The sequence below is a fragment of the Panthera uncia genome, chromosome D1 (assembly GCF_023721935.1).
Source record: "Panthera uncia isolate 11264 chromosome D1, Puncia_PCG_1.0, whole genome shotgun sequence".
In the NCBI taxonomy this organism is placed as follows: Eukaryota; Metazoa; Chordata; class Mammalia; order Carnivora; family Felidae; genus Panthera; species Panthera uncia.
Window position 1 is genome coordinate 84,465,201 of NC_064808.1, and position 144,179 is coordinate 84,609,379.

The 144,179-nt window shown below is 41.0% G+C and overlaps 1 protein-coding gene across 7 annotated transcripts; it reads left to right on the forward strand.

Annotated features, from left to right (window-relative positions):
* Positions 1–32,270: 32,270 nt before the first annotated feature.
* Positions 32,271–80,008, forward strand: SNX19 (sorting nexin 19). Of its 7 annotated transcripts, none has more exons than XM_049654209.1 (12): positions 32,271–34,445; positions 36,187–36,325; positions 37,574–37,674; positions 37,791–37,910; positions 39,821–39,951; positions 41,202–41,298; positions 42,028–42,208; positions 44,714–44,843; positions 67,684–67,868; positions 68,944–69,031; positions 69,945–70,083; positions 74,510–80,008. In XM_049654209.1, exons 1-11 carry the CDS (start codon positions 32,748–32,750, stop codon positions 70,075–70,077), a joined length of 3,003 nt encoding a protein of 1,000 aa, XP_049510166.1. In that variant the 5' UTR covers positions 32,271–32,747; the 3' UTR covers positions 70,078–70,083; positions 74,510–80,008. The 7 variants fall into 7 exon arrangements, 6 of the variants coding, with proteins under 6 accessions (XP_049510166.1, XP_049510172.1, XP_049510180.1 ...); XM_049654215.1 differs by having other exon boundaries at positions 79,425–79,991; XM_049654223.1 differs by lacking the exon at positions 69,945–70,083 and having other exon boundaries at positions 79,425–79,992.
* Positions 80,009–144,179: the final 64,171 nt, after the last annotated feature.

A 144,179-nucleotide genomic window follows, 5' to 3' on the forward strand; every position in this document is an offset into this window, starting at 1 on the left:
CAACTCCAGCATAGATTTGGCTCCCAGGGTCTGGCCCACTCCCCACCTCTCATAGCTCAAACTTCAAAGTGGCCAGAAATACCTACAAGTGTCACACATATGGTTGCACTGATTACCACTCTCTGATTTGGGGATTCCTGCCAGGGAGTGGGAGAATGAAGGGCACATGATGCTAAAGAGACATGAAGAAGAAATCTGTGACTTCCATATGGACAATGCCAGGGTTCGGGAGGCCCTTTCATCAGGCTTTTGTAAATTAATGATCAGCATTAAGTCAACAGAGTTTAGTGGGGTGGCTGCTCCCTAGTGCAGAACGGGGTAAGTTATAATTCATGAAATCTGTTAGATGTGCAGGCCTCTGACAAGTTTGAGAAGAAAAGGTAAGGAGATGCAGTGATCAAGGACTTTAAGACAGGAAGCGATGGTGTCAAGAGAATGAGCAGCTGTGTCCCATTTCCTCTGATGACACCATCAGAAGGATCAGACTGCTTCGCAATAGGAGTGCCCAGGTGAGTCTAGCCCAGCAACCCCTGGCAAGCCTGCAGCTTCCATATGCCTCGCCATGTTCATGGCTTCATTGAACACTACACTCATTGCATCTATCCTTGCAGTGATTCCTGATGGCAAGGAGGTGAAAGGCATCCAATAGTGAAGAAATGTCAAAAAGTCTTTCAATATCATATGAACAGTTACCAGGGTTCTGGCAAAACTATCCTTCCGACCCCATACGCCCATCCCCAGCTTTGATCATTTCTCCTTGGAAATGCCCAGCACCTGGTGGGCCAGTTCAGACTGGCATGTGCTCCAGCTCAACCCATCAAGACGCTGAGTTCTCATGCCACCTCCACCACCTACCAGTTCCATTCCACCTGACAACTCCATGCTCACGAGGTAATAACCAGGTGTCAGATTGGGTTTTATCCTGGTTATAAATTAGTCTGTTTTAATTGGTTTTATTTCCAGTCAAATGTAGAGAATGGGGCAAGGGATGGATCCCCGTAGGGTTTCAGAAAAGCATTTTATTTTACTCTATCACAACATCTTAGAAGAATTACAATAAAATAAAATGTGGATGCCCCCTCTCTCTTGCCCGCCTGTGTCTCAGAGTAATAAACTTTCCATTTCAGTGGGGGAATGAAGCTATTTGTCAGTTCCAATGTCAAGAATGAATACAATTTGAATTCTCCAGCCATTTATTTCAACAATTCTCTATTCTACAGCTGAAATAACTTAACATAAGAAATAGCTGTTCACTGTATGTAAAACTTGCAAACCTGGTTCCACAAGGCATATTTCTAAAAAGTAATGAATCTGGAAGGGCTGTTGGGTAAGACGCTCCATCCATCGTGGTGCGATGGTAATGCCCAAGTCCACTGGAGCACTTTCCTCCATCGTCCTAGGCTCAGGAGAAACATCCCAGTGGGCCAATCTCTTCACTTCCCTCTTCATTACCATCATCATAATTGCTGCCGTTTTCTCATAAACATTCACGATTCATCATCTTTCCTCTTTAAACCTGAAGCATTGATGACACCCAAATGGCCCTGAATGTGAAACCGTCAATGACTGAGACATTGAGAAAAATTAGAAGTAATGATAAAATTTTTCATTTCACTCCTGACAAGTCCCTACTGCAGACTGCTACAGAAGGCAAACCTGAGCCGCAGCATACAGCAGGAAAATGGCTTTGTCTGGATGATAGCATGAGGAGTAGACTCATGGGAAACCTGTCAATACCCAATGCTAGACTCCCATGTTTGGTATCTGTCCTGGGACTGAACACCAAACCTCAGTGTTTGGAAAGATCTACACTTCTTCACCTCTGCCCCCGTCCCTGACACACCACCCTAACCAGGGTGAGCATGCAAATGTAAAGATTGACAGGAGCCTAAAGAATGTGGTCTAGTGAAAGACCAAATTTTTAGCTTCTCATTAAAAAAAATAGCAAGCATTTATGCATTCTATAGCTGTGTACCAGATTCTGAAGTATTTTACATATACTGCTTAGCCTTTATTATAGTCCTAGAAAGTAAATGCTTTCACTATCTCTGTGTGAGAAAACTCAGATTCAGTGGCCTGGCCAAAGGCAGAGAGTTTTCAAACTGTGGTACTGAAATCAGATCTAGGTAATTTCACCAGAGCCTGTGCTCTTAACCAGCACACTACATGTTCTCTCTCAAAACTACATGTTACTGAAATTTCCAGAGGACACTTTTTGAGAATTGAATATTCCTAGCAACGGTTTCAGTGAGGTCGTGCCTAAAAGTAGAAGACAATAAATTCCAGCTACTCTTGCAGCCTCAGTGTACCTATACATGTTTACAGCTGTTTTCCATATTCTACAAAAGAGAAAGAACCAGTCCTTTTTCTAGTATGTTTGTGTTCTTTATTTCCCTTTGGGTAAAATGAGGGGAAAAAAGAGGGGGACCAGGGAGGAGGGTTAAAGGCCAACACAGATGGAAGGAGCCACAAATGGAGGCATCTTGCATGTTAGAGAGAGAGTGGGGAGGAAAATCTCCGAAGCATAAAATTCACGCAGGAAACTATAAGGAGATATAGTTAGGTGGAAAGATGAACTGGAACAAGTTACATATGGCCTTGGACATTAGAGTAAAGAGTTAGGCAAGGTTTACTGTGGGACTGGTGGAGCAGGGGTGGGAATGGACAGGAACCCCACCAGAACTACACTCAGTTATCCTTCCCTGACACTCAGAAACTGTCCTCCCAAGGTCCTTCCCTCTGCTCTCAAAGACCTTGTCATCTCTTTTGTTTCCAGAGAAATTTGGAAGACAAAACTTAGATCTGAAGGCTCCCCTCTTATAAGGCCAGGCTGCTTGTTAAGGAAATTTCCCACAGCTCTTTTCTCTGTTTACAGACCAAAACAGAGCTAATATCCACAGACTCTTGCCTGTCAGTCATCAAAGTCTCCTGTCTTTCACAAAGAATTTATTTCTGCATGTCTTCTTTCATCTACCAGAGAGCCCCAAGTGTAACGCCAGCCACATTCACAAATCTCTCTTTCTCTCTCTGTCTCTCTCTCTCTCTCTCTCTTTAAGCTCCAGAGAAATATTTTATCCACTGAGTGATTAGTTCATAGACTGCTAAGGAGGAATATACAGTGCAACTCATCTCTTAGCTGAGTCAAGTCCACCTCCCTATTTCCATCCATTTAATTACTTTCCAGTGGCTATCAACCACCATGAAAGTCTAGAGTTTTGTGGGGGAGAAAAGAAGGGGCCTCATTGTCACTCCTATTCTCCCAGGACCTTGGCCATTGGTAGTTGGACCAGGTAAGGGGAGATAAAGTGGGATCAGTCATAAAGGTGGGGTGAGTGTGAGAGTATCACATACTTTTTCTTACCCACACTTAAGGGATAGGGAAATAAGGGGCATGTCACTGTCTGCCAAAGCCAAAGATAATAAAACCTTGATCAACCAGGATAATGCTAAACTAAATCCTCAATTAATTAGACCTTTTTTTGTTTCTCCACTTTTGGCAAAAAGGCAAATAATCAGATTTCAGATTGATGCCAGATATACATTTTTAAAAATCTATATCATAAGATTGAGAAGACAAGCCAAAAACTGGAAGAAGATATTTTAAAAGATATATCTGATAAAGGGCTACTATTCAAAATATACAAAACTCATAAAACTCAACAATAAGAAAATGAACAACCCAATGAAAACATGGACAAAACATCTGGACAGAAACCTCACCAAAGAAGATATACAGATAACAAATAACACATATGGAAAGATTCCCCACAACACCTATCATTAGGGAAATGCAAATTAAAACAATCATGAGATAAACAGCTATTAGAATGGCCAAACTCCAGAACACTGATAACACCAAATGCTGGGGCGGATGTGGAGCAAAAGGAACTCTCATTCATTGCTGGTGAAAATACAAAATGGTAAAGCCACTTTGGAAGAAAGTTTGGCAAAATAAGCATACTCTTACCACATGATCCAGCAATCACAATCCTTTGTGTCTACCCAGCAGAGCAGAAAGCTTATGTTCACACAAAAACTTGCACACAGATGTTTATAGCAGATTTATTAATAATTGCCAAAGCTTGGAAGCAGCCAAGATGTCCTTCACTAGGCGATGGGTAAATTGCAGTACACTTAGAAATAGAATATTGTCCAATATTAAAAAGAAATGACATATCAAGTCATGAAAAGACATAGAAGAACCTTAACTGTATATTACTACATGAAAGAATGTATGTTATATGTTTGCAATTACAGGCAGTCCCTGACTTATGGTAGTTTGACTTATGAATTTTTGACTTTATGAACATGTGAAAATGATATGCATTAAGTAGAAACCATACACCAAATTTTTAATTTGGATCTTTTTCTAGGTTAGTAATATATGGTACATTCCTATCTTGGGATGCTGGGAAGGAGCAGTGAGCTGCAGTGAGTTGCACACAATCATGATAGGAAACAACCCATACACATAAAGCTATTCCATACCCATAAACCATTCTGTTTTTCACTTTCAGTATAGAATTCAATAAATTATATGAGACACTTAACTCTTTATTATAAAACAGACTTTGTGTGAGATGATTTTGCCCAACTATAGACAAATGTAAGTGTTCTGAGCATGTTTAAGGTAGAGTAGGCCAAACTATGATGTTCAGTAGGTTAGTGTATCAAATACAATTTCACCTTAAAATATTTTCAATTTATAAAGATTTTATTGGGCAAAACCCCATTGTAATCTGATGAATATCCGTATATGACATTCAGGAAAAGGTAAAACTATGGAAACAATAAAAAGATCTGTGGTCTCCAGGAGGCATAAATGGTTGCAGCACAGAGGCCTTTTAGGGAAAGGTAACTAATCTATATGAAATTATGATAGTGGATACATGTCATTATACATTCATCAAACCCATAAAAGGCACAACACAAAGACTGAGTGCTAATGCAAACTATGGACTTTGGATGATAATAATGTGTCAGTTACAACAAGTGAACTGAACCACTCAGGTGCAGGATACCAACAATGAGGATGATTGTGCATATGTGAGGCCAGAGAGCATATGGGAACACTCTATACTTTCTGCTCAATTTTTCTGTGAACACAATACCACTCTAAAATATTGTCTACTTTCTTCAGAGCTTGAATAACAAATCTCTCCAAACTAATCCTTCTGAAGTCCTGACTCCTGAACAATCAAATTATGACCAGAACTAGGGTCCTAAGAAAAAGGCTCCTACTGCCTTGTAAATTTTTTTCAAAAATTATTTCTCTAATACTTCACTAAGCAGTTATTGAGGCACTGGACTAATCCCTGAGGGTCTAAAAATAATATAACCCTGACTCTGGCCTTTGAGGAACTCACAATGCAGTGGAAGAAACAGACCTGCAAGCAATCAATTGTACGAAGTAGTAGAGACTCAATGCAGTAAATGTAAATTGCTGTGGGAGACCTTAAAAGAGATGAGAGTTGGCTTGGAGGAAACTTTTGGTCAATGCTCAGTGAACCATCATCCATTGATACCTTCATCCATGCATTAAGGGACAATTCTGCTGAGCATTGGACCAGATAATAGGGAAACAACAGTAAGCCAGATGACACAGCCCTTATTGGTCAGGAAGATGACAGTTTAAAGGTCCCTATTTTAATTACTGAAGAACATAATATTTAAGCAGAAGCAGAAAACTCTTCTCAAAAACCTGGGTAAAAAAAATGTGTAAGTTCCAATCACAGACTATTAGCATTAAGAGGGACATTAGAGGTGCAATATTACAGTGGTTCACAAACCTACTTACACATTAGCCCTGCATGGTACTCTGTCAGCAAACATCAACACCTGAATTTCCACCCAAACCGATTAATTCAGAATAGCTCGTGATTGGTAGTAGGTTTACGTGCTTCTTAAATATCTCTAAGTTATTCTGGTGCATAGTGAGGGCTTGAAATACCGACTAATCTAATCCTATCTTTTCACTGATTGTGAATGATTGTCAAAAGATTGAGGTCAAAATTATAGATCCAGTCAATATAACAAATCCATGATCCACCATACAACTTAAGAACTATAACACTACCAATACCTTGTATCTAATATTCTCCTCCGAGTCCTTTTCCCCCAAATAGTAACCACTACCCTGAATTTTATAATTGTCTTTTTTGTTAATTTATGCCATATATATATACTGTTTACCCACATAACAAGCTATTAGACGTATCTTGGTTTTGAGCTCATAAAGAAGGTGTTTATATATATATATATAACCTATATATATAGGTTGCAGCAGCAACCTATAGATGCAGCAGCATCACCCAAAAGTTTATTAGAAATGAAGAATCTGGGGTGCTAGCACAGATCCACTAAATGAGAATCTTCATTTTAATAAGATGCCCACATATTAAAGTTTAAGAAGCACTGTTCTAAAGACTCATTTTATCACTGAGATTTATCCCAGTTGTTATATGTAGGTGTAGTTATGTAAATGAGTACTTATGATGCTTCCAGCTATTTTTTATATTATGGAAAATACCCCTATGAATAATCTTGTATGTCTCCTACTGTACAGGTGAAGAGGTTTTGTAGGATATATACCAAGGTGTGGAATTCATGGGAAATAAACTACATAAATGTTTAAATGCCAAAAATTTTCCAAAGTACTTAGATTTATGTATCTACTGGAATATGTAAGAGTTTCTATTAACACACATTTTCTCTAACACTGAGTATTGTCAGATTTCTTGATTTTCGCCTGTTTAATGAATGTACTTATCACAGTCTTGATTTATATTTCCTTGATTTATTAACGACTTTTGAAATAATTTTAAATGCTTTTTTTCTTCTGTGTATTTTGCCAGTTTATTTATTGCATTATTTGAGCTTTTTCTTTGGGTTGTAGTTTTTTTTGTATTTATAGATACAGATATGTTTTCAATCATATGTGTTGCAAATAACTTTTTCTAGTATAGAGGTTCTCTTTCTATTTTATTCACTGTGACTTATGATGAACAGAAATTCTAAGTTCTACTGTAATAAAATTTATTTCTATCTTAGTAACTGTTCCCTTTTTAAGAGATATTTCTTTACCCTGAGGTCTAAAATATATTCTCTTCACATTTTCTCCTAACAGTTTTAAAGATCAACTTTCATATTTAAGTCCTCAATCTATCTAGAATTAATTTTTGTGCTCTTGGTGCAGTCGAGATTAATGTCATTTTTTTTTAAGTATGGAGAATCAATTGTCGCAGAACCATTACGGAATAGCCCCTCCTTTCTTCCAGATCTGCAGGACTCTTGTGTACTATATATTCACCAATCTGTTTCAAGACATTGTCTTGTGTCACTGAACAATTTGTACTATTCTGGCACCAATACCACAGAGTATTAATCACCACAATTTTATAGTAAAACTTGGTATCTATTAGGGCAAGTCCTTTCACCTTCTTCTCCTTTAGTTTTTGAGCTATTCTTAACCCTTGTAATTTCCATATAAATTATAAAATCAGTCTGTCATATTCCACTCAAAACATTGTTGGGATTTGTATTGAGACTACATTATGAATCAGTTTGAGAAGAATATATATCTTTATAGTGTTGAGAATTTCTTTTTATGAACATTGAACATTAATGTCTTTCAATCAAGTTTTATCATCTTCTCCACAAATTATTATATATGTTTGGTTACATTTATACCTAAACATCTTTTTTTTTAAACTTTGATATTGTAAATTTTATTCTTAATATTACTTTCTAATGTTGTGTTGATAAACTATAGAAATGTAAATAATTTCTATAATTGTTTTTAAGCAGTCACTTAGATAAACCCTCTCATTATCTCTAATTATATATATACATAATTTGTCAATGAATTATTTAAAATTTCTATACATACAAGTCATTGTATCTGAAAAAAATAACAGTTTTGTTTCTTATTCTAATATGCATATGTGGCAGGGACTGCTAACCATACTATATATATATATATATGTATACACACACACACACACACACACACACACACACACATATTCTTTCTTTTTAGTAATAGAACACTGTGAATTTCAGGTGGGATTATTGCTACCTTGCAGCTAGGTGTGAGCAATTGACCAAGTTCAGGGCAGTCAGTTGTGAGCAGAAATATATGAAACTTCCACATCATAACCATAAGGACCAAGTATAATCTAATTGACTGAGACTAGGATTTTGAGTTTGGCTGTTTTAGAAAAGTTAACTGATTCTCTACCCCCAGACAGCAGGCAGGATATTGATACTCGGAGACTTTCTCAAGAATCTTCCATTACCTGTTCTCATCAACTAAAGAATGAGAGATAATCTAGTGGCAAAAATCAGATTAAGACTGGTGCTTCTCACACCAGACTGTCATGGCAAATGGCCTCAATACAGCTACGACTAAATTGACTGAGTTATGAGCTGAGCACAAAAGTTAATACCTAAAAGAGATTTGACAGGTGTAAAAACTACAATCTGAAGAGATCATTGGATGTGTTTACTTTTACATGAAATTGACTAGAAACTCAAAGATTAAAAGCTATTTAGTTTGTGGGGCATTATATTAATGCAAAAGACAAAACTCTTGCCTTTAGAAGTATAAAGTCATTCAATTCTTAAAGCCACACTTGGGCCCCAAACTTGCACTAACAGGAATTGGGCTGTGAAGACGTGCAGTTCCAAAAAAGCCATATTTTCTAATACTTATTCTAGATAGATGTATAGAGAGCCATGGAAAAGGGAAAAAACCTAGTGGGCAAAGGCAAAGAAAAATGCACAATGGACTTACTTCCAGAGGGCAGGATCAAGGGCAGGAGCTGTGCTAAGCAAGGAATCTGCTCTACTGCCAGGGCAGGGAGGTTCATAATTCATGCCCAGCAAGATTTGATGACCTTTGCTGTTTCTCACTCTTTGCTTTCCAAGTAGGAGTTTTCATTCTAATTGTATTTTTCTTATTTGGATTAGTAAAGATGTAGGCTAAGCTGTTATAGAAAAAGATACCAAAATAGAAATTCATTTTTTTCTGAGATAATATTCCAAATAAATACCAAAATAGAAATTTATTTTGTTCTGAGCTAATATTCCAAATAAATTAGACTCTAAGAAACAACCCAAAGTCATAGGCTGGCAGAGTAGAGCTCTTATCCTTAATACATGACTATAGCTTCTTTTTCTGTGTCCAAGTTGTTATGAATTCCTTACTAGCTATAAGTCCACAGTGAGTAGTGAGTATGCCGTCTTTAAGGAGGTATCACAGAAGGTACACACATTACTTTTACATATATTTCATTGACCCAATTTTTGTCACATGTCTGCACCTAGCTTCAGGGGAGTTTAGAAACATGGTGTGTAGCTAACTGGTCATGTCCCCATTGTAAAACTCTACTACTGAGGGAGGAAAGAGAGAATGAAATCCTGGAGATAATCAGTCACATTAATTCATTATTTTATATTGAGTGTGAAGTATTGGGATGAAGTTACTTTGCCCTTTATTTTTTCATAAGTAAACTACAAGAAGATAAGAGGAGAGAAATAAGCATCATACAGATAACCTGAATTTTGAACCAGCTGCATTAACAGAATGGGGCTTTGGGTTATAAGGGAAGAGTTTTGCTGGGGAGTAGCAGAGTGGGGGAGGGGGAAGAAATGCATGAAAACCTAGATGCCATAAAGGGAAAACTCAAGTATACAAGGGAAAATGTACAAAGATATTCATCATAGCATTATTTGGTGACAGGATGTAGAAGTAAATCTAAGTGTTAATCTCTGGGAGAATAAATACATAAATGTGGTAGATGTATATAAGGTTTACTATGTAGCAAACAGAGAGCAGCAGTAGATTAGATAAGTGGGAATATGGATGCATCTTAATGACAGTGCTAAGTACAAAAAAAGCAATTTATACCTTAATACAATTTATATAAATGTAAATGTACTTTAAAATCTAACAATACATATATGCCAGATTCCAACAAAAATATACAAATTAGCTTGTTACAATGGTTACCTATAGTGGGGGAAAGAAGTAAGAGTAGGGATCAAAAGAAAAATGTGGAAAATTAAAATAAGCAAAGAGCCTTATGTATATCCATGTCATTTTCTGACATAAACTGCAAAGGATTAACCACCTTCTGAAACTGAAGTCTGGGAAAAAAAAAAAAAAAAAAGGAGTGACGGTGGTGTTCTCAGAAGTGAAGGGTTTGGAAACATAGCCCCATCTGAGATAAAATTTTGGGGGGAGATGCCACCTGGCAGGCGTGGACACAGACAGTGTAGAAGTAGGGAGTGAACAGAAGCCTGAGACAAAGGAGGGGTGCTTGATTGCTGGTTGGTGAGAGCACAGAGTTCCTATGCCAGAGACTAGGAAGCTGGGTGACACCATTTTCACTTCTCCCGTGCATGTGTGTGTGTGTGTGTGTGCGCGTGTGCGTGCGCACACACGGCCACATCCATCCACCCCAGTAAGCTAAGCAGCGCCAACTAGTGGAGAATGGAACCATTACACCAACCCTGCCCAACTGTGCCCTCCAAGCACATGCCTTAGAGGACCAGCACAAGTCTCTCCATTGGCTTACTGTATGGACTATAAAGTGCTTCATAGTTTGAGTTCTAGGGGAAATTGGATGTAACTTCATTCAGGTTTCATTCTGTTTGGTGGTTCATCTATTTGTGTGTTTTTTTGGTTTTTTGTTTTTGTTTTTTTTTTTTTTTTGCTTTACTTTAAGTTGGTTTTCTTTTCTTTCTCCTTTCTTTTTCTTGGATACAAAAAGAGAAAAAATTATTTTTATGTTTCTTTTTTACAAATTTTTAAATTGTTTTTACTATTATTTATTTTTTGTAAACTTTTTAATTCTATTTCATTTTCTTCATTTCATTTTATTCTATTTTATTGTATACATTTTTTTTTTAATTTTTAAACCTTTTCTTTCTTTTTTTTCTTTTTTTCTTTTCTTTCCTTTTTCTCTATTCTATCAAGCTTCTCTCAGCTACCAGACCAAAACACACCTAGGATCTAGCTTCCTATGATATTTTGTGTTATTTTTTAATTTTTTAATTTTTTAATTTTTATTTTTAATTTAATTTTATTAATTATTTTCCTTCCTTCAATAGGAAAAAATGAAGGAATTCACCCCAAAAGAAAGAATAGGAAGAGACGACAACGAGGGGCTTAACTGACACAGATATAAGCAAGATTTCTGAACTAGAATTTAGAATCATGATAATAAGAATACTAGCTGGGCTGAAAAAAACATAGAATCCCTTTTTGCGGAGATAAAAGGAAGTAAAATCTAGTCAGGACAATATTAAAAATGCTATAAACAAGATGTAATATCTAATAGATGCCTTGTTGGCAAGGATGGATGAAGCAGAACAGCAAACTTTTTTCCCCAGCAGGAAAACTTTCTTAACCTGGGGAAAGACACAGACATCAAAATCCAAGAAGCACAGAGAATTCCCATTAGGCTGAACAAAAAACAACCATCAAAAAGCATATAATACTCAAATTCACAAAATACACAAACAAGAAAAGAATTATGAAAGAAGCAAGGGAAAAAAATCCTTAATCTATATGTGAATACAGATCAGGTTCACAGCAGAACTATCCACAGAAACTTCTCAGGCAAGAAAGGAGTGGCAGGATATATTCAATGTGCTGAATCAGAAAAATATGCAGCCAAAAATTCTTTATCCAGAAGCACTGTCATTCAAAGTAGAAGGAGAGATGTTTCCCAGACAAACAAAACTAAAGGAGTTCATGACCACTAAAACAGCCCTGCAAAAAAATGTAAGGGGTACTCTCTGAGGGGAGAAAAGATGAAACAAAACAAAAAAGACCAAAAGCCACAAATACTAGAAAGGACCAAAGATCAGAAACTCCAACTCTACAGGCAACACAATGCCAATAAATTCATATCCTTCAGTACTCACTCGAAATGTTAATGGGTTAAACGCTCCAATCAAGACAGAGGGCATCATAATAGATAAGAAAACAAGATCCATCCATAATGGATAAGAAAACAAGACCCATTTTATAACTAAAGATGGCTTCAGATTGAAAGTAAGGGGATGGAGAACCATCTATCATGCTAATGGTCACCAAAAGTAAGCTGGAGTAGCCATATTTATAACAGAAAAACTAAATTTTAAAAAAAGACTGTAACAAGAGATGAATAAGGGCATTATTTCATAATTAAGAGGTTTATCCACCAAGAAGACCTAACAATTATAAACATTTATGCCCCCAATATGAAGTACCCAAATATATAAATCAATCATAAACATAAAGAAATTCATTGATAATAATACCATAATAGTAAGGGACTTTAACACCCCACCTACAGCAATCGACAGATCATCTAAAGAGAAAATGAACAAGGAAACAATGGCTTTGAATGACACAGTGGACTAGAAGGACTTAATAGATATATTCAGAACATTTCATCCTAAAGCAGCAGAATACATATTCTTCTCGAGTGCACATGAAACATTCTCCAGAATGGATCACACACTGGGACACAAATCAGCCCTCAACAAGTACAAAAAGATCAAGTTCATACCAACAAGTACAAAAAGATCAAGATCAGACCACAACACTGTTGAAACTCAAAGTCAACCACAATAAAAAATTTGGAAAGACCACGAATACTTAGAGATTAAAGAATATCCTACTAAAGAATGAATGGGTTAACCAAGAAATTAAAGGATAAATTAAAAAGTATATGGAAGCCAATGAAAATAACACAACAGCCCAAAGCCTTTGGGATATAGCAAAGGTGGTCATAAGAGGGACATATATAACAATCTGGGCCTTCCTAAAGAAAGAGGAAAGGTCTCAGATACACAACCTAACCTTACACCTTAAAAAGCTAGAAAAGGAACAGTAGATAAAGCCCCAAACCAGCAGAAGACAGGAAATGGTAAATATTAGAGCAGAAATCAATGCTATTGAAATAAAAAAACAAACAAACAAACAAAACCAGTAGAACGGATGAATGAAACCAGGAGCTGGTTCTTTGAAAGAATTAACAAAATTGATAAACTCCTAGCCAGATTTATCAAAAAGAAAAGGAAAGGAACCAAATAAATAAAATCAAGAATGAAAGAGGAGAGATCACAACCAACACTGAAGAAATACAAATAATAAGAGAATATTACGAACAATTATATGCCAATAAATTGGGCAATCTGGAAGAAATGGACAAATTCCTAGAAACATATAAACTACCAAAACTGAAACAGGAAGAAATGGAGAATTTGAACAGACCCATAACCAGTAAAGAAATTAAATTAATAACCAAAGATCTCCCAAAAAACAAGAAGTCTATGGAGGGATGGCTTTCCAGGAGAATTCTATCAAACATTTAAAGAAGCGTTAACACTTTTGAAGCTGTTCCAAAAAATAGAAATGGAAGGAAAATTTCCAATCTCATTCTACGAGGCCAACATTACCTTAATTTCAAAACCAGAAAAAGATCCCCCTAAAAAGAACTACAGACCAATTTCCTTGATGAACATGAATGCAAAACTTCTCAACGAGATACTAGCCAACCACATCTAACATACATTAAAAGCATTATTCACCACTATCAAGTGAGATATATACCTGGGGTGCAAAGCTGGTTCAATATCTGCGAATAAATCAATGTGATACATCACATTAATAAAAGAAAGAATAAGAAACACATGATCCTCTCAATAGATGAGGAGAAAGCACTTGACAACATACAACATCCTTTCTTGATAAAAAAAAAAAAAACCTCAAGAAAGTAGGGATATATGGATCATAACATAAGATCATAAAAGCCATACATGAAAGACCCACTGCTAATATCATCCTCAATGGGGAAAAGCTGAAAGCTTTCCCCTTAAGATCAGGAAAACAACAAGGATGCCCACTCTCACCACTGTTATTTAACATAGCGTTGGAAGTCCTAGCCTCAGCAATCAAACAACACAAAGAAATAAAAGGCATCCAGATCAGCAAGGAAAAATCAAACTTTCCCTCTTCACAGAGAATGTGATACTCTATGTGGACAACTCAAAAGATTCCACCAAAAAACTGCTAGAACTGGTCCATGAATTCAGCAAAGTTGCAGGATATAAAATCAAAGCACAGAATTTGGTTGTATTTCTATAGACAAATAATGCAGAGAAAGAGAAATCAAGGAACTAATCCCATTTACAATTGCACCAAAGCCCATAAAATATCTAGGAATAAACCTAATCAAAGAGGTAAAAAATCTATACACTGAAAACTATGGAAAGCTTATGAAAGAAATTGAAGAAGACACAAAAAAATGGGAAAATATTCCATGTTCATGAATTGGAAGAACAAATAGTGTTAAAATGTCAATACTAACCAAATCAATCTACATATTCAATGCAATCCCTATCAAAATAACACCAGAATTCTTCACAGAGCTGAAACAAACAATCCTAAAATTGTATGGGACCAGAAAAGACCCTGAATAGCCAAAGCAATCTTGGAAAAAAAAAAAAACAACTGGAGGCATCACAATTCCAGACTTCACGATGTATTACAAAGCTGTAATCATCAAGACAGTATGGTACTGGCACAAACACAGACACATAGATCAATGGAACAAAATAGAGAACCCAGAAATGAACCCACAAACATATGGCCGCCTAATCTTTGACAAAGCAGGAAAGAATACCCAATGAAAAAAAAAAGCAGTCAAATGGTGACTTCAGCAAATCATGTTTGGAAAACTGGACAGTGGCATACAGAATTAACCTGGACCACTCTTATACTATACACAAAAATAAACTCAAAGTGGATGAAAGACCTAAACGTAAGACAGGAAGCCATCAAAATCCTAGAGAAGAAAGCAAGCAAAAACCTATTTGACCTTGGCTGCAGCAAGTTCTTACTCAACAAGGAAAACAACAGCAAAAATGAACTATTGAGACCTCATCAAGATAAAAAGCTTCTGTACAGCAAAGGAAACAATCAGCAAAACTAAAAGGCAACCAATGGAATAGGAGAAGATATTTGCAAATGACTTAATGGATCAAGGGTTAGTATCCAAAATCTATAAAGAACTTATCAAACTCAACATCCAAAAAACAAATAATCCAGTGAAAAAAATGGGCAAAAGACATGAATAGACACTTTTCTGAAGAAGATATCCAGACAGCTAACAGACACATGGAAAATATGTTCAACATCACACATCATCCAAGAAATACAAATCAAAACCACAATGAAACACCACCTCACACTTGTGAGAATGGCTAAAATTAACAACTCAGGCAATAACAGTTGTTGGTGAGGATGCAGAGAAAGAGGAACCCTTTTGCACTGTTGGTGGGAATGCAAAATGGCACAGGCACTCTGGAAAACAATATGGAGGTTTCTCAAAAAATTAAAAATAGAAGCACCCTACAACCCAGCAATTGCACTACTAGGTATTTATCCAAATGATACAGGTGTGCTGTTTTGCAGGAGCACTTGCACCACAATGTTTATAGCTGCACTATCAACAATAGCCAAAGTATGGAAAGGGCCCAAATGTCCACCAACTGATGAATGGATAAAGAAGATGCGGTATATATACATATACATATATATGTACATATATATGTGTATACACACACACACACACACACACACACATATGCATATATGGAATATTACTAGGCAATCAAAAAGAATGAAATGTTGCCATTTGCAACTAGAGTGTATTATGTTAAGTGAAATTAGCCAGAGAAAGACAAATATATGACTTCACTCATATGTGGAATTTAAGATGCAAAACAGGTGAACATAAAATAATATAAAAACAGGGAGGAGGACAAAACATAAAAGACTCTTTTTTTTAATGTTTATTTTTGAGGGAATGAGAGACAGAGCAAGAGCAGGGGAGAGGCAGAGTGAGACAGACACACAGAATCTGAAGCAGGCTCTAGGCTGTGAACTGTCTGCACAGAGCCCGACATGGGGCTCAAACTCACGGACCATGAGATAACGTCCCGAGCCAAAATCAGATGCTTAACTGACTGAGTCACCCAGGCACCCCAAAACATAAGAGACTCTTAAATACAGAGAACAAACTGAGGGTTGTTGGAGAGGTTGTGAGTGGGGAGATGGGCTAAAGGGTGAGGAGCATTAAGGAGGACACTTGTTGGGATGAGCACTGGGTGTTATATATAGGAGATGAATCACTGGATTCTACTCCTGAAATTATTATTGCACTATATGCTAACTAACTTGGATGTAAATTTTTAAAAATTAAAAAGTAAAATAAAATAAGAGGATAAAAAGTACAGCATAGGGCATATAGTCAATAATATTATAATAATTGTGTATGATGACAGGTGGTAACTGCACTTACTATGGTGAGCATTTCATGTTGTACACATACCTGAAGCTAATGTAACATTGTATTGTGTCAGCTATAGTTTAATAAAAAAATTTTTTAAATTGAAATTACCAGGCATGCAAAGAAGTAGGAAAATATACTAAATATAATGAGGAAAAATGAATCTCAATAAAAACCAACCCATAAATTATATAGACAATAAGATTAGTAGATGAGGACATTATCATAACTATATTCTATATGTTCCAGAAACTAGAAAAATATTGAACATGTCAGAGATGGTGAAAAGTTTTTTTTTTAAATTCCAAAATGGAACTTCAAGAGATGATAACTACAATGTCTGAAGTAGAAAATACAATGGGTAGGATTAACAATATATTCGACATTGCAAAAGAAAATATTAGTGAATTTGAAGAAACTATATAACAAAAAACATGGAAAGGAAAAAGATTTTCAAAATAAGCAGAGCATCAATGAACTGTCTGGTGATTTCAAGATGCCTAACATGTATTTTTTAGCCTGAAGAAAGGAAAAATATTGAAAATTGAAATTTTGAAATTTCAAATTGAAATTTCAAATTTCAATTGAATATTGAAAATATTGAAAGCAGAAATATTGAAAATTTGAAAAAAAATAGCCAAAATTTTTCCAAAACTGATAAAAATTTAGTAAATACACAAGTCTAGGCACCTCAATCAACCCAAGCACAAGAAACATCAAAGAAGCTCCAAAAAGACACATCATAATTAAATTACTTAAAACCAGAACTTAAGAAAAAATTTCAAAGCAGCAAGAGATAAAAGGCATATTTCATACGGAGCAACAAGATGAGGATGAGAGCAATTTCTCATCAGAAACAATGAAAGTCAAAAGAAAGTGAAGCAATATTTTTAAAGTATTGGAAAAGGAAAAAAACTGTCAAACAACCTTGAATTCGATACCCAGAAAATATATCCTGCAAAAGTGAAATAAAGACTTTTTCAAGCATAAAAAACTTTTAAAACTTTTATTACCTGCAGAATGTTGCCACACACACAGACACACAAACACACAGACACACACACACACACACACACACACACACACACGTTAAGGAACTCCTTTGGGCAGAATAAAAATGATACCAGAAAGAAATATGAATGCACACAAAGAAAGAAGAGCATCAGGTCTGGTAACTACATGCGTAAATACAAAATACATTTTTATTACTTACATCTCTTTAAAAGACAGTTTACTCTTTGGCTAAAATGAACAAATCAGACTATAGATGCTGGAGAGGATGTGGAGAAATAGGAACCCTCTTGCACTGTTGGTGGGAACGCAAACTGGTGCAGCCGCTCTGGAAAACAGTGTGGAAGTTCCTCAAAAAATTAAAAATAGATCTACCCTAGGACCCAGCAATAGCACTGCTAGGAATTTACCCAAGGGATACAGGAGTGCTGATGCATAGGGGCACTTGTACCCCAATGTTTATAGCAGCGCTTTCAACAATAGCCAAATTATGGAAAGAGCTTAAATGTCCATCAACTGACAAATGGATAAAGAAGTTGTGGTTTATATATACAATGGAATACTATTTGGCAATGAGAAAGAATGAAATCTGGCCTTTTGTAGCAACGTGGATGGAACTGGAGAGTGTTATACTAAGTGAAATAAGTCATACAGAGAAAGACAGATATCATGTTTTCACTCATATGTGGATCCTGAGAAACTCAACAGAAGACCAGGGGGAGGGGAAGGGGAAAAAAGAAAAAGTTACAGAGAGGGAAGGAGGCAAACCATGAGACTCTTAAATACTGAGAACAAACTGAGGGTTGATGGGGGATGAGGAGAGGGGAAAGCGGGTGATGGGCATTGAGGAGGGCACCTGTTGGGATGAGCACTGGGTGTTGTTTGGAAACCAATTCGACAATAAATTATATATATAGATAAAAAGACAGTTCACTCTTTAAAGCAAAAGCAAAAATACTGAAATGTATGTCAGGGTTTACAAAATATGCTGAAATTAAATGTATGACAATATCACAATGATCAGAAATAGAAAAATAAAAGTATGTTTTTGTAATATTCTTAAACTATATATAAAGTGGTATAATTTTAAATATTTTTTATTTTATTTTATTTTTTTAAACATATTTATTATTGAGAGACAGAGAGAGACAGAGCATGAGCAGGGGAGGGGCAGAGAGAGAGGGAGACACAGAATCCAAAGCAGGCTCCAGGCTCTGAGCTGTCAGCGCAAAGCCCGATGTGGGGCTTGAACCCACAAACCGCGAGATCATGACCTGAGCCAAAGTCAGACGCTTAACCAACTGAGCCACCCAGGTGCCCCAAATATTTTTTTATTTTAATTTCAGTATAATTAATATACAATGTTATATTAGTTTCGGGTGTACAATATAGTTATTCAACAATTCTATACATTATAAAGTGGTATAATATTACCTGAAGCTAGACTGTACTACATTACAGATGTGTACCATAAACCTTAAATGAAACACAAAAAGATCATTGCAGATGAGGCAACAAAGAAGAAAACATGGTATCATTAAAATGTTCCATTAATCCAAAAGAAAGGAAAAAAACAGCTAAAAGAAAACAAAGAATAGGATGGCCCAAATGAAAAACAAACAGCAAGATGATAGATTAAAATTCAACCATATAAATAGTCATATTAAATAGAGGTGGTCTAAACACCCACATGGTTAAAAAAAAAGCAATAACTAACTAAAAGCTACCTACAAGAAACCCACTTTAAACACAACACATTGTTAGAAGTAAATGCATAAAAACTACATATTATTCTAACACTGATCAGAAGAAACCTGGAACACAGCTTGAAAGGGATCTTGTTAGCCAAATTTGTGGCAAGGCATTAAAAAGAATAATGGCAGAACGTGGAAAATGAGGGACTTCTTTCCAATTCATTCTATAAGATCACCATTTCTCTGATACCCAAACCTAAGACATTATAGGGAAAAAAAAAAAAGAACATCTTTCTTTCCTTCTATTTCTCTCTACATACATATACACACATATATGTGTGTGTGTATGTATATCTCTCATAAATATTGATGCAAAAACGCTCAACAAAATTTTATTCAATCAAATCTAATAATAGTTTTTTAAAATGTTTTTTAATATTTTATTTATTTTGAGAGACAGAGAGAGACAGAGAGGGAGAGTATGGGCCAGGAGGGGCAGAGAGACAGGGAGACACAGAATCCAAAGCAGGCTCCAGGCTCCAAGCTGTCAGCATAGAGCCCATCATGGTACTCAAACCCACAAAATGCGAGATCATGAACGGAGCTGAAGTCCAACGCTTAACCGGCTGAGCCATCCAGGTGCCCCTCTAATCATATGTTTTTTAAAAATAATACATAATGACCAAATGGGGTATGTTCCAAAAATTCATGTTTGGATTAGCATGAGAACATTAGTTAATGAAACTAATATTAACAGACTATATGATTCTCTTAGTAAATATAGAAAATGTATTTGATGATGTCAATGTTAGTTTTATGCATCAACTTGGCTAGGCTACAGTACCCAGTTATTTAATCAAACACTAATCTAGGTGTTACTGTGAAGGTATTTTGTAAGTGTGGTGAACATCTACAATCAATTGACTTTAAGTAAAGGAGATTGCCCTTGATAAGGCAGTGGGGGCAGGGGCCTCATCCACTCAGTTGAAAAGCCTTCAGAGTAAAAACAGATTTTCCAGATAACAAATTCTGCCTCAAGACTGCAGTATTAATTCCTGCCTGAGCCTACCCTACAGATTTTAGACAGGCCAGCCCCTATGATTGCATGAGGCAATTCCTTAAAACAAATCTCCTGATATTTATATAGATAATTTATGAATATAAATATATATTTATTATTTACTTAATACATTCAAAAATATACATTATTTATAAAAATGTATATTATTATTCAAATTCCATCTATATATAAGATATAGATAGATAAACAGAATATTAAGGATAAGTTTCTGAATTGGTTTGTGGGTTTCTGGAGTTGGTTCTCTAATCTTACTAAATTTAAAGGTAATAATGACTTTATTTCCAGTGGTAAAGACAGTGATAGTCTATGGCATGATGCAACCATAAAGATATATAAAATATCCTTACTGGATACTCCTCACCAAATACTTACAAAAGACAAGGCTCTGGGTGACCATCTGTTTGATACCTAGTTTATTTAGACTAATAAGTATAATGAGATAGACTGGTTGCTCCTAAGTGCACTGGAGAAAGTAGGAAAATAAGCAGTTGAGCTCAAGGCTTCAAGTTCCTAGCTCAAGCTCAGCATAAATCAACAGAAAGTGTCTATGCCATGCTACAAAGAAAGTCTTATGTCCTATAGCAGCAGAACTGAGACTTCTGAAAAACAAACTCGGAGTCTCATCCCCCAAGTAGCTGAATTACAAAACAAATTGAATTCTCAATTTCATAAGGTATATTTTGCTAAACTAAGGACATTGTCTAGGAAGGAATAGGATCCTGAAAACTAGAATGAGAAGATGTGGGCAGATCCTGATGAAGCTGGAGTTATTGAACCCCGAATCTTCTTTGCCAGCAGACTGCTTTGCTATCCCTGTCCGAAGAGATGACCCCACTTTGCCTGAGAGAACTGTAATAGCCTTTCCTGAGGTAGTTGACTTGCAAGACACTACTTATTCTTCTCAGGATCTACCCTCACATGACCTCTAATTGCTTCTAGACCCATAGCAAGATTCAAGTCCCAGCAGATCCTCAAGGATGAGATACAAAATGTGACCCATTAGGAAATGCATACACTCTAAAACACTGTGTGATTTTTCCAATTCATACAGGGATAAATCTGGGGAATATGTGTGGTAATAGATATTAGTGGTGTGAGAAAATGGTAGAAGGAACATAAAATTGGATCAGATCAAGTTCATTGGCATGGTCCACTAAGCAGAGATTCTCATTTCAATGTTATAGCTCCAGGGGTTAGAAAGAGATCTAATAGTTTGTCTGGTTTGTTAGCTGAAACATGGACCAAAAATTGGCCAACACTAACTGAAATTGACATGCCAGAACTGCCTTGGTATACCATAGGGTAACATATCCCAAAGCTTAGGAAGATTTGAATGTTACAGGGATTTTATCAGGTAAGAACTGCTTTACTTCTGTGTCCAAGTGACTTGCCTTTCACCACAACTCTGTGAAATAAACTGTGAGGTGAGCCCTAACATTCTTAACTGTGGTCGCTTTTCTCCTTAGGCTAGAAATTCCAATGGGATCTGCTGCTCCAAACTAGGATACTTAAAAGAATGGATATAATTGGATCCAAAGGTAGCTGGGGGTCCAGTGGAGGCACTTAATCATCAAATACAAGGTGGGTGTGGTTACAAATGGACAGCATGATCAAGACAGTAATCAGAATAATCCGACACAGACACCTATGCTATTGGTTATTTGATCATTGTCCCTGGAAGAGAAATAGATGGGCAATCTACTAAATCAAGCAAAAGTGTTTTAGGTCAAGAGAACAGAAGTCTAATTTGAATCACGAAAACAAAAAGTATTGCCCCTTCAATCAATGTTAAGACTTGATCAAGTTTTACCAGGGAGATTGTACATTACAGAAAAGGAAAATAATTGTACTTTTGAGGGGTTATTGAAACATTGGCTCTGAACTGTCACTAACTTTAGAAGACCCAAAATGTCACTGTGGCCCACTAGTAAGAGCAGGAGCTTAAGGGGCTTATGCAGGTCAGATTATCAATATGGTTTTAATTCAAGTCCATTCCGCAGGGGGTACAATGGGTCACCAAACACATCCTGTGGTTATTTTCACAGTTCAGAATGGATAATTGGAATAGACTTAATGAGCAACTGGCAGAATCCCCACAAAATCTTCCCTAACCTGTAGAGGAAGGGCTACTGTCATAGACTGTAAGTCTAAAGTTCTCTTTTTGCCAGGAAAAGAGTGGATGCAGGATTAAAATGAGAGATGGCTTATGTCCAGGGAAAAGACAAGAGCCCCGAATAAGGATCCTTGCCCCGTATTTATTCAGATCAGAAGGCTTACAAACGTGATGGGCGTGCCCAAAGAGACAAAGAAACTGTAAACATTAACTTGGGGATGTGAGGGGAAAAAGGGGGTTTTGGAGATATACAGTGTTTGGGGTTTGGGTCAGTGTAAAACAAAATCCTGGTGCTGGGCAGATGGGTAGATGGTTGTTAACAGCAGACAGGAGGCACCATCCCTGTTTATCTTTGCTAACCTAAGGGATGAGACAGACAGGGGAAATAACCTCAGGGTTAACAAGACACCTTTTCTTTTGTTAGCCATCTCCGCTCCAGGCTGCTTTGCCTGCAGCGCAGATGTCCATAGCCCAATTCACCAATTTACCTAACCTGGCCCTCTTCTCCTATGAAAGCAGCCTTCTGCTATAGTACTAAATTTGGGGTGCTTTCACCCTGATTATCTAATCTTGTTATTCCTATGTATTGGCCACCTTTGTGCTGTTTCAGTTCCAGGCCTTTGCCTCTCCATTTTGGGGGCTCTGCACCCCCTCTATATTTTGAGGGTGCCTTTGCACCTCCATATTCCTGGCACCTTTATGCCTCCCTATTCTCAGGGTGTCTTTGCACCCCCCTATTCTTGGAGTGCCAATCTGGTTTACCCAAACTCAGGTGTGAACATTTTATGACTTTGTATTTCTTTATGCCTCGTTAACCCATTGGTGTAAGCCCAAGAGATTGCTAAACTTATCCCCCACAGGCTACTATGGTGGGAAAGGCCAAGTGAAAGCCACTAAAACTGCTTCTACCTGGGAAAAGAGTAACCCAAAAGCAATAGCATACTCCCGGATGGATTTCAGAAATTGGTGCCAGCATCAAGGACTTGAAGGACACAGGGGCAGTAATTCTATCATACTCCGATTCAACTCCCTAGTTTGCCTGTGTGGAAAACAGATGGATCCTGGAGACTGACAGTGGATTATCATAAACTTAATCAGGTAATGATTCCAATTACACCTGCTGTTCCAGATGTGATTTCAGTGCTTGAACAAATTGACACATCCCTGATACCTAGTATGTAGCTATTGATCTGGAAAATCCGTTCTTTTCTTGATACCTATTAATAAAGACCACCAGAATCAATTTGCCTTGAGCTAGAATATACTTTCACTGTCTTAATTTAGGAGTATATCAGTGCTCCAGCCTTATGTCATAATTCAATCCACAGAAACTTGATTGCCTTTCCCTTCCACAAGATCTCACGCTGTACCATTACATTGATGACACTGACATGCTAGTAAGCTCAAATTGGCAACTATTCTAGACTTATTGGTAAGAAATTTGCATGTCATAGGGTGGGAAATAAATACAACAAAAATTGAGATGTTTTCCAGTTCAGTGAAATTTCTAGAAGTCCAGCATTGTCATACATATTGAGGTGCTCCTGTATCTCCTACACACAATGCCTAATGACCCTCTGGATTTTAGAGGAAACATATTCCTCATTTGGGCATGTTATTCTGGCTCATATACTAAGTGACCCAAAAAGCTGTTTTGAGTGGGGTCCAGAACAAGAAAATACTCTGTAACACGTCCAGGCTGACATGAAGGTGCCCTGGTAGTTGGGCCATATGCTCCATCAGGTCAGTGGTGTTTGAAGGATCAGTGGCAGAAAGGGATGCTGTTTAGAGCCTTTGGCAGGCCCTTATAGGTATTTTCCCAAGACAGGAAAAAAAAGGAATATCTCCATATAGAGAATTGCACACAAAGGTTCACAAGAGTTTTATTTCATATAGTCGTAAACATTAAAAAATCCAATGTCCATCAACAAATGAATGAATAAGCACATTATGACATATCCATACAATGGAATACTACTCACCTATAAAAAGAATGGATCAATTGTTAATTGATCCATGCAACAATATGAATGAGCCTCAAAACAATTATGCCGGGTTGCCTGGGTGGTTCAGTCATTTAAGCATCGGACTCTTGATTTCGGCTGAGGTCACAATCTTACCGTTCATGAGTTTGAGCCCCTCATCGGCCTCTGTGCTGACAGCCTGGAAGCTGCTTGGGATTCTGTCTCCCTCTCTCTCTCTCTCTGCCCCACCCCTGCTCTCTCTCTCTCTCTCTCTCTCTCTCTCTCTCTCAAAATAAATAAATAAATAAAAACTTTTTAAAATTAAAAATAAATTTGAAAAAAAAGACAATTATGTTGAGTAAGAGAAGCCAGACACAAAAAAGTCTATGGTGTATGATTTCATTTATACACAATTCTGGAAAATATAAACTAATCTAAAGTGAAAGAAAACAAATCAGTGGTTGCCTGGGGGAAGGGGCAGGACAATGTTGAGTGCACAGAGGGAAAGTTTTGAATATGACAGATATGTTAGTTATTACTGTGGTAGTGGTTCCATATGTCAAAACTTAATCAACTTGCACACTTTCAGTATGTGCAATTCATTTTATGTGAACTAAACCTCAGTCAAGTTGTTAAAAGTATTTAAATATAAAAAATTAGTGACATGGGGAAAATGCTTCTCTGTTTCCCATTCAAAATGATACAGTTGCCCTCTTACCATAGTTCGTTTTGAGGGATGTTTTTATTTTATTTTATTTTATTTTATTTTATTTTACTTTTAGCCTCTTAGGACGTTTATATATTATATATATTTGGAATGACTATATTACATTTGGAATTGGTTTGGTAGAATTGGCTGGTAAAACTCTCCAGTGTTTTCTTTGTGGTAAACTTTAAAAATAGTATTAAGTTTCTTGATAGAGTAGATTTATCCAGACATTTTATTTCCTCCTGAAATTATTTTGTAATCTACATTTTTCTAAAAATTTTTTCCATTTTATCTTAGAGTTTAAGTTGGCTGTCATAAAAATTGTCTAGCCTTGTTCTCCCCTATATCTGTAATTATGTCTCCTTTTTCTGACTCAATATTGTTATTGTGTTTCTCTTTTTTGTTCTCAATTTATTTCACTTGATTTTTTCTTCTTTCTTATTACAATCAACTTTTGACTTTCTTACAATCAACTTTTGACCTTGTTGATCTACTTTATATTATTGATGCTTCCTGAATCTATGTGTGGATTTATGTTTTCATTCCAGTTTTAGAAAATTCTGTGCCAATATCTCTTTGATTCATCTTCTCCATTCTATTTTCTATACATTATCATATCTCCTTGCTCTCTGTGATATAGTCTAAGTAATATATTTAACCATATATTCCAGGTCATTAATTTTCTCTTTGGCTATGTATAATCAACAATTAAAGACATATATTAAGATGTTTATTTCAGTAGTGTGATGGAGGAAAAACTTTTCCTCTACCCTCCTGGGTTCTGTGACTAATTTAAGAATTACATTGACATAAAACAGATTAACAGGGAAAAAAAACATTTTAATTATTCTTATGTGCATCAGAATTTCAAAAAAACATGAGACTCAAGGAGGCAGCCAGATGATTGAGACTTTATATACCATCCTGAGCTAAGGAAAACGGGGAGGGGGTTCAGGCTTCTGCAGGTGGGGGGGGCAAAAAAGGGGAAGGAGAGAAGAGGAAATACATGGTAAATTAAAGTTGCCTTCTTATGCAGTTAAGAGTCCCTCAGATGGGAAAAAGTTAACTCTGGAAGTAGCTCTCTTCCTAGTACATACACATTTATTAATGGAAATTTCATTTATAAGTGTAAGTTTCCTTTATACAGGGGAAAAATTAAACTTTATTTGAAGCTTTTTTTTTTCCTTTAGCTCAAAATAATCCATATGCCAAAGTGACATATTTTGGGAACTTCTGAACTTCTGCAATAGATTTTTTCACTTATAAAAATTCCATTTGGCTATTTTTAAAAAATCTATATGGTCATATTGTATTATCTGTAATTGCTAGGTCATATTTATGTTTCATTCCTTTGGAGTTCATACACAGATAAGTATCAGTTAATTTCCATTTCTACAGCCCTGTTCGTCTAAATTTGATCTGTTTATTATTTCTTCTGATTGTCACTCAAGGTGACTTGCCTTCTCATATACCTGATGACTTTGGATTTAGAATTCATATTCAGTCTATATTAAATGTGATTAATTTGGGGGGTTTAAAATGAGTATATTTTCTTCCAGAAAGGATTTTCATCTTTGTCCTCCAGAAGCTAGGGAGCACCACTGGCCTGGAATCTCTTCAAGTTCCCCTCAAGGATTGTGGGTAAGGAGTCAGGGGCTGAGTTTTACCTCCTTCTGCTGATACAAGGCTCAGAACCTGGATTACAGTCCTGCTGAGGACATCTGTCCTTACGGCCACCCCGCCCACTACTCCTAGTTCTGGCTTCATTTCAGAGTTCATTTTCTGTTCTTTTGTTTTGGGAGAGGGACAGGATAGCACAGCTTGAACTTATTACCTATTTGTTTCCTCTTATGGATCCATCAATTCACCAAAAAGTATTTGCATTTGGGATCTAGTTGTTCTGCAGTGGAAAAGCACTTAATATTATGTGCAGTCAGATGACATATTTAAGTCCGGGTCTCTTTGAATTGTAGTTCAATGTTATTTTCATTTTTGTATGCCATGAAAGCAAATCCTGACAACTATTAAAACTATCATCCTTCTTTTCAGTATCCTGATCATCAAATTGTGACCATCCAGATAAGCCACAGACAAAAAGGAGCTCTTATGAGCTGAATTGTGTGTCTCCAGAATTCATATGTTGAAGTCTTAGCCCCCAATACACCTCATAATGTGACTGTATTTAGAAATAAAGCCTTGTGGTAGTTAGTTTTACATGTCACTTCGACTGACCATGGGATGCCACATTAAACATTATTTCTGCATGTGTCTGTGAGGGTGTTTCTGGAAAAGATTAACATATCAATCAGTGGACATAGTAGATTGCCTTTTCAAATAAGAGTGGTCATCAACCAATCCATTGAGGGTCTGAATAGTACCAGAGGTGGAGGAAGAAGACATTCACCATTTTTACTGCCTCACAGATAGAGTTAGGACATATCATCTCATCTTCTCCAGCCTTTAGACTGGGATTTACATCATCAACTCCCCTGGTTCTCAAGCCTTTAGACTTGTACTGAATAATACCTGGATATCCAGGTTGCCAATGGCAGATCATGGGACTTCTCAGCCTCACTGGCAGGAGCCAGGTCCTCGTAACGAATCTACGTGTGTGTGTGTGTGTGTGTGTGTACGTGTGTGTGTGTGTGTGTGTGTGTGTGTGTACACATATATACTTGTTCTGTTTCTCTGGAGATCCAGACTTAGACTAAGAACTTAGTCTAACTAAGACTAACTAACTTAAACTAACAGACTTAGACTAGCTAAGAACGGACTAAGTTCTCCTGACAAAGAGAACTTTAAAACAGTGAGTAAAATAAAATGAAATTATATAGGTGAGCCCTAATTCAAATGAGTGGTGTATTTATTTTTATTTATTTTTGAGAGACAGAGACAGAGCATGAGTAAGGGAGGGGCAGAGAGAGAGGGAGACATGAATCTGAAGCAGGCTCCAGACTTCAAGCTGTCAGCACAGAGCCAGACATGGGGCTCAAACCCATGAACAGTGAGATCATGACCTGGTCTGAAGTCAGACACTTAACCAACTGAGGCACCCAGGCTCCCCTGAGTGGTGTCTTTAAAAAGGAGAGAGAGAGGTACCAGGGAGGCACACACACACAAAGGAAAGACCATGTGTAGACACAGTAAGAAGGTAGACATCTGCAAGCCAATGAGAGAGGCTTCAGGAGAAACCAACCCCGCCAACATCTTAACCTTGGACTTTCAGCCTCCAGAACTGTGAGAAAATGAATTTCTATTATTTAACCCATCCAATTTGTGATATTTTATTATAACAGTTCTAGCAAATACAGGAGCTTACTCGGTGTTCCTCATGTTTTCCTTACTCCTGGAATGACTTGTTCTTCTTGTCTTCATGAGAAATTTAACCCATCTTTCAAGGCTAACACAAATGTCACTTCTTCTATGAAACTTGCCCTAATTCTCTGTGTTCCGGTATTTTGACATATTTCTTTGATAGCACTCTTAACATTGTGTCAATGCCTGTATCTTGTAAAAGATTGTGAATTATTTAAGAAGAGCAGCCACACAAAGTCCATCTTTGAATTCCCAATACCTAGCTTAATGCTAATGAATGGATACATGAAAGGAAGAATGAAGGAGTAAAGGAGATAGAATTTCCCGTTAAGATGCCATTCTCCCTTCTGCCCTCTGGTGGCTATTTATTCTCCAATGCTACATCTGAGACAGCTCTTTGTAACTTCTTCCAGATAACTTGTTTTCCACTTTATGAAAAACTCCCTCCTCCTATTTTGATATTACCATACACCACTCTTCTCATTACATCACCCATAATGGGATGACCAGAGGGTCATCCTCCTCATTTTTGTACCAAACCCCCAGTCCTCGCTACCCTAACATCAGTACCTTCCAATGCCATGTAGATCATCCTTCTCAAAAACAGTTTCAAAATTTCTTCCTCAGAAGAAAATTTCTTCTTTATCCTACTTCAGAATCTCATTAATTGGATACACCCAGACTTTATCATCACAAATATTTTCACCTCTGGATATTTTGGCTCTGTAAATTAAATAATGACCCCCCCCCAAAGATGTCCACATCCTAATCCCTAGAATCTGTGACTGTGTTACCTTTTATAGCAAAAGAGATTTGCAGATGTGATTAAGTTAAGAATCTTGAGACCAGAAGATAACGTTAGATTATCTGGGAGGGCTCAATACAATCACAAAGATCCTTATAAGAAACACTTAGAAGGGTTAGAGTGAGGGGAGAAGTGACAACAGAGGCAGAACTCAATGTAATGTGAGGTCATGAGCAACAGAAGGCAGGCAACCTCTAGAATCTGGAAAGGGCAAGAAAACAGATTCTCCCCTAGAGCCTCCATAAGGAACACAGCCCTGCCAGCTGAGTTTAGATTTTTGACTTTCAGAGCTTTCAGAGAAAAAAACTTACATTGCTGTAACCACTAAGTTTATGGAAACTTGATAGAGTAGCAATGGAAACTAACACAGGCTCCAACAAACCAATCTCTAACCACAAGCTTTGGTTCTTCGGGCTCACTCAGTCTCTTTCAATACAACTAACCCTATCTCATAATTGATGATCTCTCTCCTGGCTTCATTTCCTTCCTTAGACACATAGACATGATGATTTTAAGTTTTAACAACTCTCTTTTCAAGACCTCAAGGTCCTAACCCAAGTTAGGTCCTCAGTCCCTCTTTATTCTTTACATGAACTTCAATACCTCCTTCTGTTTCTCACAGCAATAATTCCAAACCAAATCACTTGCCCCATCACTACTTCTCTCTTTAGTAAGTTACCTTGACTTCCATTTTTCAGAGAAAATTGAGGTGTGGCATGAGCTGCTTTCAGCATGCCCCCTTGGTGCAGCCCCCCTTGTTCTCATTGTCAATGCCTATTTCTCTCTGCTGTCTCTGCCTAACAGACTTTCCCTCTCTCTTCCGCTTGCTCTCTCTATCCTACACTCACCTAAAATAATTTATTTACTTCTTTTTCTTTTTCCAACATTTTTCCAACTTTCTATGAAGACTTTATTGGCACCACCCAATTCCCCAGTTGACCACCCTTCCTTCGTGTTCCCATTTTATTGTACATACCTCTACTGCAACTATCATACCACACACGATAATATTTTGTTGCATTTATTTATGTGTCTTTCTTCTATAATTAGACTAAGAATCCCTTGAGGTGAATCACTATGTCTTATTTGTCTTGTTATCTCCAACAATCTAGCACTTTGCCTACAATGTTTTAAGAAATAGTAAGAAGGAAAGGAAGACCCTACTGAGATGGTGAGTGATGTGGCCAAACAGCCAGCCTCCTCCCACCACATATACACAGCATCACTACCACCAAACATCAGTTCTGCCTCTCACCTCCTCCCTGTGATTAATCTGTTTGGAGACTAAGGCTGGCCCCAGATCTCTAGGCAGAAACTCATTCCAGTCAAAATGACAAGTGGACTGGCACATTCATCTGAGAGTCCTGTTTCATCAAATCCATTTCAGAATCAGGAAGGCACTCTTGGCTACCTCCATGCTCCAGACCATCTGGTCAGGTGGCACAGCGCCCACTTACAAGGTCAGTTTCTTACTACCCTGAACACTCCAGATTATGCTGCAGAGTAAACTTTCTCTCTGAACTGTCATTTAAAACTCTTCAAGATCACATTAGTTTCTTCCTCATCCACTTCTTTTAGTTCTTGGCTAAGTGGCAAGGATATTTCTCCAGAGCATCATTGTGATCTTTTAAGGACAATGAAGTGGTCTGGGTGGATAAAGGCAGCAGCACCCACTTCTTATCTTCCTTTTCTGTGGGAAGAAGGGCAGCAGAGAAGTAGTCTGTGCCATGGAAATACTGAACCACATTCTAGGATCTCAGGGATGTGCTCAGTCTGCTTTGTGGACATTCTGATATTAAATCAAATATTTGCATTAGAATTGATAGGCATTAACTACGATGGTTCCTTTTGTTTTCAAAAGAAATCTTTGTCCGAACAATAGAAATGAGAGAAGCTACAATACATTTTCTTCTTGTTGGCACAAATTTTGGTTGGAGTTTGCCTGATGATTCCTCTAAGCATCTGGGAACTAATGCTATAATGATGAAGGCTGCTAACACCATTGAGAAACCTGAAGATGAACAATCATAAATAGCACTATACAAATGATATACATCCTGTGTAAAAATAAAAAGGATAGCCACATTGCAGGCAGAGCTCCTAGGGACCAAGACGGTGAAGAAAGCTAGCTTCTAATGACACTGGCACAAACATTCTTACACATGGTCAGTACTACTGTTAGGTATTCAATCTTGTAGGTAATTTGGTCTGTGTAGATAACTGAAGGCAAATTTACTAAAACAAAACAACCAAACATAGAACACATTTCAAAACAAATATATTTGATGATTGTCTCTAACTTCATCTCTACTTCTGCCTTCTTTTCTCATATATTTGGGGAAGAAAGGGGAAGAAGACATGGAGTGGGTAGAAACAAACTCACCTGCTTGAAGATTCAACATAAAGGCTACTTTCTCTGTGAGCTTTCCCTTACACCACTGCAACCCACAGTGATCTGTCCTTCCCCTGAACACCGATAAGATTTTGCATTTTACTATACACTATACTGACTTGTGTTGTTATCCATCATGATCCAAGAACTTGTCGTCTCCCCCATTAGCCACAAGGTTCTTGAGGACAAGGACTGCTTCTATTCCTCCACAGTACCCATTCACAGTGATTAACTATAGCAGATGCTCAAAGTGTCTAATAGCTTGGGTAATGCCACCAGCAAATAACTCCCAAATCACAAATAGGATTTTGTAACACAGTATATGAAATTTAAGGAATAAATCCATCCCTTAATAATGTTTTATGCCTTGTGTTCTGCAATTGCTCAGAACAAGGTAGGTGAGCTGTGTATTGGGGATTCGAGGGGGGGCTCTGGGGGGAAGCAGGGTAAATGTTGAAATGTATCATGACAACGAAAACATTTCCATATGGGATTGAAACAAACTGGGTTACTGAGACTTTGCCTAAGCAGGAAGAGATGTCAGCGAACTTTATTTAATAATTAAACCTAGAAGTCTCAGTCCTTCGGCGGGGGGCGGGGGGGGGGGCGGTTCTGCCTGCAAGGCCTCTCTGCGTTCCACGAGTCTTTGGTCACACCCTTGAACACTGGCTCTGCAAGCAGTTTGGGAAACCGGTGTCCGCAGGTGCTGTCACGGCCGTTCCTCACCACCAGGGGGCGATGCGCAGCGCCGCGCCTAGGGGTGCGCTAACGCTCTCCCAGCATGCCCTGTTCCGCCGACGTCGACCCGGAAGCTGTCGCCGGCGGCCGCCGGCCGGCAGCCGTGACAGAAGTAGCGCTGCGGAGCGCAGTCGTCCGGGACCCCAAACCGGCGGAGGGTCTCTCCGAGGGCGGCGGCGAAGACACCGTTGAGTCCCTCGAACATCGGGGCTCGGTCTGGGCGCGCCCTCCAGCGGTATGTGACCCGGTGCACGGCGTCTGTAAGTGTCAGGTGAGGGCCGCTGAAGGCCCTGCCCCGCCCTCCCCAGGCTGCGCGGAGGCTCCCCGACCCCGCATTATGAAGGCAGCCGAGTCTTTGAGAGCAGCTTCTCCGCTGGAAGGGGCTGGAGCGAGGGGGAGAAGCAGAGCCGCCTCTGTCGCTTTGCATTGCCTCTAGGACGTGGAGGGCCCAGAGCCCCGCCGGGTCCTGAATAGCACTCCACATAACCTCGTCTCCGTACACAATTAATGCCCCATTCCCTAACTCAGGTGAGATAAGAGAGCGGTTGTCTGGGTAGCCACCTGCCCCTTTCAGCCATGAAGGCAGAGACAGTGTCCTCGTTGCAAGAGACTCCAGCTGAGTCCAGCTGGAGCCTCAGTAACCTGCTGAGTAGCCGGAAGCTGATGACTGTGGGGATCGTGCTCGGCTGGCTCATGGTCATCCACTTTCTGGTCAATGTGTGGCTTCTCTGCCTTCTGTCTGCATTGCTAGCGGTGCTGGGAGGATGGCTGGGCTCAAACGCCATTGTGGGGGCTTCAGGTCGACTGCATCTGGAACGCTTCATCCCAGTGGCCACCTGTCCTCCAAACCCTGAGGCAGAGAGGCAATTGGAACAGGAGATCAACCGCACCATCCAGATGATTATTCGGGACTTTGTGTCTTCCTGGTATCGCTCAGTGAGCCAGGAGCCAGCCTTTGAGGAAGAAATGGAGGCCGCCATGAGAGGCTTGGTCCAGGAGCTCCGGAGGAGGATGGGCATGGTGGACAGTCATGCTCTTGTTCAGAGGGTTCTGACTCTGTGCGGTTGTCACCTGCAGAGCTATATTCAGGCAAAGGAGGCCACAGCTGAGAAGCAGAGTGGTACAGTCGAGCCCTCCCAGCTCTGGGAGGCTTACTGCCGAGCTACTGCCCCACATCCTGCTGTACAGAGCCCCAGCACTGAGGTCACCTATACACGTGGCATTGTAAATTTGTTACTGCAAGGACTCGTGCCAAAGCCCCACTTGGAGACCCGGACCGGGCGCCATGTTGTGGTGGAACTCATTACTTGCAATGTAATCTTACCACTAATCAGCAAGCTTTCAGATCCCGACTGGATCCACCTTGTACTTGTGGGCATCTTTTCCAAGGCCAGAAATAATCCTACAGGAGTGGTTAAACCAACCTCCCCAGCCAGTGCTCTGGAAAAGCCCTCAGTGCCCACATCTCTGCCTCTGATTGTTGAGGTACAGAGTCTGCCAGAAGTGAGAGCCCCGTCTCCAGCAGCAGCACCAGTGCTACTAAACTGTAGCGAGCCAGAGGGGCCTTCCCACCACTCGCCAGAAGTTGAAGAAGGCCATGAAGCAATAGAGGGAGAATTGGGTGGAATGCCAGAAGAAAGAAAAGTAGGAAACAACTCATCTCATTTCCTACAGCCAGATATTCGAGGCCCTTTGTTCTTATGTGAAGAGCTGGAGTCTCCATTGTCTGAACTGAGTAAAGAAACCATCATGCTCATGACCCCAGGCAACTTCCTCTCTGACAGGATCCAGGATGCCCTGTGTGCCCTAGAGGGTCCCCAGTCTCTGGAGTCTAAGAATGTTGAGGCATCTGAAGGAATCGAAGGAGCAGAGGCCGAGGAGGGTCCAGGAACAGAAACAGAGGCAGGCCTGCTGGTCTCCATGCTGACTTCCTGCCCAGAGATCCACATTGACACAGCAGACAAGGAAGTAGAGCAAGGAGATGTCACCTCTCTTACAGCTTTGCTGACAGATCCGGAGAGGACCTGCCCCCCACGACCCTCATGCTTAGAGAAGGATCTCACCAATGGCGTGAGCTCCTTAGATCCTGGTCTCCCACAGGTTCTGCTGTCCTCCTCTCCAACCGGTCCTGTCAGCTCAGCCACCTTCAGCTTTGAGCCCCTGAGCAGTCCAGACGGCCCAGTTGTTATCCAGAACCTTCGTATCACTGGTACCATTACTGCTCGAGAGCACAGTGGCACTGGATTCCACCCATACACACTCTACACGGTGAAGGTAACAGGATTAGAATTTGGTCACCCCCACTGGGCTGGGAATGGGTTTGGAAAGCAGAGTCAGCGAAGCTAGGAATCTAAGGGAGAGAGGGTACTCTTCACTTATTATGTTTAATTGAACAAGAATCTATATGTGAATGGTCTGAAGATCATTTGTAAAGCAGAGTTGGCCTCTGTTTTGTACCCATGCAGACAATCCTAGAATCTCAGGATTCTTAGGATACTGAGGGTCATATTTTTCAGTGGTTCCCAATGTATAGAGTTTTGTCCAGAAATTCTCTTTCTACTGTTCATTTCTTTCTTTCCTTTTTTAATTACTAGTATTTTTTGTACTTTGTTTAGGAAGGAAGTTTATTTACCTATATACATCTCAGAAGGTAGCAAGTTCCTCATTCCTAGAGATGTTTAAGCACAGAAGTAGGAACTACTTGGCAAAGATGATATGAAGGGGTTCATGTATCAGATGGGTTCAGTTATAGCAGAGTCTCCCTTTAACTGGCTGTAGGATAGGCTGCTTCCAGATTACCTGAAGAGGGTATTTTTGGAAATTCTCATTCCAAATCTATCAGAATCTGAATATTTAAAAAGCAGCCCAAGTGATTTTTGACGTGCAGCCAGGTTTGGGAATGTATGAGTATTGACTAGTGTCCCTCATGGAGAAAAATCCACAAAAAACATCCTAATTCGCAGGTGTTCCAAGTTTGAGAGCCCCACCCTGAATTCCATCTGTCTCATAGCTAGGCCTTCTCAGTGCTAGTGCGAGGGACTACTACTTTGCTCATGTCAGTTCATAATGAATAGTTCTCTCTGGCTCTAGAGAATTTTAAAATAGCTTTAAGTCCCACCAACAAAGAGATCGTTTCTTCCATCACTTGCCTCACACTATAATACCTCCTCCAAATAATAATGGTAACCTACTCCTAACGACAAGTGCATACATAGTTCTTCCACATAATTTCATTATATCTTAACTACTCTGTCAAAAAGTCTACCCTGTACTAAGTCACAGCTTCCATGCTGTTCAGGGTGTTCACTCTGGGGGAACATCCAGTACAAGTTGTCTTTTCCCACATACTGGCCCTCCACGCATATTAAGACAGCAAACCTTGACCCCTTACGACATCTCCAGTCTTCATGTGACTTCCAATCATACAGATGATATGTACTTAGGAAAACAAATTTCACTTGAGCTCCAAGAATAATAATTAATCTGCCCAAAGCAAAATAAAAACACATGGTTCTTTAATGCATTCCAGGCAAACAAATGATTTTATTCATCAGCTGTTCTGGATTATTTGTTCTTCTCCCAACTAACATAAATAATCACTGGTTGAGTATAATAGCAAATGGTTATCCTCTTATAACGTCCAAACCCATTATTTAGGAGTGAAAGAGGCAGTGTCACTTTTATTGCTGTTTTATCTTCTGTTTTATACTCTGAGATTTGAAAATTAATTAGCCAATTTTATAAGTCAAAGTGTTTGCAGGAGGGAGTTTTGAGATGGAAGAAGAGAATGGAGAACAGCAAAACTCTTCTTTTTCTGGGGCACATGTGTTAGGAAATGCATCTCATTCCTTAATTCAGCTGCCCTGGGAATTTGAGTTACTCATTACAACTCAGGGCAGCAATCAGCTCTAATAGGTTCAGAAACAATAGGAACATCTTTCTCCCTCTACCCCTACTCTGCTCTTACTCTGTGGCCAATGAGCTGCTGCACTAAACAAATTTGTTCATTCAACAGTATGAGACAGCTCTGGACGGTGAGAACAGCAGTGGCCTGCAGCAGCTGGCCTACCACACTGTGAATCGCCGCTACCGCGAGTTCCTCAATCTGCAGACACGTCTGGAGGAGAAATCAGATCTACGGAAGTTCATCAAAAGTCAGAGTTTCCCCAGGCTGGACTGCCTGCTTGCTTTACATATCTAGCCACCTGATCTGAGAGGCTAGAGGCCTACTAGTTTGTGAGGAGGGATGGTGGAGGAGAACACAGCATCAAGGAGCCTGTGCTTCCCCCATTTGTTTTCAGATGCTTTTTAGTGCAGGATGGCACTGATCACATTGTTTCTGAGGAATTTCTTTGCCACTGAATGCTCTGTTCTGGGGCCTATCTAGTTTAAGCTTAAGAAGCTTTCACATTTGCTCCTGTGTCTGTGAGGTAGCATGAGGCATTAAATTAACTTTTCCAGAGGCATCGATGGATTGCTCTTAAATATTAAAATAGTATCCAGAAATGTTTGCCATCCTTCAAAAATCAGGCTTTTGTGTCTGTGTTGTTTGACACCCATAAGGCGTAGGAACAGTACAAAAAGATAATAAAATTTAAATCTAAATAAAAGCTGGTAAGCAGCTACTTTGTTTAAAAAAAAAAAAATTACTGATGATCACCCAAATAAAGTTTAGGCATAAGTTATGGATTTCAGTTATGTATTTTCTTTCTTAATAACAATAGCTACTACTGAGTTAAACTTGAAAATATATTCCAGTTTCTCTTCTGAGTACTTTACATATATTAGCTCATTTAATTCTAACAGCTTATGGAACAGATATTATCATTATACAGAAAAAAAAAGTCAAAGGAAGATTAAACAACTTGCCTTAGGTCATTCTCACAGTAGGGACTGGAGCAAAACTTTAAACTTGCAGAAGAAAGGGACGTCTGGGTGGCTCAGTCGGTTAAGCATCCGACTTCAGCTCAGGTCATGATCTCGCAGTTTGAGTTCAAGACCTGCGTTGGGCTCTGTGCTGACAGCTCAGAGCCTGGAGCCTGCTTCAGATTCTGTGTCTCCTCTCTCTGCCCCTCCCCTGCTTGCACTCTGTCTCTCTCTCCTCTCTAAATAAACATTTAAAAAACTAAAATAAATAAACTTGAAAAAAATTTAACTTGGGCAACTGGAGTTCAGAGCCTTCATCTATAACCATTGTAGTGTATGGCCTCATATACCTTAGTACGAGAGTAGATTGTAAGTATTATTTCCTTAAGATATATTTGGAACTCCTGAAATTAAAAAAATCCTAGGAATGTATTCAGTAGTTCTGTTTTCCTTACATATATGATATGTTTTATATGGAATACCTCAGTAAGTGTTAAGTGAATGAGTTTGTGTTTTTGTTTTTTGTTTTTTTTAAGACGTAAAGGGTCCTAAAAAGCTCTTTCCAGATCTTCCATTTGGAAACATGGATAGTGACAGAGTAGAAGCCCGTAAGAGCCTCCTGGAATCCTTTCTAAAGGTCAGTATCCTTCTGTTTTGGTTGTGCTCTCATTGTGATTACCAGATACCCAAGCCAAGCTGGAGAGACCTGGGGACAGGAATTTCTCTTTGAAGTCTTTCTTGTGTCTTTTGCAGCAACTCTGTGCCATTCCAGAGATCGCTAACAGTGAGGAGATACAGGAGTTCCTTGCTCTGAACACAGATGCTCGTATTGCCTTTGTCAAGAAACCATTCATGGTGTCCAGAATAGACAAGGTACCTGCAGGGCCACTGTGCTCAGCTTTAGTGTCCCATCAGAGCATAGGCAGGGACTAAAAAATAAAGGAGATTGGGGATGGGGAGAGACAGCAGAAAGGAGTCAGTAGAACGTGGACTAGAATTTTCAAGACCTCTTGCAAATATTGCTTGGATCATCACCTTCCTGAATTACAGTAAGCAACTATGAGGATACACTCACCCTGACACTATACATGTACACATATCTCCTGGGGGATATTATGACATTGTTATTCTAGTGGAAGGAGGTAAGGATAGATCTGTACCTCCATAAATAGGTGAGGTCAGAAAAGTCTTTTCTGGAGGAGATCATTCTTGGTATTGGTCACTCAAGTAAAAGAGCCCCAAGACCACACACTCAGCTGGACTTAGACTGGTGTGGTGATTCTCTGCTAGGGAACAGAGAGTGGAGAGAATTGTACTTTCAAGAGGGGATCTCAGAGCCTTTGGAGATGGTAGGAGAAGGATATTTCTGTAGTACATTATATCCTATAAATAGTGATTACCAGCTGATTTTAGAGTCCCCAGGGCACAAGTCTGAGACTTATGTTTATCAAAAGATGGGATATGTTTTAAAAGGTTAGAAAACACTGACTCATTAGCAGAAGGTGGGGCATCACTCTAGACTTAAGAGGATAAAATGTTAAAGTGGAATTTCATGTGGTAGGAATTAGGAGAAATTCACTGCTGTGAGGAAAAACCTGCAAACTGGAAAGGGATGAATGAGGTAGAATCCCCAAAGTTCCATGCAGATGTGTCCATCCACACAGATGTGTTCACTCACTGACTCACCATCCAGTTACTGCTTGCCTCCTCAAAGCCATGAATAGTATTAGCTGCTGGTGACACAACAATGACAAAGCAGATAAAGACCCTCCCCAGAGATCTACAATTTTGTGAGCCTTGAGAGCAAGGTGCCATTATCTATTCATACTGTCCTCTGTGTTCTTTCCTTGGTTTGTTATGCCCTATGCTTTACTGTAGTCTTAGCCACTCCAGCCTTGTCTCAGCTGTGCTAGCTGTGCTCCTTATAGAGGATGAACACAGGCATGAATTCAGGAAGGCATGACACTACTCTTAGCCAGCAGTGTTAATTAGCAAGGAGCACCAAAGGAAAAGTAAAGATTTCTTTTCATTTCTTGAGTATTGTAGGGTTTCATTTGTTTGTGCATTTTCCTTTTTAGCAAATATCTATATGCCATTTTCCCATTCTGAGAAATACAGACAACTCTTACTCTTCAGTGAGGATTGCTTTATTTGGTCTTTATGACCAAATATTTGGTGTTTATGAGTAGAAAAGTTGATATCAACTCAAGATTCCTTAATTTTGACATGAGTGATTTTTGTTATTCTTTCTGTAAAGAAGAGAAATTGTTTGAATTAACTGGAAAAACCAGTTCTTTACTCTGTGAATTACTCTGAGCATGTTAATATGTATGCTACCAGACTGCATTTCTTATTTGATAATCTTTACTCTTTCTTTTTTCCATATATCCCTGCCTATGTTACTTCCATTTATTTACATCTTGGTGAAAGTATTATTGATTTACAAACTAAAAATTATTCCTTTATATACAAGGAAAGAAATTGAGAAATGAAAAGTATTTCACCAGCCTGTAGAACTCTCAAGGTTTTTATTTATCTCATTGTTTGTTTTGACTTATTTTCCCATGGTATTGTTTGTCTTAACTCTGTGAGGAAGAAGATTTTTATGGCCATAGAGAAAAGGGAGAATAGTTGACAGTAAATCTGCCTGATACCTGACTGTGCTGATGAGTAAGACTCCACTAGCTAGCCTAGCTATCTGCGCATCCTAACTGCATAAAGCAGCGTGAGACAACTGCTCATTTGGTGGTTCCTGTCTGACCCTGCACCTCTGACCCCTGCAGATGGTGGTGAGTGCTATCGTGGACACCTTGAAGACAGCATTTCCTCGCTCTGAACCCCAGAGTCCCACAGAAGAGCTGAGTGAGGCCGAGACAGAAAGCAAGCCCCAGACAGAAGGCAAGAAGACTAGCAAGTGAGAAACCCTTCAGTTATCCAGGGACCCTTTCCAGTTCTCAAGTTGATTGCCAGTCTTCAGCCAAATCCCATCTCCACTTTCAATCCCTAGGAGAGAGGAGATGGGTAACACATACCAGTTATTATACAAAACCAGGCTCCACCAACCTAAAGGAGCCTAAGATCCAGCATAGGCATCCCTGATGAATGTTTGTCTCGCCATAGGATCCCAGGACTTAAACTGATCAGGAATTTTTAATTAGAAGGAAAACTCTAGAATAGAGATAGTGTCCTTTTCTATTTTCCTGTAAAATTGAGATGTTTCTTTTCTATGAAGAATTAAGGCTGATAACTGATCTCTGTTTGCCATCGTTTCTGCAACTCTTAGCTCCAAAGATGCATATACTAGCAATAAACAGGAAGGGGCCAGCTATTGTTTCCTGCACTAGGGTCCCAAATATACCCTTTCAAAGCCAACATGTGGAAGGGAATGGCACCACTCTTAACCTTTAGTGCAAATTTCATATCTGTATCTGGGCCATTATGAAGAGACAGAGAGAAAGACTGAGAGAGAGAGAGAGATAAGGTGTGTTTATGTGTGTGTTGGAGTGGGGAGAGGGAAGGATAGAGTTTGTATGTTTATGTCTGTACGTCTGACTGTCTTTGTGTACATGTGGGCATGTACCAGCAATAACACTCATAATTTTTAGCCTTTTTTTTTTTTTTTTTTTTTTTTTTTACCGAGCCCATATTTTGAAAGGTGACCATGATATCTGTGCTTATAAGATCCTTGAAACATTGAGGTTAGCACTTGTGGTCCCTCCCCTGGTTTTATTTGGAATACAAGGAGAATAAATGGATGTGCAAATAGGGTACCAACAGTAACAACTAAAGCCTTGGTTTATTCCACACGTCTCTTTAATCTTTGACAAATTTTTAATGAGAATATAGTATATGCTAGCCATTCTTCTAGCTTATGGGAATACAGCCATGATAGACTGGTCCCTGTTTTACATTAGCAAAAGCCCTTTCACAAATGCGTTGTGCACATAGCTTAGTGCAGTGGTTGCACTATGTATTGAGAATTGCCTGACTGTCTGTCACTTGGGGAATTTCAGGGCCAGGTCTCTCCTGGCAACTCTGACCACAGTAAGATCCCTAGAATAAGTATGAGTGTTCTTGTTTTAAGGTATTAATACTTGTCAGTCCTTCATATAGGAATCAAAATCATGCATTACATTCTGTTTCTGCTCGTTGTGTCAATACCAGGTCCAGGCTGAGGTTCTCATCCAGTAAGATTGCTCCAGCACTGAATATAACTGAAGCACCTGAGAAGATTCTCTATTGTTTCCAGGAAGGCAGTGTGGTAAGATAACCAGATGACTCCTGGAATTAATCACTGGGAGGTTGACCCTGCAGTTATAGACAATTGAGACATTCTCTAAAGTTAGGAGGGATGTAGGTGCCTTGCTGAAGGACCTAACCAGCATCTGTGTCTCTAACTTTTATTCTTTTTTTTTTTAAGTTTTTTTTTTTTAATGTTTATTTCTTTTTGAGACAGAGAGAGACAGAGTGTGAGCTGGGGAAGGGGCAAAGAGAGAGGGAGACACAGAATCTGAAGCAGGCTCCAGGCTCTGAGCACAGAGCCTGATGCAGGGCTTGAACTCATGAACCGCGAGATCATGACCTGAGCTGAAGTCGGACGCTTAACCAACTGAGCCACCCGGGCACCCCTCTAACTTTTATTCTAAAAGTATTTTCTCTGGGTAGTTTGTAATTCCTACTGGCTCTGGGTCAGCAGTTTGACTTCTCAAGCACCATGGGTTTGGAATAAAAGGTGGCAGAATGAGAAGGAAAGCCAGTTCCTGGAAAAGAATAGATGACCCAAATGTGTTTGCAGCAAGTGCAAATACAAAGGCATTGTTTGACTTGCAGTTTTGGTAGAAGCTAAAGACTTTCCTGAGGTAGTCACAGAGTCATTTGGGTTCTGTACTCATGATACTTTTGCAGAGAAGGAACAGGGAAACTCAAGTGCCACAGTTGCTCTCGTATATTCCTCATACTTTATGTGATGTGCCACTGGCTCTTTCCTCAGGAGTCAGAGATCCTATCCATGTCTGGGATGGAGTCCTTTATTGAAAAACAGACAAAGTTACTAGAAATGCAGCCAGCAGAAGTCCCAGAAAAAGACCGTGAACAAATCCCCAAAGGTTGTGTGGATGGTTACTTGTCAGATCCAGCCGTGCCAGCCCAAGACCTCAGCACCAGTGATCCAGGTAAGCGACAGGGTCCCTGCTCCTACAGAGAAGGGAGCCATGGTATAATATACTTGGGACTTGTGACAGTTGGGATTTGTCCATTTAATTTCTCTTCTGTTTAGCTAAGCAAACCATGTGTTAAAAACCAGTGCTTGAGGTGCTCTGCCGAGCCTGGCATACAAAGAAGAATCCGACACAGTCCCCAGAGCTAAGTCAAACAGGGGAACAGGGCACAAAAACAGGGAGCTCTGATCCAGCAAGATGAGATCCATGCTTATCATATCATTATCTTATGTATGTTATTTATGGCATGCTTTGGCATCTTTGGACTACTCCCTTTATCTGCAAAACTTCCTTCCTTCATGTCTGTGGTCCCCCTCTCCTGGTTTTCTTTCTGCCTCTCATGTAGTTAGTCTCTTAGTCCCATTTGTTGGTTCTCTTACTAGCCTTCCAGAGCTTTATTTTTGGCTCTCTATTCTTACTCTGCATGGTCCCCCTGAGTGATCTCATTTGTACTATTGATTTCAAATCTAACACATGTGCTGATGATGCCTAAATGTTGGATGTTGTCTTTCCACTTGCCTACTAGAAATCTTCACTTAGATATAGCACAGGGCAGCTGAAGTGCAACCTGTGTGAAATGGAATTCTTCCTCTCCCTGGAGCTTTTCCTTCTGTTTTATTTACTGCCATGGCAAGTGATACCACCCAGTGCCCCACCATAGAGCAGGAAAGAAGAGGTGAGGATAGGGCAGGTTTGCTTCCTAGAAAAAGTGCAGATGTTTTCTACATGGGCAAAAATGGGAGCCCAGGATATTAGTATGTTTGCTGAGCTACAATTTATAAAAAAGGTTTTCAGTTCCACCAAGACAAAGTTTCCCACAAAGTCTCTTCAAGAAGAGATCACAAAATCTTTAGTTCAGAAGGAAAAAAAAAAACAAAAAAGCCTATTTCAACATTGTTTCTTGGATGCCCATGAATAGTCACTTGACCTCACTCTATGGGACCTCTGCTTAACCGTGAGGAAGAAAAAATGAAATTTACAACCCCACCTCTTCACACATGTCTCACTGGGTAAGTAAATAAAGTGTTATAATGGCAAAAGCATCAGAACTGTAAGAAAGATGAAATGGGTAAAACAGTATAAACAACCAAAATCAAGGCTGTAAATTTTCAACATCATAACTCTAAAGATATAGTTTATGCCTGAGCTTTTCTTTTAGCCTTAAGAAACTCAAAATTCTCACATGAGAGGAAATTCACCATTTTGTTCCAGAGGACTTGGTGCCTTGTTTTCCTTTTTCTTATATTTTCTGCTATGACTAACTGTCACCACATGGTGGCAGCTCTAGGTAAACACTAAATCTGAGAAAATAGAATTGAGAAGGGTGACAGATGCTCAGAATGATGCTGTTTCCCAAGGACCTAAATATCCTGTCTTTGAGCAAATGACTGGAAAGTAAACATACAAGTTCTAATTTCCCCTTGAAATGCAGTGCAGAAAAAATATATATATTGGGTGGGATTAAGAAAAAAGTAGAATTCAGTTCTAACAGATTCATCTAAATCTGAAGTCATTAATGTTCTAAAGAACCCTTTAGGGAGAAGAGCTTGGGCAAACTGGCCCAGACAATACCTATTTGTCCTAGACCAACAAAATTATTGTTGATGATTAATTGTAATATTAATCACAGCAATAGCATCAGATTGCTGAGATTCATTCATTCATTCATTCATTCATTCATTCATATATTCCTAGGGATGTCTCTTGGGAGGCAAATCACAGATGACATGGGACCCCTGAACAGGGTTAGAGAACAGATGCTTCCATCCATGAAATACATCTGTTCAAGAGACTTCAGCTTAGCACGGATGTGAACTCATTTGTGGTCCTCTTTCCAGTCTTTGAAATAGGAAAGAAATCAATAATTGTCATGGCCTATTTTACCAAAGGTATAGTGCTCTTTCTAGAACTGCATGTTATCTCAGAACCAAACTGAAGCCTCCTGGATCCCAACCCAACAGCTCTGTGTAATGGAGACGCTTTCAAAGCAACTTGTTTACAGGAGAATGAATCCTAAATCTTTCCCCAGATCTGCTGCCCACAACATTTCCATGATGCTTTGTGGAGGCCAGTGGAATATAAGGATGGAAGAGACTGGGCCTTGCCAATTCCAGTTAGTCACTAGTTGGGAGCAATTACTTGGAACAGAATGTATTCAGCTCCCTGGAGAGAATACAGAAGAAACAGAAGCTAGGTGGGAAAAATATTTATATGCAAAATCTTTTAGAAAGGCAAACAATATTTACTGAGTGACTGAGGAACATAAACAAAAGAATTATAAAGAAATACAGAGCCTATCACTGAACTTCTTAGATATAAAGTAAACATCTCTTGATTTGAGTAAAGAAGAATTACAGAAATACAAGATGATTGATATAAAGGTGAAGATCCAGTTCATTGAAATATGTTCCACCTGAATGGGTCTCTTCTCAGTTACTTTTGATGCCTTTCATTCCCCAGGAACAGAGACAGAGCTAGCTGACACAGCCCTGGATCTGCTCCTCTTGCTGCTAATGGAACAGTGGAGATGGCTGTGTACAGAAAACATGCAAAAAGTTCTTCGTCTTGTCTTTGGGACCCTAATTCAGAGGTAAGACTGCAGAGTTCTCTATCGTATTAGAGTCTCAAGTTGGACAGGGCTTGGGTGTGAATTCTGAATTCTGCACTGGAGAGGGAAAGTGTCGAGTCCAGGAAACCTGTGGCCATAACGGAAGACAGAGACTCTGTTGCAGGGGTACAGGGATGAAGACTGCCTGAAGTGTACCAAAAGGCTTGTATTAATCACCTCATTGTCTAAAGAGTGAATGGGTCTGCTTCTATAGGACTTCTGGCATAATCCACCGAGTTACAGACATTGCCTGTGATCTTAAAATACTTCAGCTCTTACTACTGGGGGATCCATTCTCCACCCAGTTAAACCCCAAGCCCTACACTGTTCACCTTGTTACAGTGAACATTTCACTGACAGTATGTATTCACTGTGATGATAAATAATGAGAAAGACAAGGCGAAAACAGATCAGTGCTCTGAAAATAAAGATTGTTTTCTCCAAAAGGTGTGTAAATAGTCAACAACTGAGCAAGTACTTCCACAGGATGGTAAGGAATAGAAGTATACTTGGACTTAAAATGTGGATTGTGATCCCAACACCACTTATATCTCTTAAAAGATCTGTGAAAAGATGTATTCTGTGGAACTTTTTGTGGTATCCTCTCCCACCTTCCCCCAGAACTGAGGAGCCCTCTTGTCTACCCTTAGAGTTGTGATCATAATACTGATCACACAGCGTATTAGAGAAATAATGTTCTTTCCCTAAACTAGTGGTCCTCAAGTGAGGGCCAATTTTCTCCCAGGGGTAGTTGGCAATATCAGGAGACATTTTGAGTTGTCACAACTGGGAAGGGAGATAGGAGACTATTTAATCTAGTGGGTAGAGGCCAGGGATGCTATTACACTACACAGGACAGCACTCTCCCCACTCCCAATGCCCCAAACAACACTGAATCATCCTACCCAAAATAACAGTAGTACAGAGGTTAAGAAACCATGTTCTAGACTACCAGTTCTTTAGGGAGTACACCTGACTTTATATCCCCAGCAACTTACACAGGACCCAGGACATAGAAGATGCTCACTAAATGCCAAATCAAAGATAAACATTTCCTTTCTCATCACCTTCATACTTGAAAGCAGAGTCTGTCTGTGTTGTTTTCAGTCACTTGTGGATGTTGTTAATTGAGCCTTTGTTTCTCTTCTTCCTCTGTTAAGCTTTCCCTTGCTGATCTTCCAAAGTGGATGTTGTTAATTGAGCCTTTGTTTCTCTTCTTCCTCTGTTAAGCTTTCCCTTGCTGATCTTCCAAAATCTTCCAAAATGCTGATCTTTCAAAAAATTGGAAGATCCTAAAACTAGCTAGTATGTGATAATTGATTACCCTCGTCCTTGAAAGCATTTACATGACAAATTGGTTTCAAAACACAAGAAAGTATTCAAAGATAAGGATTCATATATGAAAAAGGTAGGAAGAAGTTTACCTGAAGTGTAAATAACTCAGAATATTAAAGGGCTTGAGCCAGTACCAGATAAGGAGAGAGAAATATATTTGGCGGTTACAGGCTGATCACTGAAAAAGTAGTATTTTACATAGTCAGGGTTCTTAGAGATCTAAACCAGGGAGATTAAATACAAGGGAATTTCAAACTTGAGAATTCTAAGCCAGATTGCATTTACCTCAGTGGGCAATGATTATAAATTCTCTCAGGATAGGGAAGAGAGAAGAGTAAAGTGGAGTGGATGGGATGTGCAGAAGTAAATATATTGTGCCCTCTGATCTGAGCAGTTTCTGGGTTTGACTGGTAGACAGTTGTCCAAGCTGTTTGTAGCATTCATCCACTTCACCTTGAAATACTCTTACCTGTCTATCTAGCTGGGAAATTGTTTTGGTCTTACTCCTTAATTCACCAGGCTGATCAGTAGTGAACAAAACAGATAGTCTCTACTTTTCATATTTTGTACAGTTTAATGGGGGTTAGAACAGAGGGCCTTATCCACGATCACAAAGCTAATGCATGGTGGAGCCAGAAATCAAATCCAGAAATTCCAAAGCCCAAGTTCTTATCCACACAATATACTACTACCCTGCTATGATTAATTTCTCTGAGCTTTGGTTTCCTTATCTGGAAAATAGGAATAACAATAGTGTCAATCTCAGGTGCGTAGAAGGTATCCAGTAGATGTTAGGTCTTAATTATTTGCACTTCAGAAAAAGGAAAGGATAAAAAAAAATTCTTTCTCTTTCTAATTCCTCCAGCTGGTGACCCCAGATTTGTTCTACTTTTACGTCTTCAGGTTGCTCTACCCTATACCCATCTCCTGTAGCAACTGCTATCCCCACTGTGCCTGTGTCTCTGAGTTTTGCAGAATAGAGCTCCTAAACAATAAAGGCTTTGTAAGGGGTTTCTAGGTGACTTTGTGCCAATGGGTTCCTTTGTTAAAGTAACAACTAGAGTATTCCCATGTCTGACATCATGAAGCAGACCACCCAGGTATCTTTCCAGCACAGACAAGTGTAGGTTAAGTACAGAATTCAGTAGTATTTTCCAGGTGCTCCTGGTTACATGGGTGGGGAGAGCTGCTAGACTCAAGTAATGCCTTCATGAGAAGAACTTTGAATCAGGCTTGCTCACCTTTTCGTCCCCAGCCCTTGACACTTCTACTAGAACTACACCTCTAGTTAGCTGGATAGATAGCTATCTGGTGAATGAGTATGAGCAAAACCCACATGGAGCTCACACCATAAACAAAATCAGGGAGAGGGCTTACAACTAAATTTCCCTTGACATTCCTTTAACTTTTTCTGTTTTAATGGAGTGGCATCTCTGTTTGTTAAAGGAGGGAAATTCTGGATGTCTTTAGTGAATTTGAATGAAGCCAAGATGAATCTTGTGCAAGAACAGAATTTTGTGGCTAGTTACTTCTGGAAAACTCTTTGTAACTGTGGTCTGTTATCTTTGTTCATCAAAGATTTTTCCAGGCGATGATATTTTGTCCTTATTCACTTGTCTCATATCCCTTCCTATCAAAAAGTTCCCACTTCTATCAAATGTTATTGTTAGGTCCATTTTGTTTTGTGTTAGCTACAGTGGAAATGGGAACATAGCCAGTTGACACCCTTCACACCCTAAGTCTCCACAGACTAGAATTAAGAGTTTCATCCTTCCCTGTTCAAGGCCTTTCATCCTTCCCTAGAAATCATTCCCATCTTTTAAATGATGCACATGGCCCCCTTCTCAAATAGCTGGTGCTGGGTTCACAGTGTTCTTGAAGCGTTTTAAAGGGAGTCAAGGAGTACCTGGGGGGCTGTCAGTTAAGCGTCCGACTTCGGCTCAGGTCATGATCTCATGGTCATGGGTTCGAACCCTGCATCAGGCTCTGTGCTGACAGCTCAGAGCCTGGAGCCTGCTTTGGATTCTGTGTCTCCCCACTCTCTCTCACTCTCTCCCCTCCCCCATTCATGCTCTGTCTCTCAAGAATGAATAAATGTTTAAATACATACATACATACATACATACATACATAAATAAAATAAAAGATGGGAGTCAAGAGGCAACCATGGATATCTGGGGAAAGAATTACAATTCCCCTTCCAGAAGTTCAAAGTATCTGTGGTCTTACACCAGCAAGTTCCCCTGTGCATGGTAGACAGGGAATAGACAGGGCTTACTTCAGGACTCAAAGTGTAGATACTTTGTAGATAACAATGTAGATAACACAATGTAGATAACATTGTTACCTTCAGCGTATTTAGTGCCCAGCAAACCTTTGTTGAGAGTTTACTTTGTGCAGACACTATACTGAACACACAAGCGCATTATATCATTTAATCCCCTCAAAGCCCTGTAGAACAGCTATGATCCCCGTTTCAAAGATGAGGAAGCTAAGGCTTACAAAGAAGTGTGGTTACTTAATCCAGATCACAGAGCTAATAAGTATACCACAGGCAGAATCTGAACCCATGTTTGTCTAATTTTCAGCTTAATGACTTTATCTTTTCTGATCAGTTTTGTTCTGGGATTTGAAGGGATTAAAAACCAACAAAATTATTTTGCCTCAGAGTAGTCTACGTTCCCCAAGAGGAAATTTTCAGTCATTTTGTAAAATCCAAACCACATTTCCCTATATGCACATTCTCATGTAACACAAAGGGCCCTGCAGCATCCTAATCCTAAGGTCATCCCATGTTACATGTCCCCTGAACGGCTTACGCTTCTTTTTATTTTTAAGATGCGGTTTATACAGTGCTACATTCTTGGGCTTTATTTGCTTTGGTAAGCAAATAAGTTGGAATTTGATATCCCCCCCAAAGCTACAGCACCTCCCCCACCTCCCCACCACTCCACATACCTTTGTTACTATTACAAGAGGTACAGTGTGGTCCCTGCCTGCTTCAGTGTTGGCCTCTCTGAGACTGTCCCCAGGAAGCACCATGGCTGTTCAGTCTCTGAAACCATAAGTATCTGAGCTGTATCCTTTTGCAGCATACTTGGGCTGTCTTTAGTTCTGCACTTTAAAGGTAGTTGGTATTGATGGCACTGATAGCTATTGCCACTTCTCTAGTCATCGTGAACACACTGCAGTTCAGGCATCAGGGACAGAACTGCCATCTAGATTTACATTCATTACCTTAAAATGTCATAATTTTCCAGCCGCCAGCATTATCATCTCTAAGAAAATAAGTTAGCTTCTGCTTTCAACTTTGTTTACTCCCCTTGCTCCCTTAAAAGATCTATATACGTAACTGCCTTGGATGCCAAGGACTCCTGCCAAATCATGAACAGTCACTCCCTCAGTCTCTCTCTAGCCTGCAAAAAAAAAAAAAAAGGAGAGTAAATTCAACCTCATGACCCCTCCTTCTAAGCCAGGGTTGGAAGAGTTCTGGTCTGAGCCAGGCTTCATAAATCTCCCTTGATTGTTGATGTTGTTGATGGTGTGGAGAGAGTGGGGGAAGGGAGCTAAAGAGAAGTTAGATGCCCAAAAAAGGCATTGTTAAGTCAAAGGGAAGTCTTGCACGCATGCGCGCCTGACCTCGTATGTCAGCTTCCGTGCTGGGAACATCCAATTATGTAAGAAGGAGCACTCCTTGTTTGGAATTAGAGACAAAGGGAGGGGAAGAGGAGTGGGGGTAGCAGTCTAAGCCAAGAAGTGAATCCAGCTTGTGCAGACTGCTCATGTCCGAAAACAGAAGAAACTTAACAGTATCCCTGCATGCATCAGAATCAGGGTTAAGAAATTGGACAAGTACTCAGATATGACTAGGCTGGAGGGAAAGAGGAGAGATGTACTGTGCTCCATTGATGGTAGAAGGTTTGGGGCAGGAAGACCCAGCCAAGGTAAGGGGTGAGATTATTATGGAGTCCTGATGTAGAGCAAAGGAATGAGAAGAAGCTGGACTGGTTCCCTGCTTGGATGCCCAGAGCAGTGATCTGATAAAAATATGAGGCAGGCTAGCAGTAGAGTACACGAATGCCACGTCTCGTGGCTCTGCCCTCCCCATGGCCCCGAAGATGGCATCAGACTCTGTGTCAAAAGGGCAGCAGACACATTCTTGGCATCTACATCAGGATTTCTTAAAGAGTGAGTGAGTGAATGTGTTTGTGTGTGTATGTTGAGGGGCACGTGGGAATGGAATAGTGTGGTAAAAAGAGTAGGGAAAAGGGAAGAAGGTTCTGTGATCTGTGGGCAAAGAGACTAGTTAAGTATGTTAAGTCAGGAATTATATGGAGATGAAGAAGAAAAGAAAGAATGTGTCAGGTTTAAGGAGTCCAACAAGCAGTGCACTTGAAAATTAAATGGATGAAAAAATTAAATGGCAGGCACTGGACTTTATGCCAGGCCATGGACTCATTTTCTTAGAAAAGCAATATCTATAGATTATCTCCAGGGAAAATCAGAAGGTGTATGGGGAGAGAGTAGGGGAGCATTGGAGAGGCTGTGCTGCCAGGCAAGAATGTGCATTTTCCAGAAAGAGAATTATGAATGGCTGACCGTGTACTCTTTTGCCTCCACTAATTCTCTTAGGTCACTCCAGAGTCTTAGGTGCTCTCTAAGAGGAATCTATTCAAGGGCCTCTTTCTCGGTGGGCATGTCTAGGTAGCAGATGGATAAAGGGTCTTTCTGACATTGGTTATGTCTTAAGGGGGGAACATCAGGCCTGCCACCAAAGGGTACAAGTAAGTACAACAGGAAAGGAGCTAACATTTGTTAAATACTAACTATACCAGGTAAGCAGCCATGTACTTCAGGTACTAATGTGCAGTGCAGTTCTGTGAAATAGACATATATTTACACATTTTACAAGTGAGGAAAATGATATTTGGGTTAAATAACCTTCCAGAATTATAGAGCTAGTAAGTATCACACCCAGGATTCCACTTCAGTCATCCTGGCCTCAAAGCCTATGAAATTGCTGCTGCTCCATACTGCCTCCCAACTCTGCAAGCTTCCTCACCAAGGCGTGACCACTAGAATTGACCTTGCAAGTTCCTATGCCTTATTTCCATCTAATCTCTCTTGCTTTCCATCTGACTAGACTGAGGGACACATGCACATGATGGTAGTATATAAATTCATTTCCATCTGCATATTTCTGATTTTATTTTTAAAACACTCCTGGATCAGAGATTGCATAGTTTCCCTTAGGGTCCCTGTTCTACATCCTATTCCCAGTCAGAAAAAGATTTTCAGAGTTAAGATTCAGAGTTTCTCAAGAAACGCAAATTACAGCTTTCTCCTTTGCTCCATAAATTTCTCTTTTGATTCAGCTTTGGTGCCTTGTGGTTTCTTACACTTGATCTCTTTCTACACACAATTTCTGTAGAAAATAGCATACTTTTGTAAGAGCCCCAGATATAAAATTATCTCAGACTAAGTCTTCAAATTTTCCTATCAGATTATTTTCTGGCCCTCTCATTATTGACTCAGGCAGTTTTTAGAGTTGCTGAAAATAATTTTTTGCACTGATGGCTTTGGATTAGGTTGTATTGTGCTTCCTTGGGGAAAAGGAACATCGTTTGACTTACGCTTCTTCCACTAGACCTTGACAAAGGTCTCAACTTCTATAGATTGTGCCAGGATGGGCCACAGCAGTCTCTCCTATTATGAGTGGCCTCCCTGTCAGATTTCTTAGGTGCCACTTACCCTACACCCATCTTAGGATAAAGACTTCATGCCTTTTCTATTATATACCGACAGTTTCTACTTGAATACCCCTTTAAAGTTGTAACAGATAGGTGGTACCTGACTGGCTATGTGCCTATGCCTGTGGGTTTTTGCACTTCTGTATATAAATTCTCATACACTGAAACACAGAGGCAGAATTGATCATTGCATCAGTTATGAATAAAACAGTATCATGAGGTATTTCAACCTCAAAACCTTCTTTCAAGGCACATTACTTGTATCTCTTGTCCATCTATAACTACAAATTGGAACCCAGGGCACCTGGGTGGCTCAGTTGGTTAAGCGTCCAACTTCAGCTCAGGTCACGATCTCACGGTTTGTGAGTTCAAGCCCCACATCAGGCTCTGTGCTGATAGCTCAGATCCTGGAGCCTGCTCCAGATTCTGTGTCTCCCTCTCTCTCTGCCCCTCCCCCACTCCTGTTCATTGTCTCTCTCTCCTTGTCTCTCTCTCTCTCTCTCTCTCTCAAAAATAAATCAACATTTAAAAAAAATTAAAAAAACAAATACGAACCCAAGACAGTTTTGAAGGACAGTTTCAGACTGTCTGTATCCTGAGAGTGGGGACTCTGTCTTATTCATCATTCTGTCATAAGCACCTAGCTATATATGTGGAAAGCACTTAACAAATTTATGTCAAATGAACATCTTCTTACCACTAGTGAGAATTGCAGGGATTCCTCAGTAGTGCTAGGGGACAAGAAACACAAACGTGAACTGAGCCTCTGTTATATCCCTCCCCCACAGCTCTAAGTGAGCAACTTGAATTCCCATAGCCATGGTTGAGCCTGAAAAGAGGGTTTTCCTTTGGGCCTTTCAGGCCTTCTCCTATCCTAGTGGCACTCTCCTTTCCGAAAGAACATAGTGCCCTCTCTGTCCTGGGCCTCCCACTGTAAGACCCATACAGGCTTGACCTCTCTGGAAGCGTCTCCTGCTGTTGTACCTTCTCAGCCCCTTTCCTTCCACACAGGGAAGTAAGAATATGTGCTTTGAAGTCAGACAGATCTGAATTCAAATCCTACTACTTTGTGTCTTACTGTCTGTGTGACTTAGACAAGTCACATAACCTCCCTCTGCCTCAGTTACTCTCCAAATGGAAATAAGAGTTCCTAACTCATGAAGTTAGTTGGAGAATAAGAGATGATAATGAAAGCCTCTTGATGTGAGCCTGGCACAGGGCAGCATCACCCATGACTTCTCACCCATCTTTATAAGGTCCATGTTCCATTTCCTTGGGGATTTTGACTTGCTGGGGCAGTAACATATCTGAGGTAGAGAATATGTTTACATTTCAACATCTTTCTGGAGAGGTCTTTCTACTGTGCTTGCTTTGTGATCTGCAGGGCCTCTTTCTTCATATGATCTATCTATGCACTCCATGCTACCTTACATACTTAAAGTCTCCCCCAGTCATATCCAGAGCAGAACCTCAGAGTTTCTTCAGAACCAGGGGACTGCCCTGTAATGTAGATGCTCCTAACTCTCTTCACTTGCTTTCTAGGAAACTAACTTTATGTTCTTGTTATGGTGACCTCTTTACAAATAATTTTTGAAAAGTCTAAGATTTGATACCTCTGTGCTAGCCCTTCAGATCTGATGTGTGACTGTTTCTACTTTAAGGTCCTTTCAGCCTAAGAGAAGAAATAACCCATATGAAACAATTAGAAATATTGAATAATGTGAGGCCAAATGACACTGGATATAGACTGTAAACATAGTACAAAACAAATTAGGATTCTTGGAGCTAAAGGCTTTATAAAGGAAAGTAAGTGTTTAAAGCTGTATGTGAGATGGGTGTCAGTTAGGTTTAGCATAAAGAATAGTACAGACACTGAACATTTTAAGGAGAAGAGGGGCATTATTTCTACTTTAAATAAAAAGTAAACTTTAAACGTATTTTGAATATCTTCATTCAGTCCCTCTCTGAGAGAGACAGAGACAGATATAGAGGAAGTGTTTGGGTGAGAGAATCTTCATGTGCACAGAAGACAGAAAGATCATTTTGACAAAAACATCTTGGAAAGCCCAGCAAGAAGCTGAGGGAATTAGAGCAGGAATTCTCCCTCTAGGCACCAGGTGGCACTGCAAGTTAAATTGTGCCCATTTGCCTTCTTTGAGGGAGGGTTTATTTTGCAACTACAGGTCCTTGTCTTGGTGGTGATAGGAACAGAAACCATTCCCTGCCTTGCTCCATGATTCAGAAGCTACTTATCTGCCCTCTACTCTGGGCCACTGACTTTTAGATGAGCCCATTTTATCTTTCACCCTCTCCCCTCTCTCTGATCGGTCTTCAGTGTACACTTGCTTCTCTGAGCAGTATGTACTGCCAGAAGTTGCCCGTTTGAGTGCATGCCACCCCTCAAGGATTCAGTGCTGGAGCTGATTCATCAAGAACAGTTTTAACTCAGAAACCCAGAGTAAACCAGACAGCCTACAGTGATTAAACCAGCTGGACATCTGAAGTTGAAAAAATCTGTTGCTACTCTCTATAAGCTAGTTGGTCCTATACTCAAGGCCTTTTAAGATACCAGAATCCTAGATATATATGTCACTAAGGTAGACATTGTCAATGCTAGATTGCACTGATATTGGGAATCTTATAAACCTCTTAAATGATCAAGGGTATTTTGTTTTGCTTTCAGCCATGGATGGAGATCATTTGTCTCTTTCCTATTGACTTGGTATTGGAACACAGCCATATGTTAACACTTCAGGTTTGATCTTTACCTCTGTCTTTAGACAGAGACTTCACCAAGTGCCCTGTGGAGGAATAGACCTGTATGGTACTAGAGTAGGGAGGTAGTAGGGGTGACCCGGTGGGAAATACACCTTAGTCTAGTGCTGTAATTATGGCACCGGAGATTTCCTTTGGGGGAATTTAGCCCTTCCTCAGTAAATATATAATCTCTATAACATGGTATGCTTGGTATGGAAATGCAGCTTCAAGGTAAGCCCCTTGACCACCTCCTCCTCTCTCCCCCTTGTTTTCTAACCACAAGTGGTGCCCCCAAAATCCCTACTATGTGGACATCTGGAGTCACCACAGCTCTATTCCATATCCTTAGGATCAGAATGGATAACCTTCTATTTGGAAAGGTTTTAAAATTCAGCCTATAGACAAGAAACTGAAAACAACTACCTTTGGGTTACTCTTCTACCCCTTGTTCTTTTTAGCCTTTTCCAGCTTCCTCCACCCATTTTCACAGTATAATTTGGAACCCTACTATGTCTACTTATTTAAACCCAATCCCTAATTCTCTTCCACATCATGGCTAAGCATACTTTAACCTGAGATCTAGTAGAAGTTGGGAGCCAGTCGCATCATGTAGAGCACACACTTACCACTTTTCCATCCTTCAGTTCTCCCTCCTTCTTCCTCTCCGATAGTGGTGGGGTTTGCTCAGAGCAGAACCTGGGCATCCTTCTGTGAGGTAAACTCAACCAGGAACAACAGGGGTTTAGCTGTCAAGACAACAGTGAAATTCCTGCCTTCTGCCCTCCTTTGTGCCCTTGCCTTTCTTTCCAGGGCTCCAGTTCTAAGCATTCCTCTCCGTCTCCCTGTCCTTTCCCCTCCATAGACTCAGTATTCTTCTGAATGGGTGCCCATTTTAATCAGTCTTCCCTTTCCCTGCCTTCCTGCCTTACGTGCTGAGAAAGAAAGGCTCAGCTGCCTGGTGACTGAGAATGACCCAAGCTTGCTGTTCACATGGGAGTGAGGAAAGAAGGAAAGAGAGATTTTGGATCCTGCAGTCCAGCCCTTGCAGTGAAAGTTGCATTGTTTAGTATTATTGAGGTCTTGCTTTAGGAAGGATTCCAAAATATAATCTTCAAATTACCCATAAGCCCCTGTGGTTTCTCTCCAATCTTCTTAAACACACAGGACAAAAGTGGTTCACTGTTCTAATATTTATATCCCTAAGCCTGCCAGGAGGAGAGTCAGTTTGCAAAAGGGAAAACTAAGGCATGAAATGCAAAGCTCACTCAGGACTTTACCATCATTAACTTTGTGAAGAAGGTAAGGCAAGAATTAGCCCATTTTATTAAGAAGGAAGCCAGAACTCTGGTCATTCAAGTGGTCAAGGCAGGTTCAAAACTGTGGCTTTCTAGTGTTATTTCCAGTCATTATAGCACACTGCTTGTGTGAAGCCTTTGTAGCTATGGCCACTGAATGTGTCTTTTCCATAGAAGAGTATGAGCTAGTTTATACTCAGTATTGCCTTGAAAACTGTGGTGACGGGAATCTCTTGGGCTTGGAGAAAAGACATGGACTGTTCTAAAGACGCTAAGGAGGCTGCTGGTTGTGAGGCAGATGTTCTGCTGCTGCTTTTACATGGATCAAACAAAGAGCACAGGCAATTGTCCAAGAAGCATGACTTTGATTTTGCCTAGCCTTAGAATCTATCAGCTGTGACTTTTCAGGGCTGGATTATGGTGCATTAGCAACATTATATGCGGCTGAGAAAAGTTGATGGGAAGGTCTTCAGAGGTTTACTAGATTTGTGTAACCAACTTTCAAACTGGAATCCTAAGGGTGTCACAATCCTCAAATCTAGAACAAATTTCTAGAGCTCTCCCTTTGCAATTAGTCTCATTTATCCCATGAACACAGAACCCCTCAAGTGTCTTCCTCTCATTCTGTATTTGTTAGAAAGGTAACCTGACCCTTGCTTTTGGTCACTTTTTACCCAGACGTTCTGCTATTTTCTTCTTCTTACTAGTTTCAAATAATAGGCTGGAATCAGTTTGATGCTGCTCCATCCATCAGGGGCAGTTCCCAAAATACAAGTGTGACTCACAGTCCTCTTAACCCCTTTGCTTTTGTTTGACTTTCAGTTTCTTCCATCCTCTGGGCCTATTTGCCAGGAAAAGTGACAAAACATAGACTGCTGGCAGGTGTCTCTCTTCTCTAGGCTTTATAGAGTGTGCCACATACGAAGCATGGCTGACCCAGTCCCTTCCTTCTACCTCTCTTGCCTTCCAGGGGAATACATAACCAGAGGTGAATTGCATGGATTATTCATGGTTTTTTTGTTTGTTTTTGTTTTTGAGAGAGAGCGCACAAGCAGGGGAGGCACAGGGGGAGAGAGAGAGAAAGAAAGAGAAGGAGGGAGAGAATCTTAAGCAGGCTCCATGCCCAGCACAGATCTTGACATGGGGCTTATCTTGCAACCATGAAATCATGACCTGAGCCAAAATCAAGAATCAGACACTTAATTGACTAAGCCACCCAGGCGCCCCTCATGATGAACTCTTAATTCTAGCTCAGCTGACTTACTACCTGGGATACTTACAACATTTACCCTATACCTGGTGTGTTGGAACACAGTTTAATTTTAATGTTAACCTAAATAAAAGATTATTAGGAAAATAAATCTGCCTAATATTTATGTAAATACATATAAAATGCCAAATACAAAGGATTTCTAGAATGTCCACAATTTTTTTAATCTCTTACTGTCTTCTTCCATAAGCATGAATAATGAGGAGCTTACTGTTCTTTTCTACTCTTACTATTCTTTTCCTGCTTTAAGTTTTGGGATATTTGCCTTTTCCAAAGCTTATTTTGAGCAGTGTGCCATGCTTTTAGACCATTGTCCCATAGAGAGCATTAATTCCCTTAGTAACTAACATTTATTGATTACCCTCTGTGCTAGACACTTCATTAAGTGATCTAAATACAAAAAAGACCCCAAATTCCTACCCTACAAAATTTAATATCCAGTTGGAGGTGCAATATTATAAATTAGGAATTAGAGTACAAAGTTAGGACTTTAACAAGGACCCTGTAGGTGATTAAGAGAAGTGATAAAGTAATGAACAATGAGAGGCCCAGAGCAGGCTCACAGGAGGATGGCTTCTGAGGCAGGATTGAAACGAGTAGGGAAATGGAGAGCAGACACTGGAGAACAGAGTATTGATGGCAGAGCAGTAAACAGCCTGGTGTATTTATGGTACTCGAAGAAGTCAGGTATGATTAGGAATATATGACGTGCAACGAGAGTGGCCAGATTACATTGAAGAGTCTGATGGGTGCCAACTCATACAGAGCCTTGTGAGCCATTCAGAGAACGTCAAGTTTGTCCCCCATTTGTGGGGAAGCTTCTTACAAAATGTAAACAGGTGATGACATGATTGACTTTGTAACTTAGAAAAATCACCTAAATAGCGCTGCAGAGGATCAGTTGAAGGAGGCAAAGTTAGCACCAGGGAGACAAATTAGGAAAGGGTTGTACTGACAGCAATGAAAGGTGATGAGGAATTGTGATAGAGATGGGAAAGGTTGAAGAATTCGTGAGATGGAGGAGGTAGGATCACCTAGATTTACTAATTGTTTAAATCCTTGGTGTTGCAGGGTCTATGTGGATTCAGAACAGGGAAAAGGAGAAAGAATAACTCTGTTTTCCAGTGTGTAGATTGAGAAGCATGACTGATAGGACAGTATGACATCTTTCCATACAGCACATCTGACTTGTGCTTTAAAAAGTCTGCGGCTGCTCATTAAATCAATAGATTTTTATCTCCTTTTGTGTAAAAATAAGTGATGATATATGAGGAAACATGGACTATATCCCTAGTCATTTTGAGATTTTTAATAGAATACTTAGAGACCCAAGAGCCCAGATTATATTTTCGTCTTTTCTTCTGTCTATAAGTTCTTTTGTCTTTGGAAGACAAAGGGAAATGTGGAATGTATAGCTGGTACAAAGGGAAGATTTTCAAATTTTCTGTTCTTTGGCACATGATACTCACATGGTGGACTCCGGACTATCAAATAGAGCATAACTCAAGGATAATAGAATGTACATGGCAGGAGACCTGTCAATTCAGTGAAGAGCAAGAAGGTAAAAAAAAAAATTGTTTAGATAAAGCTAACACTGGATATGAGAACAGACAGAGAATGAGATAAGGAATATTACTGTTTTATATGCCATAATAATGAGTTAACTCAAAAATTTAACACTCAAAGTTACCATGAGAATCGTGGAATAAAATTGATTCAGTATTTGATGGCTTGTTGTATGACTGGCACTATTATAGTAAATGCTGAGGAAGATATCAAAATGAATTCAGTAAGATCCCTTTCCGCAGAACCTTACAGTCTATTCTTTTGGCACCTACAAGAAGCTCAACCAATTTGTGTGGAATAAATGGAATAAACAAACTAAACACAGAATTCCAGTGAGGAAAGAAAAGAATCAAAATCAGATGAAACCAGCTTCGTTAACTGAGATCAGATTCTAGAAGTATGCATATATTTAAAAAGGGGGCAGAAGGGAGGACACACACTGAGTAATGCAAAATAGTAGCAATAGAACTAATAAGAATGTGTCCAGTAAGCTTAAACTCGGAGTTGAATTTGTGGATAAATGTTAGGGGTAAAGGCTTTAAAAAACAACAACAGGAAAAACAAGAAAAGCAAAGAAAGTAAGTTAAATTGTTTGAAACAGATGCTGTAGTAGTCACTGGCTACCTTGAGAAAGCATTTATTCATCTGTTCAACAGTAAATTGGCCTGCTGTATGCTAAGCTGTTTAATTTCTGTTTGTTTGTTATTTTTTTCTTGTCAAGGAAAATGGTTTGACAAGAATTGGACAGACATGATTAAACTAGAAGACTAAAATAGAAATGCAGATAAAAGAGCACTTAACCTATTTTGAAGCTCCCATACCTGACCCAGATGAATTATATTCTGTGGAACTGAACATTTGTATTTATCATTGAAGACCTAAGTTCATTAAGAAAATTGGCATATAGGATGTGGTGGGTTGGAGGTGGACAAATATGTTGCCTTTTAAAAAATGGATACAGGTCATTAACCCTGATATTTACCTCTAGAAATTTCTGAAGCAGATTATTAAATAGATGTTTTGTGAACATGCTTGGAGGGAGAAATGGCGAGCCCCAGAAACCAGTATGCGTTCAGTGGGAACATGCCCTGCCTTCTTAGCATAGTTTCTGTCTTTCTTTAGCAGGATTATTAAACCATTAAAATGCATTGGTTAGTAAATTGTAGGTGGATTTCCACAAGCTTTGGCCATATTCTTATAATATCCATGTGGAAAAAATGGGCATATGTGGCCTGAACTATAGTACTTTCAAGTGATTCACGGCTAGTTGAGTTTCTCTAGCCCAAGATATCTATCTAACAAACTGACGGCCTCCTGGAGGGAAATTTTTAGTGATAGAGCATTTTTCTTGTTCTTATCCTGCTCAATTTTTTCATCAGTAAATTTGCAAGTAATTGTAATCTTAGAGGTATAATTAATACTCTGGATGACAAAAATCCAGTTTCAAAAGGTTAGAATAATAGGTCAAAACCAACAAGGTGTATTTAATAGAAATAAATGTTATAAATTAGAATTTAGATTTTAGATTCAAAAATTGCACAAGTACAGAAGGGCAAGACTAGGCTTAACAGAGAAGCATGTGATTTTTTGTTAAAGTACATATGTGGAACTAGGGTCCTAGTTGACTACAAAACTCAGTATGAGTCAGTGCTTTGATGTGTGTGCCCAAAAAGCCAACACAGTCTTTGTATTAATAGAAGTATAGTATATGGATCAAGGAAGGCACTAATCCTCTGCATTCTTTCATTCTTTGCTGGTCAGGGCACATCTGGAGGTTGTGTTTTGTTCTGGGTACTCCATTTTAAGAGAGAATAGAAAGCGGCACACACCCAGAGGTTGGAACCAGGATGAGGAATCGTTCATTTCTCTCCTCCATTCTTTAGACCTTTGTTGAGTGTATTCTGTGTGCTCAACTTTGAGGTTATCAGAATCGTGGATATATAACTTGTAACAGAGACTTAGGGGAGAAATAGCAGTTGAGTTTAAAAATACAAAGTGTTTGTTCAGGAACTCTGCCCATTTTTAATTGGATTACTTAGGTTTTTTTGGTGTAGAGCTGTGTAAGTTCTTTATGTACTTTGGATATTAACCCCTTATTGGATATATCACTTGCAAATATCTTCTCTTATTCAGTGTTGTTTGTCATTTTGTTGATGGTTTCCTTCACTGTGTGCAAAGGCCTTTTTTATTTTGGTGTATTACTGATAGTTTAATTTTGCTTTTATTTCCCTTGCCTGAGGAGACATATCTAGAAAAATGTTTCCATGACCAATGTCAGAGAAGTGACTGCCTGTGTTTTTTTCTAGGGTTTTATGGTTTCAAGTCTCACATGTAAGTCTTTGAAACATTTTGAAAGAGATATGACCTGGTAACTTTAAAATTCCTGTTTTTAACTCCAGAGGGTAGAAGCAAGAACAATGACCAGAAGTTACAACGAGGCAGTTTTTGGTTGCCAATATTTAAGAAGCATCTCTAATAAATTGCAGTTATCCTTTTCAGGAATTAAGCAACTTCCCCAAAGTCACATTCCTAATTGGTGGCAGAGCTAAGATGAAAGCCCAGCTTTCTGGATTCACGGACCAGAACCCTTGGGCTCTGCCATGATGTTACACAGGAGATTTCTACTCTGGGAGGAGGTGAGGTAGGGATTGCCTGTTTCCTTCCAGCTATGAAGTTGTATGTTCTTATTATAAACCTTTTGCTATGCAGTAGTCCTTTTTCGTTCTCTGTTTTCATGTGTGAATTGGTTAGATTATTGGAATAGATCACCTCCAAGGTTAAACAGATGATTTCTTTAATTTCCTTCCTTGATTCAAAATGCTTCAGTTTGTAATGCATAATAGTCTTATAACTGTAACTTGTTCATTTCTAATCAAAAACAAAAACTGTGGCTAGATACAGAAGTGTGGAACTCAGGATTCTCAAATCGTGGTGTTTAGGCCATATGTAGTCTTCCCTTGAAACACGTGTTTTAAAGATGTGGATCCATTATTTAAAACATGAAAGCAAAAATCAAAGAAGAAATTGTGTAGACTCCATGGCCATTTTAGATTTCACAATAGTCACTGGAAAAAAGAAACAGGAGTTTCTGGCCCTCAAAGTTCATTTCCTCCCCATTCTTCTTCCAACACAGAGCAGGAAAAGATGGTGACCTAGATACACAGTCAGAGAGCAACAATGCTGAACTTTCTCAGACACAACTGAGTAACCTGGGTCTGGCCAGTTCTAGGACCAAGAAGGCTAGTGAGAGCTGACACGGAGGAACTGTCTGTAAACAAAAGAAGGGGCAATGGCAGGAAGGCAGAGGCCTGGGAAAGGAATCAGAGGGAAGAGAAGTGTTACTTTTATCAGGTGTGATACTGGCAAAAATAACTTGTTTAATGGGAAATGCCCTGGATCCACACCATCACCCTCAAGATCTCCTTTCTCTGCACTCTGTACGTTGGGGCTACTGAGTTAATGAGCAAATACTCATAGGACTGTGGGTACAGAACACAATGTTCATGGTTTATGCCATTGTAAACATTTTACAGGGTACTTGGGGGACGGGTGGAGGGTGGGGAGTGTTTCCAGGAGGCTAAAAATGTAGCTTGGGCTTTTTCCCCCATTTCTTGGAACTCCTCATTCCTTATACTATATCAATGTTTTTCTAACTATTTTTAAACTTCAACCCACAGTAAAAAATGTATTTTACAACAGGACCCACTGTGAACACAACACATGCATGCACACACATCAGTAGGTCCATGTATGAAACAAAAGAGTTCTAAAGCAGGAAATACACTTCTATGTATTCTAAGCTGTTTCTACTTAGATGTTTTTAAATGTTGTCACAAACCAGAGTTGAGTACATGGCCACCTCTAATGCTATTCAGAATTTGAGAAATACCGTGCCACAGCCACCAGAGTTGAAATGACTTTGGAAGTAGCCTGACACATGGCAGCCAAGACCCTAGGTCTAAGTCAGTGATTCCCAACTGGGGAAGATTTTGTCCCTCAGAGGAGATGTGGCAATGTCTGGAAATGTTTGTGATTGTCACACAAGAGGTATCTGGGAGGGCAGAAATGCTTCTAAGTGTTTGATAATGCACAGGACAGCCCTTCACAACAAGGATTTAGCCTAAAATGTCAGTAGTGCCAGAGTTGGAAAACCTGGCTCTGAAGGTAATTGAAATGAGCTGACACTTCTAATCTACTATAGATCTTTTACAACGGCAGAAGCTTTAACCTGATCTTCTTTTACTCTTTTACTTTGAAGTGTATTTGGTACATTAAGGAGTTGGAGTATAATCACCCTTGGATTGTCTACAGAGGTAGCCCAGTTGAAAAAAGGATGAGAGGAATGATTCTGCTGTATCTTTTATTTAGGCTATACCAAGCATTTTTTGTTAGAATATTGTTACTGCTGTTAAGAATATTTTCTCTTTTTTTAATGTTTGTTTATTTTTGAGAGGCAGAGAGAGAGAACACAAGCCAGGGAGAGGCAGAGAGAGAGAGGGAGACAGAGAATCCAAAGCAGGCTCTGAGCTGTCAGTGCAGAGCCCAAATCGGGGCTTGCACTCACAAACCATGAGATCGTGATTGGAGCTGAAGTCGGACACTTAACCAACTGAGCCACCAGGCACCCCAAGAATATTTTCTATGTTATGATTTCACTCTCCTTCTCCCCCTGTCCTCGCCATTAGGCTCACTTACCCACGGCCCCTCCTCACTCAGCCATAGAAGCTCTTAGCAGAGAAGAGAAGGGAATTTGGCTAATTAGATTAGACATGGTCCCTTAAGCTTTCTCCCCTTACTTGTGAGAGTTGATTCTGTTGTTTTGATGGGAAATGACCTTGTGCTAACCTTGAGGTGCTGTCTTAAGCCCTAGTATTAAACTGTCTCCTTTTTAGCCACTGCTCCATTCCTCTATCTGTAGCTATTTCAGACCAGGTTCTTGTGAACACGGATAGACTTGCACTCCCAGTGTAATGAAAAGCCCTAATCTCCACATCCTCCCTCCTTCCGTGTCTGGCATCAGAGAAGCTCATGAATATCTCAGTGTCAATCTGTTGTTGCTTCTTTCTCACTTTATTGGCTATTTCTGGGCCCACTAGTAAGGCTGCCATGTGCTCTGAATCATTCAGAGATGGCCTCATAGAGCAGACCTGGTTTGGCTTTTTTTCTTCTTCTTCTTATTGGGGAAAAGGTAGGATGGTAGGAGGAGATATCTCTAAACCAAATAACAGAACTGGAATAGTAGTAGAAAATAAAACCAATGCTATTTGTGGATGTTCGCTACCATATTTATTTTAGCATATTTACCTCATGCATCTTGAATTACATAAACAATAACATTTGTATTTAGTAAATGAATTCTTATAAATAATTTATAATAAATAGACTGAGAGATATGTGTTTGTGTCCACCTTGAAACTTCAGATTTCTGTTAGCATAATAGTAAGTGGTACCAGCAGATTCCAGAAACTGATACTGGAAAAGCTCCTGTGGTACCTTGGACTTCAGACACATGCATTCCATTCCTTTTGCTTCAAGAGAACTACCGGGATACAGATTTCTTTTTAACTTTCCCACTTGTAAGTTAGGAATAGAAAGACAGCATGTGGAATAGAGAGATGAAGGGAACTAATAAGCTAAGGCATTAGTCTCTCTTTTAATTTTCCAGTGCTTAATCTCTTCACCTTCTCTAGCCCGGTTTCAGAGTGAACAGACCAATATGAAGGGAATCAGTAAGACTAGATAAAGCACTGTGGTGGTATGTGTGGAGCTCTACTCTGGAGAAGGATGATAGAATAAGAGGAAGGGAAAAGGGGGATGGAAAGGGGAGAAGAGATCATTGGATGAAGAAACCCCTGCCTTCTTTGTTGTCATCAGTTGTTGGTTCTGTGCTAGGTGTTAGGCAAGGTAAATAATACAGAATCCCTGAATCTGGTCATTTACAACTTAAGAAAGGCATTTTGTGTAATAATAAAGCATGCCTTAGAAATTGTTCTAAAGCTCACAGATTTTTTCTGTTCTGTCTGAGGCGCAGGGCAATTTGGGTGGTGGTAGTAGTCGGCACTGGTCATTTTCTTGGTTTTGGCTTTATGATTTTTTTTCCTTCTACCTTGGGATGCTCATCATTCACAATAAGATACCATATCTCAGGAGTTCTGTGAGCACGAAAGGTTTTGCTGCCCTGCCTCTTTTCCATGGGCTGTCTGGGGCTAGAAAATGAAACATGGCTAACCCTAGATGTCCAGGAGAAAGCCTGTTTTCTTAGAGGAAGACAGGTAGGAGGAACGTGGGCAAGAGGAGAATCTTGAAAAGGGTGAATGTTTAAATCTGCGTGGTACAAGTGTGTGTGGTTGGTGTCTTTTACCTTCAGGGTATGAAGAAGCCTGAGGGTAAGAGAAACCACAGCACCTTGCAGGTAGAAGCCACTTTGTACATTACATTCCTCTTTTTAGACATGCAGTTTGTTTCATTTCCACCAATTTGTACAAGTCCTATACTTTCTCATATTCCTTACATTCCTGGGAATAACTTGTTGATCACTTCTGTGCCTCAGGGTTTATAGTGGTTGACAGTTTCTTTATCAGCAGTTGACATTTACTTGGAGACCTTAGTTCTCTTTGTCAGTTCCACTTAGCTCCCACAACTTGAGTCGACTCACTGACTCATCCTCATCATCAAGGGCCTTATTTTTACTTTTCCCTACTTTGTTTCTCCTTCCCAACATTCCCATTTAGGGTTCGATAAGTTGTAGTTCTATAGATTTGCATACATTTATACACTCATATTTTGCCATGTGCCAAAATTTGTTTTGCACCCAGCTGGTATGCTTGAGTCACGAAGTCACAATGGAAGAGAACAAAAAGGACATCCTTGCCATAATGCAGTGGTGCAAGGGCCTGTTCCTATCAGGTGAATTAAGGTTAATTCAAAACAATCAGACTCCTATATTGTAAGACGTGCCCAGAAGATGACCGAGGTCCCCAGATTTACTGTTCAGTATTCTGCTCTAAGAAGGGTTGAGCAGATGCTGAGATAGATACCTTTGAAGAGTGGAGTCACAGGCATCACTGGCCCCAGAGAACAAGAATAAGGGTACACTGGCTTATGTGCAAATGGGAATGAGAAGCTGAGCTAGAACTAATTCCAGGCAAAGGTTTCTGGTTTAAGATTCTCCTGGCTTTTTTGGAGGACTTCAAGATTTTGGTTTTCACTCCAATGAAACCAGTTGCTCAGATGAGACCCTAGTGCACATCATTCACCTTAGCAGAAGTCACACAAGTATTTGTGGCCTGAGGTGAAGAACGAGAGTTGGGTCACTTGATTCCCTGCAGATAATCTGATCAGGCCATTGCATACACCTCCCTTTGCTGACCCTTTTCTATAAACAGGAACAGAAATTCTTGCTACTGGATCCCTTTCATCAGGCGTCTTAGGCTCGCTGAATGAAAAGCCCTATAAAAAGGAGATGCAGCCCTAATAATATCAAATACGATCGTGATGGCTATTTTGGGCAAGAGCAGCTTTGTGCCGCTCTTGATCTCCATCGGTGTCTGCCATTCCTGCCCTGCCATTACCTTTCAGACTTCCTATTCTTAGAATCATTTGTGAGCCCTCGGCTTGGGGGATTGCAGCCCCCAAGGCTGGAATGCCTAGCTTGAGTGGAATGCAGACTGTCTGGCAGAGTGGAGGTTAAATAAAGTTTGCCTTGGCAGCCCCCTCTGCTCTTGGATGGGCGACAAGTAACTCGGGTATAGGAGCAATGGCATGAGCTGCCATGTGGTGCAGGACCAAATAGAGTAGAAGTGGTTGATGGTCCATCCGTTATAATCATAGCCTTGTCAGGCTCAGCCCTGCTCCATACTGAGGAGACTTGGCAGGCTTGACCCTCAGCTAGTAACCATATTGCTCTGAAGAAATGCAGGAACAAATAAAGAATAAGGGTGAAATGACTGCAGGAACTGCAGATTTAGTAAGTTTGCCCCCTCAGAGTTATTGCCTCATTTTTGAATGTGAGATAAAGGGGGAAATTTTCATTGTAATAAGAACTATCGCTAGTCAATCAGCAGGACTTTCTTGAGCACCAGGGCACTACGGGAAACTTTTTAAAAGTATAAGACATATAGAAATCTTGTGGTGCTTATACTTTAGTTGGAAAAGTAAAGCTGTAAGCACATGAGAAAATAATTTATATTCTAGAGTAAATTATTAGTTCCAAATCTATACTGTAGAACTAAGTGCTGAAGGAAGTCTAAGAGGAAAGAGAACACTTCTAGCTGGAATGGTCAAGCAGAATTTTGTGGAGGAGGTGGGGCTAAGCAGGTCTTGCTAGGATGGCAGACTTGTACTGGAAAGAAGAGGGCCTTGTCAGTGAGCAGACTGTTACAAGCAAAAGATGGATATAGGACACTCTTAGAACAGCTCATGGGTCCATGAAGAGCCTGGATGTGCCACACCCTGGATGTGGACAGGGTGGCAAAGGAGAGGGATTTATCTAAAATCACCAAACCCTTAGCTGGAAAGGCAGCATGTGCACCTTGCTGAGAAATGACAGAACTTCCCACTAGAAGACAGTTGGAAAGCTCCAGCCCTGCCAGATACTGGGGCCCTCCTAGTGCTCTGTTCTGTGCAACCTCTAATACAACATGCAATTCCTATCGGACACACAGTAAATAACAGTATTATTACTATTACTCATCTTCAAAGTCTGTGGTGCCGAGTTATTAAATTGGCTGGGTTTCATTTGTGAGAGTTGCCACTGCCTTCACTTTGCTCTGTGCTGATTGCTCACATGATTCACACCTTTCTGCAGTCCTTCCTTCAGATTTATCTGACCATTCTCTCTTCCACCACAGGTGGCTGGAGGTACAAGTGGCTAATCTAACATGTCCACAACGCTGGGTGCAGTACCTCCGACTTCTTCAGGAGTCCATCTGGCCTGGTGGGGTTTTGCCTAAGTATCCACGGCCTGTAAGGACCCAGGAGCAGAAAGTGGCTGCTGAAAAACAGGCTTTGCAGAGCCTGATGGGAATCCTGCCAGGTAATTGGATGATGAAATAAGTTATACTGATGATTAGTCCTTTCTCATCTGGCTTTGCCACCATTACCCCACACCCCTTCCCATTTTTAAAAGGGCTTAAATGTGATTAGACTGTTGACCCACCATTTCTCAGGCCAACAGGAAAATGATCGGGGCCGCAATTCTTTTATCCCTCATTCAAGTGATGCTGAGGGAATAGAAGGAATCACTGAGACCACACCGTAAATAGTAGGTGAGAATCCTGCAGATACTTGAGATAATAACAGCTCTTCCTACACCACAGAGGCAGGTCTCAGAACTATTCCCACCAGATGAAGATCTCAGGTTCTCTGTCAATTCATGGTTTTTGGACCAGGGAAGAAAATGATATGTGCCATAGAAGCTTGGCCTTGATAAATTGGGGTCATTGAATAAAGTACCTGGTTATTAGCAGTAGATAAAAACAAACTCTGGAGAGGACTTTTTTTCCTTTACTTTCTATAGACTTTTAGAAGGCAGGAAAGGCAATTTGTTGCCTGTCGCTGTGCTATGGTAATCAGGGTACAGTAGTAAACTCTTAACTCTTAAAACAATTTTATATACTCTTATTAACCTCTGCTCTCCACCCTAAACTGTTACATCAGAAGTACCTGAACTTTAGGGGTGCCTGGGTGGCTCAGTAGTTTGAGTGTCTGCCTGTTGATTTCGGCACAGGTTATGATCCCAGGGTCGTGGGATCAAGCCCCACATCAGGCTCCATGCTGAGAGTGGAGCCTGCTTAAGATTCTCTCTCTCTCTCTCTCTCTGCCCCTCCCCTACTCATGCATATGCTCTATCTCTCTCTCTCTCTCTTAAAAGAAAAAAAAAATCCTGCACTTTAATGACTGGTTACAGAATTATTTCTTGAGGCCCATTCTTATTTAAACACTTGAGAAACATTTCTCTTAGCTTTTCCCTGTTTTAGTTTGACTATGTAGTTCAGAAGTTTGCCAGAAATACCTCCTTGAATAAAGATGGCAGATATCATGAGATAATCTCCTTAGAATCTAAGGCTTCCACGGTAGCACTGAAACCACATCTGCTTTTTCCTCTTCAGATATTGTAGTAGAAATCCTGGGGGTGAACAAATGCCAGCTGAGCTGGAGTCTAGTCTTGGAGTCACTACAGCAACCCGTCATCAACAGGTAGGCTGAAGACGTATGTATACTCAGCATCACCACAGCTGAAGCCATCTCTGGTCTCAGAGGTGTCCGCGATTTCTAAGTGTGCAACCCACATTGAGAAGAATAGAACTGCAGTCTTTGTTTGCCCTGGGCCCTGACTGCAGGGTGTGATGTCCAGATCCACACATACTAAGAAAAACCTACACTGACAGCTTCATATGTCACTGACAGGTCATATAATTTCCAGCTCTACATTCAGGGCTGCACAGCAAAGCTGAATAGTATTAAATCAGGAATTGTCTTTGCTTAATATGAAGTAGACAAGATAATAAGGTTTGGCTCTGATAAAGGGACCAGAAATATTGGGTGAATACTCCTGGAATAATCCAGAAGAGGTAGGTATTTCCCTGGCTGGTGCCTTGGGATATAGTGCTTCTGAAAAGTATTTAGGACTTCCAGTCCTTTCTCAAACCCTGTCCCAAAGCAGACTGCATCGATTAACTGTCACTACTTAAGGGCCCTGGCTTTTGCTTCATTGTCTGTAAGGTCACCCATAGATCTATGATGATTAATTATGAGAAACAGCCATAGTCAGAAGCTCTGAAAATTCTTAGTAAGTTGATATCACAAAGATTTTCCCTACTTCACAGTTTTTCAGAGTAGTACTGATCTGCTAATGCAGCTATATAAATAAATGTGGAGTTTCCTAAAATCTAGTCTCAAGTTCTATTTCTACCTCTCTTGCGGTCATAACCTTTATTCGCAAACTTTTATTTCATGGCGGAGGCTTCATCAAGCTATTGAAATTTAGAGTTCACTAAGGATATCAGTAATGGGCAAGGAGGGGAAGGGAGAATAAATGTCATAAACAGGGATCTGGTGTCTGTTGACCGAGCCAGACCCTCCTCTAAGTTGTTTTGTCCATTTGTTTCAGGCATTTGATTTACTGCCTTTGGGACATCATCCTGGAATTCTTGGATCTCAGTGCCTCTGTTGAGGAGTCTACCATAACCACCTCTGCCTCAGATACCCCAGGCAACCCCAGGAGAATGGGTGTCTCCCCTTAGCCATAGGTTATTTGCTCATTCTTTGAAGGCTAGGAAAGGAGAGTTGTTCTCCCACCCCATGACCAGTCAGGAAACCTGTGCTCTCTGAAACTGGGCTGTAACTCAGAAGGGGCACAGTTCTTCCCTAGCTCTACTCCATTTGTAGCAGGTGATGGGAGAAATATGTACCAATCGCATGCGTATCCATTCCCATACCTTTTTTTTGTAATGTTTGGATTGTTACTAGTGGAAAAGGAATCCGTGAGGTAGAAGAATGAGCCCCTTTTGCCTCCTCTTTGCCCTCCTTCCTAAGGTTGTTTGACAGGAGCCTGGCCCTATATATACATGTTCCTAATCCATTAACACAAGTTGAGATAGACCAAGAGAAAACTGGTAACCAGATTTCTTGGAGGAGTAGACAATCTTCTAGAGCTCTCTGTTCCCACTAAGAAACTGAAAATTCATTCAGGTCCACCCTTGAAAGCCAGATCCTCTGAGTTCTATCTAGTTTCTCAACAATTCCAGAAGAAGGAGGGAAAACATTTCTCAAGGGACTTTTTGCTGATGGGCTATTTCCCAACACATCAGTCCTAGGGAGGATATCATTGAAGGCTGCTTCCATGGGTGGCTACACTTTTCCTGTTCAGAAGACTTCAATGTGGACTGCTAAAGCTTCTGGGTAGATCCACCCCACCCTCCACACCCTTTCCTGAAAGGAGTTGCATCAGATTTTATTTATTAGCTTTCCTCCTAACCCCTCTCCAAGAACAGTTGAGTTTTGGTCTTTGTGAACTTCTCTCTGTCTTCCTTCAGCAGAATCATATGGCAAGTTGCTTAGTCAGCCCAGTGCTTCCAAAGGGAAGGGAAAGGCTTGTTCCTGCTCTGTGCCTGGGAATGTGCCCAAAGAGGAGGGAACCCAGGGGAAGTACAGGGCTTCTCTTTTCACAGGTAGGGGACGTTTTCACAGGCAGGGGACTTTTAACTTGAACCGATAATATTAGCAAACCTGTAATGGATTGATTACCACAAAATGCTTTAAACAGGAAGTACTGTTCTTAAGATTATAATTAGTCTTTAGGAACACTTGAAGATGGAGGCAAAGGTACTATAGAAGAATGGAACAATTAGGAGAAACTGTTGGTAGGAAAGAGGCAGACAGAAAGTCACAAGGGAAGTACTATACATTAAATTCATGTGAGTAGCTGACAGGGTTTAAGACCTTTGCCCCCCCTCATCCCTTTAGCTTTGCACTTGCCTATTAGTGCCCTGCTGTCACTGAATTATGGATCCTCCCATTTAGAAGGGGATCTTGGGGTAAGACAGCAAGGAGATGGATCTAGAACAAGTGTCAGGTTCCCTTAGACTCTGAAGTAGATGATGTACACAAAATTAAAGTGGTTTATGGGAGAAAGTTGTGTAATCTTTTACTTTTTTTTTTTTTTTTTTTTAAATACCCCTTGGGAGGCTTTTACCTATAAAATGTGTTCTGCTGTAATCAGAAGGCTTTAGTTAGGCTATTATTGCCTAAGGACAGGGAGATGAATGAGATCATGTCTCATGGCACCTTCTAGCCTTAAAATTTGATTGTTACAGCGACTTTATGGCTCCGAAACTTCTTTCACCCTGGACACTCACAGGCAGAAAGAATTCGGCATTTCTAGCTTTAGTAATTACGTATTTGCAGGATTACAGGGGTTCCAGTCTCCCATATTGAAGTGGATCCTTCACCTTTTTCAACTATGGGGCCGGATGCTCTTTGGGATAGGTACAGGTGGCCAGCTCATTTCTGCTACCCTTCTCTCTTCATACTTTACCCTCACAGGTACTTAGCCACCTATACTGCTTTGAATCTTTGCTACTAGTTCTGGCTCAGATGTCATACAAAGCCAGTCCATAAGCTGACACACCATAAAATCCTTGTGGCTGTAACATCTAAGGAATCTTTTGACACTGCCATTGTATTTCATTTTACGTAAGAGATCCCATCCCTGTTTTCTATGTCCCAAAATATGAGTTGTCTTCAGATCCTCCTGCCCAGAAGGGAAATAATGGATATCACCAAGGAAATAAATAATCAAAGCCCATCTGATCTTGAAATAACCTGTCAAGTTTGGGTAGAAGGGACAGACTGCAAGGGAGATCAGCATTTGGGAGAGAGCCACAGGTATTAGGAAAAGATGCTGTTGGCTGAATGATAAAAGGCAATGAAAAATTGGGTCTGCACTAACCCAGAACATTCCTGAATTTTCTTTTGCCCTACCCAGCACGTTCATTTCCAGTTGCTCCTAATACCCAACAGCAGTTGTTAGGTTCTGGGTGGAGTAAAATATGTATAAACATGGTCCGTGGCTATATGAGTCAGGATGCTTTGGACTGAAAGGAAACTAATAGGAAAATTTATTTTCTTCCATAAGATCAGTACCTGAGTAGGTAAGTACCACAGTAGGTAAGATTGATGGATTCAGCAACTCTGACCCCATAATGGGCCCAGAATATTCGCATCTTTCTTTTCTGCCATCATAAACATGTTTTTTCTGTTCTCAGACTGCCTACCTTCAGGGTTGCTGCAGTTTGGGGCATCACATTCATACATAAAATGTGAAAGAACAGGGGCACCTCTTCCATCTTTTCTTTTCTTTTCTTTTCTTTTCTTTTCTTTTCTTTTCTTTTCGTTTCGTTTCGTTTCTTTTTTTAACATTTACTTATTTTTGAGAGAGCACAAGTCGAGGAGGGGCAGAGAGAGAAGGAGACACGATCCCAAGCAGGCTCCAGGCTCTGAGCTGTCAGCACAGAGCTTGACCAGGGCTCAAACTCACAAACTGTGAGATCATGAGCTGAGCCAAGGTTGGATGCTCAATTGTCTGAGCCACCCAGGCGCCCCCATGTTTTCTTTTAAAGAATGAAGAAACCTTTTCCTAGAAGTCCTTCAAGAATGCTCATGACTCACTGGTCAGAACTGTTCACCCTGAGCCAATCCACTGTCACTGAAAATGGCATTACCTGGTTGGCTTGCAATAGTATTTACCCCACCAGAGAGGAGATCACCCCCCAGGAAAGTTAATACCTAAAAAAACCATTAGATGTTAGCAAGGAAGAAACAGAGAATGTGTGTTAATAGTATTCTATCATCTGTTACAACATCAACAAACCCCCATGGCCCTAAAAATATATGGTACCAGGTAAGAGAGAATATTTGCTGAAGGCACCACTTGGAGCACTTCATCTACATTAACTTATTCAACCTTGTAAAGTAGGTTCTGTCATATGTCCCCATTTTATAGATGAGGAACACAAGGCACAGAGAGATTGTGAGTTGCCCAGTCACTTGCAAGGAAATGGCAGAGCCTAGATACAGATTTTGCCAGTCTACCCTCAACCCTACATGCATAACCATTACACTAGTCTATGTTTCTTCTTACAAAGCAAAATAAGACCAGGTTCTCACTTTTAAGGAGCTTACAATCTAGTAAAGAAGTGTGCAAACTTTTCGGTAAAGGAGCAGAGAATGAATACAGGCTTTGTGGCCATATGGTGGTCTCTTTTGCAACTACTGAGCTCTTCCATTGTAACACAAAAGCAGCCATAGACAATACATACAGAAATGACTGTGGCTATGTTCCAACAAAACTTTATTTACAAAAACAGGTAGCTGACCGGATGTGGCCCATGAGTCATTTGCAGACCTCCTGTCTAATGAGTTAGAACAGTGCTTATCAAACTTCAATGTCCGTGTGATTCAGCTGGGATCTTGTTAAAGAATATGCTGCATTTTTAACAAGCTCCCCAATGTATGCCATTGAGAATGTGGATCTTCTACCACATGCTGAGTATCAAGGGATTAGAACATGGGCAACTCTTCATCGAGTGTGATTAATCCACTACTAAATATTTAGGAAGGGCACTTAATTGAGAGTGGAGGACCAAGGAAAGCCTGAGATAATAATATCTGAATTGACTCCTGAAAGATTCATGAGAATTAGCCAGTGAAAACATGGGGAAGGTGTCCAGATGGAGGGAACAATGTGTGCAAAGGCAGTCATCACAGGAAGACAAATACCATATGATCCTGTGTATCCAAGGTACCTAGAGTGGTCAGCCTCACAGAAACAGTAGAAATGTGGTTGTCAGGGACTAGAGAGGAGGATGGGGAGTGTGTAATGGGTACGGAGTTTTAGTGTTACAAAATGAAAAAGTCCTGGAGATCTGTTTTACAACAGTATCAATCGATGTGACGCTACTGAGCTGTACACTGAAAGTGGGTAAGATGGTAAATTTTACATTATGTGTGTTTTACTACAATCAAGAAATTTAAAATTAAAGCCATGGAGAGCTACAAGTGGCACAGCAGAGTGGGAGCGCAGGCTGCGGGGAGGGGGGTGGAGAGGGGGTGCTGGGAGAGGGCCTGTCTAGTGTGACATGCTCAGGAACCTGGTGCTGTTCTCCCTCTACACAGTGGGGAATTGTTGAGGAATCTTCCAGAGGAGTATTTCTCATCAAAATTAACAGTTCCTGTTTACGGGACACATGGTGGTATAAAAGGTAAACAGCCTTTCTTAGTCCTGCCCCTTGGATTTGACCCCTGTCTCCGTCACCTTCTGACCCTCCTTAATTTCTTCGAGTCTGTTCCTACTCTTTCTTACATATAAGGTGGCTTCAGGATCTATAGAGTATAATGAGCTGAAGTGACAACAGCCTGACTGAAACCTAGCTCTGTCACTTAATCAGCTGTGAAGATGTGGTCAGGTAACTTAGCTTCACTGAGACTTAAATTTCTCTCTCAGAAAAAGGGACAAATACAACCATTTTGAGAAGTGAATTGTAAGAACAAGCTTTATAAAACACAAGAGCTATGCCATAGAAACATCAGTGGTATTATTATCCTGCTGTCCTGCTGTCTGAGGGACAGTTGGGAGATGCCTTGATTCACATACCATGGAGCCACACTGTCCTCTACCAAGCCTCAGTTCCCCAACCCTCTAAGAACCTGCTGTTTATCTCGGTCTTCTTTGCACTGGGGCAATATGTGTTTTCCCAGGAGGAGGAAAGGAAGGTTAGCCAACCCTGCTGGATGCAAATGGGAATGGGAACCAACCAGGGGCAGGAGTGGTTAATTGGGGAGCAAAGGAAACCATGATGCTTTTGTAGTTAAAGGCCTAACTGGGCAAGCTCTTCCATCACTTGGCATCTCCATTTCCTTTCCACTGAGAGTGCCAGAAATAACAGGGCAGTAGTTGCTTTCACTGCCTTTGTGGACAAGAGAATGAAACCATTGCAGGGGGAATTTCTGCTAACAAACCCCCGCCATTCTGTGGTGTAAAGGATGAGAAATACTACACACAGCAGTGTTTCTCAGAAGAGAGCCAGTGAGGGGAGACTACCCCAAATACTACTTCCATAGCCTAAGACTTGTCCAGTATTTATTACACAAAGACATCACTGGCCTGTTTAAAAAAGAAAGAAAAAAACAAAAATGTGTCGAGCAAGTGAAAATCATCATAGCTGTTTTCCTGTAGTGACCTAACAGCAACAGGGTTGGAAGCCGGGGCAATGCTGATTTGGCGGAGGAAATGCGGGCACTGACAGCCACCTTGGCAGATACACTGTGCTATTCTCAGACTTGCCGAGCCTTCTTGCCGCCTCCCTACATCTCTCACCTGTCTCTGGTCTGAGAATGCACTTGAACTCTGCTTTCTTGGAAATGAAAAGAAGCATGCAGCTGTATCCAGAGAACTCCTGTCTGATGTCTGTTCCACATGACAAAATCTGTTTTCTCTCCACATCTTGACTCTTCAAACCTTACCTACAAGTGCTTCTGTAGAAGTCACTAGCACACTGTTTCTGGGATGTGGAAGTTTGGGAAGGAAAAAAATAATATCAGTATCAGGATCCAAACTTAGAACTAACATTTCTTTAAGTGACAATTATCTACTCGTTTTAACTCAAAATAGACCTCCTTGTTACCAGAATTTGTTTAGGAACTGCAAGCTAATTGTAGCATTAGGGTGTTGTAATGATTAAGAAGGTAAGTCTGTGTCAGATATCTAAATTCCTACTTTGGCTTTTTTTCCCCCCTTCCCCTTATGTTCCGTATGACTGTTGCAGCCTATTATTATGAGCAATGGAGAGCTATAGCTATAATTGTACTTTCAGACACTTGCATTCATCAATGAGGGCAAAGGCCAACCAAGATTAACCCACAAGTCTGTGATTGCAAAGAAAGGCTCTAGTATGTCTGCAGAAGCTGTGACTTCTCTGTTCTGGGTTGCCTTGGATTTAGGCATCTTCAAGCTCAGGTGATTGGCCCTTTTGCCTGTGCACCATTGTTGGAGAATCATCCTGCCCCAGTAGCATCAGAAAGATTAGCAAAGATTTAGCAAAATGTCTGCATTTCATATCTTGCCTTTAGGGAGGATTGACCTTATTAAGAAAAAAAAAAAAAAAACTTAAAAAGTCCTTCTGGAGTTTACATTCTTTACCAATACTAACATGGAGTCCAAATTCAAACTAATGGCAAGCCAGTTCCTTTCCAGCTTCCTGTACTTGTGGCAAAAGTTTGCCTCCTATCATCTGTAAACACAAATGATTCAAGAATACTGAGGGTACCTTTCATTAAGGCTTCATATGGCTCTGGGAGAGTCACGTGGGCTTGGTTGGCAATAGGACTTCTGCTGGGAGAGAGAATGTATTATGGAGATGGTTTCGCAGAAGGTTGGATGAGATGGCTTCCCAGAAATCTAGGGGCCTGCATCCTGTTCTCTCCAGCTTCTGTCCTTTGGCCCCTGTTCTTTCATCCAGCTGTGCACAGGTGGGCACCCTCTGTCAAGGCCAATTCAAGTTTCACCTTCTCCAAGGAGCTTTATCTGATTGTGCCAATCAAAATTCTCTCTCCTTCTGAGTTACTTACACTTCTCAATGTGATCAAGGTCAATGTGCATTTTATGGGGTCCTCAGTAAGAGATGAATTCTTCAAGGGCAAGAAACATATATCCATTTTATTCCCATTATATCCCTATGCTTCAGCCTCCCCATAGGTAGTGCATAATAGATACAAAATAATAAAGACTGAGGCTTATTTAACTAAAGAAGATTATGCTTGTAATACTTTTAGAAGGTAAAATATGTTAATAAATTAAAGAGTTTACTGGGCACAGAGATGTGAGAGAGGGACAAGGGGGAAGCACATTTTCATTTTTCTGACCTTATATCTTTATTCAATAGCAAATATAAAATGAAAGAAGTTGGTTTTTATATTTCCCATGCCAAAATCCACACAGTTTTATAACAGTACTGTTTGCAGTCTATGTGGACCATAAGGTGCTAAAACTGTAAGCTTTTTAAAGAAAATTAGTCCTGATTTGAAGATATTTTTAAAATCCTCCAGTCACAAAAGTACAAAACATACCCTGTCTACTTTCTAGTCCCCACCTTCACCTACTGGATCAGAAAGCAAAACAAACAATCACAGGAAATATTCTCAACTCTTTCCTGCCCCAGACACAAATTTGTAAGAAAGCAATTACCATGAGGAGAACGATTGGTTTGCTACCTGACTGCTCTAAGATAATCTTGGAAATCCTTTGGTCCCAGATTTAAAATTCTTTACTTCAGACCTTTTCTAACAGCATATCTAAGCCATGTCTAAGATCCTACAAGGAAAACTCTTCAAAGACAAAGTAATAACCTTGAAGAAAAGAAAGGATAGCATAAATTCCTCCTCATTCTTACAGGTGTTTGCTATCTTCCCCACCACATTTCCTGCTGCAACTATTTGCCCAAACACAACAGATCAAAACTAGGCAGCTGCCATAGGAATGAAAACTAACGAATCTAAGACACCTGGATTAATGGCAGGACAACATGTTGGCCCTGAGGGGATAAAATCACCTGCTGTTTTGGGGGCCCCAGAAAGGGCCTCCAGGCCATGATTTGAAAGAGGGCAACAGCAGGTAAAGGAGCACAGGAGGAAGAAGTTCAGTCTGAGAATTAAAACGATGTATTTCATGAAAAGAAGGAAACTCTAGACAATATAGCGCTTGGGTCATATATTATCTTAGACTAGGTCTGCATAAAAAGGATCCCATCTGCTATGGAATGAAGTCCATTCTGGTGCCAGTTAACATTTGCACAACACATGATGTGGAATAGTCTCTGGAGCCAAGATTGGTTCTGTATCCACCCAGGGGCAGGTTGGTCACTCTCCAGTGTAAACCTTCTTGGGATTAACCACTTATTCCAGTGTTGTGCACTGCATAATTAATACCAGATCAGTTCCAGACAGCTTTGTACATCCTGCATATGGATGAAGACCCAAAAAAAAATTTTGGTGATCTGTTTGGATGAGATAGAGAAAGGTGTTGTTCTAATGTTTGAAGCAGAAGTCATCCCCATGTACAGGGGTTTACCTTGCACAGATGGGGGCTCGTGGGTGGCATGTGACATTTACCAGGAAGGAGCTTGTCTGGACAAGTAAGAGGGGTGATAAGTGTGCATGTGTGGATACAGAAGTAACATCTGAGGCATTAATGCTTGAAGAGCAGGGCTATGCACCTCCTTTTAGCAATCTGGAGAGGACTGAGGCAAGAGCTTGTGTTTCAGCAAGGTTTTGGATATGGAAGAATGCCCACTGTTGGGGTAGAATGACCTGAGTTATAAGATTAGAGTTTCTGTGGATTTTTCCCATGTAATAGAAATTTTTTTTCTTCTAGTTTCGTTCATAGCAGGCAGCATTGGACCAATAGTTTGCCTAAGCCTATTTCTTCTCTATATTATTTCTGAAACCCTTTTCTTAAACACTAAAGTAAATAACAAGAAAAAACAAGAAACCTTTTCAAAAAACTTCATATTTCTGTCATTTCTCTTTATTGTGTGTGCAGCTCCAAAGCTGCTTTTCCTCATGTTTAATTTTTTTTCCTATGTCAGCTTACCAATCTTCATGGGTTTGACTTGGCTGCCCCACTAGTCCAGTTGTCTTTTTGATAAATTAACATGGACAGCAACTTAAGGTTCCATGGAAATCTTAAACATGATATTTCTTATACTTGACTCACAGTCGATATTCTAGGAGGAAGATTGCCCTACTGTCCCCTCCTGTGAAATCAGAATAACCACCAATCCTGAAATTAAACATTTTGATAAATTCTTTCCATGTCCCAAGCTGTTCGTACAATGTTGTGGACTAAATGTTTGTGTCTTCCCAAAATTCGTATGTTGAAGCCCTAGTCCCCAATGTGATGGTATTAGGAGGTGGAGCCTTTGGGAAGTAATTAGATTTAGATCAGGTAATGAGGGTGGTGCCCCATGATGGGATTAGTGCCCTTACATGAAGAAGAAAAGACAACACAGTTTTCTCTTTCCTCATGCACATGAAGAACAGGTCATGTGAGCACATAGAAGATGGGACACCTGCAAACCAAGAGCAGAGGCTTTAGAAGGAAACCCACCTGTGGGCACCTTGATCTTGGACTTCCAGCCTCCAGAACCGTGAGAAATAAATTGCTGTTGTTCAAGTCACCCAGTGTGTGGTATTTTCTTATGGGAGCTCGAGCTAAGATACACAACTAAACAGTTTAGTCATGTAAATCTCTTACCCTGATTTTAAGTCCAGATTCTGAGACTCAGAGAATTTAGGGACTTTCTGAGCCCTCCATGGAAAATCTGGTGTAAAAACTGTTCAGGCACTAAAAAGTATAAAAACTGCCTCTGAGTATATTGCTAAAGCTCTCCTCTCCCTCAAATTACCTCTATGAGCTTTCCCTCCTGGAGAAACTGAAAACTAGTGACTAAGTGCTCAGATGGGAAGGAGGATAGGTGAAAGGCAAAACACTATTGCTAATTGCTTCTGTTGTTCATAGTACTATATGCCTTTTACCTACCCACACTGATAAGCAATATTTAATAAGCTCCTTTTCAAAAAAATAAAATGTAATTAAAAGTTTATCTTAAGTTGGCTGGACTCAGCACAACTTGCTTGAAACATACCCAGCTAGCTTCATTGAGAAGCACCTAAAATGTCCATTCTAACCTGTGCCTTATCAGATGGCTGCCTGTCTTCCTAACTGAGCTGTAAACCCCTTGAAGCTGATTGTCATGTTTATTACAGTCTCTCCAGCATTAAGCATTACACCATGGCACCTCCCTATTTTCTCCTTATGCTGTCATCTCATAGATTCTCAGAAAGCTTGTCAAGTTCCTCTGTCCTCTCCACATAAGCTTGTGACAGACTTTGCCTGTACACAGTTGCTTGATCCATAAATGAACTTGGCAGCCTTCTTGTGTCAATGGGTAACAGTTTTCTTTCCTTCTGGTAGTCTTGGAATCCTTATTGCCATCTGGCAATTTTCTTTCCATCTTCCTACACACAAAATAGAGCAAAACCCACTTGACTAACCCAAGTTCCATGTAAGCAAAGGTGGGGCCCTTGGCCTGTGTCTGGCCCCGACCTCCCCTCTGCCATCAAAGTATACCAACTTCTCAGTTTGATACCAGAGAGGGTATCTTGTGTGAATTTTGTAGTGGCAGCAGGCTTCATCTGAACCTTGGGGACTCCTGTGGGCCTGTTGCCATGGTAACCAGCCACCACCTGACTCTAACACTCTTTAAGACTGTCTGATCTGAGGTGGAAATGTCCCAAGAAGCAGACCCCACACTGACAGCTCTTAAACACATGACCCATCTCATAAGCACATAGGCAGCTGGAACTTCTCGGTTGCTGGGGCGAAGGAGCCTCTTTATCACCACAGGAGGAATCAGATGAATTCTGGGCTCAAAAAAGTGTTTTGCTTTTTTCCCCCCTAACAGACATACTCTCCAATCCCCAACCTAGCTTGTGGTGAAAGGGCTTCCCCCCTTTCTTATTACATTATGCGTTGTTCAAAATGCTGAGCAAAAGTGGGAGGGAGCAATAACACTAAAGGATTTGAAGTATCTTCCTGTCTGTGGGGGAAGTCTCTGCCCTCAGTGTGGGAAAAGAGAAGGCAGAGAAGGAGGGGAGCAGAAAGTCAGCCTCCTGGGATGCATTGTTGTAATTGATTGTTTCAGCTCACAGGAACACACAGCACCATAAATGGGAGCAGATTTCAATCTTAAAGGGCAGTACTCCTTCACACAGGAAAACAGGTGATTAATAGTATCCATGAGGCCCATATAGATGGTGCCTGTTCAACTCTTCAGGCATGTAAAGGCAGAGAAAGAAACATTCCAAAGATTAGCTTTAAAAAATGACCACTTCATTCTTTGGAATTGTCACAAGGGCATGATATGGACCTTGAACAAATTCCCAATCACCCCAAACTCAGGCAAAGAGAAGCAACAAAATGGGAAGGAACATATTTGGGCATTGAAAGAGCTGGCTTCTAGTCATGGTCACAGTGATCTTGGACAAATCTCTTTACTTTCCTGGACTGATGTTTCTTTCCTCCATACAGAAAGGTTGGACTGGATAATAGGTAAGACCCTGTTCAGCTCTGCAACATCCATTAGACAGCAAAGGCTGTCTTCCAGTTTGAGACCAGTTTCTGGAACAGTGATGATGCTTTCTAAATGGTTTGTCATGAAAATGAATGAATGATTATATTTCATCTTGACTTTTATCTCAATAGAGATTTTCTTTCACTTCATTTGGGTCTCAATTTGAGGAAGGAAGGAAGGAAGGAAGGAAGGAAGGAAGGAAGGAAGGAAGAAGGAAGGAGGGAGGGAGGGAGGGAGGAAGGAAGGAAGGAAGGAAGGAAGGAAGGAAGAAGGAAGGAAGGAGGGAGGGAGGGAGGGAGGAAGGGAGGAAGGAAGGAAGGAAGGAAAGAAGGAAGGAGGGAAGGAAGGAAGGAGGGAAGGAAGGAAGGAAGGAAGGAAGGAAGGAAGGAAGGAAGAAGGAAGGAAGGAAGGAAGAAGGAAGGGAGGAAGAAGGAAGGAGGGAGGGAGGAAGGAAGGAAGGAAGGAAGGAAGGAAGGAGGGAAGGATGGAAGGAGGGAAGGAAGGAAGGAAGGAAGGAAGGAAGGAAGGAAGGAAGGAAGGAAGCTTTGACATACTCTTTCTGAGAGGAATGTCTTGCCTTTCTCTGGGCCCTAGGATACAAAGTTCCAATCCTACATTTTCCATCTTTAAGCCTGCCAAAATTAAATTGTTTAAGAATACTGTACAGATTTAAGGAAAAACTACATCCCCAAATTTTCAAGGAATCCAAAGACCTATTCATCTCCAATCAACCTTTCTTAGGATCATCAAAGTACACCATTTCGTTTTTCATTTTCCAGATTATTTTCTGTGAACCATCTCATTTTATCTTCTCATTATTCCTTTGAGGGATGTAATACTTGACACATATATAGGACTTTCTAAATCACAAAGTATTTCATATACAATATCTTATTTAGATCTTGAAAATCACTTTTTAAGATACTTTGGGAAGTTATTGGCATCCCCATTTTACTGAAAAGGAAGCTGAAATACACAGAGTTTGTCTCTTGCCCAAGATTCTGCCCATATTTTCAGGAGGCAAAAGAACCAGGATTAAGAAAATGGCTTTGCTAGTAGACATCCAGGTGAGAATCCTAGCTCTGCCACTGATTAGCTCTGTGTCTGTAGGTAAATTATTTAAAATCTTCATGCCTCAGTTTCCTCATCTATTAAATGAGGAATTATTTAATTATTCCATTAAATTATTCCAAATTATTGGAATAATAATGGTAATTTCATCACAGAAACTGGATGGGGGAAGGGACTAAATGAATTAATGCATTTAGATGCTTAGAAGAACTTCTAGCACACAAAGCATCTTAATTGTTTGTCATCATTGGCAAAACCAAGACTAGAACTTGGGTCTTCCACCTTTTAGCTCAGTGATGTTTCTGCTGCCCTACACCAATATTATCCTTATTATACAGAAGAAAACCTAAAGCTGACAACGTTTAAGTGCAAATCTCATCCAGAGCCTCTCTTAAACAGAGAGGTCTAGAACCAATGTCTCCTGGACTCTGTTTAGTCCTTCCACCATTAAACCACGCTGCCCTCCACTGCTTTATGTTTTTAAAAGTTATAAACCAACCACTCTCATGAAATACTACTGACAGCCTGAAGGCAGACTCTCCCATTCCTCTGGGGAAAGGATCTTCTACCTTCAGTCTTAAGAGATCAAAGGGTTTCAGAATGTTCACTACAATGGGAGCATGCTCACTACTACCTCTAGGCCGTTTCTGGGATAGTCTCTCTTCTTTCCCTTCCAACTGTAGTTATCATCAGCACCAGATGATTCAATATTTGACCATTTTTGGCTTTCTGAGAACAAGTATTGTTTTTTCATATTTTCATTATATACTCCTTTGAGAGTGCAGACTATGTTGCGTGCAGGCTTGTATTCTCTGTTGCACATGGCAAAATGCTCAGTCAATAGCAGGTACATAAACAGATCTTGATTCATGAATTTATTGTTTGATGGACTGATAGTGTACCCTTCCAGTGGTTGGCAATTGCCCTTACCTCTTTGTTGCAAATTCAGGATGATCAGAGAATTGCCTGGATGGCATTTAATACCACAGTGACTGAGCAAGGGTTTTCTGTGGAGGGAGGAGCAGGGGCTGGGGATGGGAGAGAGTTCCCCTTTGCTCTCACCTGGGCTGGCTTCCACAAAGCCTCAGAACCAGGCCCATGCCACTGTCTGACTGCACATTTTGTATATGGAAGACACAGACCTGAACCAGGGCTTGCCCTCTTGTCCACAGTCTGGACCCCTCATAGCACACCCAGACCAGACGTGACCTTGCTCTACAGTTAAAAACAAGTGAAAGTCATCTGCCAGGGTCACTTGGCACCAAAGTCCTGTGACAGAAGGGGCTCCACTTAAAGGGCAGCACAAATCCAGGGCATTAAAATAAACTGAATGGTGTCATTTTCTGATCAAATGCCTTTCCCTGTCGGGTTTGTGATTTTCGAGCCTGAGAATGTCCCCTCAAGGCTCAGGTTTCTCTGCTGTCACACTGGTCTCAGGCCTGGAATGTGAGTACTGGCCGTGGAGGTCTGATGTAGCTATGTCACAATCCCAAAATGGAGAGACATTATCTCATAGACAGTGGCAGCAGGCAGGCACCAGTTTGCTGCTGGCAGGCATGGTCAGAATCTGGCCCTGTGAGTATTTCTCACCCACGGTTCTCAGTGGACACACAATTTGAGGTCCAAGATGCCAATCTATGCACTAGAAAATTAGGGTCTTGCAAAGCTTCTCATCCAGGAGTAAACCCAGGAAAACATAAGCTGAGGTACAGAGAGGCTCATTTTTGTTATAAGTCCTGTTGGTTTGCAGGAGGGTGATCCCTGGTGGAGAGGCCCTGGAGTACCTGAAAGGCTTGGTCAGAATGCAGAGAGCAGCAATTCGCTAGGTGAAAGGGTACTCAAGGCAGGGCTAAGCTGCCATCCTTACTTCCCTGGGCCTGCGAGGGCAGGATTGCTGACCACAGGGCAGGTGGGGCTTGGTGGCCTATGAGGTAACCATCCCTTTCAGCACTTGGAGGGGATGAGGCCCCAACGGGAAACCATTTCCCCTCTCATAGAGTAATAAAGGCCATCAGAGTCATAACTACTTTGATCGTGAACTATCTTTAGGGATGAAGAGAAACACCTTCCTACCCAGCCTTAGAAAGGGGGGGTCCTTTTCTCATTGGTAGCCTGTTCACCCACTTACTTCCTATGGCTCTGCTCTGCGACTTTTGTTACAACCAAGCCATTTTCCAAACCAGCCCTGCATGCTCCTGCCTCCTCCTGTCACTCATTCCTTCCTGGACTAAAGAGTCTTCCTCTTCTTAGTCCACCCTTTCTTCCAGGTGCACCCTTGATTGATTCCTCCTGCTGAGTGAGGCATCTGAGTGCTGCAGCCTCCAGTCTCTGGGGCTCCTTCAGAACCAGTGTCTATTCCTTTCACGCGACCCTTGGCACACACCAGCTTCCCAGTTCCTTACCATCATGCACGAGGGTTAGAGCATGTTTGTTGGAAGGCCCTTCAGCACAGAGGCTGTGTTTTATCTCTCAGAATTTCCCATGCCTAGCAGAGGGCTCACAGCATTGACTCTTAAGAATGTATGACCTCTCCAGTGGCTTCCCATCACACTTAACAACAAAACCTAACATAGAAGCCAGCAATATAGCCTCATGTCCTAATTTCCCCATTTCTTTACCTTCCTCCAACACATTGGGCATGCTAGCATCAGGCCTTTGCACTTGCTCTTCCTTCTGCCTGGCATATCTTTCTCTGGACCTCCAGGTGGCCACCTCTCTCACTCCATTGTCTCTGCCCAAAGGCCACTTTCTCAGAGAGGACTTTCCTGGCCACCATGTCTAAAAGATAGCACTCCTCATCCCATATGCCTTGTCTTGCCTTATTCTTCATCACAGCACCTAATTACTGACTGACATCATATTAGTATAGTATAGTATAGTATAGTATAGTATAGTACATTACACTATGTATTTTTTTTTATTGTATGGTCCCCATAAGAATGAAAGTTCCATGAGGGCCAAGACCTGACTTTATTCACAGCTTGTTCTCAGTACCTACAGTGGTATCAGGAATATTGTAGGTATTCAATACTTGTTGACCAAATGGATGGGAAAAATGAATGAGCAAACATTTCCCTGAGAAGTGGGGACCATTCTGGACAATGATGTGACATGCGGTCTGCTGTGGGATAACATAAGGCTTCCTTTCAAAGAACCAAAAAGCATCAGAACTATTAAGGTACTTCAAAGGAGGTCAACTCTCAACTGTACAGAGTAAGAAACTGAGTCCCAGGGAGGGAAACATAAATGGCATAAGCACTTGAAAAGTTAAAATCTTTGACTTCTAATTGTTAACTCTTCCTAGAATGTGGCCTGATGTGACAACTCTTCTGAACGAATTCTGAGTTACCAATTTTCTACTGGTTTTGCACTTGAATAATTTTTATAGAATCAAAACAGTCAAGAGAATAAGACCAGTCGCATAAAATTTTACCTCTTCATGCTTCTGAGTGTTTTTAGAGACATTACTGCAAAGGAAGCATCAACACTGATTTTGTCCAGTGTCCCTTCTGCAGTAGCCCAGTAGCCCAGTAGCCCAGATCTGGACAAATATTGAATGCTTTACATTGTTGCTTTATTCTTCCCAACCTTTGTGTGTTAGGCAGGACACTGCAGGACATCTTCTTTTGGAATGAAGAAGAAATCTAAGCATTTGCCCAAAGCTAAGCTGCAGCTGAGTTCCAGGTCTTCATCTGGCTTTCTCCTTCAGGCACCTGAGTAGTGCTGGTTCTAGGTCATTGAAAATGGACTGGAACCACTCATTGCCACTGGTGGGTGGTTCAGCTGACCATGAGTGTCAGTATTCATCAGACCACAGCCATTCTAGGTTTTCCTTTTCCTTTTTTTTTTCTAATTCCCCGGAGGGTTCTAAGAAAATCCCATCCAGATCTCCTCTCCCAGGTGGCCCTCGAGGGTGGCTGCCCCCTTGCTCTTCTTGTAAGATTATGTTTGACAGCAATGAAAACCAACAGTTGAACAGCAATAATTTCTTGGCAGGACAGATTGGCATGAGACTTATCCCAAAACAAAATAAGCCTTTCAAGGAAGTGTATTTCAAGTTGGGCTCACGTTCCCAAGACACTGAGATTCTTACATGGCTGACACAGGAGCTGAAGCTGAGCCCCAGCCAGGGCCGTCAATGATTGTCAATAACACGACAGAACAGAGAGAAGACTCAGGGGCTGAGTATGTTCCTGAACAGTTCAAACAGGGGTAACTGGAAATGCTACGGAACTCGTTCTCAGAAAAAGTTTTTTGCACTCTGGCCAGATTTTCTTAAATGGCCTTGTTAGTGATTTCAGTCTTGGAGGAGGGTGTGTGGGTCAGAGTAGCATCCACTTGCCTTCCTTCCACTTCTTTTCACTACCCATTCCTTCCCATCATTCTCCACAATTCTTTCCATGCCACCTACCACCATTTTCACTGCTGTATGTGCCACTTAGAGGAGCTCTCTAGACATTATGCCACAAGGGAGCCTGTCATGTTACCTATGAATGGCAACTTATATGCCTCTGGTTGTCTGCATCCTAAGTTGTTATAAGCCTTCCTCTCTAGGCTTGGTTACAATGCACAAGCTCACAGAATAATTCAAACATCAAAGGTGGAAGTATCCCCAGCGTGACCTGGGGATAACCAAGTTGCTTTTGCGCTGCATTCTCTCAAAGCCCACAAGAGGACGCCCAAGACCTCTCAAGTCCAGTTACGACAAGTGGCAGTGAGGCCAGGAGGTGGCGCTGTTGCCTTAACCATCAAGAAGGAAGCGGTTCCGGTTTAGGCGGGGCTGTGAATGTACTGGTTGGGGGACACATAGCACCCCTGCCGACTGCGAGTAATCCCTATGTGGGATGCTAGGCTGTCCCAGCCAAACATTGCTACCCGACCCTGAGAGGTAAAGCCAAGCTCTAGCCAGCCTGATTCAATGGAAAAACTCTAGGTGAGAAACCAGAATTCATGGGTTCTAGTTCCAGCTGCCATGCTATTTTGCTGGGAGAGCTTGAAGGAAATCACTTACTCTTTTTGCCCCAAAGGCTTCCTCGATGTTCCATGTGTTCTAACAACATAACTTAAGATTCAGGAGTGCCAAGTGGGCATAGGATTCAGGAATAAGAAAGACAAAGCTCATGTCCTGAACAAATTCATTGTCCGCAGGTTGGGGAAGGGTATAGGGAAGGACACATAATCAGAAAGTCACAGGTTGAGGAGGGAAGTGGAGGTCTGGAGGTGCACACAGATGCACATGCGGGGAGGACTTCACCAGCCTGATGGATCGGTGAAGGATTCCTGGTGATTCTAGACAGTATCAGAGCTGAATAGGACTCATGTTGGTAAAGATTTGGACGGGCAGAGGGGCAGCCAGGGCAAAGGCAGTGAGGCAGAAAATAGCCTAGTGGGTGAGTGGGGCTCTTGTGTGAGTAGTGTTAGGAAGTGGAGCTGGATGAAGACACAGACACCAGTCAGGTGGGGCTTGCAGATCCTGTCCAAATGTCCCTTTATAGGCTTTGTGGTCAAAATGCTCTGAAAAGGGAGCAATGCAAAGACCAATGGTGTCACTAATACATGTATTTATTACAGGTGCATAAATCTGTGCTCATTTGGAGATAAAGAAGATAAAGAACTACCAAGGGGGAAGGAGGGCCAGGGGAGACACAGGACCAATGTCCACCTTCTGCTGTGTTTTAGCTTGACCTGAAGTCACCACTAGCCACCATTGTTCTCTCTCTTTCCTCCCTGACCAAGAAGTAAAACAAACTCATTAGGACATGGACTTGTTAAGATCTAAAATTGAAGAACAGCCATATATTTATTTATCAAGACAAATATATACATTATTTATGCAAGATAATAAGTCACCAAAGTATAAAAGCACATATTGTCATTTATTTATCAAAACAAAGGTATGTGTTCATGTTTTACAAATGAGAAATAGGAGACCCAGGCCACATGACCCAAAAATGGTGGTGCTGGCGCTCTATCTGGGCTTTCTGATCGTACTACATGCTCTCCACTTTTCACCAGCATGATTTACTCTGAGCACTTTGAGGACTGACCTCCTGGCTGGGGAAGGCAAGCCCAGCATCACTGGTACCCAGTTCATGCATTCACTCTGTGATCTGGAGGGCCTATAAAACAGGGGTTCTCACACAGGCTGCTGCATTCACAGAAAGCGATGTTGGATCTCTGGTTTTAGTATTTACTCTAAAACCCCCTGTTCTTCTCAAATGAGCACTAATTGGTCACCAGCACTGAAGGAGCATGCAGTGTGCCATGAGTTCTAGAGAATAAGAGAGATTTTCAAATGCACTGCTGTACAGGCATTATGGCTGGGTACAGGCAGTTAGGCTGGCTGTGCAGTGCTTTGTTGGTATCTGGGACGATGTTGCGGGGAGGGCCATCCATGAGTGTCTGTGACTTGATGTACCCTTAGTTAAAATGGCATTTTTCCCAGATGCTTAGTCTCCAAACAGAAAACAGCCTGAAATGTCATTTTTCAAAGTTTCTGCTACAAAAATTGTTGCCAGTATATTTGAAGTTTATGGAAAGAATGTTTTTAATCAACTAAGTGTACTGAAGTATGTAAAGTTCCGGGAAGGAATACAGCCCACCAGTGAGGCAGAGAGAAGTGGAAGTCTAGCAACAACAAATGAAGGACCCCAGACTCAGCAACACTGGAAAGAAGTTACATCCAGTAAGAGGACTGTGATGGGGGCAGGACTGTAAAAAACAAAACAAAACAAAACAAAACAGCAAGCAATCTGTGAGAATGGAACAAATGACATGCAAAATAGTCCAAAGAATAACATGTAAATTAGCATCAGATTTCCAAAGAATCTTATAGTTGAGAGCCTAGAGAGACCATCTCTCCAGATAATGCTACTGAACCCCCACGGAAGGGAAGCAACTTGCCCTAATAGAAACAGCTAACTTCAAAGAGGGCTCACAGGGAGTGAGGCCCTGATTTCAATGCTCCATGTGAATTAACCCATTTAATTGTCCCAGAAAGGGCATGAAGCGTGAGGCTTCCCCCATATTGGCAGATGGGGCAACGGATGCTTAGGGAGGTTAAGGTACTTGCCCAGCTCATCTCATTAGTAAGAGGCAAAGCGGGGACCAAACCGGGGCAGTCTAGCTCCCAGCCCATCTTCACAAGCATATTGCTCCTGGAACCATTGCAAACCAGCAGCAGAGCCAAGACTAAAGCCCTGGTGCCCCAGTTTCCTATTCCTGTTCTTTCCACCATTCTGCTCTCTCCTTGGGCCCAGAAGGTTCTCCTCTCAGAGCCATGGCGCTTGCTGGTCCCAGCATCCTTGTCTGGAATGCTCTTCTCCTACATCTCCACAGAGTCTGCTCCCCGGATTCCTTTTCTGTCCACCCCAAATAAAATGGCAACACCTCCACTGTCCATAGCACTGGAACGTCAGATACCCCTTACTTCATTCATAGATGAAACATCTCACCATCTACTTGCTGTATATTTACTCATTTTTATTGTTGTAGCTCAGTGTTTCCTACCAAATGCAAGCTCGTGAAGGTAGCATCCATGCTTTCTTCAATAACATGTCCCTGGTGCCTGGCGCCTCAAAGCAGGCAAAAAACATTTGATGAAAAAGTAAATGAATAAAATGAACAAATGACCAAATGGTAAGTAATTCCCAGGCCTGAAGCAAAGAACTCAGGTGCCCTGTGCCACACGGCAAATGTCACCCCTGGCTGCTTTACTCACATGCTACCCAGGAAACCTGACTCCTTCTACCGTGAGTTCCTGGCAAGATTCATTTCTTGAATTGTAATATCATGTCTCTAAGAGTCTTCTATTAAACTGTAAGTACTTCTGGGGCACCTGGGTGGCTTAGGCAGTTAAGCGTCCGACTTTAGCTCAAGTCATGATGTCACAGTTCATGAGTTCAAGCCCTGTGTCGGGCTCTGTGCTGACAGCTCAGAGCCTGGAGCCTGCTTTGGATTCTGTGTCTCCCTCTCTCTCTGCCCCTCCCCTGCTCACTTCTGTCTGTGTCTCAAAAATATATAAACATTAAAAAACATTTTTTTAAACTGTAGGTACTTCTGAAAGGGAGAACATCATACATGAATTAATTACTAGCCATTAACACTTTGGGATATACTAAAGTGATACATAAACATCATTTTATATATAACATATCCAAACTAAAATACAGCTCGCATGGTTGGAGCATTCGGAACATGCCGGTCATAGTGCAAGGTACTTTACACATGGTACTAATTGCCAAATATTTCCGGCTCTCTGCCTTCCTGGCACTCGTGGGAATAGCACTTCCCAGGTCTTTTGTGGTGGGTAGCACCATGTGACTGGTTCCAAACAGACATAAATGGGCCTGTTACCCATTTACAGGGCTAATGAGAGACCCCTCAGAACTCTCTTTTCCTTTCAGCTCAGCTGCCTTCAATATGGGACCTGCCTTAGCCTGAATCCCTGAGTGATGTGATGAACACAGGACCTGCCCACCCCCACCCCCATCCCCAGTGTCTGTACAGTGATCTTCTGGGGTAATCTGTGCTATCATTTCTTTACAGGTAAAGAAGGGGCTGTGTGTTATTAAAGGATTTTCACAAGATTTCATGGCTGGCAAGTGATGGAGCCACAAAGGGAACCAGGTGTGTTTGATGCTAAAGCCCATAAGTTTCACCTACATTTACTCTCTCTCCCAAATCTTTATGGAATAAATAAGGAGAGAGAAATGAGAATAATACCATCTGTGGCCTGGAAAACAGAAGCTTCGTATGGCACTACAACTTTGGGGAGTCAAGAAGGCTGTGGGATCTGGGGGAAATGCTTATAAAAACTGGTGGTATTGGGGAAAAAACTCTATTGCGAATATTCTTTCTCCCTGTTCATATTTTTGCTTGTTGGAGAGGTAGAATCCATGATCTTGGGTTTGATTCTTTTCCATTGCAGATTCATTGGTGAGGAAGCCAGCACACGTACAGAGATGTCTCACAGTGCCCCGGCCCTGTGCTGAGGGCACCCTGATGACTCCAACACTCAAGCCCCTGTTTTCAAGGATCTGCCACTGCCCAGTCAATCCCCCTCTCCTTCCATTGTTCCTACAAGGAATGGTCACTACTGCTGAAGATAATTGTTCAACTGTTTGCGCTGAGAGTTAGGGAGGGTCAAATCTCCACTGCTCCATGTACTCTTTGTATCCTTTATACAAACTACATGGAAGTGATAGAAAATTCTGAAGGTCTGGATCACCTAAGAACAAAACTGGAATGCTTGGGAGGCAGGAGCCTCCTGCCCAAAATTTTTCACCCACTGCTAGCATGGTACCTAAATTTTCTACCATTAGAAATTTATTCCTTTGGGTTTAAAGCAGATTTCTCCTCTTGCCTAGAACTTGCCCAGACTATTGTATAAAATCTTCTTTTGTCATACGTCCAAATGACTACCCTAACAACTCCTAACAACTATCTCAACATTGAGATCTTGTAGAACTAGCCCAAGGAACCCGGCAACATAAGGAATGGCTGTACTTCCAGGTGCTAAATACTTCAATTTTGAGGATTAAAATGTTCCTTATGGCCTTCTCCTTTTAATTTCCCTTTTCCCAACAGAACTCAAGTAGAGGGTTTGTTGGTATTGTTTGTTTGCCACTGGTGTTGACGAGGGGCAGAATGCCATCTTCTCATGAGGACTAAATTGATGAGAATTCTCATTGTGCTGTACAGAACCCAAATTACCCACACCACTATCCATCACAAACTCTGTGGATTCCCGAAGTTTGGACTGAAATTGTGCTCTGAGAAGTATCTTTCTTTCCGGGAGTCAGGGGATGGTGGAGGGATGGGGACACCTTTACGGAGAGGGACAGCCATGGACTAACGGAAATGAGAAGATGTGGAAAATGTCATAGCCTGGGAAGAGAGGATTCTAGGAGGGTCAGGGGAAATACGGCATCAAAACTCAAAGGCACAGGTCTTAGGGATAAATATCCAGAAACTCACTTAAAAAAACAAGGAGGTATTATGATGACCCCAAGCAGAGAGGAAAGGCAACACAAGAATGTATTTGTAGACTTAACCATGACATAAAATTATATGATTTGAGGCCCAATTTGTTTTGAATGTCCCTGCTTTTCTTGATCTCTTTAGTTTATTATCCAAGACCACCTCGTGAAATACTTTGAACCCAGATTCAAGTTGAACATAAAACACAACTGAGTGTAGAAAAGAATAACTGAACAAATATCTAACCAGAGTGATATGTGAAGGTTCGGCTCACCTGGAAGCCTGCAGGACTTGGGGCGGCTGCAGGACCTGGGGGTCTGGGGCCGGAGATGAAAGAGAACTGGCCCTGGGTGGCCTGTGTGTGCCCAGCACTCTGCAGGGGAGCAGTTGTGTCCCAGAGGAATAGCAGCTTCCTGCTCTGTGTGTGTTTATCATGTGACACAAAAAATAGCAGAGGTTTGTTTTCTGTAGGTTTGCCAGAGACCCAAAGCTGATAGGGACTGATGGTTCACCAGATTGCATGTGACGTTTTACCATAAAGAGAGGAAGAACGGGGGTCACACAGACCTGGGCTTTGCCATTTATTTACTCCTCCATGACTGGAGGCCAGCCACCAAGGTTGACAGAACCTCAGTTACCTACAAATAAGATGAGTACAGCCAGACCGCTCACACACACTTTCTATAGGCACATAAGTGAATGATATGAGTGAAGTGTCCAGCTCACAATGGACACTCACAAAATCCCTTTCCTTTCCTGGAGGGAGAACTGAAATTCACAAAGACACTGAATCATATGCTGATTACTGCACCCACTCAGACTACTGTCCCCTTATCTAGCTAATCTCCTTCTGGTCTCTCTGACTCTGGTCTTGGGTCAATCAGTCACTCAAAGCCAGAGTGCTTTTACTAAATCTTAAATCTCATTTCAAAACCCTTTTGAAACCCTTCAGTGGCTTCCTGTTCCCATATACTCACAGGGCTTTTGGAGGCTTCTCATGAATTTTTCCTACTTACTCTCCACCCTCACTGTTCACTGCCATGAACCCCCTCACTCAGCCTCCCCCAGGCCATGAGCACTCCAGCCCTTCTTTCCCTGCAGTGCATACAGGACCTGCATTTCTCCAAAAGCTCAGCTTTTGCACAATTTATCCCCTCTGCTAGATGATTCCCCACATCTATCTCCTTACAGGCCCTTTTTTTATTTGGATAACTTCTACCCACCCATCGGGGCTCAGCTTAGATGTTACTTTCAGCTTTCTCCAATCCTCTTATGCTCTCTTCATTGCACTGTGTGCATACATCCAGGATGCTTATGCCAGGTCACATCTGCACCCATCAAGTAAGGAGGCCTCTTATCCCTACCACCTTTCTCCCTGAAGGAGCCAGGAAGAGCAGGAAGGGTGAGTAGGCCAGTGGGGGGGGGGGGGGGGGGGGGGGGGGAGTAAGACAAAGAGGAGAAGCAGGTCTCTGTAGGCTTCACAGCCCCAAGCAGGCCTTGACAGGGTAAGGGAGAGTTTGGTAAAAGATTACACTGGACTTTTTAACATCAGAAAATGACCAGAACATTCTATGGGATCTTCAGAAATGAAGAAGGAATCAAGCAATTTAACACATGGGGCACCTGGGTGGCTCAGTCGGTTAAGTGTCTGACATGTCTGACTCCTGGTTTCGGCTCAGGTTGTGATCTCACGATTTCGTGGGTTTGAGCCCCATGTCGGGCTCTGTGCTGATTGTGTAGACCATACTTGGGATTCTCTGTCTCCCTCTCTCTCTGCCCCTCCCCCACTTGTGCTATCTCTGTCTCTCCCAAAATAAATAAATAAACATTTTTAAAAAAGAATTTAACACAAAGAGGAGGAAAAATAAAGTTCTTTCTTGTTTGTATCCTACCAAGTACAGCCCCTCAGAAATACTTCTGTAAAGTGTGGTTACCTGAGAAGCTACAGAGGTCTGCACCTAGAAGGGCCTGGGCTTACCTTAATGCTCTGCTGCTACCATCTTGAAATTCTTAATAATTGGTAAAAAGGGGCCCCATGTTTTCATCTCGCACAGGCCCCACCAATCATGCAGCTAGGCCTGGTTACTACATAGCAAGGATTTAGCCATATTCTATGCTACCCCAAGGGGCACAATGGGACCAATCAGTGAGAGGTGGAGAGATACAGATTTAACTCAATATTGGGAAGAGTTTTTTTGAACTTGTGGCTGCCCAAACTGGAATAGGCGGTACATTGGTAGAGCATCCGGTCACCAGAATCCTTACAACGGAAGGTCAGCTACTTGGCAGGAACATTGGAGACACAGTGCAAGCTCTGGACTCTGTGGCCTACACAATCCCTGCCAACACTGGGATTATGTAATTCTTTGATTAATATCCTTCAAGATGTCTGCTTTACCAGCTTCACCGAGAAATGAATTTACCAGTGCTGAGACCAGGTAAGTGTATCTTCAAGTCCAGCCTCTAACCCCTACATAGTTGGGAGTTTCACTGACTCCCCAGGTTTCTGTCCAAATTGTGAGTTGTTGTTTTCCTTTATGAGGACATTATTGCCATTACTCACTGTATTTCTGATCATTGTAAGTTGGATCCTACTATGGCTGGCACACTATGACTTCTTATTTCTAAGAAAAAGGCCTAAAAAGCCTCAGAAAGTGTTTTAGGCTTAAAGCCACTTTCATTAATCATCATTTTGACAATAAAGCATAAACAGACATGACAAATATTGATTAAGTTTAACATTAAAAATCTACAGGCATGTTTTGGTTATTGTTGTCATCGTCATTATTATTTATTCACTCCTTCATCGTTCACTCCTAATTTGTTTCAGAAGAAGAAAATAAATTCCATTTCTTCCTGGGATCTCCCAATTATAACTTCTCAAGCTAGAAAGTGCATCTTCTCTGCTCCACCTTTATAGAGCTAGTCTCGGAAGACACAACTTAAGGGTCAAAGCTCCACTACAAAGATTCACCATTGATGACAATTTGGGGCCAGGAACTGACAGGAAATGGGTACATTTGGTCATGCTTAGTAAACCCATTTCCTCACAAATTCACTTCTCCCTCATATTGGAAAACTTTGAGCTTCTTTCATACCATATTTTGGCCTTGACCTTTCTAGCACTTAGCCTCCCTACAATGAAGTCTATGTATCTCCATACCCTCAGTGCAGGCCCCCTAATTATAGCCATTCGTTAAACTGTCAGGAAGAAATCCTCAGTTCAATCATGTCTTTATCAGACTCTGGCTGCCGATGGGGTCAAGTTAGGCGTCAAGTCTGACCTGCTCAGAGCCCCTGTGATGTTCTGGTCTGCATGCTCACTGGGGCCTTTGTGAGGAGGCAGGCCAGACAGCCACCTGGTTGCCCCCAGCTAAGTTCCCTGTCCAACTGCATTGCCCAGACAGGGTGGAGCCAAGAGAAACAATGGGGCTGACTTATGTAGCACCTTCCCTTTGGCTCTGTGTTTGGGGAATTTTGTGCACAGGAGTTATACAGGGTTATCAAAGTCCTAAATTGTAAATGGAGACTTTACTGAATAGGGAGGAATCTGGTGTCAGGGGAAAATAAATTCTTCAGTTTGGATCTGCTCTCAGAGATTGTAGAATCATGGAATTTTATCACTGCCAAGGAACTCAGTGATCATCTGTCTAACCCTTTATTTTACAGATCAGTATAAATGTGGCCAAGGGACTTGGGTTTTACTTTTACTGCTGAGTATGGTTTTCTTGAATTTCAGGTGAGTAATATTTTAACATGAGCTGCATAACAATGAAAGAAATCCAGGTTGTTCATATGTCACCTCATATTATTTTCCAGTTTTTTCATGCAGATATGTTTTCTCTTTCATACCAAATTAGAAAACATTCCAAGGACAGGTTATTTCTTCCTCTGTTCCCCATAGATGTGTACTAGTGAAGAGAGTGCTTCGAAGTATTTGTTGGGGTGTCTGGGTGGCTCAGCCAGTTAAGCGTCCAACTCTGGTTCTGGTCATGATCTTGCAGTTTGTGGGTTCAAGCCCTGCCTTGGGCTCTGTGCCAACAGCTCAGAGCCTGGAGCCTTCTTTGGATTCTGGGTACTCCCTCTCTTTCTGACCCTCCCCTCCTCCCAAAACTGAAAAATAATTTTCAATATTTTTAAAAAGTATTTGGTGAGAGTTAGTATATGTTCTTTACTCCTTTTTCTGTTTTGGTGTATTTCTGCATGTCTGTGTCTCCTTAGGTACATTGTAAACACTATGTGCAAGTTAAAATAGAACCACCAAATTTTATAGCTAGTCCTACTATCCTATTTAAAAGGTGAGAACACTAAGATCCAGAGAAGTGAAGTTACTTGCACAAGATCACTTGATTAGTGTATGATTTAAACTCAGATCCACTTTCTGCTCATTCAAGTTACCTCCTTATTATAACAATGTATCAATATTGAAGGTCACAAAAGAAACAAGACATCAGAACAGACAAGGGCAATCAGCCCTTAACTGATAACATTATCTTTATTAGTAGTAATACTTTAAATATGTAGAGCTGTTGCAGTTTATAAAGATAAACATTAAGCAGTTTCTTATATATCCTTCAGTAACAAAAACCACAAACAAGTCTATGTCCCATATATGCATGTTTACTTACACAAGAGGAATTTTACTATACACATTGTTCTGCACTTTGTTTTTTATTTTTTTATTTTTTTTCACTATATGATATTACTTAGCAATCTTTCTATATCAGCACATGGAGATCTACTTCATGCTTTTTAAAGGGCACTTATGGTTGGATAGACCATAACTTATTTAACCAGTCTCCTACTGATGGACAGTTAAGTTTTTTCCAGATTTAGGCGAAGAAATGTGCTTTTTTTTTTTTTTTTTAAACAATCTCCCCTGGGGAGTTTTAAGTAACTAGCTTGACATCAGATCAGCATTTTGGAATCACCAATAGTCTTATACCTTATTTTAGCAGATGATAAAACTGAAGTCCAGAAAAGTTTGGGAGCTTCCACTATTAGGGGCAAAACCATAACTAGAGCCTGGTGTTCCTGCATCTTCTTTCACCATCCATCTATTCCACTGCATTTGGGCCATGTCAGGGCACCGGGCATGCTTAATTTGGCTGTTTGTAGAAATCAATGGCCACCACCCAATAGCTGGCCCAACAGAATCTTTGTTAAAAGAACTGATTCATCAAAAGATTCTCATCGTGGCTTAAATTTTACTAGCCCAAAGATCACTGAGTTAAACTTCCCATTTCAGTAGATGAACCAAAGTGCCTTGAATAAAGACGTAATTCAATAAAAACTTAATACTCTCATAAAATTGAATATTCTCTGGTTCCCCAATGAACTCCAAAACTTATTATATTTCTTCTGTAGATGATGTGAGATGGCTTGTTTTACCTAAACTAACCCCATTATGCCTTTAAAAATACGTTATTATTTAAATGTTTACATTTCTTTTATCCTGCAAATGTACAAAAAAGCAAACATAGTATTTCTGGGAGAGAAAATGCTGGTGGAGGAAATTATCACATGGGGAAGTTTAGGACATTCATTCAAGAATTAGGAACAAAAAGCAGATTGGAGTAGTGCATGTTTAACGCATGAGTGGTCCTGGGAAGTGGCTGTTTCTACAAATTGCCACATAAGGAGCTCATCACTGAATGAGGGAAGAGGGGTGATTAGGATAAGGGTTTTCCAGGGATGAGAATCTGAACACTACTCTGACTTTTCAAACTAAGAGCCTTTTGTTTGTTTGTTATAAATAAACAAAGAGAATTTCTTTATTAAACAGTAAAAACCAAAGTTTTTAGTTTGCTTTCAATAATTAAAATTATAGCTACCATGCACTGTGCACCTGTTCTGCTGGCACTGTTCTCAAGGATTTGCATGGTCATTATTATACATTGTAGAACAATCTCAGAGACAAAAGATAAATACTAGAGAACTTATGGATATAAATTTCTTACTGACTTCTTAACAACTTCCATGTGCCCACAGGGTGTGCCTCACGGAAGTCTTAGTTTTGGAGAAGAGCTGGAGCCAATGTGTACCTCACACCACCTCTCGGCCCCAGTACAGACGTTGGAAACTTTTCTTTCTACACCATTTCCAATCCTGCAGTGCAGGCCCCTGCTCTCTAAGAATTCACACACTTAGCCCTTAAAAATGGGCATCTGTAGGGGCACCTGGATGGCTCAGTCAGTTAAGCATCTGACTTTGGCTCAAGTCATGCATGATCTCATGATTCGTGGGCTCAAGCCCCCTGCTGGGCTCTGTACTGACAGCTCAGAGCCTGGGTCCTGCTTCGGATTCTGTGTCTCCCCCTCTCTCTGCCCCACCTTCACTTGTACTCTGCCTCTCAAAAATGAATAAGAGTTAAAAAACGTTTTTTTTAATGGGCATATGTGGGGTATTTTGAAAAGCATTTAGCAAAATTTCAGGGTATCAATGGTCGTCTGTCATTTTTTTCTAGATGATCAGAGGGAAACAAGAAGGTCCTCCAAGATAGCTTCTTGAGCCATGAGACATGCCCTCTTATCAAAGGATGGTGGGATCCTTGCTCCAGTCCTATGTGGCTCCCCAGCCCTGGCAAAGGACGGTGCTGACAGATGGAGGCCGACCAGTTTCTTGATGCAAACTCTGACCCCTATCCTTGTTGTCCTTCCTACACTGAACTCTCGTTTGGAGAGACCCCTACCCTGGACCCCTACCCTGGACCCCTTCTATTTCTTCTGTCTCTCAACTTATCTTCCAAGAGAAATTTCTACCTAATTTTTGGGGTGCTGATTTTGGCCTTTTAAAATTCTCTTGCCAATTTATTGCTAACTTTCCAACTTTAGTCATTATTTTCTTCCATGTGAGTTTTAAAACTGTTTCCTCTGCCATGAGTCTGAAAAGACATTTTTGAAGATAGGGAACACCACGGTACTCTGTGTTACCTCACAGAATTAAAGGCAAAAAGATAATTACTAGGAACAAATGCCATACCTGTTACTGTATGCAGATAACTTCCATGCTGTGTATGCTCCATGACCTTCTCCATATTGTATCTCTGGACTCAGAAACAGAAATTTCTATCTTACTAAAATAACTTAAGACACATTCAATGCCCATGGAAATATTCAGCCCCTAACTCATTAGGCTTTCTCTACTTGCCTCTGTGGATTTTGCTTTAAGCCAAAGGTTCTACCTCTGTTCATTCTCTTTGGGTAAAATGTTCAGGTAAAGTATTCAAGATTCCACTTTTCTCCCTTAGTATTTGTTCATCTCTATCCCTTAAATATATATCAGAAATCTATGAGGAAACATAATATTCTTTTGCCTTATGGGATCATTCATCTAGTTTCTTCCCATCAAAGCTATGATTTCCTGGTAATTTAAGCTCAAGAAATGTATAAACACCTCCCTGGACTTTCTTGCTTCTAGAACAGGGACACCAAACTCTTTCTGCAAAGTGACAAATACTAAATATTTTAGACTTTGACAGCCATACAATCTCTGTCACAATGACTCAGCTCTGCCCCATAATGTGAAAGTTGCCATAGGGAATATGTAAACAAAAGGACATAGCTGTATTCCAATAAAACTTTATTTACAAAAACTGGAAGTAGGCCATAGTTTACCTGCCTCTGTTCTAGATGATGTGGAGGAGAAGGAAAAGGAAGATATTTATTATTATTATTATTATTATTATTATACAATTAACATTGTTCTCTCTCTGCAAATACTGGGCTAAGTATTCTATTAATATTATCTCATTTAATGTCTAAAATTTCATAATTGAAAAAACTAAGCTTTCAAGAGGTTAAACAATTTCCTAACAGTCAAACAACTAGAAAACAATGGAGCCAGGAACTCAGATCTGACACCAGGGCTCACCAGAACTTTCCATTATTAAGTCGAGCCATAAAGCATGCATGTTTGCTGTTTAAAGGTATTTGGTCAACTTCTTTTAAAAACTATTTCTAAACACAATGAACTTGTGAATTCGGTAGAAAGATTAAACATAACTTTAATTTGCATAACCTAAGTCAATTTGGGGCTATCGATACATTAGTCAAATGAACATTTATTACGCCACTACTATAAGCCCCAAATTATGATAGTGATTTGAGGTGGAAAATAATAGAATCTGGTTGCCTTACCTCAGAAACACTTAGAGTCTTGGGCGGCGGGTATCTTTTTCTTTCCTTTCTCATGGAGTCCATCTTGGTTTGAGGAAGCAGACCCACAGCTGGCATTGCTTAAGGACGGCAACCAAAATTTATTTGCAACTGTCTACAGGCACACAAATATGTTTGCCTTTCCAACCTTTAATGATTTATGTTTTCACATGGATTGGTTATTATGGTGATGTGAGCAGTTTTTAGAGAATTTCAAGTGATCTTAAAACCCAAAATATCTTCTCCCAAGATTTAAAGCCCAAGTCCTGACAGCCTTTCCCTGAACATCTTAGCCTGATTGTTTACCTCTAAATATCCAACTCCAGCAAGCCTCTTGAACTCTCTGACTCAATGTCTCCAGTTGTATTAAGAACAGAGCCTTTCCTCTCAACACTTCTTTTCCACCTAGCCACACTTGCACAGCACCAGGTGTGTGTGTGTGTGTGTGTGTGTTCTAGCAGGGTGGATTACTTCAATACTACAGAATCACATAAGGAAAAGTGAAAGTTCCTACTCTCATAGAGCTAATGACTCATAATAGTTCACACATTGCTCAGTTTTAGGAAATCTTCTCTCTGCTTATCATCCATAAAACTTCTCTCCTTTACCCCTCTCCTGACTCCAAATGAAATGCCTCTTTAACTTTGTTCCCCTCTAAACAGATCTGTTTAATTGTCATTATGCCTCATTTGCACTAAATCCAAGTGGTAACCAGCCTATGGTGGTGGGATTTGGTGTTGCTTTTCCCCAAAGGTCAAACCTCACACAGCTGTTCATCATGAGCTATCTCCAGCTCCCAGCAGCTGCCCAGCATTTATGTTATGTTAGTGATGTTCTCTAGTTGCAAAGTCCAGAGAGCTTGCTGTTCAGCCAAAAGAAATCCTAAGGGAAAAGAGTCATAATGAATGGCCGCACATCACGTGCAGTGTTGCTGGGCACCTCCTTTGTATTGCATTTCCCATACAGAAGTTAATGCAAATCAGTCCAAAGTCACCAGCAAGACCCATAGCTATTGGAGGACCCCTGATCCCCAGCTTCCTTAACATACAGAAAGTTATGTATGTATTCTTGAAGAGCCCAAGAATATGCTAAGGACTTCCCTCTGGGATTGAGATCTACATCTCTGATTACCAGCCACATGGATACTAGGAAAACAAGGGCACAACATGTGGACATCAGTGGCTTAGAAAAGCATGGGATTCACTTCTCTATTATTAGGTTATTTTAATTAAAAAGTAAACGGAATTTAACAAAGATAAAGGAGAAAAAGGAAAGAGAAACAAGGAAGAGAAGAGATGAGATTCTGCAGTTACACTGTTGAGTTTTATTTGCTACAACAACACACACACACATACTGATGAGGCTGTAGCATGACTGCCATACTGTGAACACCTTTGACCCTGCCCAAACCACATGAGCATCCCCACTTGTCTTGAGCACCACTTTAGCCATCTCACACAACTGTTGACCAATGGCAGAGTCCACGGCTGCCTTACCCGCTGGGTACCACCGCAGAGATAAACAGGAGCCCCCCTGGACCCGGGATATGCAGCCCAGAGGAGGAGTTGCTGGAGAAGTTAGTGCCCCAGGGGCAACATTTACAATTACTAAATACTCTGGCTTCCCAGACTTGCTGTGGGCAATTCCTGGAGGTGGATGATTCTGTATGCTTCTTGGGAAGTCTAAGAGAATTGAACCCCTAATGTACACAGCAGCAGCATTGACCCAACATTCTTATATTGGCTTTTTTCTTCTTCTGTTTATCACTCTTGCTTATCCCTCATTATGCACCTTGGAATCATTATCCCAAATAAGTTATCTGCCTTAATGACCCTGTCTCAGACTCTCCTTTCAGGGAAATGAGTCCTTTTAGAGCTGCCTACTCTGCAGTTAAGACATTTATAAGTAGCTGTGTATGTGAGGTAGGCCACACACAGGCCTAGGTAAGATGCATGGACCTCAGAAGGCTTTAGGTTTTCTCTCTGAGCTGATCCAGGGGCTCAGAACATGCCTGACTAATTATGTAAAAACTTCCTCAGCACAGAGCCAGTCTGCAAAATTGGAAGAGGTAGTTTTTCTTTCAAATGCTCAATTTTCAACAAAATAAAATTATAAGCACACAAAGAAGCAGTAAAATATGGTCCATTCAAAGGAAGAAAATTAAATGGCAGAAATTATCCCCAAAGAATACAACATTGAATACAAGACAAAGACTTTAAAACAACTATTTTTTTTCCTGTAGGTTGACTATTGAGAACATTAATGGTTCTAGGAGTTACCAATTCACTCTCAGAGAGATGTGCAAATAAGGTACGTGTGTCTATGAAGAGTTTATTTCATCCTTAAAGAATTTCAAGCAGGATTGTTTTTGGACACTGCTCCATAAAGCACATTAGTTATTCACGTATTCACTTTTGCACTCATTTACTCACTCTTGCACTCATTTACTCACTCTTGCTAGGTCCTAAATTGGGCATCTAGGTTATAATGGAGAACCAAGCAGCCAGGGATTATGCCCTGAGGCCCCTGGAAGTACCTGTTCATTCTCTTCTGTCTTGCCAAAAAAAAAGGTTGAAAAGCATTGTCACCTGATATATGAAATCCCTCTAAAACAAGCAAGGTGCTTTCAGGTTATTTCTTAAAGGAAATAAATGACTGGGGGAAAGAAATTCTTATGCAGTAACCCATCCTTATTTGGAATAATTAAAGTGGAAGAAAGTTTCTGTTGGTGAAAAGCCTAATCTATAGTATAATTTTTAGAGAACTGTATTTTATTTCTTTCAAGTGTATGCAATAAATTAACCATTAAAATGATACGGGTAGATAAATGTCCTGCAATATCTATGATAAATATTTTATTAAGATATTTTTATAATTATAAAAATAATATATATATACTGCATAGAAAGTATTGAAAATACAGAAAAGTATAAAGGAACAAAGTACATGGTTCAAAGTACACAACTCCACTTTTTATTTTTGACAGGACTTAAAGACAACTGCTTTTAATATAGGTCCACATCCCTTATCTGATTCTTGGGACCACTTGTGTTTTGGAATGCAGAATTTCTCAAATTTTAATAATGTGTGTGCCACGGTGTTTTATTTTATTTTATTTTATTTTATTTTATGATGTAATTGGCATATAATATTATATTAGTTTCAGGTGTACAACATAAGGATTCAATATTCATATATATTACAAAATGACCACCACAATAAGTGTAGTTAACATTCATCACCACATATAGTTACATTTCTTTTTCTTATGATGATAAATTTTAAGATTAACTCTTTTAACAACTTCCAAATATTCAATACAGTCACCATGTTGTGCATTACATACCCAGGACTTATTTATTTTACAACCAGAAGTTTGTAGTTTTGACCACCTTCACCTATCCCTGGCCCTTGCCTCTGGTAACCACCAATTTGTTTTTGTAACCATGAGAAAATAAGTGTCTTAAATGTTTCCAAAGAGTTAAAGGAAAACACAAAGAATTAAGGGAAATCAGAAAAACAATATATGAACAAAATGGGAATATTAACATAGAGATAGAAATTACATAAAAGACCCAAACAGAAATTCTGGAGCTCAAAAATACAGTTAAAAAAATTAACTGGAGGGGTTCAACAACAGAATTGAACAGCAAGAAGAATCAATGAACTTGAAGATAGGACATTTGTAATTATTGAGTCTGAGGAACAGAAAGAAAAAAAAAAGAATAAGGAAAAGGGAACAGAGTCTAATGGATGCATGGAACACCATTAAGCGGATTAGCAGACTACTTATGCATAAGACTTCCATAAGAAGTCCCAGGGGTAGAAGAGAGGAAGGGTCAGAGAGCTTATTTCAAGTAATGGCTAAAAATTTCTCAAATTTAAGAAAAGCGTGAATCTACAAATTCAAGAAATTCAATGAATTCCAAAGAAGATAAAGCCCAACAGACCCACATGAGACACATTGTAATCAAACTGTTGAAAGAAAAAGAGAGAATCTTGAAAAGAGCAAGAGAAAAATGATTCATCATGTACAAAGGATCCTCAATCAGACTATCAGCCAATTTTCCATCAGAAACCTTGGAAGACAGAGGGCAATGAGATGCACATATGTAAAGTGCTAAAGGACAAGACATATTGCCAAGTGAGAATTCTATACCCAGCAACACTGTCCTTCAAAAAATGAACAAGAAACTAGCACATTCCCAGATAAGCAAAAATAAGGAATTCATTACCACTAGCTGTGCCCTACAAAAATGCAGAGTCCTTCAGGTTGAAATGTAAGGACAATATAAAGTAACTCAAAGCCCTATGAAGATAAAAATGTCTGGTAAAGGTAAATATGTGGACAAATATAAAAGCCAGTATTACTAAAATTTTATTGTATAACTTTACTTCTTATTTTGATAAGATTTAAAGACAAATGCATAAAAATAATTATAAATCTATTTTAATGGGTACACATATATAAACATGTAATTTAGGACGTCAGTAACATTAAGTTGGGGGGGGATGGAGTTATAAAGGACTACAGTTTTTTTTATATAATTAAAGATAAATTGGTATCAATTCAAAATAGGTTGTTATAATTTTAGGATGGTTAAATGTAATCCTTATGGTAACCACAAAGAAAATACCTATAGAATATATACAAAAGGAAATGAGAAGGTAATCAAAACATGTCACTACAAAAAAATCAACTAAAGGCAAAGAAAGACAGTGATATGGGAAGTGAGGGACTAAAAAAATCTGTAATACATACAGAAAACAAATAACAAAATGGCATAAGTAAGTTCTTCCCTACTACCAATCACTTTAAAAAGGTGTAAATGGTTTAAATTTCCCAATCAAAAAGCATAGATTGGCAAAATTAGGAAAAAAAAAAAAAAGCAGGAACCAACTTTATGCTGCCTACCAGAAGATCATTTTAGATCTAAGGACACAAGAAGGGGTGCCTGGGTGGCTCAGTCGGTTAAGCATCCAACTTCAGCTCAGGTCATGATCTCAAGGTCCGTGAATTCGAGCCTCACATCAGACTCTGTGCTGACATCTCAGAACCTGGAGCCTGCTTTAGATTCTGTGTCTCCCTCTTCCTGACCTTCCCACGCTCATATTCTCTCTCTCTCTCTCTCTCTCTCTGTCTCTCTGTCTCTCTCTCTCTCTCTGTCTCTGTCAAAAATAAATAAACATTTTTAGATCTAAGGACACAAGTAGATTGAAAGTAAGGGATGGAAAAAGATATAACAGGCAAATAGTAAACAAAAGAGAGCTAAGGTAGCTATACAAATGCTATACAGAACATACTTTAAATAAAAAAAGGCTATAAGAGATAAGGAAGGGCAATATATGTTGATAAAGGTGTCGATTCACCAAAAAGATATGATAAATATAAACTTATATGCACCCGGAGTCAGAGCTCCAAAATATAAGAAGCCAACATTAACAGAATTCAAGTGAGAAACAGCCAGCTTTATAATAATAGTAGAACATTTTAATATCCCACTTTTAATAATTGGTAAGGTAACCATACAAAAGATCAATAAAGAAATAGGACTTGAACAAGCCTTTTTCTGTCTTTGTTTCCTTATTTTAAACTATTATTTAGCACTTTTCTGTGAGGAAGACTCTATCCTGGGCTTTGCAAATACCAAGAATGAGCATTACTATCCTTGCCCTCAATAAGATGTCAGTTTCATAAAGAGGAAGACAGATTATATAAGCAATGAGCCTGACCACAGAGACATGTATACAATGTTTCAGGGACACTAAGAAGAAACTGATGGACTGTTCTTGGGTGGTCAAGGCTGGAGGGTAGGGAAGGATTTAGAATAGATGATGTTTGAACTGACGTTTGAAGGATTAATTGGAGTGAAGTGAACGAGAGATGGCATATGAAGGAAAGGATAGAGAAATGCATGAGCTTAGAACTGTTTAAAGGAATTGCAGCTAATTCTGTATGACTCATGTTTTTATGGCAGGTTCAAATACATTATTACTACAACAGTCCGGTGAGGTAGGGAGTAATATCATCCCCATTTTACAGATGACAGATTTGAAGAGAAAAGAGATTAAGTGATTTTCCCAAGATTACATTGCTACTCAAAGACAGCACCCACATGAATTTCCAACCTAGGAGGAAGGATATGGATATCTTCCCTAAATTCCATGCCCAGAGCAAAACGAGAAGTCTTTTGACACTTAAGCCAAACAGCTTTGCTGAAACATTTTATTTCCTCTGTGAACCAAAACAAAATTCAGATCTGAAGTTACATTTCTACCACCACAGTCCTCTATACTCTTGCTTTGAGAATACATGGTATCTTATTTCTAAGGGAAAAAGAAACACTTACAAACAAGACTGCAAAGGCATCTTAAGACAACAAATCACTCATAAAAAAGGGAACATTTTGATGAGTTAAGTGTAAATGAATCAGAAACATACGGATTTAATCTACTTTAAAAGGCCCAGTGGAGTTCTCAGTGAAGGGCAAAACCCTGGAGAAGATTATATTGGGGATAGTTCCAGACCCAGGACCATTAGTTCTGGCCAGGCCCAGAGCTAGGCTGGTATATGGATCTCCAAGGAAATCAGCAGGATGAGAACCTCAGAAAGGTGTGAAGGTCACTTTTATCCCAAATCCTCAAGCCCAGACTTGAAAATCTGCAAAGCAGCAAGCCTCCTAGAAACACCTTTGCTGAACATTTCATTCTGGCCTGGGGCTGGGACACCAAGTCCAGCCAACAATTTCTCCCAAGAAATGCAGCTTCTTCCAAACGGGTGTAGAGGTTAAGCTGAAACCCTTCATTTCTCCCAAAGATTCCCTCCCTTTGGATTGATCCCTTTGATTAGGAACAATGTCTAGGCCATGGGCTTGGAAGATAAGAAAACAACCCTAGTCCTCTTTGGCAGCATCAGATGGGAAATGAATATGCACAGAAATATTGAGCACAGTCAGCTAAACAGGAAACAACATAAGAAAAGGAGAAATATCCAGACTCATCAGTCTGGTTGGGTAACATCAGCCATGAAAATAAACACAGGACAGCAGGCCTAGAGCCCAAAGAAATCAGGCTGGTTTAATGGAAACCAGGCAATGAACAGGTGTGTTTCCCTGGATGCAATCTTTGGTGCCCCCACACGTACCAAGCTTTTTCTGGGGTCCCACATGGTCAACCACTAGGAAATCTGGGGCTCAGAACCTGCTCTGTGTTAACTGGGCCTTCACTTCTTTACCCACCCAAGTGCCTGCTTGCAAATGAAAACAGCCTGCTCTGTGTTGCTGATTTTTCCCTATTTCACAGTGGCGTTGCTATGGAAACAGACCTTTCTCATCCACCACTGATGGAATCAAGTTTGGGGGGTGGGGGTGGGGGCGCGAAGAAAAATGATCGAGTGGAACAGAATTCTCCCCAAATACTGCCTTAAATTGAAATCATCTGTCTCAGGGCCCAGCCTGCCCCACTCCCCAGGCCACACCCAGGCAGCTGCGGAGGTGGGCGGGGCCACCCTCCCTCACTGACTCCTGGAATCGCTGCAGTAAGGTGATATGCTGAGAAGAAACTCACTTCTGGGCTGCTTTTGTTCAGCTCCCACTGCAACCCTTGTCATCAGCTTTCACACTCAGCATGAGCCTCACAGGGAAACCTGTGCGTCACTTCCTCCCAGTGTCATACAGATAGCATGGGAAGTTCTGGGTGGGACTGGTTGGGGAGCTGGGGCTCTAGGTCTCATAGGCATTTTCTGTGTCTTCAGAAGTCCCCACTGTTACCCCCTCCCAATGCAGGCCTTCTTCTCCTTTATGATGCTGGAAATCAGTCATCTTAGAGATTTATTCCTTTAGCTTAAGACTTTGATACATGAGGCAAATAACCAAGGTGAGGTAGAATATGAGCTTGTTAACATGAAGAAAGGATCAACAAGGGGAGGGAAGCCATGGTGATGGGGTGGCAAGGTGGTGGGTTGGCACTGTGGGTGGGGCAGAGGCAGGCAGGGAGGGTTGGAGTGAGGCTGAGAACATGGAGATACACTGCATTCACTTCCCAAGTCCCCCACCCCCACCCCTGGGCCTTTCTGGAAAAGAAACAGAGAGGGCTCTAGAGCTTCAGGATGCCGCCATAAATGGGCAACATCCACCCTCAGTCAAGATATATTTTCTGAGAAGCCGCTGTGTGCCCTGGATGGCTCTAGACCCTGGGGTACACCAGTGGGTAAACAGGGCTGGGGTTACAGACACTGTTCGGAAGAATTCAGGAATGGTGGGGAGCACAGGAAGCAGAAGTGACCAAAGATGTCCTGTCATTCCCTCCCCAGCTCCCCCACTGGAGTGCAGAGCCCAGGGCCTCTCTAGTTCCAGATTCTTCTTCAGTAGATCCTGCCTTGCAGGGAGGGCTCAAGCTGTCCAACAAATTCCTTCAGATGCAGTGCTGAGCTCACTGGACTCCAGAGCCTGAGTCCACTCAGGCTCTGAGGCGCTGCTGGGGTGGATGACCAGGTGGCTCATGGCCTTCCTTAGCCATGCCTCAGTTTCCACATCTGTTGCCATAGTCCCAAGAGTCTGTACACAGAGCAGGGAGGACAGCTCCAGGAAAGCATGCTGTTCGGCAGTGTTGTTCCTTGCACAGATGGCCAGGGCTTTGGCTGAAGCTGGCCCAACCTCCCAAGGGAGAAATGCTTCAGAGTCCAGTTACCCCTTCCCCAGCACTCCAGAATCTTCAAATCCACAGGACTGAGCTGGTGCCTTTGGAACCAGTGCATTGTTGGCCAGTGTTCTCAGTTGGTCTATGGATGGAAAGAAAAGGTGACTCAGAAAGGGAAAAAAAATGGGCTGAGGGTGCAAAGCAGGGGACAGGATTTGGGGGTGGGCTTCTTGCCCAACTTAATTGTTTTCATCCTCAAAATGATTCTCAACAGCTGGGCCAGTGATCAGCCTGCTCATGTTCCCTGGGCAGCACGGGGCTAAGGAAAGCTAAGGCATTTGGCAAAGGCAGAAGCAAGGCCAGGGCCTGTACCACCACCAGTAAGCTCAGTGATGGGGGAAGGGGTGAGGGAAGCTGGGCACCCACTGCTTTGTTATGATTGTTGTTGGTGAGAGCTTTGAGGAGGAGGGGCAGGGCTGGCCCAAGGTGAATATGGGCTCATTGGGCAGGGTGTCTTTCCCTCCACATGACACCCAGGATGGTCACCCTCAGGCTCTCTGGACAGCTGACTTGTGACATAGCCTTTGATTTCCTGTCATCTTTGGTCTGCTTTCTCAGGTGGCCAGAGCTCTGGGCCAGCAAGGCCAAGGGCTAAGTATAAATTTCCGAGGAGATAAGTGAGCTGCATTCTGTCTGAGGCCCCAGGTGCCTCTCCAGCCCTGACAAACTATCTGATGTCAAAATATCAGCCTCTGGTTACAAGAGGAGACAAGCAGTGGAACCCAGTGCTGCCCAGGCATCTGCAGTCCATCAGTGACAGAGAACTGTGCATTCCCCCCACCCCCCAGCATGGAGCTGTAGAAAGGATGTAGCTGGCCCTAGCTAACTGTCTCAAGGGGGAAGACTTCAGTGCATGTGCTAGTTTCTTCTGAGCTGCCTTGGTTACATGATTTAAATTATTTTAAAACTCCCCAATGTGTAAACTAGTTGACAAACACCAGGGTAAACACCAGGGTAAAGTCAAGCACTAGAGAACAGGGGCTGGAACTAAGAACTTAGCCATCTCACAGTATAATCCTATCTGAATTTCAGATACTCATTCACCCAATTCTTACTGTGTGTCTAACAGTAATAGCAAATGTGCCAGACACTATTCTAACTGGTGATCATCTCATTTAATCCTTGCAAAGCAGGTACTATTATGATCTCCACTTAACAGATGAGCAAGTAGACCAGTTAACTAGCCTAAGTCACAAGGCTAAATGGCACAGCAGGGATTCAAACCCAGGCAACCTGGATACAGGCTGTACCTTCTTGACCATAGAGCTAGTTTGTCTATTCTGGGCAAAGTACCATGCTGGGCTACGTGAGGGAATTCAAATAAATACATGATGTGGTCATTGCCCTTGGGGAATTTATCATCGCCAAGACTTAACCAGTCTTTCCAGACTGACCTGCACAAATCTCCAGCCTGAGCGGAATTCTTCAATCTCTGTGTATATCTTTGAGTCTTTGAACTTCAGTGCTATGGCTAGACCATCACCAGCCCCCTCTGCTATCCCTGAACATCAAATTCCACAGACACTGAAATCCTACCTTACATGCCTCAAACTATTCTTCCAGACAAGTCAGCCAAAGCGCCTTCCTTCCCCGACCACTACTCCAAAGTAACAGAAAGAATTAAGCAGTCCTTTGCCAAGCTTCATGACAAAGATGTTGTGTGCAGGCCAGAGGACACAGCTGAGTCGGGCCTGCTGCCTGGGCTGCAGCCCCAGCCAAATATGAACCAGGTCAAACAGCAAAGTAATGGAACACACTGCACTGCCTTTGCCTGCCCAGTCCAGCTCAGCCAGTAAGGTCACCCCCGGCCGCCCACTTGCAAATAGGTCATTTGGCATTTGAGATACTTCCTGATTGCACTTGCCTGCAGGTTTGGGGGATGCTTCTTGGCATTTGGTCCAGAATCCAGTCCATATGGGACCCTTAGGGCTATGATAGTTGTGTTATAAGTTAGCAAAAGTCAAAAAGAGGATTTCATTAAGAGCTTGAGTGTTAAGGCTCCAATCAAAGTTGAACCAAACAGGTAGAAGGAGCTTGGTGCCAGGCTGACCCAGACACAAAGAGGAGGCCCATGAAGCCCAGGAGTTCTTCTGGAGCATTGAGCCTACTAATAAGGGCTATCAGAGGCCAACATAAAACGTTGACTGAGAGCCGGATCTCCTTCCTGGAGGAACATTAAAATACAGCTATGTTTTGGAGGCAGGATGCTGGGGAAGATGTTCTGTTAGTCCCCTGTTCACTTCTGGCTCTAGAGTCCCTGAGAGTCTTTTTAAAGGCCAGTGGCTCTCCTTTTCCATAGTGAGCACTTGCATCACAGAGATACCAGGGTATTTGAGTGAGTACAAGGGCCCTTATGAGCATCTTGTAACAGCACCCTGGCTCTAGACTGAGGAAATGATGCTTGGAAAAAAAATACAGTGTTTTGGGGGCATAATGTGCATGAGAAAGAGGGGCATGATACATCAAAGGTGACAGTAAGGACACACCCCTTTCCTTTCCTGAAATCTGGCTTGGCTTTGTAGACCTCCAAGGGAATGCAAGTCTATTCCAGGAGGAAAGCCAGCTGCACCAGCATGAACTCCTAGACCATCAAGAGCCAGAATAACCTCCAATGCTGGGCTCCAGAGTAAAGAGCACAAACACCCAGTTACTCACCCCGACCCTTCTTGCAGTGCTCATTAATGTTTTCACGAGTAAATGGCTAAAATCTGGGGAGCTGCTCAGATTCAGGCAAGTTCCAGGAGGTAGCAGTCATGTGTAGGATCTGGCCCATCCCCAGCACACAGGCCTAGAGGCAAGCACCTCATCAAAAGGGTACCTAGGAGAGTGGCAGGCCAGACTCGTGAGCCATAGCAAGCCTCAGACAGACAGCATGCCCATGGTGCTTGAAGTCTGCCTTCAGAAGGGTTCAGAAGCTATGGAGTGGCCATAAACAAGCTCAGCTGATTTGCAGAAAATCAGGCAGATGCAGGGGCTCCAGAGTCAGCCTACTGCGTTAGCAACGCCATCCCGGGGTAGTCTGGACTTGGTGCTAGCCACCCGAAAGGGCAACCCCAGGTCACCTGAGTCATGACAGCTTCTCTTCTGATTGTGCATCCTTCCCAGAAGGCAGGTCATACAATTCTTGTTGCAACTCATCTACAGCCATTTAATTTCCACTTCTTCGAAATAAGAAAGGGAAAGAAAAATTAGTTAAGACCTCAGAGTACCTTCTAAAAGTGAACAATAAACTAAGACAAGAACAATACGTGCTTTCCAGGATTTCAGAAGCTTGTGCAATTTCCCTATGTTTATAAAGCACTGGGGCCTGTTTGTCCAGAGTCACTACGATGAAACTCTCAAGTAAAAAGTTGCCCAGTGATGGTTTTTCAGAGGCAGTAGAGAATGGCCTTGGAAATTTGTTGTTGTTTTTGTTTTCCCCACTCCACAAAAGTAAATCCTGTGGGGAAAGAATGCCCAAGAAGTGGTTGTGATTTTTAAAATAGAGTTTCTCAGTGTTTCACAGAACCTCAAAGCATTCAAATTAGAAATGATTTTGGAAATCACGTAGGCATACCTTCTGTCTGATGTGGCCAACAGTTCTGGAGTATGACCAGCAGGATGGTTCAGATGTCCACCTCCAGAGGCAGAAACTCATTCTCTCAAGGGGCAGCTCACACATTTCTGGACAGTGCTATGTTTTAGATAGTTTTTCCTCATATTAAGCCAAAATTAATTTTCCTATACCTTCTAGCCAGCATTTCAAACTGTGTTCTTTGGAGTCATTATAAATACTTCTCCACTTTCCCCCTGTGACATCCTTCAGATCTCTGAAGATAGCTGTAGTGTGCTTTGGCCGCTCATGCCTTCTCCAGCCTAGAGTCATTGGTTTGTCAAACAACCCACCTTAATAAGCCATTAGCTCCCTAGATCTTTTCCATTTCCACTGAAGGGCAATTTTTGGCAGAATCAGAGTTACTGTTGCTCTGCCTTTTCTGATGGCATCCACCCCTGCCTTCTACTGTGCTGTGCCCCACGGTTGTCCTGCATATGGACAAGTGCTTTTTCCAACTGGCAACTTGGCTCAGCCTCCATCAGATCACAGGGGCAGTGTTAGGTTCCAGAAGTAGAATGACTCACCTCAGAGTGCCTTTCTTCAAAGAGGCAGAGGACTGAAAGCCATGTGAGGAGCAGAAATATGCCTGCCTTCTTTACTGCTGTGTTCCCAGGAACTGGTACATGGGACTCATATTTTCTGATCTGTGAATGCATACAGGAATGAAGGAAAGCAAGCTGGGATCAGAGGTAGAGACAGAGAAACACTTCTATAGATTGAAACCGTTTACCGCAAATATCCTGAATCCCCTACACTCATCCTGAAGCCCCTTCTAAGCCAACACATGGGCCTCTGAAGCTACGCTCTACCCATGGCTATGCACACCACCCCACTTTGATCGTTTATTACTCCATTAAACTTCCATTACCTCCTCCTCCTCACACCCTCACCAACCTCTTCCCATTTCCTCTTCCTTCTCTCCCCATCTCCCCCAAGGTCACAGTCCACAGCCTCATCTGTAATGGTCCCAGGGTGTGCCTCTGCAATACAAAATCCAAAGAAAGCCAAGTAGGAAGAATTAAAAATGGCAGAAGACATTGCATTGCTTTGGGGGCACCACTGATACCCTTTGGCCCTGGTCCTTATTTGGACCCAAGTATCCCAAACTCATTGCCCTGGCTGCACGGACAGAAATCCCTGCCATGAAGGGCTGTCTGGGCTGTGTCTGTCTGCACACTGATCTCTAGTAATGAGGCCTGGCTCAAAGGCATCTTAGGGCCATATGTTGTTGAACAGCACAAGATGCAACTGATCTATAAGTGGGCAGTTTCATTTTTTATTTTTCCTCTCTGGAGTAAAAAGAAAAAGGAACTCTGGCCACTGGTGACATATAATCTCTGCAAGCCTCAGGACTGAGTCCATCTACACATGGAAAATAACTGCTCAGGCCTTCCTTCTTCACCCCCACCTCTGGAGATAAACTATAATAAAGTATTAACAACTGGCTCTGCTCTTCTGACAGATAAGGGATAACTTTCTTTAAAAGACCTTTGTGCTCTGTTGCTGCCAAAGACATTTAAACTGCAATCATTAGTGACTTCTCTGCTTACTATCCGGGCCAAGATGGATTTCTCTGGGAGAGGTTCCATCAATCACGTGCTCTGGGCGGGGAGCAGCTTTCTGAAGCTAGGAAGTAGGAGCAGGGCCCAGCAGGGAATGTGGGGTTGGTTTGGGGCCTCTGGTGTGCCCAGCTGGGAGGTGCCTGACAGCACAGTGGGGTGGAGAAAGCAATGGGACCCATGCCTCCCCATTCTCAAGCAGCCTGAGGAAGATGGCAAAGGAACATCCACAGAGAGGGAGACAGCTGGCCTGGGGCCTGAGATATTGTGATGTCCTTGGGGAAAGGGGCTGGGGAGAGGAAGGAACATTTAGTGACAGCTAAGTTCTCTTGTTCCTGTTTAAGACTTTCAGATTACTGGAAACCCTTGGGATGGTGAGACTTAAGAGGTAGGAAGCTGGAGGAAAGCATGTGGAAAGGGTGGGGAAACAGAGATATAAGATGAGGGGAAAAAAAGAGAATGGAGAGAGAACATAGCTGAGAAACAGGAGTAGGAAAAGAACAAGGGAACAGATAGGGAGAAGGAAGGAGAGCCAAGGCAAAGGAAAATGAAAGGAGATATAAAATAAAGAATGCAGGGATGCCTGGGTGGTTCAGTCAGCTAAGAATCCAACTCTAGATTTCAGCTCAGGTCATGATCTCACAGTTCATGATATTGAGACCAAGTCGGGCTTAATTCTGGCAACACGAAGCCTGTTCAGGATTCTCTCTCTGCCTCTCTCTGCCCCTCCCCTGCTCTTGCATGTGCCCCCCGCCCCAAATAAATTTTTAAAATAAAATAAAATAATGCATTATCATGAGGACAGAGAACTTAAAAACATGAATAAATGAAGGAGACAGGGACCGATTTCCTTTTTTTTTTTAAGTCTAAGTAATATTTCATCATATGTATATACCACATTTTTTAAAATTCTCTCATCTGTTGTTGGGGTATTGGATGCCATTTGCAAAACCATGGATGAACCTAGAGAACGTTGTGCTACATGAAATAAGACCAACACAGAAGGACAAATACTGCATGATTCCATTTATATGTGGTATCTAAAATAGTCAAAGAAGCAGAGGGAAAACTGGTCACGCAGGATGGGGGAGGGGGAAATGGGGAGTTGTTATTCCATTGGTATAAAATTTCAGTAGTGCAAGATGAATTAGCTCTAGAGACCTGTTGTACAGCATAGGACCTCTGCTCAACAATATTGTATTGCCCACTTAGAAATTTTCGTAGTAGGCCTCATGCTAAGCATTCTTACTACACACACAAAACTTTCAAACAAACAAAAGAGGTGATGGATATATATCTATTATCCTTGGTATTCTGGCGATGGTTTCACAAGTATATCCACATGTCTAAATCTATCAAACTGTGTACATTAAATATGTACAGCTTATTGTATATCAATTCTACCTCAATAATGCTGTTTTTAAAAATAAGAAGAAAGGAATTTTAATTAGAGAAGGCTGAGTCTTTTGAGAGAGAAAGGTTAAAAACTGGCAGCACTTTCTACACCTATGAAACTCAGACACATTCCTGAATGTAATTTTTCCAAATCAAAGAAATTCCTTTTTTTTTTTTTTTTGGTTTTAGTTTCCAGAGTTTAAAAGTCCTATTTATTGCCTAAACTTTCTGATCTGTTCCAATCAGGTGACTGAAACATCTGTATGTGCTTTTTTCAGAGAGTTGTGTAAGGATTACCTCCAGCTGTCTCACCTACATCACATTTCAGATCCTCAACCTGTTAGGAAGTGGATGGAGTGCAAATCTTGAATAAAGAATAAAACACACACTGGGGGAACCAGGAAGATAAGTTCTCCCAACCCATCTTGTCTCAGGAGGAGAATAACACATGGCCTACAAAAGAAAGACAGGGCTGCACAGTAAAAGGACTTGGGAGAAGAGGAAGATCTGGGAAAGGCATGAATCTCAATGGAGCAGTCTTGCAGACACACAGTAACCAGAAAGACCAGTTAACCAATCAGGATTGTTGAAGTTGTCTGATTACTTTGACTTATTTTTAATTATTTAATATATTTAGTTGATAATGCAAGAACATGGTATACATTCCCAAAGGTCCAAAAAGATCTGCAGTGAGAAGTAAGGCATTCTCCCAGCTTTGTCCTCCAACTATAGTCTCCCTCCCACCACCCAGGCAAATGCTGGCCTCAGTTTCTTATGTCTAAAGACAAATGGTATGGTTCTCTAAGAGGCTTGACAAGGGACCCTGGCTCATCCTAGAGATGGGGTTAGAAAGGCTTCTCTATGGAAGTGATGGTTGCACTGAGAGGTAAAGGACAAATAGGGATTTGCTAGTGAAAGAAGGAACTGCATGTGCAAAAGTCCTGTCATTGGTGTAGGTATAGCACTTTTGATGGAATGGTAAGCACGAGCAAATTGTAGAGTGAGATGAGGGGTAGGAGTATAAAACTGGGCAAAGACCATATTAGAATTGAGATCTTTATCCATAGATGTGATCTATGTGGTCCATTTTACATTTTGAAAACACAATCACTATGGCTCCTACTTAGGGAAGATAAAGGAACCAGCACTGATGAGGACAGAGCAGTTATGAAGTTGTACAGGAAAACTTGGGTGTCCTGCTCCACATTTCAGCATCTCCTTTGAGTTAAGCCACGGCCCTGGAGGATACTCTTACATGGGCTCTCTCTTCATACTGACAGCCCCAACCTCAAGTACATCCTTCCTGAGGGCCTTCTGCAATGACACTGATGCCAGGGGAAACTACTGGTGTATGTGCAGGAATGATCTCGGAGTTCAGGTAAGTTCATGCTTCCAAGAGCAACCTTCAGCCAGTGGAGAAAGAGAGCCAATGGTTAAATGTTCTTCCTGGGCAACCCACGGAATACATTCCTCAGAAGGTCCTGGATAGGTCCTAGGTGCTGACAGCAGTGAGGTCCCTTATGTATTTCTATATTATCTTTCCTTCTTCTCCTATTCTGCCTATTTCTCATTTCTGATCCTGGAGATTACCTCCCAAGTAAACAACCAGCACAGAAGTCTTTGTAGGCTCTGCTTTCTGAGTATATCAGAAAGAACTGCAAAGTAATTGCAGTTATCCAGGTAAGAAATCATAGGAACTTAGACTATGGGATGGACAGATTGGAAAGGAGCTTAGACTATAGGAATGGACAGATTGGAAAGATATTTGGAAGTTTAAATCAAGCGCCTGATGCAGCCATGTTTTCTGGCACCACCCTCTTTTATGTTCCCTTTTATGTTATTTTATATTCATTGCAGCCAGTCCAGGCTCATAGTTTGTGGTATGTCCAGGATGGAGGAAGTATGGTGATGTGCCACAACCCTGTTTTATAGCTCTGCAAATGGGCACCATATATGGAGGTAGAACTGAACAGCCATTGCAAAACCAAAGTTACAGGAGATGAAGATGGTACTTACAGACAGTCCTTAATTTAAATGAATTTAAAATGGGGCCTTAGACAAATATCCATGCCTGAGTGTCTCCCTCAGGCAAGACCACATAGCCAGGTCCATTGTAGTAGAGAAAGAAGTAGCAGTAATAATAAGGGGAGTGGGAAAAAGATGTTATTTCTTTAAACAAATTATTTATTTATTTTTTTGTTTTGAGAGAGAAAGGGTGCAAGTGAGCGAAGGACACGGGCAGGGGGGAAGGTGGGGCTCACCTGAAGCAGGGCTTGAACTCACCTGATGTGGGACTCAAACTCACAAACCATGAGATCATGACCTGAGCTGAAGTCAGATGCTTAACTGACTGAGCCACTTAGGCACCCAAAAAAGATGTTCTTAAAAAAAAACAAAAAAAAACAAAAAAAACAAAAAAAAAAACTTTTTAACGTTTATTTTTGAGAGAGAGAGAATGAGATAGAGCACGAGCAGGTGAGGGGCAGAGAGAGAGGGAGACACAGAATCTGAAGCAGGCTCCGGGCTCTGAGCAGTTAGCACAGAACCTGACGCAGGGCTCAAACTCACAAACTATGAGATCATGAGCTGAGCTGAAACCAAGAGTCAGATGCTTAACCGACTGAGTCACCCAGGCGCCCCTTGAAAAAGATGTTCTTAATTGAGCCATGCACACTAATGCCCACACCTCTCCTATGAAGGTATATCATTATCCCTATTTTGTAGATGAAGAAATGGAGACTCAGAGAGGTATGGTATCTTCCCAGGCAGGGTTGTCTGAGAAGTGATAGAGCAAGGATGCACCTTCATCCAAATGGCTGCAAAGGCCATGCTTTTAACTACTATTCCCTTTTGAATTTCCCTCTGCTACAAAGTGGATGGAAAGCTCTGGGAGAGTCCAGCTAACTCTATTTATGCTGGATTTTTAGATTAGTTGATTGTCAGTTAGATTCTGTTACTTGTGACGAAGGCTCAAGAGGACATTTGGTGTGTTATGGTGGTAATCATATTGCAGTACACAGATGTATCAAATCAACATGTTTCACACCTTAAATTTACACAATGTTATGTGTCAATTATATCTCAATAAATTTTTTTAATTAATTATTTTTAGGAAGATGAAATTTGGTGGGAATGAAGAATAGAGATGACAATGTGTGGCCTTGGCATACTGGATGGGTGAGAGGCAGCACTGAATGCTTCTCACTTCTTTATCTAACAGACAACTTATGTTAATTAATTTAGTCCTTATAATAACTCCATGATGTAGGTTCTGCTATTATCCTCCTTTTATAAATGAAGAAACTGAGGCAAAATAAAATGGTTTAATAATTTGCCCAGGGAATGGGCGCCTGGATGGCTTAGTCCATTAAGCATCCGACTCATGAAAATCATGTTCTCAAGGACATGAGATCAAGCCCCATGTCAGGCTCCGAGTGGACCATGGAGCTTGCTTGGGATTCTCTCTCTCTCCCTCTCTTTCTGCCCCTCACCTACTTGTTCTCCCTCTCTCTCAAAATAAATAAACTCAAAAAAATGATAATAACTTGTCCAGGGAAACATAGTTAATAAGTAGGAGAACTGCGATTTTTAAGGAATTCCAAAATCTGTGTTCTAACTCGCTGTTCCACATTGTTCCTCCTTCACTGACTCAGTCTACAGGCAAACACTCGCGGGTGCTTGCTTCATATCAGAGTTGAGTTAGATGCTGTGGGAGTGAGGCGGAGCAAAATATAAAAATGAATCAAGTAGGAATTCAGTCCCTGAGTAATTTATTCTCCTATAGATGGTAAGTATTTACACGAATGACCATGAGAAAATGTGTAAAGTGACAATTGTCCAGTGAAAGATACTGATAAAACACCATGTGGATTCAAAAAAAGAGATTCCAAACTTAGGAGAATGTGACGGGATGGTAGGGCAGTTTGTTTTGCTGTGTAACAAGTCACTCCAAAATTTGGTGGCTCAGAAAACACCTATTTATTATTTTTCATAATTCTGTGGTGGGCCAGGCAGCTCTGTTGGGCTGACTGCATGGTGCTGGATGATCTAGCCTGGCCTCACTCACCTGTGGAGGCTGGGACCTCTCTGTATATGACCTCTTATACTGCAGATGCATAGTGTGGCCTCACTTTTGTAGTGGAAACCTGTTCCTATCAGCAAAAGAGAAGGCCCTGATGCACAGACCTTTTTAAGCCCCACCCTACATCATGTTTGCTAATATTCCATTGGCTAAAACAAGCCACATGGCCTAGTTCAAGATTCAAAGGGTGGAGAAATATACTTGACCTTTTGATAGGAAAAGCTGCAATATCACTGTGCAACAAGACATGCTTGGAGGAATTGGAAGGATATGTAGTCTTTCCCCCATCCCACCCCTACCCCCAATTAGGACCAGAGAAATCATTACAGAAAGGATAGGCCTTGAAAGGGTCTGGGGAATGTGGCCAATTTCCCATTTGTGGGTACAAAACCATAGAAGCAAACGAGCTGAGGGATCTACAAGGACCAGCAAGGGCTTCATTTGTGCTAAAGGAAGGTTGGAATTGAATCTGAGAGGGGATGGGGTAGCATCCATCAGATCCTGGATGGTTTCCAATGACTAATGAAGAGACTGATCTCTGCTTGCAGACCATTGTTCCTCTGAGAACAGGCTCCGTCTACACACTTGGCTGCCATGGCAGCATTTCTCTTATGTCTGTGCAGTGCCCTCACTCCCTGGCCTGAGTGGCAGGCAAAGCACCTGTGGTATCTGGTCTATGAGCTGTCAAAGCTCTATGGTGGCCTGTCCTGGAAAGGTGATCTGGCACAATGGTAAGTGAAGGGTGACACGTCTTAGGGATTCAGGCATTAGTGGCAGGGGTGAAATGAAGAGTACACTGAGGTTAAGTCAAAACCAGGTCATCAAAAGTCATGTTCAAATTGGCCATGTGGAAGCTGAGAGTAAGGGTGCCACCTGGTAGAGAGAGGAGAAGAAGCACATACAAATCAAGAAACAGACCCAGAGAGAGAAGATCAATCCCTGGAGCAGCCTCAGGTCCTGATGACTTTCCCACCCATACGTAGGTTTACAGGTAATTCTTCTCTCTTCAGGTTTTGAATGGTTCTGTCCTTGCATTAGAGGATGAGTGGTCTGCCTCTGCATCAGGTGATGGGTGATTTACTCCCTACCATCTCTGGCCAGGACATTGGATGGAATAAAGCTTTGAAAATAAGCAGGGCAACCAGGAATAGAAGTATGTCTTGGTCAGTTTGCAAAGTGAGGTTGAACCCCAAATGGGGTGGGTATTCAGGCTGGGGTTGTTCTTAAAATAAACCATTCTTTTTCTACCTCTCCTAGCAACTAGACATACCATAAAATGAAAACTGAAGTCATCATATTTTCAGGCAAATCCTGTGATTAGGTGAGGTCTTGAAAGCTTAGAGAATGTTAGTTTGAAGTCTATTTCTTTCTTTATTATTTCTTTCAAATATTTTATCAGTTCTCACTCCAGTTGTTAAAGAAGCCAGACACCATTCCATCCTGCATTTTTCCTTTTGGGAACATTTACCAAGTACATCTCCGCAGTGGCACAGGAAAATATATTTCCCTGGAAACCAGAAGTCACACAATAGTCCTCACCCTTGAAAGCCCCATGGGGTGGAGAAATCCCCATTATAATTAAAATCCGATTATTCTGCTTTTATGTCACCTCCTTTGCTATAAATGAGGGCCAGTCCAGCTGCCAGAGCACAGAATGACACAAATACAATGTGGTGTGTCAACCACTCATGTTTCTCTTTTATGAGATCAACTTTTATAACTTTGCAGTCAGCCCACTGACAGACTATAAAACGTGGTTTATTGGAAACAGATACATCAACCATAAGACATCATTTGTCAGAGGATCCAGCCTCTCCTGGATGTGAGTCCATCCTTGGAGAGAATGCCCCTGGGAATGGCAGCCTGAGTTTCATCTAAAAATGTGTAGGCACCTGTCCTGAGTCACACCAGCCATCACACCTTGTGGAAAACACCCATGCCGAGCCCTCTTAGAATTTGCAAGATATTTATGGGTTATTCACCAGGGAATGAAAGCTTATGAATCTTATTCCAGTAGAATTAAGAGTCCAAAAATCCAGCCAAATAATACACTCAAAAGCATTTCTAGTCTATTTGTGGCAACAAAAATGTCTCCTCTTTTGGGAACACAGAAAGCTGGCATCAGGGACCAGCTTCCACTTCAAAGGAAGAGTGCTCAAAGCAGATGCCCCTTTGGACTTGAGTAACTATAGGACATACCCAGTTTTCATGCATATTTAACTACTCACGCTCTGCCTTACCTTCACTGCATGCTCAGAAACAACCTCTGACCCAAAATTGGTCTCCTTCTGCACAAATGGAACTTTGAAGTCCATAGACAGAAAGAACTTGAGGAGTCTCCCTGTTGCCACAGCTTTGTTCTCTTTTGCGGTCTGACTTAGCTCTGTGCATGACTCTCTTTCTTCGATATCCAGGCATTCAGCTGCAGATGAGAAGCAACACTGTGAAGTTTCATGGTGCAGGCACCACTGGAAAACATGTCTCCATGGCAACCCCAGAGTTACCTTACCCAACAATGTTCAGGTGTTAGTGACCACAGAAGCAATTTTTTTTTTAATGTAGAGCAAACATCAACTATGTATACATAACCAAGGAGTGGTTTTTTTTGTTTTTTGGGTTTTTTGGTTTGTGTTTGATGTTATATTGCTCCATTCAGAGCTCTTGGAAAAAAGTCATATGTTTGAGGAGCATTTTGTATGTAGACAACATTTTCCCCCCGTGCCTCTGCCTCACCACATGGATATTTCTTTCCTAAAAAAATAAGAGGGGTTCTTCTAAGGAGACAGTGTCATTATTCATCTCTGCTCTAGTCACTGCCTGTTGCCAAAGAGTTTTTTTTTAATGTTTTGAATCCAAAATTTATATTTTCTCACAGCTTGAGCAAGATCCAGCCCACTCAACATGTGATTAGGGTTGTTCACAGAAAATCCAGGTGCTTGGGTCAGAGTGGGAATGACTGCTGCCATGGTGACCCTTCACCCTCCAGACTGGAATCATTGACTCAGGCACACACGTGGTTAACACTTCTCCACTTTCCTCAGCCTGCTGGTGGTTAGCATTATTGGGAATGATGCCTCCTGTCCCCAAAGAGCTAACTTAATTGTTGTGAAACAATGGAGATAAAAAGATGTCTTTCCTCTACTTCAGAGGTGAAGTTTTATACCCTAGTAACATTTGGCAATGTCTGGAAACCTCTTTAGTTACCATGAGTGGGAGATAGTATTTCATGGGTAGAAACTGAGATGCCTCTAAACATCCTCCAATGTAAAGAGCAGCCCTCTACTCCCCAATATTAATAATCCATCTCAGAATGTCATTAGTGCTGAGGTTGAGTAACTGTGCTCTACGTAGCCAGACTGGAGTGCCCTATGTAGTCAAACTGGAGACCCAACAAGGTGTTGATTCATAGTAGTTCAGATCTCTATTATTATCAATGGAAGGCAAACAATGGGCTATTTATTAACTATAAGCACATTCACTGAATAACTTCAGTACACAGTACTTTCTTGTGGCTGAGAGACTTTGCAGTATATGCTAATCCCTTCTGGAAAGCCTTTTCTTCTCTGAATTATGATCTCAGTCTACATTGTCTCACACTACCTCTCTCTTGTTAAAATTCCTTTCTGCACAATTCATATGAGCATAAATCCTTCTTTTAAGGCTAACCAATTAGACTTAAAGAAAAGTAGATTATTTAAAAGCTATTTACTTACTTCTAATCTCTCTTTCTCCTTGTCTGTCTCTGAAAACCTCAAGACAGATGAAACCAGGGGAATGGAGTGACCTTCAGGATCCCATCTCATGGCCACATCTGTAATTTACTGTTCATGCTTAATTGCCATTTCTTTGCTATCACTAGTCTTGTAGTCATATGTCCTAGAATTATTACCTAAATGTGATTCATATGCTGTATAAATATGGCCAATTTTTTTATGTTTTCCTCACTGATGGAAATAGGAGGAAGCATGAGAGAAGCTTAGCTCCTGGGATCCACCAGCATATAAGCCAACAACAGAGATCACACTAGACAAGTTCTCAGAGTAAATCACTCCAATTTCCACCACTGGCCTTCTTACCAGGAACACTTTTCTTCCAAAGCACGAGTGGCTAAGTCATATCAAGGCAAACTTAGGTCACGATTACAAATATGTAGGCCCTCTGAACATCACACCTACTTGCTCACTGCCATGGGGGCAGATGATGTAAGGGTAAGGAAAGAAACTTGCTAAGTGGGCGCTCACTCAAGACAAAAGGGGCTGGTCCAAGCATTTACTGGTTTAGTGTTCCACAACAACAAGATGGCAGTTCTCTGAAAAGTGCCACTGATTGGGGAGGACCATCTAGAGTGTTCCACAGAGTTTCTATCCCAGTTTTTCATAGCTGTTACATTTTTTAAAAATGTTTAAGGTGTTAAAGCAAAGACAGCATTGTAGAAGTTGATATAGATGATTCATAAGTTAAGCATATAAACAGAGGAAAGTGATCTTAAAGCTAAATGCCACTTCACAGTGGAAATTAAAAAAGAAGAAAGAAAGAAAGAAAGAAAGAAAGAAAGAAAAAGAAAGAGAAAGAAAGAAAAAAAGAAAGAAAGAAAGAAAGAAAGGAAAGAGAAAGAAAGAAAGAAGAAGAAAGAAAGAAAGAAAGAAAGAAAAGAAAAGAAAGAAAGAAAGAAAGAAGGAAGCAAAGATCATATTGGTGTACTTTTTTAAATGTAATTTATTGTCAAATTTGTTTTTCCATACAACACCCAGTGCTCATCACAACAAGTACCCTCCTCAATGCCCATCACCCATTTTCCCATCTCCCCCAACCCCCATAAACCCTCACTTTGTTCTCTGTATTTAAGAGTCTCTTATGGTTTGCCTCCCTCTCTCTCTGTTTATAACTTTTTCCCCCTTCCCCTCCCCCATGGTCTTCTGTTAAGTTTCTCAAGATCCACATATGAGTGAAAACATATGGTGTCTGTCTTTCTCTGACTGTCTTATTTCACTTAGCATAATCCTCCAGTTCCATCCACCTTGCTGCAAATGGCCAGATTTCATTCTTTCTCATTGCCAAGTAGTATTCCATTGTATATAGAAGCCACATCTTCTTTATCCATTCATTAGCTGATGGACATTTAGGCTCTTTCCATAATTTGGCTATTGCTGAAAGCACTGCTATAAACATTGGGCACAAGTGCCCCTATGCACCAGCACTCCTGTATCCCTTAGGTAAATTTCTAGCAGTGCTATTGCTGGGTCATAGGGTAGTTCTATTTTTAATTTTTTCGAGGAACCCTCACACTGTTTTCCAGATAATTTTAAGGATGTTTGTACTCAAATTTCCCCTGGGAGTGATACAGCATAGAAAGCTGTACAGCATACAACTCTCTAGAATTCAGCACTACTACACCTGAGATGACCAGCAGGTTCCATGGGGTACTGGGAGCACAACCTACTGATATTTGGGACAGAGTCTGGGCCTGATAGACCTATCATCTCTGGGTGCACTGCATGTCTTAAGGCAGAATTTGATTGGTTTATTTCATCCTTTGAGCAGAGTTTGTTTGTTTGTCCCACCATGATCTAGACAGTAGAGTGGATCTTACTCAACTCCCTTGCCCCCTTAGCCAACTCCTATAAAAAGAATCTTCTGGGCTACTTTCCTTTGGGGGAAGCGAAGAGTGGAGCAGGCCCTGTGTGCTTCATGGTTCTTTCCAGGGCAGGGTCCAGTTTAAGGTCTTCATCACTCAAGCTCCTCACTCTTAACTCAAACTGCTATTACCCCCATCGGTTGCTCTGCAGCCTAGGCCTGGAAGAATAGAGCCTGTTTTTAACAGAGGAAGAACCGTCTTGCATTTGCTTGCACAGCCTGTCAGCAACTTTGCTGCACAAAGCCCTGGAGGAGCTGAGCTGGCCCTTCTGTTAAGGAAAGCCAGCAAATCCATACAGATGTTTTTCTGAGAGCTGTTCTGACCAGGGCTCAGGGACTTAGCCCTGCCTGGTATCACATAGCATGGGGGAGGCAGGGAATTCTCTTTGGGGAGCAGGAAGTATGTTACATGAAATCAAAATGTGAGTGTGTTCTTTTTGGATTAGGCAATGTTTTTCCCTTCTATTTTTCTTTATATAACCTTATCACTTAGCTCCTTTATTTCTTTCTTCTATGCCTTCCTTGGCTCCCAGGCTGGCTGTGGGTCTGTGGGATAGACTCAGCTTTCTGGGCAGCCCTGAGTGGCATGGTTTGCAGTCAATCTTTACTTCAACCTCATCTAAATCTTACTAAGGCTTTTCTTATCTCATTTTCTTATCTTCATCTAGACTTTCAGATCTTAAAAGACCTCTGACTTATAACCCAAGAGGCCACTGAGAGTAGAATGTGTGACTTTGCTTGCTACCTGACTCCCCACTCCCATGATGGACTACATTGGCCTCCCTCTCACGCTGTCCCCCTTCTGCACCAGGACCTGCCTGGAGATAAGCAGACATGCTTCTGATTTACTTTAAGGGGTTAGATAGACTCCCCAAATCTAGTGTTTCTTTATTAGTATAGAAAACATTTCATTTAATAATTTTAGATGAATTTTAAATGCACGTATCCCCAGAAAAGGAATACTTAACTAAACTCACAGTAAGGCATGAATGGGGCACAGTCTCACCTCAAAGCAGAGATTTTTTGTGTGTGTTTGTTTGTGTGCCTGTTTGGGTTAGTATTGGATTTATGCTGGGACAGGGGTTGAGGGAAAGTGGGTGCACAAAGAGCAGAGAAGCACTGGACACCAACAGGGAGCCAAACCTCACTTTCTTCACAGTTTTTTTCTCCTCTGCTTAAGCATCTTCCTTCCTCACTTTTTCCTGGGTTAGCTCATAAGTCAGCTGGACCTGAGCTGGTGCGGCTTGGTATGGGTGAACACAGGCTCTTTGAGGTGGAGGCAGCTCTTCTTTGAGCCTCTCATGCATTCCCTACCCATTCTTAGGTTCAAAGTGGTTTCCCCCAGAAATTGAGAAGTGAGCCTGTGTGCCAGAAGGCAAGGGTTTTATTTCTTCACTGATTAGGAAATCTTGAAAAGAACAGAAGTAGAAAGAAAACAAGGCAAAGAAGGGATGAGTCCTAGGATGGCAGAAATGAAAGGCAGCGTAAGAATCCATTGAAAACTCAAAGTAGGTTAGTTGTACTAAATGAGATTAAATAATGACATGACGCATCTTTGTGTCAGTCCTGGGCCTGTTTGTCAACTCATGCATCCCCTTCTTCCCCCATCTGCTGTATATCATGGGGGCCCACCCCTGCAGGCTGTTTCTCAAAGTCCTGTGGTAGCAGGGTTCTGGCGGGGTTCAGTCATGAGGGTAGCAGCAGAAGATGGAAGGGCAGGAGGAAAGGAGAAAGTAGGGTGTCTTTCCCTCTCTCTCTGCCTTTTACAGTTTACATGTCAGCATTTCTTAGTGTTATCACACACACACACACACACACACACACACACCTCTATAGGGAATTCAGAGACTTTAATGACCTGAATCTCAAGGGAGGAATAAAGATGCATCCAGAGAGAGAGAATGACCTCTTTGCTCTCACCTTCTTCAAACACTGACTGGAGAGGAGTCTCTGCCCAACTGTTTCTCATTATCCTCCTTTTTTAGTGGGGAGAGAGGTTGGCACCCCCTCATATGGGCAGGTGACTGAGGCCCCCCACACTAGATCTGGTGAAATCAACCTTCAACCTCACTTCACACAATAAGTCACTTTGAATGACACATTGGTTCTAAAGGAAATTTCATAAGTGAGTGGTTGCCTCTTGCTTTAGAGAATTTAGCATTTTGATTCCTTTGCTTATCCTTATGATACTGCTAGACCTTGTGTACATAACATCTATCCCATGTAAAAATATGGCCACGGGCACCTGGGTGGCTCAGTGGGTTAAGCGTCTGACTCTTGATTTTGGCTCAGCTCATGATCTCATGGTTTTGTGAATTTGAGCCTTGCATGGGGCTTTGCGCTGGCAGCTCAGAGCCTGCTTAGGATTCTCTCTCCCCACCCCTCTCTGCCCCTCCCCTGCTTGTGCTGTCTCAAATAAATAAACTATATATATATATACACTCTGGGCCACATTGGCTTTCTTTTGTACTTCTATTAGCTAATTTGTATTCATCAACCCACTTGTCACAAAGGGGTCATTTTACTACTCCATAAAAGTAAAAAGGTATGATTTCCAAATTTGCTACACTATTAAACACTGTTCAGAAATGAAACAATGGAATGACTGTCATTAGTATGGTTAGCTTCTGAGGGCTTGGACTCTAGTAAGAAATGTGGTAAGGAATTTGGGGTAGAAATCTCAATTCTCAACTCTTCCACCCTAAACTCTCAAGCCCAGATTTTATTCTGTTCCATTTTGTTTTCAAACATTGAAGTAGTTTTGTAATCTAGACAGCTGACTCATTGTATGTTATATTAAAGATAATTTTTCAGGGCAAGGTTCTGGAGAAAAAGAGGAAGGAAGCATGACAATGCAGAAAGCTGCCCCATCCACTCCTCTGTCTGTTGTATCTTTTCTGTATCTCTGGTCTCGTTTTGGCTGGGAGTTATCCAAGGGCCAGATGGTGACCTAGGGAGTCAGATTTAGAAAAATTCACTATGTCATTCCAACTCTCCAATTATCTCTTCCAGCCTTAACTTTTTCATGAAAACTAAGGAGTGGCCAGAGAGATAAGAAGAAAACTAGACTAGGTCAACAGTCTTTCAAGAAGGAGTGCCCATTCTCAAAACACACAAGCAAACAACAACAAAAAACTATCCCTAAAACTTTTCCCTCTAGTGACAGCTCTCCCCTTCCCATTACCACCAAGTTCCTAGGTGGAATAACCACCTTCGAGCCCTCATGACTCCCACTCACCTCCTGGAACTGCTCTTCCAAGGTCGTCTCCCACATTCTGGTAATTAAACCTGGAACATCTTAGTCTTCTTCTTCCAGATGCAGCTGCAGGATTTGATGGTTCTTTCCTCCTTTTCTCCATTTTGTCACTCTCTTCAACCAATCAGGGGCCAAAACACTGCCTCTCCTCCTTCCTTATTTCCATTGGCCCTATGGAAAGAAAGGCATCAGGAGATTTGAATCAAATTGCTGTATTAGCCTCTTTGCAACTTCATGACAAGGGAGAAGCCCTCCTTTTGCACATACCCTGCTTCTTTGATGCTTGCACCATCTGGCAATACTGCCTCCCAGTTGGTGTTCTCATGCATGGAAGCCCTGGTCACTGCCCTTCAGTCTTTAAACCTGGCTCAGTATCTTTCCCACTTCACTCCTGTCCTCATTCTGAGACCTAAATATCCCCGAGAACCACCAATCCAGACTTTCTGATTATTCATGGTCTTCAGTCCATTGATCTTTCTTCCATTTCATTTCAACCACACACAGTGGTCACATTCTGGACCTTACTGTCAACAGAATGCCCACCTTCAAAATCATGAATACAAACACACTACTCTGTCTGGGAAACCAGCTTTCCATTCACTTGATCACATACCCCCAGTGACAAATATCCTTTAACTTCACTGAAATGTCTAACCTGTGGAGCCTACCACTCTCTGATCTTCCTCTTACACCTCCTGTCTTCATTTCTCCCTAATCCAATTGAGATATTTCACAATGGCAACCATTCTGATCTTTGGTCTCATAGTCTGATCCTAGAGTTGCAAAACCTTCTGCTCTCAAAACTAACCTCCTGTTAGCATTTTCCCTCCATATAACTAACCCCATACTTGCACACTCCATCTATTTTAAAACACTTTATATTAGGTGTTTATGATACCTCAAGATTTCCTCCCATTTGTCTGACCACCCTTTCTATGGATTCCTTTTGGGATTCTCTCTTCTACCCAATCTTTAAATTTGACATTCCAAGGACTCAGACCTGGGATTTCCTATCTTCTCTATTGACACCTTTTTCCTGGATGATGGCATCCATCCTCTAGGCTTCAAATGTCATCTATATGGTGATTACATCAAAGTTTATATCTACAGTCCAGAGTTTCCTGCACTCCAGGACTCCAAGTGTATAAATACAGCTGTACACTTGACACTACCATTATTTCTTATAGTTACCATATACATAACATGTCAAAACTGAACTCTTGATTCTATATCCCACCATTACCCCCCAGATATTATCATCTTAATGAAAGACACTAATCTCCATACATTTGCTTAAGCCAGAAAGAAACTCGAGTGTTATCCTTGGCATTTCCTTCTCTTTCCTATATACCCCCAACATCAATCCATCACCAATTCTTAACAATTCTACTTCCAAAAAACACCTCAGATATGTTGAGTTTTCTCCATTTCCATGCCAATTCCCTAGTCCAACCCATAATTATTACTCAACTGGACTATTTCAAAAGCCTCCTAATTGGTCTCCTTATATGCACTCTTGCTTTCCTACAATCTATTCTCTTTCTAGAAGTCAGGGTTATAGAGATTATCGTGAAATAATAAGAATATATATATACACACACACACACACACACACACACACACACAGAGCTTCTAAAACCTTTGTAATCCCCTGAGTTTTAGGGATGGGATACTAGGAGCATCCTTTGCTCTAATATTTGTTTTCTTTGACACCCATTCCTGACACAGAGCTCCTAAAACCCTGTAGTTTTATGAATGACAGGAGCATATTATACAGAGCTCCTAAATCCCTTGGAGTCTTCTAGGTGATAGGAGCATCTTTTTTTTTCTAATGAAGCAATTCTTAGTTGGCTCCTGGATGGGGGCTTCTCACCAGAGAGTCCAAACCTGATTAGAAGCTTGGAAATTTCAGCCCAAGCCTCCATCCTCTAGGTAAGAGAGAGGAGCTAGAGATTGGGTTAATAATCATGACTACATGATGAAGCCTGTATAAAAATCCTTAAAGTACAGGTTCAGAGAGTTTTGGGGGTGGTAGACACATGGAGATGCTAAGAGAGGCCATGGAAACGGTTTGCCCCTTCCCCATCCCTCACCATCTGTACCTCTTAATCTGTATCCTTTACCATATTCTTTATTTAAAAAAAAAAACAATAAACATAGATGTTTCCCTGAGTTCTGTGATATGTTGCAGAAAATTCTTAAGGAGAGGGTTGTGAGAACCCCTAATTTTGTAGCCAAATCAAACAGAAGTGAGGGCAGCCTGGGGACACATTACTTTTGATAGGCATCTGAAATGGGGGAAGTCTTGTGGGGTAAGCCCTTAACCTGTGGGATCTGCACAACTCCGGTTAGTATCAGATTGAGTTGAATTGTAAAACACTCAGTATCTGAGGAGTTGGAGAATTGTCTGGTGTGGGACCTCTGTACCTCAGTCTGGTGTCAGAGTGCTGAAGAGTAGAGTAAGAAAAAAAATATTTTTCTTTTTAATTATATATCAGATTATGTCCCTCGTCTGCTTAAAATCTTATCATGGCTCCTACATGATTAAGCCCCAATTCACACTTATTCTTATCCTAAGCCACCCTCTCCTTTAATTACTATGTTCACCTTTGCTGGCCTTCCTCCTATTCCTTAAATATTCTGTGCTCCTTCTTGGTATAGGGCCTTGGCACATGATGCTTTTCCCCCTTCTCCAGTGCCTCTCATCCTTTGTTTCTCAGCCAGATATAATTTCATCACAGAAGACTTCTTGGGTTCCACATACTAGATATTCCTAGTGTAAATAATCTTATATCATCAGGTAGAATTAATGACAATTATACCATAAATTACTTAATGGCAAAAACTCTTTTTCTTTTTTTTGAAGTTTATTTATTTTTTGAGAGAAAGAGAAAGAGAGAGCCAGCACTAGTAGGGAAGGGGCAGAGAGAGAAAATCCCAAGCAGGCTCCACACTGTCAGCACAGAGTCTGATGTGGGGCTCAAACCCACAACCGTGAATTCATGATCTGAGCTGAATCAACAGTTGGACGCCTAACCAACTGAGTCAAAACACTAGGCATCCCAAGAATTCTATTTCTTATTCTCTCCTATACTACTCCTTAGCAGAAACTCAACAATTTATTGAATAAATACATAAAGCACTTTATAATTTGATATATATGTATGCTTATTTAATGTCTGTCTCTTCATGCAGTCAAGGACCATGAGTATTTTATTCACCATTGTGTATGATATGTGGAGCATATTAGAATCTCCATATTTATTAAATGAATGAATAGGTGAATATCCACAACAATAAAAGAACTCTTAAAAATACATGTGAAAAGGATAGAACATCCAATAAATATATAAGCAAAGTGCATGACAGGGAATTCATAAAAGAAAAGTACAAATGGGTGGCTCAGTCAGTTAAGTGTCCAACTTCGGTTCAGGTCATGGACTCATGGCTTGTGAGTTCAAGCCCTGCGTCAGGCTCTGTGCTGACAGCTTAGAAACTGAAGCCTGCTTCAGATTCTGTGTCTCCTTCTCTCTGCCTCTCTCTCTCTCTCTCAATCTGTCTCAAAAATAAATAAACATTTTTTTTAATTTTAAAAATTGAAGTACAGATGACTAGTAAACATATGGAAAGATATTCATTTTCATAATAATAAAGGAAATGGGAATTTTTAAACATTTCATTTTTTGCCTATCATATCGTCCAAGGATTACAAGGTTGAATAACAGTCAATGCTGGTGACAAGTGAGGAGACAGGAATTCAATGGGAGTGTGAACTGGTGCAGCATTTTTGTACAGTATTTTGTAGTACATACTAAAATTTAAAGGTGCATACTTGTTAACCCAACAATGCCATTTTCTCTCTGGAATACTTCATGAATGCACAATGAACAGGTGAAAGTATATTTAGTGCAAGATTGTGTATAATATAAATGTTCAATAGCAATGAATAGGATATAAAACTATGGTATTGACACAATGGAATACTGTGCAACCACTAAAAATGAGGTTGATCTGTTGACACTGATGTGAATATGACTAAGATACATCACTCAGTTTTAAAGATTTGTGTTGCAGAACAGAATGAATTATAAATATAAATGTAAAGGTATATAACCAACTGTTCACAGTGATTTCCAGAAGTAGGATTATAGGGGTAGAATGATGGGGGAATTCCAACCTTTAAATTATCTATGTTTGTATTCTTTTATTTTTAATTTTTTTTTAACATTTATTTTTGAGACAGAGAGAGACAGAGCATGAACGGGGGAGGGGCAGAGAGAGAGGGAGACACAGAATCGGAAGCAGACTCCAGGCTCTGAGCCATCAGCCCAGAGCCTGACGCGGGGCTCGAACTCACAGACCGCGAGATCGTGACCTGAGCCGAAGTCAGTCGCTCAACCACTGAGCCACCCAGGCGCCCCTCTATGTTTGTATTCTTGTATGTATATGAGCATATATCACTTTTATAGTCAGAAAAATATAAATGATTTTTCAAAAGATCATGTAAGAATGTCTCAGCAACTATAAGATCAAGAGAGTCTTTTAATGAATGCCTTAATATGGGATTCAGGTAAAAGCTAATACATGAGTTTTATGATTTACACATTCTATCATGGGGAATTATCCTGTGTATCAAGACACACTTATTGGTATAAACTGCCTTTTTTTAGTGTAACCACCCTTTTTAAATGTTTATTTATTTTTGAGAGAGTGTGAGCAGGGGGAGGGGCAGAGAGAGAGGGAGACAGAATCTGAAACAGGCTCTAGGCTCTGAGCTGTCAGTACAGACCTGAGGCAGAGCTAAAACTCACGAACCATGAGATGAGCTGAGCTCATCATTACCTGAGCTGAAGTCAGACGCTTAACCAACTGAGCCACCCAGGCGCCCCTATAAACTGCCTTTTTGGTTAACCTTCAAGTCAGAGTACCTTGTTTCCCATGAGATTCAAAATGCAACTTGCCCCTCAGGAAAATCCCTGAGGAGAATCCAACCACTTATTACTACCTAGAATGACAATGTTCACAAAAGCGTGACTGTTGCTAAGACAATAACAGTATGCAAAGAAGCAGAGGCTGGCTTCCTATGGACAAAAGTACCTGAGAGTATCTGTCCCTAGGAGGGATGGACCAATTCTCTGCCAAGAGTATATTATCTGAAAAGGCAAATTGTTGATATATCAGCATCCTTTCATTTCATCTAGCGTTCTCTGGCCTCAAATTCTTGGCGTTGTCTCCCAAACTCTTCCCCAACACACACACACACACACACACACACACACACACTTTTGGGATTTACTTCCAATCTTTGGATTTATCAACTAATCTAGACCCTTGGGACTCTGTAAGAACTATTGTCTCAGATTTACCATTTGGCTCTTTCTCTTCCTAATCACTTGAGGAAAATCTTCACTTCTAGTTCAGTGAGCCTGAATCCTGACATTTCCCAGCCTGCCCACCTTATTTCCCCCTGGGGGTTTAGAGAGAGAAAATAGGCATTTCTTCAAAAATACCTGCCCTATAATAAGAGGAACAGCCATGAATCCCAATGAACTTGCAACACAGATTACTTCTGCTATAGTGTATACACACAGGGTGTAGTTTTTATGGTTTTTATACAAAGCTATATAAAATAGCCAATATGTGGACCAAACATGATATAAATATAAAACATGATATAAGTATAAACAATTGTATTAGTTGTAAATAAAGCTACCTTCTTCACAGGGGTGACCAAAATTCCCCTTGGGTAGAAAATTGTCATTATTTGAGAGGGACAAAAAATTTACCTTTTTTTAAGTTTATTTATTTATTCATTTATTTAAGTAATCTCTACACCCAGCTCTGAGCTTGAAGTCATGACCCTGAGATCAAGAGTGGCACAGTCCTGGGGCGCCTGGGTGGCTCAGTCGGTTAAGTGTCCGACTTCGGCTTAGGTCATGATCTTGTGGTCTGTGAGTTCAAGCCCCGCGTCGGGCTCTGCTGACAGCTCAGAGCCTGGAGCCTGTTTCAGATTCTGTGTCTCCCTCTCTCTGACCCTCCCCCATTCATGCTCTGTCTCAAAAATAAATAAACATTAAGGGGCGCCTGGGTGGCGCAGTCGGTTGGGCGTCCGACTTCAGCCAGGTCACGATCTCGCAGTCTGTGAGTTCGAGCCCCGCGTCAGGCTCTGGGCTGATGGCTCGGAGCCTGGAGCCTGTTTCCGATTCTGTGTCTCCCTCTCTCTCTGCCCCTCCCCCGTTCATGCTCTGTCTCTCTCTGTCCCAAAAATAAATAAAAAACGTTGAAAAAAAAATTAAAAAAAAAAAAAAACAATTAAAAAATTACTTTAAATAAAAAGAGTGGCACACTCCTCCAATGGGGGCAGCCAGGTGTCTCGAGAAAGACAAAAACTATTCTAAGGCTCCTTGGGTTAAGTGATAACATACCAGAGAAAGATGAAAGGTGACCTGTGTGAAATGAAGAGAAGAATTTGTAGTTTTGTTCTCAAATGGAAAGGAAAGAGAGGTGCCAAGAATATGACAAAATGTTTGTGCTAGGGTGGAAGCCAGTGAAATCTCCAGGGGACAGTGTAGCTAATGCACATTTTAAGAATGGTGAGCTCCACTCTTCTGCTTGGGGTTGTGTTTCTATACTCTACACCCAATTTAGTAACCTGTCTCCTTACCCTTTAAGATGTTCAGAAATGTATTTTCTGCTTAATTTTATGTTTTATAAGTGGGGGTTTTCTGGTCTATTTGATCACAGAATAAACAGAGTTTTATGGGATATAAATGAAGATAAAGTTACAAGCAGGAAAGAGTCACCCAGGAAGCAGAAGAGGCCTTGAGAACACAAACTCCACTCTGCTCCCTCTCCAGAAATTCAGAGAAATATTGAGGAGAACTTTGGAAATCCATAGACAATGGGGTTGGGAAGTTCCTGTTAATTTTGTCCAGTCTCAAGAGAGGCTGGGAGACCTCAGCTGACCCCTAAAAAAACAAAAGAGCCAATGCAAATTTGTAAATGCGTAAATGTATACAATATATCCCTCAAGCCTTCCCTTCCAGCCCCCAAACCCCCACCCCTGTATGTTTTTAAGTGTAAAATGGTACTGGGGTAAATGAAGAAAGAAAAAAAGGCCTAACATAAAGGAATAAAAGAATTTTGTACATAGCAACTAAATATAAACTTGCATAGATAGGATCTAATGTCATGAAGACAGCCAAATTCAATTAATAGGAGGGAGAAAGACACCAATTTTAAGGAAGTGAATTTGAAAGAATGTATTAGTAATTAGGTATTCTAATTATATTTAGAAAAAAATACATTTATTTAACCAATGTATTTAATGGCTTTTTTAAAAAAAAATTTAACGTTTAGTTTTGAGAAGGGGGGAGGGAAGAGCAAAGAGAGAGAGAGAGAGAGACACAGAATCTGAGGCAGGCTCCAGGCTCCATGCTGTCAGCACAAAGCCCAACTCGGGGCTCAAATTCACAAACCACTGAGCCACCAAAGCACCTCTTTAATGGCTTTTTCTAAGGTAAAGAAAAGGTAAGGTATCTGTGTGTTATTGTGCAAAGTTGTAATAGTGCATGAATTGACTGATTGACCCCTGCTTCTGTCAGTTTCTCGGCCCCTGGTGGAAATTCCAAGAGGATAAACCTGACCAGTCATCTTCATGCTTTGCCAATTAATATTCTCCCTTTAGTCAGATCCTTTTAATTCTGATATAAAACAGAGAAATAGAAAACTGAAAAAGGCCAAAATAAATATCCATTGTAAGCAAGATTTATGGAAATCTGGGGTGTAACAGAGAAGGCTCCATAGCTTCCTTTTTTTTTTAAAGCATCACCTATCTTTACCACCTTCTTCCCAATTCTCCTTCCAGAATGCCCCTTGGATATGTGTTTCAAGCATGTCCTATGCCCCTAAGAAGCCAATACCTCTCTAAACAGGCATCAGGATGGTGTGAGAGCAGCTTGCCAATCAGTACAAAGGCAGAGGCTCTGGTGGAAACCAAAGCTTTCGTAGGACTCACGCAGTAACCTCAAGCAATTTTTAGTGACAGACATGTGCCAGAAGTCTTTGAGAAAGTCTCATCTCCTTCAGCATCTGCTAGAATTTCAAGGGGTTGAATCAGAATATGTTGATTTAGGCTGGCTAGGCATTGGAAGCATGTGAAATAGAAAGGATTCTATTCTGGGCATCTGTTTAAAGGTCTTAGGTCTGCTCACCGGCAGCTTTCTGACCCAAGATAAGTCAACTTCTCCAGACCTGAGGTCCTTCATATATAAAATGGCAGAATTGAATTCAAGGAAATAATAGTAGTGTATGCAAGGCTCTGGCTAAGTGCTTCACATTCAACACATTTCCTCTGCACTGCAATCCTATGTGGTATGCACACTATCTCCATTTTACCGATGAGTCCTAAAATCCCTACTCACACTAATATTTTTAGACTTGAGATAATTGTTTCATATCCATCTGGATTCTTATTTTCTTTTGCAAGTTACTTGACTTTATTTTTGAAAGGGTTTATTGTTGGCATTTCTAAAATGAAGAGAAGCAATTACCCCATGGATTCAGGAAATAAGATTGCTAATTTGGATGTTTAAACGGTTTCTGATTACACTGATGAACTCTGTACTCTTCCTAAAGTCACCAATGATTCATTTCTCTGCTTTTCTCAAGCTGGAGAGGCTTGATTCATTGGCTCCCTCCACAGAGACTGTTTTAGATGTGGCATTATGCTGATTCTGCAAATGCATCCCAGGATTGTTTCAGACAGGGGAGTGAAGCGGTGATGATGGTCAAGCAGGAGGTGATGGGACTGTGCCTCGAACCTCTGAAGTCCCACTCAGCACAGGTATTTATGTTGGCCTCTCCCAGAATTGCGGAAGGCTCACTTCTGAGTCAAGTGCAGCTGACTGGGGTCTTTAATTGGAAGCTGGTCTTGGCTGGCCTGGTCTGATCCTCTGGAATTTCCAGCAGGTGCAAATGGGGGAATAAGTGGTCAAGTCTGAATGAAATGAGAAAAGCCCAGGGATGAAGCCATCTTTGTTCAAGGTTAAGGAGAAATTTACTTTGAAGCACCTGCAACTTGGAATAATTAGAAGCACTTCAGCTTCAGATTCCTGTCCAGCCCAAGTCCAGTAGAAATCCTGGAAGTTCTGAGGCCATTTGAAAGGTGATAAAGATTCTTGGGAACGTCAAAGTAAAATAAATAAATAGATAGATTAGATAGATAGATAAATAAAACACCTTCCAGTCATCTCTATCTGGGATACAGGCTGAGATACAGGCTGCTCACCACGGTGCTTCTGCACCTACTGCAGAGTTGGCCACTTGGAGCAATCAAAATATTTGTTCAATGAATTAATGGATAGATGAATAAATGAATAAGCCAATCAAATCATGGATTTTTTTCCCCAACTAAAGATGTTAAGGTAAGTGCCTGAGCCTCCTCCTATGGAGGACAACTGTTTTGGGAATTGCGAGACTCTTTTCCATTATCCAGAGAAGGTCACTACCTCATTACTGTGATGGCTTCAGACCCTTTTGCAAATGCTTCATGCTGGACATGAAGAATAGGCAAAGAAAGGTCACGAAAGATGCACAGGACTTTCAGGAGGCAACCCATCTCCTCTCCCAGAAACCCAAGCATGTCACAGCTTTGTCCTCAGCTGGCCAGACTCTGAGGACTCCTTCCATAGGGAGTCTGCTGGTAGACCCCATACCAAACTGTTGAGCTTTCCAAAAGTGACCCACATGTGTCCAAGAGGGGACACTTGTAACTTTCCTGTGCCCACAAAAGGGTGGGACTCTGACGCTCTTTCCGGTAAAAGCTCCCAAGAAGTGTTTAGCCTATTTCTTCTGAGGCTCTCTGTGTAAGGCCCAAGGAGAATCAGTAGGAATCTGAAAAGGAGGCTGAAAACTCCAGAACAATTGGAAAAAATGCATATCCTTAATTATTTATTTTGTTTTCACTTTCATTCTGTTTTTTTTATTTTATTAATTTTCCTTCCACACAGATGGCTCTTAGCTTAAATATCTTCACCCATGTCACCTCATTAGTGATTTGGCTACATCTTAGAACCCATGTCTCTTAGTGTGTAATTAGCTACTTCCAGAGACCCTGGAAATGTGATCACATCAGAGAAAAGTGTACACTTAGGAATACTGAAATTTGAGAGAGGTGGACTCTGCAACCTTGGCCTGCTGCAGGGCCTTTGCACATGTGAATTCCTCAGTTCTAAATGCTCTCCACAACCCATTATCTTATTCTGGTTATTTCTGCCTGAGAATTCAGCTCAGACTTATTCTACACCCACAGACTGAGTCAGGCCTCCATTACACTCCCTCAGAACAGACTTTACTTCTTTCTCACATCTGTCAGGATTGCTATTAGTTAATTAGGTATTTATTCTTAAGGATCTACCTCCCTCTTTGAAATGTAAATTCCAGAAAGACAGAGATTATCAGTTCTATAGGCTGACCACTGTATCTCAAGCATATTACCCCATTCTACATATAATAGATGCTTAGTAAACATTTATGGCATAAATGCAACTTACTTACTTCTCACTTCACCTTTTAAAATATTTTCAAAATCTTATTCTCCCTTTAAGGCCAGAGTCAAATACCATCTCCTCACTAAAGCCTTTTTGACAACTATCCAAAATTTCAATTAATCACTTGCTCTTTTCTATTTCTGTAGCGTGTTATATATAAGACATAATAGCATTTAATTGAGCCATATGAAATTACTATTTTTAATAGACCAAAATGGTCAAATATCTGCAATTTCATGTGATTAAGTCTAATAATTTATGCTTTCATCTCTCTTGCTAATACATGAATTCCTTGAAAACAAGAACTTTAGTTGCTCACCTCCAATATCTGAAACATTTAGCATAGGGCTTAGTACACAGCAGATGCTTAATAAATGTCGGTTATAAGAATGCCTGAGTGATTGACTAATCATTCCTCTGGTTCCATGCTGATTTCCAAAGTGACCTTTATCCATTAGATCTTCCAAATATTGGGCACTCCCTGATGACAAAATCTTTATGAACTTTTATTAATTTTTATGAAAAAAAATCTTTTTTTAATGTTTCCAATTGGACACCTTCACTCAGAGTCAAGGAATTCATTCCCAGCTTAAGAAACCACAAGCCATGGAAAGCTGAGATTATTGCTTGTTGAGAGAAATAACATCAAGATGGATGAGATCAGTCTAATGACTCAGGTTGTGCCTGCCAAGGGGACTGTGAAATTCCATGAAACACCCCCACCTTCCTCCACCCACCCAGACTGCCAGACCCCTCTAGTGTCCATCTATCCCTTTTTCAAAGGGGAGCTGGAATAATTACATACACTAATGATTTTGCACTGCCTAATTAGTCTTGCCCACCTACCTGTGATGACAGTTGAGGCCTCAGTACCTGTTGCTGGCACAGGCTCACTGCAAACAGCTTTAAATCACAGAAGAGATGACAGGTGTTGCTGAACTAGCCCTAGTGTTCATGCAAGAACTTAAAACTAGTTGTCTGGCAACTAAACTTGCCCTAAAGCACTTAACATATTAACGATTCATTACTGCTCCAAAGCCGCAGGAACCTCTTCCAATCAACCTCAACTTTAGGAAAATTTATTCTTAAAGTTAAGTAATTACATAAAACTTGCAGATAGATGAGAAACCCACAAAAATAGGAAACTGAAGTTGTTCCATCTCTGTGTCATCCCTTTAGGTTGAGAAGAGGTATAGCTCATAACAACTCAACCAAGAATAAAAAGAAGTGGAGTCTGATTGATTCTCTAAGAACCAGAAGATGTTCAAGGTATTTAAGTTCAACCCTTCATTTTTCAACTGAGGACAATAAACGTCACACATTATGTTAGTTGGAGGGTCAAAGCTAGAACATTGATCTCTTTGTTGTCAATTTGTCTCCTCTGCAGCTTGGCTGTGATGTTTGAAGATGATTCCATTTGCATTTTTCTCAGAATTGCAGTAGTCCCATGTCTTGGTCTGCTTGAGCTGCTATAACACAATACCACAGATTGGGTGGCTTAAGCAAACAAGACTTCTTCTCACAATTCTGGAGGCTGTCCAAGACCGAGGAGCTGGCTGATTCAGTTCCTAGTAAGTTCTATTCCTGGTTTGCAGAAAATTCCCTTCTTTCTGTGTGCTCATATGGCAGAGAGAGAGAGAGGAAGCTTTCTGGTGTCTCTTTGTACAAGGGCACTAATCCCATCAAAAGGGCCCCACCCTCATGACCTAGTTACCCCCCAAATGTTCCCCTTCTAATACCATCACATTGGGAATTAGGGCTTTAATAAATGAATTTGGAGAGGGGTGCACAAATACCTCTCTATGTGTGCTACAACTGAGATATTGAAATATTCTGTCTGTGTTGTCCCAATGTGAGCAATTTCATCCTAAATCTTTGGAATTACCATGGTGGGTAAGCATTTATAATCTGAATGGTAATTTCATTATGATCTCAGTCTCCAGAAATTTTCTTCCTAAAATATCATTTAGCATTTTCAGGGAAATTCCAAGGAACATTGATTGAATTCCCCTTCTATCTTCCCACTCTATCCATCATCTCACAGTGGTAGTAACCATCACTGATTCAGTGTATACTTAGAGTGAATTTCCCCAACTGGTCCACAGATACTGAAGATGATGAATCACCAAGTAGGAGTGAATGACAATGAGAGACCTACAACCAACCCTTCCCCAGTAAGCTTCATCTATCAAGACCTTAGGCCTTGAGGTTGTTAGCATGCTGGCCACTTCTCTCCAGCCCTACCAGAATTATGCATTTTTATGCTTCAGTTATTATTTTGAATCCTTGAGGGCACAACTTGGCTTGCCCCTTCCTTCCTTCCTTCCCTCCTTCCTTCCTTCCTTCCTTCTTTCCCTCCTTTCTCCCTCCCACTTTTCCTGCCTTCTATCCCTCTCTAATCCCCATCTTTTTATCTTTCCTTTCTTTTTGATGCATTTTGCTGATTCTCACCTTATCTGATTGATAGACAGCAACACTTGACAAATGCATATAATTGCAAGATAAAAGTTTGGCTCCTGAGCTTGACATGCAAGGCTCTGCTTCTTTCCCCAGAGTCATTTATGTTCCTGTGCCTCCTCATACTTTGCTCTCCCTTATACTAAGCCCTATAAGAAAATGACTAAGGACTCAAAGTTTTGGTTAGAGAGGTTAAATCAAGTTATTTAACCTCTCTAACCTCACTTTCCTCTTCCATAAAAAGGAGATAATAATACCACACAAGTGTTAAAAGAAATGCCATATACAGGCTCAGGACACTGCGTGGCACATAGTAAGCACTATATAAATATTAGTGATTATTATCTCACTAAATAGTGAACACCATGAAGGTATGATCTGTGTCTGCTTTATTGTTATTGTTGTTTGGGGACATTTACAGCTTCACTGAGATACAGTTTATATGCAATCAACTGTACATAAAGTAGTACAATTTGATGATTTTTGAGATATTTGAAACCATTGCCTCAATCAAGATGGTAAATGTATTTATCACTTCCAAAATTTTTCTCATGCTCCTTTGGAATCTCCATCCCCTCACCTATCTCAAGGCAACTGCTGAACTGCTTTCTGACCCTATGGATAAGTTTTCATTTTCTAGAATTCTATATGAAAGAACTTATGAATGAAACACTCTTTCTTTACTGGCTTCTTTCATTCAGCATAATCATTTGAGATTCATCATGTTGCTATGTATATCAATAGTTCTTCTTTCTTTTGTTAAATATGACTTCACTATATGGATATAATACAATTTATCAATTCCCCTATTAATGAGCATTTGGGGGTGTTTCCATTTTGGAGCCATTAGAAATAAAGATGATATAAGCATCCATGTATAAATCCTTGTGTGGACTTGTGCTTTATTTTTCTTTGGTAAATGGAATGACTAGGACATGTGAAAGGTGGATGTTTAATTTTTTAAGAAACCACCACACTATTTCCCAAAATGAATGTATTAGTCAGACTTCTCCAGAGAAACAGAATGAATAGGATATGTATACATGGAGAGATTTATTTTAAGGAGTAGGCTCACGTGATTATGGAGGCTAGCAAATCCAAAATCTTCAGGGTGGGCCAGCAAACTAAACACCCAAGCAAGAACCAATGTTGTGGTTCAAGTCTGGAGACCATCTTCTGGCAGAATTCATTCTTGCTCAGGGGAGGTCAATGTTTTGTTCTAGTTAGGTATCTTAGCTTGAGCTGCTATAACTAAATACCATAGAAATACCATAGACTTAAAAAATAAACATTTATTTCTTACAGTTCTGGAAGCTAGAAAGTCTGAGATCAGTGTACTATCGTGGTGGTAAGGACCCTCCTCCTTGCAGATGACCATTTTTCTTGCTATACCCCCTACTTGTGTGAGAGACAAAGCTTTAGTGTCTGTTTTTCTTCCTATAAAGGCAATAATCCCATCATGGGGTTATCAAAACCTAATTACCTCCCAAAAGCCCCACCTCCTAATACCATCACATTGGGGACTAGAAATTCAACATATGTATTTTGGGGGGGCACAGGCATTCAGTCCATGACATCAGGCCTTCATCTAATTGGATGAGGCCCACCCACATTATGGAGGGCAATCTATTTTAGTCAATGTTTACAAATTTAAATGTTCATATAATGCAGAAACACACTCACAGGGACACCCACATAATGTTTTAGCAAATACTTAAGGACAGTGACCCAGCCAAGTTTACACATGATATTAGCCATCACAAGTCTACTCCTTGCCAATTTGACATTATACACATCTCTTTAAATCAAAATGTCCCAATGAAGGCAATAACAAGGTCATACTTCCATCTAATATGGTACTCCTACAAACAACTGAAACTGTACTAACCCTTTTCCCAAAATAGGATGTGATGTTTACTTTTCTTATTGATATCCCATAGCTTAAATACTATGATATAACATTAATAATACTTAAATACTATGATATAATGTTAACACATCTTACCATTACCTGATAAGAGGACACACACACACACACACACACACACACACACATTCATAACAAAATAAGGAAGAACTATTCATGACAACTGAGTGACTACAGTTCCCACTATTAGGTCTGGCTTACAAGTAAGAGTGATCACAGAGCCTTTCACAGCTATCAGGGCTCCCCTCACAAATTTATTTCTCACAGTAGTGGTGAGGTGTGTTTTCTTGAACTTCCC

Bases quoted from the DNA above. Each gene is read 5' to 3' on its own strand.
- SNX19 (XM_049654209.1), top strand. From the start codon at position 32,748: ATGAAGGCAGAGACAGTGTCCTCGTTGCAAGAGACTCCAGCTGAGTCC. The intron at 37,675-37,790 runs GTCAGTATCCTT...TGTCTTTTGCAG, and splicing joins TCCTGGAATCCTTTCTAAAG to CAACTCTGTGCCATTCCAGA. The intron at 69,032-69,944 runs GTAGGCTGAAGA...CATTTGTTTCAG, and splicing joins CAGCAACCCGTCATCAACAG to GCATTTGATTTACTGCCTTT.